General features: G+C 46.0%; 3 protein-coding genes across 8 annotated transcripts; 1 reads left to right on the top strand and 2 right to left on the bottom strand.

The window, feature by feature from the left end:
- Nucleotides 1-11667: 11667 nt before the first annotated feature.
- On the bottom strand, nt 11668-14970 carry LOC120838758 (phospholipase A and acyltransferase 3). The gene is made up of 2 exons (XM_040208814.2): nt 14218-14970; nt 11668-13773 (listed from the first exon to the last, which is right to left on the bottom strand). The coding sequence occupies exons 1-2, from the start codon at nt 14638-14640 to the stop codon at nt 13594-13596; spliced, it is 603 nt and encodes a 200-aa protein (XP_040064748.1). The 5' UTR covers nt 14641-14970; the 3' UTR covers nt 11668-13593.
- Nucleotides 14971-15435: 465 nt separating this feature from the next.
- LOC8037970 (serrate RNA effector molecule homolog) lies at nt 15436-60209 on the top strand. Of its 6 annotated transcripts, none has more exons than XM_042291882.1 (21): nt 15436-15576; nt 16748-16872; nt 17980-18114; nt 19380-19415; nt 21330-21512; nt 28917-29090; nt 31702-31871; nt 34731-34842; nt 35387-35447; nt 36106-36271; nt 37325-37528; nt 39611-39822; nt 44334-44474; nt 44983-45204; nt 46066-46248; nt 47437-47590; nt 50851-50959; nt 52305-52458; nt 55363-55587; nt 56469-56532; nt 59936-60209. In XM_042291882.1, the coding sequence occupies exons 2-21, from the start codon at nt 16751-16753 to the stop codon at nt 60085-60087; spliced, it is 2979 nt and encodes a 992-aa protein (XP_042147816.1). In that variant the 5' UTR covers nt 15436-15576; nt 16748-16750; the 3' UTR covers nt 60088-60209. The 6 variants fall into 6 exon arrangements, with proteins under 6 accessions (XP_042147816.1, XP_042147815.1, XP_042147819.1 ...); XM_042291881.1 differs by having other exon boundaries at nt 59933-60205; XM_042291885.1 differs by lacking the exon at nt 59936-60209 and adding an exon at nt 58629-58971 and having other exon boundaries at nt 15437-15576.
- A 157-nt stretch (nt 60210-60366) lies between these two features.
- Nucleotides 60367-91509, bottom strand: LOC8024740 (solute carrier family 12 member 8). Its single transcript, XM_040222179.3, has 14 exons — nt 91301-91509; nt 89174-89314; nt 76400-76591; nt 74451-74571; nt 70010-70123; nt 69302-69503; nt 68610-68697; nt 68288-68434; nt 67454-67741; nt 65505-65718; nt 63390-63472; nt 63184-63301; nt 62990-63047; nt 60367-61353 (listed from the first exon to the last, which is right to left on the bottom strand). Exons 1-14 carry the CDS (start codon nt 91472-91474, stop codon nt 61176-61178), a joined length of 2118 nt encoding a protein of 705 aa, XP_040078113.1. The 5' UTR covers nt 91475-91509; the 3' UTR covers nt 60367-61175.
- Between the last annotated feature and the right edge of the window lie 26232 nt (nt 91510-117741).

The following is a 117741-nucleotide window of genomic DNA, read 5'->3' on the forward strand; positions in this document are numbered from 1 at the left end:
GTTTACAATAGACCCTTTGTGTATGTCTGTCTGTGCGTGCATGTTGGAGGGAAAGAGATGAGGGAGGAGACGCACAGGAGTGAAACGGTAGCTGAAGAGGCTCGACTGATTGTCTGTGACGCAAAAGTTATGATGAGGTTGTTTCCACCAGGAAAGGTGAGGTTTTTAAAGAATATGACTTACGAAGTATGCGTTGCACACTCTATGCACGCGTATACAAGAGGGTGACGTGATGATATTCAATATTTCAAATTTGTAGAACATATATCTGTCGTGCCTAAAAGCTACAAGTTAGGAACATTGATGTCTACTGGCAGCAGGCTCTTTGCGTCTCTCCGTGAATCCGCGCGAGCTTCAGTGGCCGCCGTTTTCCCGCAAAAAATATATTTTTTTTTTTGACTAGACATTGTTGTTTTTGAAACTTCGGTGCCTAACCACGTTAGCGTGCTATCTTGGCGGAGCTTAGGTCTCCTCTGCAGGTTCGTATATACTCCATTTATGCGGCGTGAAAAACGCGGTTTCTTCGACAACGCCCTGCACTTCACCCCGCTTGACACTTCTCGTAAACACGATTCGACCCGGGCACAGGTTTACCGTGCTACAACTACGCCGAGACCAGAACGCCCCGTTCACGTCGACATCGACGGTATCGACTCCCAGTAGCCTTTTTGACACTTGCAAGACTATGCATTTCATTCTTCGGATGCATTGCAGTCGCCGCCATTTTGTCTGTCAATATAGACCTTTTTCAAACGTTCATCACCCCCATGGCATTGCTCTGAAGCGGATAGTTAATTTAGTGGCTCTATATTTAAACTACACAGTCCTATGCGGACGGGAGGAGCCTAAAGCGCTGAAAGCAGCCGTCACCGGGGTCTGATAGGCTCTTTCTGCCTCTCATGCTGGTCGCGTAGTGAAGTTGTCAAGGTTGCTCACTAAAAGTTTCCTCTATTTCCTGCACGCCGGCTGCCAGCGCACCGCGCCCGCCCCAGAACCGGCTGCAACCGGATCGAGCGCGTGCGGTAGTCGCGCGTCGACTGAAGAAAAAGTACGATGTTAGCGAGCGAGCCGTAAGCAGTTTACGGGCAGCAGCAGGAACAGCTCCGAGCAGTCGCTGCTCCAAGGCCGACAAATGTCGGCGTTGCTGAACTTTCCGGCGCGATTCTCTTCCTGTGTTTCTTTCTCGTTTTCTTTCTTTTTCTTTTTTTTTTTCTTACTTGACGACGATATCAGGCTTGACATTGACCTTGGCCGACGCTTGATTCCCCCCGCTTCCTCCTCTCCTTGTCGTTTGACGCCGACACCGAACCAAATATCAGCGAGAACCAGAGATATACGTACGACGCGGGAAAAGTAGCTCTACAACCTTCTAACGATGCGACGACGGCAGGAGTTTCAGATCAGGCTATAGATGGTCGTACTGACTAAGATTTGCAAAAAAAATAAAAAAGACTATTTCTTTGGCCAGCGCTCTTTTTCTTTTTTTTTTTTTTCTTTATGGTTAAAGGCGGTCGTTTAACTTAGAACCAACTTTGAAAGGCGGAATAGCAGAGAACTGCAGCAGCTGGCTATCGGTTATATACAGAGGGACACGCTCGAAACTTGTGATCTTGCATTGCCGGCGCCGGGCTGCGCAATCGAGCGGAGAAACTAAGGGAAAAGAAGAAAATCAAGAAACGAGAACAGAAAATTACGTTTTGTCTTGAGCTTTTCTTTTTTCTTTTATGACTTGACGCCTTTCGATTTGTTGATATAGCGCAGTATTACTTTGAGAAAGCAGAAGTGAACTTGAAAGGAAACCGGAAATCTCAAAATTAGAGCTCTTTTCTTTTTTTTTTTTATTTTTTCTATACCTGGAGTTTTTTTTTTTTTCTTTAATTTAGTGGCAACAGTTTTTGTTTGATGAAGCAGTCGATCTTGCTTATGGAAAGGGTTCAGTTTAATTTGTAAAGCGTGATGATGCAAAGTAGACAGCGCATCGAGTGAATATATATGCTAGCAGACGAGCACGCTTGGTATTGTTTCAGAGGAAAATGAGCAGACAGACCATAGCAAATCGCAGCGCAAAATAGTATAAAAATGCATCATGATCCCAGGCATGGGCGTACCAACCGGGGGGGCAAGGGGGGCACTTGCCCCCCCAGTTCTCAGAGTGGGGGGGGGCAAGGCATGCGTTTTGCCCCCCCCCCCCCCCCCCCCTGAAACGGCCGCCACTGGGCAGAGCAGACACAGGCCGGCGGCGCCCAAGGAATACCAAGGGCACTGCCCCCCGACCCGCGCGGGCATATTTTTAACGCGCAGGCGATACAAACCCTAGTAACGGTGCTCACGCACGCCGGATCGGCTGGTTTGTGGAGCCTTGCCCCACGAACAAGGCTACACGGTAAGCTAACGGAATCCATCCGCGAGACATGGGCCGGACGGGCCGTCCAGACCAGGACGTAGGCCCTTACACAAAATAAAGTTTTGCTTGCTTGCTTGGAGATAGGCGCTGCCGCCGTCAACATAGGCAGTGGATGCAATGCGAGTTTCCGAAGAGGTAGCGTAACTTAGTGGTGAGATGTCTGCCTCATACGTGTCAGACCCGGGTTCTATTTATGGTGTGGGCCGGCTTACTTTTTTTTTATTTTTTTTTCTCGAACATTTTGTTTTGTCGAGGCATTTGGCGATATTTACATTTCTTTTTTACCATTAACACTAAAATAACGAATGTTGTTGACGAAACATCGCTAAACTAAATCGTATCGACTCTATTTACGGAAGTGCATGGGGGGCAGCGGGGCTTGGGTTGCCGACCGGACGCCGCAAAGCGGCGTGTACGGGGGGTGGGGGGGCTAGGTGGGTTAATAGATTTGTAATTAGCAGCCGCACACCGTCACCGCGAAGCGGCGTGAACGCAGGCGCGGGGGTGGGTTAACGCGCTTCGAGTGATACACGAGCAGCCCATCCGGCGTGAGCGTCGTTGTTAGGGGTTCTATCGCCTGCACCGTAAAAGGAGCAGTGTGTGCACCTCCTGTAGTGGGCAAGAATTCCTACATTGGAGAGAAGCGGGGACAAGCCCTTTCTTCAAATGCGTCAAGTCTCCTTGAGCTTCGGAATACAAAGAAACGCCACTATTCGGAGCTAATCCCGCAGTTACTCGACCTCTCTTGCGTCGTGTCTGTTCGCTCCCCGCGCCTCGTAGCAGTGTTGTTGCAGTGGGGGGGGCTCGTTAAAATTTTGGGGTTTTTTGGACTATCTAAATCACTTTCTTCCTTCCCATCCCCCCCTTTTCTACTCCGCATGCTTCCCCCTCTGCAAATATCAGCTGACCTTCCGACATCTTTTCTGTGTTGATAGGCAAAACAACCACTAAAATTAGAAAGTAATTTGTAATTTGAGTGGAAGTCACTCGGAAAAGTAGTTAAAGTAAACTACGAATTACTAGAATATAAATGTAATGTAAATGTAAAAGACTGGGAATTACCCTTCCCACCTTTTGGTCAGATGGAAGGCACCTTTGAGATAAGGACTGAATAAAGATAAGTTTTAAATACTCACTCGAAATAACACTGGTGTTTCTTTTAAATTTTAGAGTTGATGTTATCGGTTCCAGCGGACGAAGTAAGTTTTAGTTTATCAATCAATGTTATAATACCGGCGGAGTTAACGTTAATAGGATGCATGCGCTCGTAAAGCTCTTCAGGGAGAGCGGGGACGGAGTCCAAGCACTCGTTAGTAAACACTGATAAAAAATATTCGTTAAACACAGAACTATCATGGTCGACGTTGCACATCCGACCATTCCTAACTCTCCCCATCTTCCTAAACCTCCGTGTGTGTCCGAACACCAGAAACCGGAATTTTAAAGGTTAAAAACGGCACGTTGCGAATATGGAACGCGCACTTTCATGCAAAGCTGACGTCAAGTGACTCAAATCGAAAAACATGCATATTTACAGTATTGTTATCTCTTCTGGTGAAGACTCAGCAACCGTTGCATCCGTTTTCGCGCACGAAACGGCGACTACCAGAGAAAGTAAGAACGCAGTGATTGCCTTTATTTTAACAATGTAAACACACTTGCAGGCGTGCGCTGATGAAGCCTCAAAATCAAAGCTCACGTTGTGTGATTCGTGACTGTGCCGGCTACTACCCAACCTCGTTGTCACGCCACTTTCTGGAAGCATACACCAAAATTACAAGTAAACACACAAAAGCGACATCGATACAATTATCTTCTAGAATTATACCTTATTTAGTCATAACTCTTTCAATAGGCACTACAAGTTGTATTTATTTTAAGAAGAAGAAGCAAAATTTTTTTTCGTGAGAAAAAACAAAATATCAATGTTAAGTCTGGGTAACGTTGTAATTTTGCCGAATCATTGCCAAATCTTTAGAAAAGTTGGACAAAAGTTGCGCCGAATTTTCGATTTGGGGGGGGGGGGGGGGAGAGGGTCTGGTTTGCCCCCCCACTCAAAAACAAGTTGGTACGCCACTGATCCCAGGTCAATACAAAGAGGCGAGCTTGGGAAATACAACAGTTGGTGTTACATAGATCGAGAATTGCGCAAATCTACGTCTATTGTCTAAATCTTTATCGATATGATTTCCACAGATATGGAGTGAACAACGGTGTCAGGGAGCCTATTCCATTCAGGCACTTGTAACTGAGTATCTGCAAAGTACGTTCTCCCCTGGAACTTCTGCTCATTTTTATTTTGTATTGCCCTAAACATTAGGGCTGGGCGTTGACTAAAAAAAAAAAAGTTAACCCGATTAATCGCTACCCTTTAATCGATTAATGAATCGATTAACCTTCCTCGTTCATTTCAGTGCATAATATTCTTAGAACGTCAAAATTATTATTATTATTATTATTTTTTTTTTCTTTTTTTTACCTTTGGTGAATACGTGATAAACGGGGCAAATATACTATTTCTATTATGAATCTACCTCGATGTGTAGTTGCAGACAGTTAAAAAACATTCACACTCACAGATTCTTACTTCAGCTGCATCAGGCTAAGGGGTTCATTGATATGTTCCGGCAAGAGTAACGTCCTTTGATTGCTCAAAATAATCTCTGCTGCGCTAAACGGACACTCGCATAGCATCGAAGTGGCCGGGACGCGTGTAACCTTTTGCCCCCTTGCCTGGAGTTACAAATCTCGCCCCTTCATACCGGTGTATGAAGTTCGCCCATTATACAGGTGTACCCGTTCGCGTCTGCGTGGTGAAAGCGTTCATTTTTACTTCCTTTCGGTCCGTCAAGATTGTACCGATTAGCCGGTTAATAAAGTTAATCCAGAATAAACCATTAATTGATTAATCGGTAGGGTAGTCGATAAATTGCCCAGTACTACGAAATACATTGCTGTAAGGGGTACTTTTTGATATTGGAATAGATAGATATCCCAATACCCCTACGGCTTACCTAAATGACTTTATATTATCACAGCTTGTTGCACAACTTATCTAATTTCTATAACCGAAGCCTTTTACACACACACACACACACACACACGCACACACACACACACACACACACACACACACACACACACACACACACACACACACACACACACACACACACACACACACACACACACACACACACATATATATAGACGCTTTGCAGCAGCTGTGCATGGACGCCGCCATAACTGACCTTCAGTTTTTGTTTCCTCTTATTCCGTTTATTTCACTTCATCATTACCATAGCAGGCCAGGTAATTGCCATATTAGATTCAACTGTGTCCTTTTCTAAGGCATCGGCCTTTGTAGAGTATCGTCAACTACCGTTTCAGTTGCTCGGCATCTCGGTAAGACAAGAGAAGGTCAGCAATGGCGGCTGTAATTTGGCGCGTGTGTAAAGCATCTATATATATATATATATATATATATATATATATATATATATATATATATATATATATATATATATATATCACCACTGAGCGCAGAAAGAAATTTATATATATATATATATTAATCAGCAAGAGACGCTTGGCAGCATTGTACGACAAGCAGCGAACGTCCTGGCTGGAGGGTAGGTCCGCCTCACCTCGACGCGAGGTTCGAGGTTCACGGGATCCCACTTCCAAAGGTGTATACTTAGTGCGTGTATCAGCGGGGCGCGTGTTAACCTCAGTGACAATCTGCGGCGGCCATAGAGTTATTATAAAGTACGCTCGAGGTTCCACTGGCGCTAGTGTCTATGCGACGTCTGAAAGGCAAATTGAAGCAGACGGCAACCAGTCTACTTTTGCGGTGCTCCTTTGCATTCCTGTGGGAAAACGCGCGTACATTCTGTCTTTTCGCCGGAAAATAATGTGGAAAACTTTTGTTCTTTGGGTCGTACCAAATAGTGCGTACCTTACTTAACACTGTAAAAGTGTAATTGCTTTAGTTAGAGCCTTTTTCTTTACCAGTGAACTATGTTAAACTTCGCTATATTTCTGACCCAAACCTCTGTTCCGCAGGAGGTATGTACGAGCGACGATTCTAAGCAAAATATCAATCGAAAGAGATGTAGAGTGTGTTCAAGGTTCGCCAGCATTCCGTTGGTGCTTATATATTGCTATTATGCCCGTCTTGTCACTATATGAAAAGGACCTGTTCGTGCATCTTTGCGAGCAGCTAAATATTATTCGAAACATGAAGAATGAAGCACTTGGGCTATGGAAGGTGTGTATTTTTATTATTTTCTATGTCGGGCAGTTTGCTTTTATCGGGCACCTGTTCTTTGGCTTCTCTCTATTTTCGAAGATTTCGAGCGTCTTCGCACATGTTCAGAGCAGAAACAATAAAGCAGTACTTATTTCTTGCAAATCGGACTATATTACGTGACCAACAAATTATTTTGATCGTCTACACGCACAGGAAGTTGCTGATTCAGTGTTTTTGCGTAGTTCTTGCCATCTGTCTTGGTTTTCCACATGTCCTTCCTTCGTTTAGCACGTATACATCCCCCGTGCTGGAAAGCGCCGACGCCGTGTCCGCGCTAACAGTGTCCGACAGTGTACATAAATACATGTACGAAGTCGTTTTAGCACCGTTTTTAGTGCCATGGATTTAAAAAAAAAACGCCGTAACTGTCCCATTGTTTCGTCTGCGTGACTGAGAAATGTTCCAATCTACCTAATACGTGCGAATTATTCGAGATATTTGCTCCTATAATCAAGCGCAGGGAGAAGATGCACTCGCCTTTCCCATAGAAATGCATTACCGGAAGTCACTTTCCGACTGGTTACCGTATGCTTGCATTTGCCACAGTCCACTATAGCAGGCACGTAGCCAGGATTTTGTTTCGGGGGGGGGGGGGGGGGGGGGGGGGCCGCCCATGACAAAATGCTGTATGAGGGGGAGGGGGAGAGGAGGCCCCAGCAAAATTGAAGATTTCGGGGGGGGAGGGGGGGGGGCGGGCCCCATGCCCCCCCCCCCCCCCCTGGCTACGAGCCTGCACTATAACAAGTTACAGGTCAAGAAGATAGCGACAAATGCCCGTCAAAGGGATTCATATATCCCTCCGCCACCTCCGCATCCAATAGCGTCCCATCGTTTCCGTGACGTCGCGGCCAACGCGGCCACTATAACAAGTTACAGGTCAAGAAGATAGCGGCAAATGCCCGTCAAAGGGATTCATATATCCCTCCGCCACCTCCGCATCCAATAGCGTCCCATCGTTTCCGTGACGTCTTGCCTTCCTGTAAATATTTGCCTCATCGTTCGACTTTTACTTAGCGTTGTCGAAGCCACGAGAGGGAAATTAGAGTTTTCCCCATCCGATGGAAACAAATACGACTTTCGGGGGTTAGGTTCCCTTTCCGATGGATACAAAGGCTATTTTCAGGAGCTCGGTTCCCTCTCCGATGAATACAAAGGTCGCTTTCTTAAAACGTGGGGGCCGGAGACAAGTTGGCATCACTCTCTAGCCAATATCTGTCCATTGAAGCGAGACAAGGGGCGTTTCCAGTGAACTATTCTTTCGACTGCGGAGGGATTTGAACCGGGCTCATCACGCTTGTGGGAGGAGCTACTCTTACCTTCTTGGCTTGTCACCGACTATAGCGCCAGTTGAACCTCTAGCGTACATTATATTATATAACTCTACGGCCGCGGCTCATTACAAGACTGTCAACCGCGGCGGAATTCGCTAAAAGGAGGCTTACCGCCATTTTATCTAAACTGATCTTTTGAGCTTCTCTATGAAGCGATTCGATCAACTTGGGTTAGTAAAACGGCGCTCGCTAAAACGAGATTCTCTGAACCGCATGCCTCTGAAAGAAGCCCCGATATTTTAAAGGCGCGATGCAGCTATTTTTGTACTTTGTTCAAATACCGTTTATGACAGATCTCTGACATTAATGACCTGTGAAACACCCGTTCGTTTTTCACCACACGAAATCGAAGTCGCAGAAAATATTAAAGAAAAACGAGCAGCGTTCAGCCCCTCAGCTCGTAGCCAGAGCAAGTGGCCACGTGATCTGAAGCCGATTAAATGCCGCCAATGTTGATCATAGCCACCCGCTGGGGTTGGCAAGGCACAGGACACGCGCTGAGTTCCAAACATTTTTATGGTTCGGCTATTGTCGTAACTGCAGCGATTGGACAGGGGCCACTGCCCGAATGCTTCTCGAGCTATCGATCATCGCGAGCCCAAATCGAGTGCCCATCCATTCCAATGCTCGGGTCCAATCTATGAGCCGCATTCAAATATTGTCACTGGGTGGTACTGTGACCGCCCAGCTGCGTCATCAAGTTTTGCGAAAGTGCGCAAGAAAGGAGTTTTTTGGCCAGTGGCGTTGCGTGCGAGTATCCTTGAGCCCCTCCAGTACCAATAAGCTGGTGTAAAGTCAAAAAAACATTCTAATTGAATATCATTGCACCGCCCCTTTAACGCTATCTTCTCCAGCAACTGTCTTTCGTTCCTTTGGAGCAGAGCGTTAATGCATAAATGTCAAGAAACAGAAAAAATACTTCAAATTTTCTTAACTTACCACTCCTCGACCTACACCGACCTTTCTCTCCACAGTTTGAGGTTGTTTGGAGAGAAGGGCAGGAAACTGCATCTCGTGATCTTATCAAGACCCCAACCGCTCTGACGTTTGACCTCATCATCCCCCATCGCCTTTCCAGAGTACTACGGTTGTTCAGGAATTATTTGCGGCAAAAAGAATACAACAAAATAGCAATACTGCTGGCGAATGACCAGCAACTATGTTTGCTCGACGGCAGTATATATGCGTATATTCCTCGTAATACCTACCCAATAATATTGGATTAACGGAACAGATGCTGCACACATGTATGTGCATGGTGTAAAAAAAGAAAAAGAAGAAAAAACAGCTTTTTAATTATAAAAGGACGAACACAGGACGAGACATTTTCATTTATTCTTGTAACATAACTATAGTTCGTCGACCTTTCCAAAACGGTGTTTCGCCACAGGTTAGAGTATATATACTCCGAAACGTAACGAGGATTCCTAACAAGCAGGGGCGTTGGAAGTGTCCGAGAGATTCGTGGGGGAATTTTCCTCCCTCTCGCCCGAACTGTCTTCTGGAAATGTCTGAAAGGTTTGGAAAGGGGGGAAAGGCGGGGGGGGGGGGGGGGGGGGGGATTATCGATCGCTCCCCCCTCAAGTTCTTTTGGAACACACCTCTCTAAATGGCAAACGAAAGGGTGCGGGGGAGGGAGGGGTCGCAGTGCTAACCAGGAATATTTGGCGTTTCTGCAAGCAGCGCGCTTTGTCTCCTCGAAAGCTCGCGTGGTCCACGCGCAAGCCGCTTTCAGGATCAGCGCGCGTTGCGCAATCTCCCTCCGGGACAAACGGTGCCTCCGCCTCGTCGGCTCGTCGTTCGTGGCGCGGTCTGTCTTCGTCTGTGATGTGCTGCGCGCGTATCGGAGCGAGGGCAAGCTCAGCGAGCGCCGCGATTTACCGCAAAGCTAAAACAAAACAAAGAAAAACAAGATGGCGGCAGAGGAGCAGCTGCGTTTGCAGCGGAGCGCGACAGGTGGTCCGCAAACAATACTGTGGAATGGCTGACTCGTTCGGCGGGAGAAGAGACCTCTTCAGGTGTCCTCCCACATAGCAACAAGAGCTACGGGGCGCAGAACCACGCCACTCTTCCGTGGCGCGATTCTGCACACCTCCTTGCTTTCCGCCGACATCTTTGTTTCCTTCCGAGGCGTCGTCGTTCTTTCAGTTTACGGAAAGCACCGCTTTAATACAAACACAATAAAAAAAAAAAAAAGGAAGTCACGTTGGCACATAGCGTATTAAGCGAAAAATATAGGTTTTCGTAACTCCAAATATTTATATTTCTAAAAAGAAGCACCCCCCCCCCCCCCCCCACACACACACACACAAAGCCCTTCTTTTTTCGTTTTTTTTTTTTCTCTATTTTTGGTTGGTAGGTTTTATGGCGCGTGGTTATGTTCGCCAAAGAGAAACACCCCGCGTTGCTGACTTTGAATACTCTTTAGAATTGCACACCTATACACGTGCAAAGCAAGAACGCAGAACAACTTCACCAAAATTAATTGGGGTTCTAGTTGGTTGAACATTCTAGAGTCTAGACGGTGGTTCAAAAAGCGCTCTGCCCTGTCCCCTCCTTCTCTTCTTAGTCCTTTGCGCTTTTTAAACCACCGTCAAGAACAACTTGCTGAAGTTAGCAGAATAACTGACCTGTAGCTTTTAAGTATACTTTCCCGCGCGTTCGCAATCGCGTACAGATAGGTGAATCTCCCATCAAGCACTTGTAAGAAGATAGCGCGGGACAACAGATGTTGGGACTGCCCTTCGAGAAGCTTTAATTTCAGCCCTGCAATATTCAGGGCGTGCTTTAGTTTTCGAACAGTCTAGCGCGGCGCAGAGCCAAATCACGCGTTGGTCCTTCTCGTTGTTCACGGTCGTGTACTATATGAAGAGGAGTTAAGTTTTCGTGAGATTCACAATGAGCAGAAATCAGCAAACCGGTTCCTCCGTGCACGTCGAAAATGGGATCGATCCCCAAGGAAACTCGAAAATGTATTACAGACGCACTTGCAGACCTGCCGCAGCTATGGTTTTATAAAATGATCCCGATGACCTAAGATGGGCGGCGTATATCGGTCAAGCAAAGATGGATATCTTGCAACTTTAGATGTCTGATTGAAATGCTGGCGGCGAAGGGATATCACATGCGGCATTTTATGTAAGCTATGAAATGACTCGCGGAGTATATTCTAATCATGCTCGACTATCGAGGAGTGCCACGTGAAGAGCTAAGTCACTATACCATCCATCCATAGGGAGCCGTGGGATGCGAGACCTATACTCCAAAGCGAGATGCGAGTAAAATTTACAACAAAGGCGACCACGTATGAACAGTGGCCAAAGAAGAAACAAGAGCGTCCCAATATCATATATTTCATCGTGGACTGAATTGCCCGGGGGCATGTGACCTTAAATTATATCAAAATCGAAGTGGCTAATGTATTCCCACTGGACCATAATCAGTTTATCGAAATTTGCTACAGGACTCCCCACCTTGTAACAATCCAGCCGCTAGGTTACAAAATGAAGGCTATAAATTGCTACAGGAAAACCGCGTCAAACCGGTCTTGTTGGGATTGTTCGCCGTGCCACAGGTTTGCGCTGCAGAGACGCCGGAGAGAGAAACATCAGGCATGATAATTCATTGGAAGTAACGTATCTTTTATTGTTTCTGAACCTCGAAACAACAACAACTCGAACGAGATCGCTAATAAGCTATGTACAAAAGAGGTAAATGACACGGTGACAATGGTGAACAGACGTTATGTACAGATGAAAATATATTATATAACATTCTCTCACTTCTCACTCACAAAAACGGCAGGAAAAAAAAACAAAAAAACTTCGCTTCTGCGTGGAAAAAAAAAAAGTTATGGCTAACAGCAACGACTTTCGTTCAACGTTGGAAGCAAGTTTCTCACTAAATGCGCAAGGCACATCGTATGTAAAGCTTCGCGATAACATTGCGGGTAACAAAAATAACACAAAAACAAGAATTTGGAAATGCCCCGCAATAACAGATGATTTAACGAGCGGAACAGGTGTTTGAAGGGGGAGCCATCTTCAAGAAACAAAACATGGAAACCACCGTTGGGCTCTCACAAACTGCGACATTTCAAACACAAAATGTACGAATTATCTGTGGAATTATTGGTCTATGCCTCGGTCAATTTAAGAGACCTGAAGCACGAATTGTCAAATCCTAACCGCAAATTTCGATTTTTTCCCCTTCTTTTCTGGACGTTGCTACAAGGATAGCTCAGATCCTTGCTCGGGTGATAATAATAAATAATAATAATAGTGGCAGTGATTCTTTATGGCGGTTATCTCAGAAGTCCTTGACGCGCGTGAGTGTTTTGATTTTTGTTCGATTACCGCGTGGAATTTCGCATGCAGGGAGTCGTTGAATGAAATACTGCGGCACCGGTCAAAAGAAACGGTAGAGCCGTCTATAAGCACTTGTAGAGTGTGGTACGGCGCGCGAAAGAGAAGGGCATCTCTCGGGATACAAAAAGAAAAATAATGAAAGAAAAGATTGGTCTCAAAACGATATTGCGCCCGGCAATATCAAGTTGCCTGTGTCCCAGTTTCAGCACGGGGTCGTTCTTGTGCAATCCACGCGCAACGCCTAGCGCTAGTCGCCGCTATGTACAACGCTCAGAAATTTACGAAACATGTACAATGCTAGGGCAAGAAGAAAGTTGACGATGACATGTGAAGGTTCAGGGAAGAGCATTTTGAATAAAGACGCTCGATCCTAACCACCCCATTTTCAATCTGTTGAGCAGCCGGGTAAAATTCGGGCTACGAAAACAACAAAAAAAGAAAAGGTATTTTGATTATTTTATGCATTTAGCGCTCTTTTGTATTGCTTGGTTTGTAAAAAAACTAGAAAAAATTGAAGGAACAAAATTTGCTAGGAAGCTAAACTCTTTGCAAAGTGAAAATGCACGAGATCCTGCCTTTAAATTAACATTCGCATACTGATGGATGACTAGGAAGACAGCAACTTGCTTTTTCGTCTGAAACCCTAAATCGCATGTCATCGTTAAAAAAAAAAAAAAAAAAAAAGATGTGATTTATACCATTTTTGTAACACGAGCTGCCGAAACTCAACTACTTAGGCACAGTGCCCCGACGAGATCCATATCATGGGGACATTGCTCCCTGTTGCGCGTTAGGATTTTTTTTTTTTTTTTTTTACGAAATGGGATGAGATGGCATTACCCATTCCACCTTCACAAGAGCCTAACAAAAAGAGTTAACCCGTCGCAACTGAAATTTTGTGCCGCATTTCAAATTGCGAAGACTCGAAATATGGGTTCAGATGCTGTCTCGTGTCAAAACCTTCAAAGATACCCTAAACAATCGCCCAAGACACGCTCTTCATTCCATTTTCTCTAACAAATCGGCAAAGAAGAAAAAAAAAAAAAAAAAAAAAAAAAGACATACGTGCCAAAAGGTTCGATGACCCGTTCCTCAAACATCCCACACACATACACACGCAGCGTTCAAGTGGAATCAGTCTCTTCGGGTGAGGCAGTCTGGCACAAGGTTCGTTCGTGCTCACGCAACGCTTGCGGGAGCTGCCGTCTTCTGCGGCGTCCTCGGCGACCGCGGTGCGATCCTGGTGATGGATCCCGACGTCGGCGTGCCGAAAACGGCTTGCAGGCTCGTCAGGAAGGTGGTGTGGCCCACTTGGAGGTTCTTGGCCAGAGGTTTCATGACACTCAACGTAACGTCGGCCTGCGGAAGAGAAAAAAACACAAGATGTCAGAAGGGTTCAGCGCCAAAGCATCAAAAAACGACACGAAGAAGGCTAGGTAACAGCCTCAGGCAAAAAGGTCACGAGGGCAGCTCTTGTAGAGAAACTGCGGAAAAATAAGTCGACACCAAGACTGTCGATGCTGCCTTCTGCTTTTTCCGCAGTTCCCTGGTGCCGCACCAATGTTTTATCAGACGCTAGAGACGGAAGCGGATATCTGAGCGAAGACTTAATTTAGGGATTTAGGAGAGCACGATCGAATTTGCCTGCACACAACCAATCGACAGAACTATGGAGCAGACGACGCCGCCGACCTGTCGTCTGCTCGATGCGTGACGCGCAAACCGCAGCACGGGAAGTGAGCGGACAGCAGGCAAGCTGGTCCGGCCGTAGGGAGTTTATAAAGTCGGTCACGGCGATCTCACCTGGTCGCTCCATCCGTGGCCGAACTTCCACAGCGTGACATAGTACTCTCCGTTGCGGGTGAGGAAGTTGAACTCGACTTCCCGGTCGAGCATGCTACACGCCCTCTCGAGGATCTCGGCGGGAGACGACGGCAGCAGTCCGCGTTCCTTGGCCCGCACCACCTTGTTGTTGACGCGCACGCCGCTGTAGCCAGCCACGTCGGTGAGCTTGCTCAGGTGCACATAGGCAAAGTCCGTCGGAATATCCTCCTCGTTGCGTCCCACCACGTGGATCACGTTGCCGTTGCCCACGCACAGGGCCCAGTGAGCGTACAAGGTCCGGTCGATCTCGATCAGATCGCCCGCCTTCGGGTGGAGATCGCAAGCGGGGACGAAGGAGCCTAGGCCGTACGACAACACGACATCGGGGCTTTGCTGCGGCATGACGTCTGGCGAATCCGTGGCGTTGCCTTTTAGACGAACGTGAGACGGGACGAAAAGTGCAGTTTGCAGAGGCCTCCTTTGTTTGCAAAACACAGCTGCTCCGAGGAGTTCGTCTTGAGAGTTCAAAACAGTGCGTGCCGAATTTCAAAACAACCTATCGCCTCCGTAGTTATCCGTGCACTGACTGCCGCTCGACAACAGCGGAACACTTTTATCGGAGGTGGAGAGAACGCAGAAGAGACAGATGGGAGGGAGGGCAGGATTAAAAAGAGATAAAATACAGTGCCGACCGTCGACGTCAGCTTCGCGGCTCCTTTTTGCGGCGGCTTTGCAGTCCAGCGCCGCCCCGCGACAGCAACCAAAACATTGGCGACCGTTAACGTTTTGAGCGTTTTCTCAGCAGGTGGCGAAGCAATCGGTGCGGCGTGTCACGTGACAAGGACGTTCTCTCAACAACCACGAGGTTCGCTAAAATCGCATTTATTTATATTTATATATTTATATTCAACACAACGGTGGTAAAACAAAAAAAAATAGGTATAAAAAACAACATTAATTTGTTTCAAAAGGTTTCAAAGAAAGCAAGTATCCAAGCGAGGTGGTTGGGGTTTTTTTACTCTGGAAAACTCTCGGTTACCCTAAGTGTGATTTTAGAGCATCTGTTGACGTCAGATACGCATTTTTGTTCGGCCAGAGCTTTAGCTGAAGAGCGAGTACAGTGAACAAGGGGAGTTAGGTAGGCTAAACGAACACAGCACAAAAAAATTTTGTATTTTTGCCCGTTCTCAGCCAATCAGAAGATACATTTGAGCGCCAGGAGCGCCATCAAGGCTGTTGTTCGTCCACGCGATCTTTGTAGTTGATAAAAAAAATTGGATTTACCGCTAAAAAGAGTAACGTTTTTTTACCTGGCCACATCTCATTCCCCCTCTCAAGGTATTTGCTTCGTATACCCATTATTTAATCGGCGAGCATACGCCCAGTGTTCCCCCGTGCTCGATTTACGACTGCAGTTTTGTCGTGCTAAGATGGCTCCATTGAAAATCCGCCGGTGCGTTTTAAAGTTCGAGCTGCTTTTTACGAGCCTCACCGGTCGCGTGAAATAGTTGCAAGCGCACGGCAAGAATGAAAAAGTTGTAGTTTTAGGACGGAGGAAATATTTAGGCGAGCACCTGCAGCACATATCGTACTCTAATATTTACACGTACAGCAGTGCCGCTCGCAGGGCCTTTCGAGGTTCGGTCGTGCCGTAGCGCTTTGCAGCGTTGGGGACGTGTGAAAACGAATGTTACAAAAGTTGTTATTGAGTCTGCCGCAATTTTCTTGACTTTCGAGAAGATTGCGCAATGATTTTACGCATCCGTTGTTATATATAAAAAAAAGAAAAGTGTAATCGTCCTGTTGCGTTTGGGGCAATGGTACTTGTCGTTTTGGGTATGATAACGACGTTTTAGCGAACATCACCATTTCAGCGAATCGACGTTTTAGCGAATAACTGAGGCGCGTGTAAAACCAGCCCTCCCCCGCGCTGCGTTCACGCCGCTTCGCGGCGCAGTCTGCGGTGGCTCATTAGAAAATTGCTAACCCACTTGGCCCACCCGTCAACGCCGCTTGGCGGCGGCCAACTATTCGCTAAAGTGTCTTCCGATGAAAATTCGGCGTTCCCTAAAACATCGTTCGACCAACGTAGTGCCACCCGACTTTTAAGTTCTTTAGGGAAGCATCTCTAGGTATCTAGAGAAACGTGAATTGCTGTTCTGAGGTTTTGGTTGGGGCATGATGGCCGTTTCAGCATAACCAGAAGTACCACCGTATCTCACTCTACAGAAAATTTGAGTGCAGGCCTGCGATACCATCGTGGGAAAGAAGGAAGTAATCGCACGAGCAAAGGCTAAGAGCGCGAACGAACTTACAAAAACTCCGAGACTGAGGCAAGAGAAGGACAGCACAAATTCAAATCCTCAGCGTCTTCGAGTCAGGGACTCTGTGTGCTTGAGCGGTGTCCACAGTGAACACCATGCCTTTTGTATGAAGTGTAAGCAATGTGGATTTAGTTATTGCAGGTTATTTGTTGCTTGTTTTCTCGAAAAAGTTTTCTGTTTCCTAGAGCATGGGTGACAGTGACGAAGAGTACGACCGGCGACGTGGAAGGGACAAGTTTCGACGGGAGCGGAGCGACTACCAGGAACGTCGTGACGACAGGAGTCGGGGCCGCGACGACTGGCCAGAGCGGTAAACTTGGGCCATTTGTAACCTGCACTTTATTATGCGTACCTTGCCGGTTGCGGTGTGCTGGGCGTTTGGGAGAAATGAGAATGGCGATGTTTATTGTTGCAGAAATAAACTATGGATTTCCGAACGCTCGGCCTCTTCCGAAACATAGCTCTAGTGGTTGGGGCCGGGTGGCAAAGTTTCGGAGCTTACCACTGTCTTCAAATTAAAAAAAAGATGTGAGCAATTTTTTTTTTTTTAATTTTTGAATGAGGAAATGGGGTTTGTCCCTTTTAGCAGACTCCGTTCGTCTCCATGTATTCACAGACATTGTATACCAATTTCCCTTTTAGAATTTTTTTGAATATTTTTTTCCAAAGAAAGCGATATTAACAAGTAGCTAACAGCAATAGCAAAAACTATCCATTGCTGGACTCTGAGCGATCAGCAATACATAGTTTATTTTTGTGGTAAGTTAAACACAGTTCTGTTTTCTCCATCCTTTGCAGTGTAGTGGAAAAAAAAAAAGACTTTTTTTTTTTCTTGTAAAATCTGGGGAGATGCTTCACCCCCAAAGGGTAACCCACCCCTATTTTTGACTTGATTTGCTATTTTCTTTTAAACATCAAAGGGTAGCCCACTCCTAGTAATCATGGTGTTCAAATCACCGATGACCTTGGCCGAATTGCGTCTAGTTAGCTGTGGCAGGATATAAGTGAACATTGCTGACTGGGAAGTACAGTCATCTTTACTTCATTACCCCTCGCCGCTGTAACGTGTGTGACAGAAAAACATTTTTTTTTCTTGATTGCTCGCCTAAAGTTAGCCCACTCCTTATTTTCACCCAATTTTTTCTCAACTTTAGGTGGGCTATCTCTTGGGATTTCACGGTAGTTATATTTTGTACCACAGTCTTTTTTTCTAAGAAGGGGTTCATGAAAATGGTATACTTTCAGCGTTTATGATTTGCCTGGAAAACCATAACTTGGAGCATTACTTCTGGCATGTTTGAGAGGAGGCACGTGTCGAGCATGATGTCGTCTCATTGTCTTGGACAATGCGAAGATCTTTGTTGTTGTTGAGGAGGAAAGAGCCCAGTTTATGTTGTTTTGCCATTTGTTATCACAGAGACTCGTGGAGCGCGCGAGATGCAAGGAGCCGCCGAGACTATAGGGATTATGACGTGAGGAGTCGGCGCGGGGAACGCTACAGCCCTCCACGGCACGACATGAGTCCACCCGTGAAGCGCATGCGGCGAGACTGGTAAGCAGCTTTGGTTTGCAACTGCTGTCGTAGAAACACATGCTTTTTCATGCGAAAACTACACTGTAGAAATTGCACAAAGAGAGGTAGAACTGTCTGTTAATTTTTTTAACTCTGGCCTTGTGTTTTTTTATGGTGTTCTTTTTGTTGGAATTACCCTGTTCCAACAGCTTTGGTCTCTTCACGACTTTCATCTTAGAAGGGATGCCGCCATCGTCTGTCGTAGCGAACTCTAGCAGGATGTTTCAGTCACGAAATATTATTCTTTTAAACTGTCCCATACAGTCGCATTGTCACCTGGATGCTGGGCGCCTAATGCCTCGTTCTTTGCCAGCATTAATAGGCGGAAGGGCAACACTTTAAAAATTATAAGCCTCTGCCTCCAAACATCCATACTGCAAATACGTCTGCAGATAATCTTGTTACAGTTTGCAAACATGCGAGATTGCACTTGCGAGGCAGGCAAATTGTTAAAGTGCTAGCACTAATCAGCGAACCATATGATTCTCCGCTACAAGTCGGCATCCAAAACTCTCTGCAGTTTTTTGTGCATGCTGTGAGGTGCGCAAGTGTGCTGCCTTTCATTATTCTGCTAGATTGCCCTGCATATCGAGAAATAAAGGCTGTTATTTGTGGGACATGGAGATGCGTTTAACAGTTTTGGAGAGGAGGCTGGGAAATGGCATGTACAAGGTAATCTTCAGAAAGTCGTGGGCCCCAGCACTCATTTAAGTCTGTTGTATTGGGCAGTTCAGAATGCGACATGTGCCTGCTGGGAGCTGCAGGTTTCTCCAACCAAGCTTGCACGGCTGAAGACATATGTGGTGCTATTGTGTTTTACAATCTGTCCGTCTATTGTTCCAGCATGTCAAAACTAACCCAAATGAATGCTGCGCGATGCATAACACTAGCAGCTTTCATCCCAAGTGTGTACCATCTGATTCAGTGTTAACTGGGGATTAGTTAAAAGTCTCGCTAGCCTACCATATGTGATGGCAAAACACGCAGCACCAGGCACTGTACATAGCGGAAAACAATTGCATGTGTCACAAACCACCTACAGTGTTAAGTTGCCACTGCACCATAGGATTCTGCAACTTTAGCTTCTGAATGTGCTTGCGAGCCACGTAAGATTTCTATATCTTTTTCATCCAGGTGTAAGAAACAGCAAGATCTTTACATATACTGTGTAAAATTCTTGACACCCGCTTTGTTCCCATTGTGCAAACATTTTCAAGAAAAATTCTTTGTCTACTTCTACCCAGCATGGATTCCGCAAGTCTTTTTCGTACGAGACCCAGGTATTGTGTTTTACACATAATATACATTAGTCTCAACCATGAGTTACAGGCAGACTAAGCTTGTCATTACCTCATCTTTCACACCATGAAAAGTACTTTGTCCATGCTTGCTGCATGAGACATATCACAAAAATGTATTTCTTATTTAAATTACTAAGAGATTCAATTACCAGGTGTGTATAAATCACCATCATAAAGTTAGCACTTTATTCTATAACAGAAAATGTTTATATGCTTCTTTTCTTCCCAGCACCTCGTAATTTAAGTCGGAATCACCTTCCTGCAGCCATAGCCAAACTCTGCTATTACACGAGTATTTAAATTGACTTTACTAATAATTGTTATAATGAGCCCTAACAATTTTGTTTTGTTTGATTGTCACTGTGTAACTTGTATTCCTAATATGAGGCCCATTGCCCTCTGAAATTCCCTAGGCCCTGAGGGTTGGCAAAAATTATTAATTCTAAGCAGCATGATTTTATTGGGAAACATTTTATTTAGCTCCTTTAGAGTATTGAAAATCGCAACATGTAAGCATTGTAATTTTTTATTTGGACTTTAGAACAGATATCTGATCCTCTTATCTGACTATCAAGTTATTCATTTTAGTAGAATAGAAACCTGCACTTAAATTACAGTCAAACTGGTACTTAAATATTGGAAGAATGCTGTCCAATGTCCTCTGTAGATTTTGCTATTCAGTCTTTAAGCGCTCCCTTTTCATTATTTTCTAATTCAGTTTGATAACAAGAACTTAGTTTCAACATTTCAATGCATGTCATTCAAACTGTCGATGCCCACGTAGCAAAATAAATTCTAGTTTCACCTCATTTCGGGAAAGATTTCTGCAGCTTGCCAAGTACTCTCATGCTTATGCCTCATCGAGGCACTCAAAGACATCCTTGGACGCATGCTCTGCGAGTTCTACAAATCGCCCTTACGTGTCCTAGGAACTTCGTCAGTGGTGGTGTACTGGTAGTACTTAATTCATGCCCAAAACTTGCACACACAAAGGAGCACAATGTTTGCTCGTTCATTGTTTTCTGGGACCAAATGTTACTGGCACCTTGCCCTCGACCGAAATGCTTCGGTAAGCCACGGTAACGCTTTGGTGCCTGGAACACGTCTCCGATTGGCAAGTTTACCGCATCCTCAAAAGTGGTCCCTCGATTTGCGCCCGATAACGTCATAAAACTGTCACGCTGTTGCCTGCGATCGTCCTGGCGGTGGCATGGCAATGGAGGTCGTCTTTTAATGCAGAATGCGTTATATGGCTGGCACCTAACCATATGTGGTTAGGTTCCAGCAACGAAAGTCGACAGGCCGGCTGAACGCCGACACAGCGCTCGTCTTCTTACCAATTGGACACCAGTGTCAGCCGAACCCCTTTCTCGAGCACCTCCGTGTCATTCCCGGCGGGGGTAAATTAAAACATTGCATCTTGAGAAGTGCAGCTGTTCTCTGCTCCGTGAAATGAGAATGCTTTGGGCTTCCCCGGAGAAAGAATGTAAAAGAGAGAGACGGAAAAGCGGAGAAAAAAACGAAGCAAACTCCTGTACCGCATCAGGTTAAGGTAGTTTCAAGGGTTTTTGTTTTCTTTCTCTGCGAGCTGGTGCCAGGGCATTCTCCGCCAGCATTTTTACGACCAGGGTCGCAACGTCAAACAGCACGACAACCCGGTTCCTGTGACGCGATCCGTTACCACTTCGGGATCACTTTCGACGCAGGCAGGGGCGAGATGGGGCGGTAAACACACCAGTCGAAGTCGTGTCTCAAACACAGTAAACACAAACCTTGGCAGGCGTTACGCCTGCCAAGGTTTGTGCGTCCACGGATGCCTCGGGGTGCGCTCTCGAGAAGTGACAACCGGCTGAGGGCCCTTGGGTTGGGGGTGGGTTCTGGGTCTGCATGCAGGGAGGACCGTGGTGTCTATGGTGGCTTTGAAGGTGGGGGCTTCCCTGTGGGGGGCCACCACCCGGGGGCAGGGGGTCCCTGGGGGGGTGGCCCCCCGCAGGACATGGGCGGCATGGTCCACATGGCAGCCGCCCAGCACGCCGGGGGTTACGCGCACAACATGGCCGCAGGAGGCCCCCAAAGGTGAGGCGGCCCACACTCCTGCTTAACGCATCCTAACACCGGTGCGCGGAGCTTTCCTCGCGACGCCTTAACATTTCTTCCTGACTCGCCGTAGCCATGGAGGTAGGAAGTTTCTGGAGGCAATGTGACGCTACCAGAGGTGAAGCCAGATGTGTGGGAGGGACACGCCCCCAGCGATGACCGCAACCAAAAGACGCCATTGGACGAAAAGGAGAGGGCCCTGAGGGTGGCCAAAACAGCTGTTGAGTCAGCTCTCCTCTTCGTCCAGCGGCGTCCCTTGGTTTCGGTCATTGTTAGGGGCATGTCCCTCCACATTTCTGGCTTCACCTCTGGTGGCATCATGTCACCTCCAGAAGTGTCCTACTTCTATGGACGTAGCTAATACGAGTCGAATAAGAACCAGCTTGCATGTTTGCTTTCGACTTCGATCGACTGCACCACGGCCGCTTGCGACGGCCTACGACGAAAGAACACCATAGTCGGCGAGAGTTTAAGAACCCGGTAGATGCTCTGCACGCACTCATTACCTTTCGCCGGTCTTTGGCTGCACGAGCAACAAAGTTTTATCAAAGGCAGGGGGCTCGCATTCAAGTTGGAGCATTTACAGGATTCTTAACCTGTTTCTGACTGTAGAGAACGCACCGGCACGCTGGCGTCATTCTTAGCCCCGAAACCCTTCTGGTCTGCACACGAGTAGACCGAAGGTTTTGCAACATCTGCGAGATCAAATTTACACGGTATCTGTGGGAAATGGTCTCTCGTAGCATTGTCAAAATTAAGTCGTGCCAACGGCGGAAAAAATAATGTGTAAAATATATGTGGAAGTATTCCAAAGTTACTTGATGCACCAGTGTGTTCGCTCGACGTAAACTGTTCCGAGTTGTCGTAAACAAAAATGTGTGAACCGACCTTCGTACGTGCCTTGAGATGCACTCATACTTTCGGGAACACGTCTCCGTTTTTGTTTCAACATCTCTCGCAACGTGATAGGCACCCAAATCTGGAATCTGATAAATAACGAGAGCAGCTCCTGCGTAAGCATTGCCACCTGGCTGGTTTTCAACTCTTCCCTCGTTTTTTCTGTGGCTTATACTCTAGCACCTTTGTGCCTAGGCTACTTTTGCTAACACCTGTTTCTCTTGCATGTCCTCTTGTACTGCGTACGTCATGTAAATAAGACGTGGGACACGCCACATCTCGACTAAGACGTGATGGTGTTCTCGGGCGACATCCTTAACCTTTCTACGGTTGTCTTTGTACGGCGGCAATAGCATGTTTTAGAGTTGGTGCCTAAGCGCCAAACCATGCGCACCGTGGGAGGTATTGCTATTTGCTACGTCTTTGGTAGCCTGTAAACATTATATTCGCATGGCGTTTCACTTTGCCGGGGCCATTTAGGGTTTTGAAATTAGACGCTCCGTGTATGCGAGACGCGTGAGATTGTCACATCGCATGTGGGCTGCTCTGGCGGTAGTGGCGATTGGAGCGCCGGCTCTTTTGATCCAGACTTTTAATGCTTCTCGGAATTAGATTCAGAGCACGAGAGCTTACCATCCGATGAAGAAGCTCTTTAATGTACTCCTGGTTCGGGATCCAAAATTGGTCGGAATGTCACGGAAGCCGACGCGCCAAGATAAAACCGAATGGAATAAAGGGGACAGCTTTTTACCTTCAATATTTCCATTTCATACTTCTAAACCTGAACAGCTTGCAAGCATTGTACATGCACCCTCCAGATAATTAAGGAAAAAAATAATGTGCATTGATCCTTTCTTACTATTCCTTTGAAAACGAAAGCTGACAACTAATAAACATTTTTTGGGGAAAAATATTGACTGTCAAAGGGTTAAGGGTGACACTACCCAGAAAAAACAAATTTCTGCAAAAAAAGTTGATTAAAAAAATGCCATACTACTTATATCCATCAACATCCAGAAAGTATTCACAGAAAGTATAATTTGTTTACACAGCATAGTTATTTTTTTATAAGTTCTTTTCAGTCCACCGATGCTACAAAAGAGGTAGAGGTTTGAGCACCTTTAACACGTTTTCCGTTGTTCCGCTTTTTGGCATAAATTTCACTTTAGGAAAACTATTGTTTCAGTGTGAAACTATAGAGACTTTTATATTTGCAGCTTATATGCCGAAATATTATGGATCTGGTTCCTGTGAACTTATGTTTTGCATTTTCATGCCCCTTTATTATGAAAAATAGTAAGTTGCAAAACTTGGTAAAAGTAGGGGTTTTTTTTTTTATAATTTTTTTTATTTGGGAATTGCACATTTTTGAAAATTTCTTTTTATAGCAACCGGCAACAGGTATTCCAGTATGCATTCCACCAGAGAAATATGTGGTTATCAACACTTTCTCAATGATAGATTCATTGACCAGATTCCATGCAAAGACATGATTAAAATACCGCGAACTTGACAAGGAAAACGAAATGGCGCACATACGACAGGACTCTTAAAGGGATGCTGAACCGAAATTTTGATTCCACAAAACATGTAGTACAAGCGTGCAACAGGGTGCTACAAACACCAAAACATCACTTATACAGCGATATCTCGAACGGATGACCATATTTTTCAAGAAAAGGAGGCACATTTGACAGATGTTCACGTCATGCTCCTCCGAGAAGGAGAGGGAATAGCCTCGCGTTTTCTCTGCTCCGCCGCCTTGAGGGAGCGAAGTGAAGAGAGGAGGAAACAAGATATGTTGACGCGCCTTGTCGGCCTCGTTCAATCTCGACCTCTTTTTCCAAAAATATGGCCGTCCATTCGAGATATCGCCTTACGAGTGTGTTGTAGGGATTGTAGCGTCCCGCCTGCATCTCCTGCATTGTTTTTCCCTAAAGCCTAATTTCGGTTCACCATCCCTTTAAAGGGTCACTAAAGTGGATTTTGAGATCCTCTTTTTATGGTGCAAACTCAATCTATCTGCCCTAAGTATCGCAGAAAACCAGGGCTAAAGAATTGATTGATTAATATTCCAATTATTCAATTAATGCTTTAATCGTGATCAAAGATTTTAACCGGTTAATCGCTCAAATTCTGAAAAAACAAAAAAACACGTTTTTTTATTAAAAAATTTGTAATTGAAAAAAAAATTGACCACAGATTTTGTTTAAGTTTGTTAGTAGTCGAGTAATTTTGGTCATGAATTTTATGTATCCAAAGTTTGTTACCGGTGACGTTCTTGTTCCTCCCAAAGGTGATGGGAGAGGCACGCGTTGCATAGTTAAATGGCGGATGTTTGACAGAAAATTCTGGGCAGCTTTGCTGGACAAGAGACTGGAGATTCACGGGGCCAATTTTGGACATTCCTCTGACTGAAGTTTCTGTAAAAATAGCGACAACACACAGGAGGAAGGCCCTGTGATAGCCGCAAGGCCCGGTGTGAGCTCTTCCTTGTCCCATGCGTGACACCGTCCCTGCCCTAGAAGCAAATCATTGGGAACCCTTCAATAACTGCGGAGTCCAGAATAGTCAAAGCTATGCGCAGCGAAGGCGACAGATTAGTCAGAAATAGTCAAAAGCACAACATAAGTTTTTCTTTAAATTTTACTTGGAAATTTCGGGAAAAATAGTTGTTCACACTTTGTACCTTCCTTTAACGAGTTTCCTCATCTACAGTTGGTTTTCTCGAGGACACATGAGCAACTCTATATATAAGCTGATAACTCTCTTCAGAGGAAGGAAGACGGGGGAGGGGGGCATATCCTGCACCACATTTACTTGCTTCAGTATTAGGCACTGCATGGTGTTGGACGAGTATACCAGCATGAAGGCAAACTTCAGGTGAAATTTGAATTTAATGTGAGCTGCAGGGGAGATGTTTTCAACCTGAAGCAAGGGCAGAATATTATATCTGAACCGACTGCTTCAACACCAAGCGAGTGTCTGTTTAGCGCAGCAGCGACTATTGCGAACAAGCATAGGAGCTTGTTCCTGCTGGAGGATATTGACAAACTTCCTTGCTTCCACAGCTGGAGAAGTAAGCTCTAAGGCTCTTTGCAGTTTTTCAAAGACACATCAAAGTTGATCCCTAATTGAAAATATACGCATGGTGCCATCTATCGCACAGTAAAAGAAAAAAGCAAAGGCAAAGAGCATAATTTTGCCTTAATTAAAATATTATGCCTGGAATTTAGTGCAATTGATTACCGTAATATTCCGAGAGATAGGCCACCTAAAATCGAAAGCAAATCGGTCGGAAATAGGGAGGGAGCTAACTTTTGATGTGCAATAAAAAAAAGCTTGAGCAAATGATAGGTTTAGATTTTGTGACCTACAGAAGTTGTAGGGAAGGGAGATGAACCAAAGACGATTGTCCTTGCCAGTCAGTAATGTTCACTTCTCTCCTGATGTGGCTGAATACCACCTTTTCTACTGAGGTCATCACTGGCCAGGGCCCTACAATTATTATAAGTGGGCTATCTTTTGGTGTTTCAAATAACAGCGTAACAAATCGTGCCCAAAATATGAGTGGGTTACCTTTGGGGTTGGGGCATCTCTAATATTATTACGGTTATCAATTAATTAATCAAATAAACAGTGGCAATTAATCAGGTTAAAATTTTTAATCTACGCCCAGCACCAAACACCGCAACACTCCTTTTTCGTAAGACGTCTGAGAAAGGGGGCTTGTCATGGGTGTTTGGTCGTGTTTTCAAGAAAGAAAAAATCACATGTGATTGTAATTTTCACTTTTACAGGATGCTTAGGGTGCCTAGAGATTGTATTCACACCATAAAAAGATGATCTCAAAATCCACTTTAGTGCCCCTTTAAAAAGCAGTACTCTTTGCAATACTTTCATGTCCTAAACGAGCCAGTTTAATGTGATTTGCTCTTGCAAAGCAACACAAAGATAGGAGCCATGTAGTAGCTTCATGGCTTAACAATCATATGGCATTCTCACAAAAACCTTTCCCAGAACCAGCATTTTTTTAATTTTTTTGTCAGAAAAATTAAGTTTGATAAAGTTTTATGGAGGTTTAGACAGCAGGTAGTTAGGCCTTAAAATGGCATCTGATGTCTGCTGTAGATCAACATTTTAGCCAGTACAGTATGACTGGCAAACTGGAGACTTTAAAGTGCATCCCGCGGTATAGGCTGGGTAACCACATGCCGGTAAGATGCCCATCCACATAGGAACGGGCGGGAGCTGGGGCCCAGCGTAGAAATGACCCTCGGGTAATCCGGGCATAATGCAAGAGGTGTACAAGGTCCTCGAATCTATTCACTTTCTTGCTCAAAGATTTTGAAGCATTCGAGGAATACAAGCTTGTGAGTAGAGAAAGGGTCCTTGGAAGTGGGGTAGCTATGTGCGAAGAAGACTCCCGTGTAGCAGAACTTCTCGCATCATCTTAAGGCTGGTTCACACATTTGGGTCTGACTGTGCTCGAGTGCGTTGCGTTTTCTCATAAGTTCTTTCAACGAGAAGACGTACTGGCATGCCAGCATCGTCCCCCAGGTGGCCCTAGAACTTCATATTGTGACGAATGACAGTTAATGAGGCAACGAAAACTGAAGCAAACTAAACGTTTAATGGGCGAACTTGTGCCCAAAACAAAATAGAAAAGGGCTAGCGTCGATGGTGGCGAAACAGCAGGATCAAACGCTGGGGCGAGACTGACTGCGGTTCGCCACGTGGACACATTGGCTTGGGGAACAATCGGTGTAGAAGGTTCGGTGTGAAGAAAACATTCGGACCTCGAACAAGCAACAGCGTTCTCGAATTTACCAGAACATTAAACTGAAAGAATAAATAAAAGACTCTTAACTCCCAGGAGTCGAACCCTGGGCCTCCGCACGAAAGTCAAGCGCGGTAACCACTCGGCCACGCACGCGCTCGCTCGCCGACGTGCGTGGTAATATGACGGGTGGTTTTGCCGTATTTGCGAGATCAAATCTACGCACGACCTATGAAAAATGGTCGCTCACTACGTTGTCCAAATTATTTCGAGTTGACGGATAAAGAATGACGGCGTAAAGGATCATGAATAAATAAATAAATAAAAATATACATGACGCTCATATGGATTCCAGGGCTACCTAATAATTGGATCCAGTCTGCCAGTATCTTAAAGGGGCGGTGCAATGATTTTAACACTGAATGAATGCGCAGCTTGTATTTTTTATATTGTTTACTTCGGCATAAGTAAGAGAAAAAGTGCCACCATACCCCACAATACCTCTATTTCGCTGCGTAATCGCAAAATAAAAAACACTATTTTTCCCAACCTGCGGCCACATGGTGGCCGCAAATGGAACCTGTGGTGAGACGTCATTCGGAGTGGTTTTTGTAAGTGATAGTGTTAGGCGATTGTAAGCTTGATTTAAGATTAAGTTTAAAAAATCTTGTTGTTTAGGCATGCAGAGACGCTTCAAAAGCCTAATATTGCCGCTAAAAGGGTATGAATTATTTGTGGCGCCATCTACCGCAAGTCAACAAAACCTGCCGTCGCCGTCATCCGGTCATCCGTCGACGCCCGAGGTGCCCGAGGGGCCTACGGCGGCTACACGAGCAACCCGGACGTTTCGTCTTTCCCTCGCTCGACGGAGTGCGTTGGTCGTGGTCCGTAGTATCGTGGTATCGTTATTGTTCCTGGTGTCTCGACCTCGACTTCGACTTCGACTGCCCGCCGCGTCGCAAGCATCTTGCGCTCGTCGTCGCTCAGGCTGTCCGTCCATGCTGCCATGTTGGTCGGGAATCGGCGGGAGAGCGGCGAGCCTGGCGAGCCGGCGAGCGCTGGGGAAACGGAAGCCAGAAGAACCCAACCGGAAACCAACGCCACTCCGAATGACGTCAGAGGCGAAGCTGGTGCCGCTTCAATGTTGAGTTGAGGGGTGCCAGAGATACCAATTTCTTTTATTTTTTTTAATGAAAACTGGGGCAAGCAGGAAAGAATAGTTTTCGGTCCTTCGTTTTATATGTGGCCGGGATCAACACCCGCAATTAATTAGCCAAAGTCCGCAAATTGTTGCACCGCCCCTTTAAGTGGAGAGCCTAGATTTAAGAGGGAGTGACTCAAACCATGGAGGGCTTTTGCAATTTAATGGTGGACGCCTCCTTCACTTATCAGTTGCATGTGCACAGGCACTGTGTTGTCAAGAGGTGAGGAAGAAGACGGACAGAGAGGTGGAGATGCTTGCGGACGATTGACGCTTTTGACTTGGCCCCGCTCCGGTCCCCGCAGCTCATATTGCAAGCGTGGCCCATAAACTATATAACCCCTATCGGGCAGTTAGAAATACCCTGTAATCTAGCACATTAAAGTTGAGAAGTTACAAGGAGACTCAACACACTTCAGTATGGTCCAACACAAAGGTGTAAACCGACCTTCGGATGCAGCTTGGGAACCAATTCTCTACACGCTTGTTGCTCGTTCCCTCTCAGGGAACCTGAAGGGGGCATGACCCAGCCTCCCATGATGACCTTCAAGCAGTTCCTGGGCTCTCAAGACGACGGCATTGACGATCAGGAGGCCGTGCGGAAGTACAACGAGTACAAGATGGACTTCCGGAGGCAGCAACTCAACGAGTTCTTCGTTAACCACAAGGAGGAGGAGTGGTGAGTGCGCCTTCCCTCCACGGCACTGAGGCCGTCTGCTTTTGGCGGGGTCGAGGCTCTTGAAGTGTGTCAGTATACGCAGGAACCTTGGGGGAGCCTAAGATATTAGAATGACGAAGCAGTTCAGTTCTAGAGGTTAATCACTGTGATATGTTTGGTTTATGCTTCATGCTCAACTTGCAAAAGGTGTGAATGTAACCTGCTGGTGTAAAAAGGAACTTTCTGCAAGGTCATGTCCACAGCTTTTGTTTCGGTTGGGGTAAAGTGGGCAGGCTTTTGAACTGAATTGAGCGGGTTAGATTAGGATTATGTGTGTAGATTTTTTTATGGAAACATTGAATGCAATGGCATGCTAGGTTTGTTTTGGGAGCAGCTAGGAATACTCCGTTTCACCTTACGATGGACTGCATCGAACGCTACAAGCCATCCCAGCCAATCCAGCTTCAAGAATGTAACACGTAACGAGGCGCCTTGCACATCACTGCGTCTCTCACGATGGTCATGCGACACTCGGCAGGCATTGGATGCCTTGTAGCTTCCTCTGCGGTTCATCATAAGGTGAAACGAAGTAGGTATGTATAGAAATATTAGCTTCAATATCTCATCATACCGAGTGCACACGGTGTCGGGGAAAGGCACGAGCTTAGCTGTGGGAAGTGTTCAGTGTTCTACATCGCTTCACTTGACTAAAGTATGCTTCGTTAATTTTTATTCCAAGGCCTTTTTTTTTTTACATTTTTATTACAAGGCCTTATACATAAGCCGCGCAAGGTGTTGTGCCGGACTGTTAACTTCAAATTTGAGAGTCGTGATTGGAGCACTTTTTGGCTTTGAAGTCTCGAGGAATGAAAACCAGTTTGTTGTAATGAACTGAGAGTGTTAGCATTAATGAAACGGGTCTTTCATTTTATTAGTATACATTGTTAGTCAGACTCATTTTTGTAATCCCGTTTCAACAGAGGTGCAACATTGAAGGGCAGGGTTTTCAAGACTGCATGTGTTCTTTTATCATATTGAATTTGATTACACTGCACCCAATTTAGTGTGGTCTTCCATACAGTTGCTGTTGTTGGGATAAGTTCAAGAAGTGAGGCAAGGTAAAAAAAATATTTTGGAGCATACCAGAGTAGATGAAACAAAAGTTCTTTTTCTGTTTTTTCTTTGGCAGTTCAAACATTTTTATGTCCTTCCTGGTAATTCATTCGTACACAATGTTTCACGTTGTAGTCTGTTTGAACTTCTCTCTGGCCGAAGCGGAAGGTATGGATCTGCTTGAATTCTGTGCCCCCAGTGACGGAATGTGCCCACGCAGTTCCTAGCTCCCGCGTCTGCCGGGGAGATGCAAGAGCAGCCGGCAGTCGTGTCCCTCTGTTTCCTTGTTGTTGCTGTAACTGGTGTGCCTCTCCCTGACAGCCTGATGGTCACGTGTGACGCTCTTCCTTTCAGCCGACGCCTGGAAGAGCTCTGTCCTTCCTTGCGTTTCTTTGCGCCGGTAGCGGCTAGCTGGGCAGGGTGCGCTGCGCACAACGCAGCGCTTTTAGGCGAAACCAGTGTTGGCAGGCTAGCTTGGTCAGGCGGGCGTCGCGCTTCTTTCGTTTCGGCACGCGTTATGTGGCCACAAAATCAGAAAATTTACTTTCTGTGTGTGCCCGAAGAGAAAAAAGCCCACTCTGCAGAAGGTGAGGATTCAAAATTTTTGTGTTGGTGTGTGTTGCCAAAACGCAGACAAAGTGCCTCCTTGACGCGGGGATGGTGAGGGGATGTTCCAAATGGTTCACCTTTTTTGGTTAGGGTTGAGTCGTTTCCTGACTTCGTCACTTCCTTACCGTTAATCTCTGGTTGTTCTTTAGGTAGTATTCACAAGCTGTTAAAACTGCCTATTGGTGCTGAGATTGTGCTGACGGTCCTACCGCTATCTGTGCTTTACACCATCAACTTGCCATTCTTGGCAGATAATTATTAAACCAAAACTTCCATCGAGTCTGCTCTGAGCAGCAACTGACTCGGCTGCAGTGGCCAGTGAATACCACCTATTGGAGTGTCTGGTAGTCAGTTAAGGCAAATGTTGTATGCTACATCTTTCAGTTTGCTTGGGGCTGGCCTGATATGCTAGCAAACTTAGTGCAGTTTCAGTGGTGAAAAGCATTTTTTGGATGGGCATTTGAGCACAGCCCATATGCTTCTTGAGTCACCTTCTATACTCAATTTGAGGAAGATTTAGGGCACCGGGTCTGCTCTGAAATGCCTCGCCACATGTTTTTGTCAAATTTCGGGGGAACATCGCAGAAGGCAGTGTAACTCAGCTTGGTCTCTTTACACACGGAAAATAGAAAATTTGCATAAGTTAAGGGCCTTCAAATGGTTATGGCAATTATCGGCTCAAGCCATTATCTCTACAAATTGATGAAACAAGCATGGGATATCTAATAAAACTTAGCAGGTATTCTGCCTCTTATCAATTTCGGCCAGATAAAAGTAATGCTGGAAGCAGATCCTTCGTAGGGAGAAAGGGAGGCCATTTGCGGCCAGCAGTGCCCTACGAAGTCTGTATTAGCTGTTGGTCCATGCTTTGCCCTGGTCTCCTCTCCCTGCCCGTGCTGCCTGGAACCAGGTTCAAGTCCAAGTACCACCCAGAAGAGTTTGGCAAGCGCAAGACGGAGCAGATGAACGCTCTTCAACGCCGGCTTGGCGTCTTCCTCAAGCTGCACGAGACCGGCTGGATCGATGCCGTCAGCATCGACGTCGAGAAATCGGATCGCATCGTCAGGCTGCTTGACGCAGGTGAGGCACGATTCGATTCGTGCTCCTATGATTTGCAAGACATGAAAAGAAACAGGTTTAAGGGAGAAAGCTTCGGGGAAAAATAGCTGCAGTCTCTGTTCAGATAAGATCATGCATGCAAGTCCCGACATACTTTTTGTTTTTGTTGATTTTTTAGAGCGCAGCTCTTAGGGGCCCGTTTCCAGCCTGAGCAGCGTCGGCGTCGCCGTCGGCGTCGGCGTAACCGCGCCCCTCCCTCTCCTCCTCCTCCCCCTCCTCCTCCCCTCCTCCTCCTCTTCCTCCCCCTCCTTCTCCTCCCCTCATTGTGTAGTATGGTCCGGGCGGGTCACGTGACCTCGGGGGGGAGGGGGTCACATGACCCGTTTCCAGCCTGTGCGGCGTCGGCGTCGGCGTCGCCCCTCCCCCTCCTCCTCCCTCTCCGCTCCTCCTCCTCCCCCCTCCTCCCCCGCCAAGGTCACGTGACCCCGGGGGGTGACTCCCCTCCCCCCGCCGAAGTCACGTGACGGCCCGCCCAAGGTCATGTGATCCCGTCCCCTCGAGGTCACGTGACCCCCCCGGACCTCTGCCCTCCTCCTCCTCCCCCTCCTCCTCCTCCCCTCATTGTCTAGTATGGTTCGGGGGGGGGGAAAGGGTCGCGTAAGACCCTTTCCGGCTTGAGCGGCAAGGAGGAAAGCACTACGAAGGTGGAGGAGGGGGGGAGGAGAGACGAGGAGGCGGAGGCGAGGGGAGGGGAGGAGCTTGAAGGACGAGGAGGTGGTAAAGGAGAGGGAGGGGGAGCAGGAGGGGAGGAGGACTAGCAGGCATGATCACGAGGGAGGTGGAGGAATATACCCTCCACTCCTCCTCCTCAAGAGCTGCGCTCCAATTCGGCGTTACAGGAAGTTGTAAACGGCTTTCACTTTTTGTATGCTACTCCTCAGCATGTGTAGGAAACAATAAAAAAATATTTTGCAAGAAACATATTTGAAGAGAAAAAAAAGTTGTTAAGCGTGCCAGAACGGCATATTTGATTTTGAAGTTGTGGGAGAAGCGCTAAGTAGATTCACTCACCCTCAAACTCACACTCACACTCACACCAGAAAAACGGTCATTCACGTCGCGCTGACTTTCAACTCAAATTGTATTTTCGTCTTCTTTCGTTTTTCTTTTACCCGTCTTAAAATTGTCATCTCACTTCATTCTCTTCTGTACAAAACAATTAGCAATGTCTATCGCACATTACTTTCGAGAATCGAGAAAAAACAATTCTTTTTCTGTTAGCGTTATGGATGGACTGCTAACACAGGTGTCACTTCTTTTTATGATGTGCGCTGCCTCTATTATCTTACGTGTTAACTGAACATGGTTCTTTGCGATTATGGTGCTATTTTCGAAGTCCCCGGCGCACCCACAGTCACGGGAGTGAATGCCCAAAAGTCCTGAGTTAGCTAATCGGGTGTTGTTGTTGTGTTCCCTTAATCTGTCGTTAATACATCTTCCAGTTTGTCCTATGTATTGTTTGCCGCATGATAGGGGAAAGGAATAAATCACTCCTTCTGAGCAAGGTATGTATGGGGTTTTATGCTTTTTAGTGCAGACGGTATTAGTTTTTGGTATGGCGTTAACTTTTTTACAAAGGCCTGATAAAACCCCATACATACCTTGCTCAGAAGGAGTGATTTATTCCTTTCCCCTATCATGCGGCAAACAATACATAGGACAAACTGGAAGATGTATTAACGACAGATTAAGGGAACACAACAACAACACCCGATTAGCTAACTCAGGACTTTTGGGCATTCACTGCCGTGACTGTGGGTGCGCCGCGGACTTCGAAAATAGCACCATAATCGCAAAGAACCATCATCAGTTAACACGTGAGATAATAGAGGCAGCGCACATCATAAAAAGAAGTGACACCTGTGTTAGCAGTCCATCCATAACGCTAACGGAAAAAGAATTGTTTTTTCTCGATTCTCGAAGGTAATGTGCGATAGACATTGCTAATTGTTTTGTACAGAAGAGAATGAAGTGAGATGACAATTTTAAGACGGGTAAAAGAAAAACGAAAGAAGACGAAAATACAATTTGAGTTGAAAGTCAGCGCGACGTGAATGACCGTTTTTCTGGTGTGAGTGTGAGTTTGAGGGTGAGTGAATCTACTTAGCGCTTCTCCCACAACATGAATACCCAACTCGCCCGAGCATCCATTCTAAGTTGATTTTGAAGTTTTTGTTTATGTCATGTTTGGTGGCACCTACTAAAACTACAAATATAAAAAATCCCAAATATTTTGCACTTAAAATAGATTGTGGGAACTATTAATTTACACATGTACAGCATTTTGAAGGTTATACATTTTGTGTCAGAAATGAGCAAACATGGCTTCTTTGATGTTTTGTCACAAGATTTCTGAGCCGTAGATGAGAAATTTAGCTAGTGCACTATGACTGCTGGCCTGGTGTCTTTAATGTGCATCACGCAGTAGTGATACACAGTGTCACGCCGGTACAATGCCCTTGCTCATCCAAATCGAAACGGGCAGGGTTAGGAACTGAATCCAGGATGTCTGGATTCTGCTACATGGGATTTCGCTCCAACGGGCTCCGAGCAGCCTTGTGTTAACACGCGCTCGGCCACCGATGCCTCTCCTTGGTGCTAAGAAGTTTTCAGAATGATCAGTCTTTGGGAATGCTATCATATGACAACATAAAAGCCAAAAGGAATTAAAAAAAAACAAAAAAACTAAGGTAATTAGTTAATGTGTGCTGCATTTATTTTCAAGAATTTGCGCTCTTTTTGCTCGGTGTCCTGACAATCTAGCTTCTGGTTTAGTTGTAATGTATAAGCACCATGCATGTTTGCTTCTGTCAAATGCAGTGGTGATTCTTCTGGAAGGAGGGACAGAGTACGACCTGCAGGCCCTTGACGAGCCGTACCAAGAGGAAAAGCCGGTCGAGACGCAGCAGTTCCCGGCCGTGAGCGGCCCAAAGTGAGTGCCGCGTATGCTTCGCTTTACCGCTTATGTACAGTGCTCGAAACAAGGGAATTGTAGGCATATTGTTTCATCCAGCACTTCACAAGTTCAGAGTGTTGATCGCGTGCAACATCGACTCTGAAAATGTTGCACAAGACCTGCTGAGCAGAGCGTATGCCTCATCTGGATGCGCAGTCTGGCACTGTCATAACCACATTTCCAAAATTGCTTGCTCGTCCTAACAAACTAACCGTTGCTGTCTGGGGAGCATTGGAGATCAAGAAAGTGGCAGAGATGGCATTAGCCCCCAAACAGACACAAAGAAGCATAGGGCATATGTTGCAAAAGGTTTGAAGCTTTGAAGCCATATTTTTGGTTGATTGGGCTTTGAAACCCGAGAAAGACAAGAAATGCTCAAATGTTGCAGACAGTATGCAGTGCTCTGGAAAATATCTCAGCTCTAGCATATGCCTATTGTTTGCTCTGGAATAGCCTAAATACAAATTTACACCTGAGTTCTTTTGTGTGTGTGTACTAACTGCTGCAATTATATTTCCAGGGAGGAGAAGGGAACTACAGAGAATGCCGAGGTCAAGGAGGAGCCCACACAGCCCAGTGAGGTATTCTTCCACCTATTTATCTTGCGAACCGCTAGTGATCTTTTGTTTCTTTCTAAAGCGAACCATGACAAGTGCCGCAAACATAGCAACGTGAGGACCATGAGGTCGTAGGATGTGCGCCACACATTGCATTAGGTCGGATGTCTCTTGGTGTTCCTCTTAAGGTGAAGCAGCGTATGGTACAGTTTTGTTTTTCAGCCACATTTCTTTTATGGTGGCTCTTGTGAGTCTCAGACGAGGGAGAACCAGAAGGGTTAATCTGTGCTGCTGTTCCTCATTAACTACTTTGTGTGATGGAAAAGGAAGGAGCAACAGGTTTTTGTGTCACAGGAAAAGTTCATCAAGAAGCAATTGTAAAATATAAAGAAATAATGACACTTAAAAAAAAAGTATGGGCATCTGTTGTTGGCGACAGCCTTCCTGAAACCTTTCTCATCGGAGTCCATTTTAGGAAACGGTGATCCTAGAAAATGCTGGGCTGTTTGTTTGTGATCGCCTCTGTGGCATTGGGGCTCCGTGTCGGCCTCCAGAGTGCAAATTGTGGGGTTTGAACCCTGGGTGGTTCCTTCCCCAAAAGGTCTTTGGAGCACCCACCGCCTGGTGCCTCGGTTGCTTTGTGGTGCTATACGTTGCCCGACTGTTTGTGCGCTCTGTCCAGGCAAGCGATACGCTGCCCTCACCCGACCACTCGGAAGGAACCCGGGAAGATGAGAGTCAGGCGAAGAAGGAGGACGAAGACTCCAAGTCTGGACGAAAATCCCGCTCCCGTTCCTACAGTTCCAGCGACCAGAGCAGCTCCGACTCAGACTCGGACGACAGCCGCAGTGAGTGCTTTTTCCCCGAGCACGTGCCAAGGTGCTCAAGTTTGTCTCGGCTGTACATCGGCGTGGCTACGGTCACTCGATTCTAAGGAAGCAGCAACATTGCCTTCCCTGCTGTGCCCCAGTGCCACGTGTGGTGGCATTGTAAAGCTGCACACTTTTGTCTAACAGGAGAAGGCTTATCTCCAAACTCGTGTCGTAGATCTATTAAAGGGGCGGTGCAACGATTTTCGGACTTCGGTCAAAGATTTCTGGAAGTTGCCCCCTGACACTTCTGAAGTAGAGAACAGAAAACCGATTTCGCCTGCGCGTCCTAGTTTTTGCGTAAAAAAAAGATAAAGATTGGTATTTCGGGCACCCCTCAACTCACTCCCAGTCTTCAGGGTCACACCTGGTCGCACTCCCAGTGACGTCATTCGGAGTGCCGTGTAGCTTCCCGTGTGCTATCTCGGAGGACGCTTCCCCTCCCTCTCTCTGCGTACATTAGCGGGCGCTATGCTGCAGCTTAGAGCCGAGCGAGGTCACGTAATCTTTCCGCGGTAGTTCCTTCGGCTGCCACTTGGGGCTGCAGGTGGGGGAAAAAGCTCGACTTCTGTTTTGCGATTACGCAGCGGAATCGCGACATTTTTAATGAAGGAAGTGTTTTATCTATCCTCTGGGACACGATAAACAACGTAAAAATGACGAGATGCAAATTCTTTTAATCATAAAATCGTTGCACCGCCCCTTTAAGAATTGCCGATGTTCTGACATTGTGATGGAATTTAGACCTAACAGAATAGTAGTGTGTGAGAATTTTTCGATTTTTTTAATGACAATTTGTTAGCATAGTTTTGGACCGGCTCACGCGGACCGTAAGGGAGGAGAGTCTATTGATCCCTTGGGCCAAAATGACGGCAGTGTCGTTACTTTTTTGGGATCTCTTGACTTTGTGTGTGGTCAGGGATTCCTCAAAATGAGGTGTGATAGATAGTAACGGTGATTCTGCATGATAAAAACTCTTTCCACGACACCTAAAGGTCTGTCATCCCACCTGTCTTGTCATCGCACGCACAGGTGAGGACGACCAGGACTCTGGGGTTCCCGGGGAGGAGAGTGGAGGGGAGACAAAGAAGCGCACCAAGAAGATGAAGAAGACCAAGACAAAGGTGCGGCCAGCATCGCCCGAGAGGAAGGAGGGCAAGGAGGAGAAAGCCAAAAAGGAGGAGGACAGGTCCGAGGACGGGGAAGGGAGTTCCAAAGCGGAGGACGAGGAAGAAGGTGGGCCTTCCTCTTGAGCTGCCGAGGCCTTGTCCTCGTCGTCGTTTCGCTTATCCGTCGGCTCAGTTACGTTAGTTGAATTAGCTATGTTGAAATAGAAAGACAATGTGTTGTATCTATGTTTTAAAGGGGCACTGACACATCAAAATCATATTTTTTTTTATTATCCGAAACGATTGAAAACGATGCCGGGACATTACCCTCAAAATTTGAAATTTGGGAATTCAGTATTTGTGAAGTAAAAAAACAATTTCCAAATGCCGAATTCGAAGTTCCCGCGCGATCGGCGCCGGTGCCTTGACGTCAAAAATTGCGGAGACCTGAGAGTCGACTTTCTTTCACCACTCCCTGCTGTTGCCATGGCGACCCAAAGCGAGGAGGAAAGGAGCGAGCGGCGGCGTTGCGGCGGACCGGTTTTGAGCGGTGTCGCCTGTTTTCCATTGGAGGATACAAATCCAGGAGACGGCACCACAACGAACTCTCGATTTTTGGTATTTCAAAAAGAAGGGCCGTAGTGCGTTCGCAATTGCGTTAAAAAACATGTTTTAGGATTGCCGTAATTAAATGTTATAGAGATGTCGCCTACAAAGCTTCTAAATTTCATGATTCTTGACGTCACCGATCAAAAGAAGCGAGGAGGCGAGAGGCGGGAAAATCAAACGCCAAAAATAAAAAGGCGCGCGCGCGCAAGAAAATTTTTTTTCGCGATGCGGTTTTTTTGCGTGTCTATCACTGTTGCAGTCATAGACACGTTGCATCGTTGCATCGTTTTAGACAATAAAAATAAATACGACCTTTGGGGTGTCAGTGCCCCTTTAAGATATACTAACATACTGTCTACAGTGTTACTATGGTTTGAACTGGGCCGGTCTTTGAATGGCCCTGCAATAGTCTCCCAAAGTATTTTCTTTTTCACAGAAAGCGCTTGGATGCCATGTTAAGATGCCACTCGTTTATTAAGGAGTTTTAGAACGGCACACCCGATTTCGACGTCCATTACGGATGATGCTTGTGGCGGACATTAGCAAATATGTGCGAGTTTGAGAACAGCGCTTCCCTGTTGCAACCCAAAATGCAATCTCTTCGCACTTGCAGCGCCATCAAGATATAGTCAAAACCTATTGTGCATGCGAAATGCTGTAAGTAAAAAGAAGGGGTTTTGCAACATCGTTCTGTGACGTCCAAGCTGGTCTAATCTGTATTAGCCCATGACCAACCGAGCCAAGGCAATCCAATATGTCCCGCGACGAGTCCGAGCTCCCGCGCTGCTTTTAAGAAATATTGTGGACACCCAAAACCCAAAATGCTGTTTGAGTTCAGCACAGGTGCAGTAGTAGCCCTTGGGTGTGCAGAGTGCTTGGGTACGTGAAAACTTTATAATAATACTTTACTATGATAGGGTTGCATTTTTTCTTAAAAAAACAAAAAAACAAGGTAAAACCAAAACTAGTGAATCATATGAAGGGACATGACGTGATGAAGTTCAGCCATAATATAGGATATTTCATGCCTCGTGATTACATGCAAACAGTTTTCTTAATTGAGTTCGATTTGTGTTTTGGTGCTCATAAAATTTTTTTTTATACTTGCACTTTTAGTGGAGATGATATGCTTCATACTGCTCAGAACTTCGAAAATATAGCCGAGTTCTATGTTGGTTGTCATTGCATGGGGCCAAGGAAAAATGAAGAGAGCCAGCCCCAGTCTGTGGTTTTCTAACGAAAAAGAAAAGAAACAAACTTGAAGCACCAAAAATAAATTTTTCTTACCATATTTTGTAAAACGAATTATATAAACCTGCATAAATTTTGTCGGAGTGTTTGAAGGCTCTCTTCCCTTCCTTCACTATCCATCCCCACAGTTGGCCAACATGCAAACTCTATCTTCTGCCCTGCACAAGGTTGAATTTGTATGCTGGCATTTTGAGTGATGACTGTTGTGTCCGACCTGCAATTTCGCCCTCTTTTCGACGTTCACATCGAGTCTGCATTTTTCTTATTCGTCGTTTCACGACTGCCACGGGCAGTGGACCATCTCTGTCGTTCTTGTTTCTCCTAACCGACCGGGCCCACGTGTTCGCAGCCCGTCCGGATTCGACGGAGGCGAAGGAGAAGGTGGAAGGGGAGGAGGAGGAGGACAAGGAGGCCAAGGCGGACAAGAAGGAGGGCAAGGGAGAGGAAGGGGAGGAGAAGAAAGGGGAGGACAGCAAGGGACGCCCCAGGCCCCTGCACAGGACCTGCTCCATCTTCCTGCGCAACTTGGCACCCACCATCACCAAACTGGAGGTGGAGGCGGTGAGTGGCCGCCACCTGTCCTCCATCGGGTTTGCCCACTTTCGTTGGGGGGAGGAATTGGAGCAAGGCGGGGGAAAGTGGTGAAAGAGGGCGTAGAGTTGGGTTGGTTGATATCACAGCGTGTCCCCCATAAAGATTTTGGAGTTTTTTTTTTCATTGCTGATCGCTCATTCCCCACCCAAATGTAGCGCTAGCGGTCCGAAACCAGATGTCGAAGATTCAGTACTAACTGTTATCTTATTCAAAAGTTAGAAGTGATTTGCTGAAAGATGCAATAGGAAAATGGGACCCATTTTCACCCTGTTTTGGCAACTGGTGCCATAGAGCTCTATGTATTTGAGACCTTCGTCGGCTACCATTTTCCCATTGAAACTTTCAGAAAATCACTTATAACTAGGGTTCTGTGTTTTCGGTATATTCCGGTAAACCCCAATACTAATAGACCCCCGAAACGGTTTTCGAGGAATTGGGGAAAACTGAATAATTACCAAATTGAAGCTGCCCTTAAATAAAAAAAAATCCTTGGGCTTAATAAAAAAAAAAATTATCTGTAGCATTTTTTTTTTTTTTTGTGAACATGAACACAGTTTGTATTAGCTGTCCTTGAAGGTGCTTCTTTCTCGGGGTACAATGCCCCTTGCCCCGTCTCCTCTTCTCGGTATCAAGATGTTGTTCAATGAACACAGATTTTTTTCGTGGCACTGAAAATAAACACCGCAAAACACCGATTTCAGAAAAAAATAATAGGTCTTGAAAAAGCATTTACAAATTTGAAGAAAAACACTGTATATTTTCACGAATACAACAGAACCACGAATATAATGCAAAAGCAAGTTTGATGCCTTCAAAAAAAAGTATTACTATTATAACGTAAGCCGAGGCTGCATAAATTTACCGCACCTGGGAGCATGGCAGAAGTGAAAAGGCAATGGAAATTTAAGAAATAGTATCAGTTTTTGACTGCACTCATCCTCAGTGCTCAGGTCCTTCCATTTGCGATCCACTTGGCAACTTCACAGGTATGCATCAGCACGGCGCTGCTTGCCTGGTAGTTCCTTTTTCGTAGGTGCCTGGGCAGCCCACAATCCAAGCAAGGCACCAAGCAGAAGCACCAACACACAAACACCAACACACAAACACCAGACCCATCTGGAGCAGAAACTAAAATATGCTCAGGCAGAGAAAAGACTAAAAAGTCAAATTTGGGGGTTTTATGTGCCAAACCAAAGATGACCATCTGGCACGCCTCAGCGGAGGACTGGGGATTAATTTCGACCACCTGGGTATCTTTTGTTGTGCAACCGAAAGCCCCAGAGCAAGGAGCTCGCGCTTATAGCCTTTCCTGCGGTACAACATAAGGTGAAACAGAGTATAGTGCCCGCATTCCCGTATGGCGCTGCAGCATTTCTGGGGCGTGCTTTTGGGTGCTTTTTACAAACACAAAAGCGATAATAATGCTTTTTATGTTTTCTATTTCTTCTTTCACGTGCTTTTGAATAAAATACTGCTTAGTGCTGAAACTTTGCCGTCTGTTTCGAACCGCTAGTGCTACATTTGGGCGGAGAATGAGCGTTTGGTGACACATAGTCTATTTTTGCAGTGAAAAAAGCCCTCTAAACGTTTTTGGGGGACACCATATACATAGAAATAAAACCACACGAAAGACGAGGACTACATGAGATTTCTTTTAAAAGGGTACTTGAAACAATGGAAGCCGCATTTAAGGCGTTGATTACTTGAACAAACTCGTGCCGTGAAGGACAAAGCACCAACACCCGTATTCACCAGGCGCGAGTAGCACCTGTTTAACGACTGACTAGTGACGTCATCGACTAAAATGATCACGTGGCGAGCGATGGTCGTTGCTAAGTGAGCGCTTGGTATTCACCGGTTGTGTTTAGGGCCTAGTCGCCCCGCGCGACTAAGAAGTCGACTAACAAATCTTAGTCATGTGGTAGGGCCAGTTTAGCGGGTTACCAGCGGCTCAGCGCCATGGCCGACTCGTATCACCGCGGACCGCCAGTGCTAACGAAGCACTTACTGTCTCGGAACGCTGGAAGACACATCTAGAAAGAATTGGAGGAGCAAAAACTGTGTAAATAGCCGTGTTCAGCGGTCAGAGATACCGCTAAAGAGATGTTAGCAGGGCGCTGGACGACGAGAAAAAACACATTTACGGGCGCTTCCATATTTGTTTATGTCGCTGGCAATGTGGCTTCCGGGTTTCTCCCTGGCGTTGTTTTTACATTTTAATTTGTAAAACTCTGTCTCGGACAATATGTCTCTCATTGTAACTTTCTTTTCCTGATAAACATTTAAAGTTTAGTTTTTATACAATAAAATAGCCATTTACGCAGTGGCGTTTAAGTATGCATATGCGTGACCTATCTTTTTATGTCACTTCTGCTTGTTAGTTGTGACTAGATAGTCACCCGCCCGCTTAGCGCTCGTGGATACAACAGAACTAGTCGATACTTAGTCGCCGATTTTTCTCTCTTAGTTTGCGACTACTTAGATGCGATACTAACTTTAAAACAGTGCTAGTTAGTCACGACTGGTGAATACAGCTGCAAGTGTCATTGCTTAAATTGCATAATTGGAGAGCCTTAGCTGAACTTTGAACTGCAGAATGCAAGAACTGGAAAGCATTAGTTACGATGCTGAAGTCAGTGTGGGAACACTGCTTCAGAAGAATACCATATTTACTCGCATAATTAATGCACCCCCCACAACGGGTACCAATATTTGGACTTTTTTTTTTCCCTCGCGTAATAAAAGCACCTCCAATTTTCGAAAAAATAGTCAGAGTGCAGGCGAGCTGGTGTAAGTTGAACATGATCCCAGTTCCGGCTGGTAGCAGTGTATAGTATTGTTTCTTTGGACTGAGTGATTTGTTAGAGGGAACGCACCTTTGAAGGTCAAACCCTTTCTTTGTGTTCAGTAGTGTTTTCACCTACGTTCGCCGGGTAGCGGTGGTTAGGCTAGAATGTGTCCCTTTGTGTGAGTGTCCCACAGCCAAGGTCAAGGGAGATAAGAGAAGGTTTACCGAAGTGTCATTGTCCTCTTGTCATGTTTTTTTTTTTTGTTTTTTTTATAGAGTATATAAAGCGTGTTTGAAATAAACTTTGCAGCTGAGTTTGAGACGTTGCCTCCTCTTTTACTACCTTCTGTTGTGTTCTCTTCCTGCCGCAGTCTCAGGTTTACAATCATGTCCAATTTTCGGTTCCGCAAGTCTCGAATTGCATCCAACTTAGCTAGCCACCAAGCTCACCAGCCAATTTTCTTTTGCCGCCAAGTCAAGCCAAGCCAAGCCACTCTCGTAAAGGCTGCAAGTGCCTAGTTGCAGAAGTGATCAACCGTGAAACCGAGCGACGCGCAGATTTGATGAAGCTTGGGTCGAGGAATTGTTCAGCCCTGGACACTCTTCGCCTATTTGCACGAAGTGTTTGGATGCAAAAATTTTACCCTGCGTAACCAAGGTGTCTAGCGACCAGGAAAACCGGAAATTGTTAGGGGAATTTTAATTGCCGGGAAAAATCAGAAAATTGTGAGGGGTATTGTCAAAAAGTGAGCCCAGTGAGAAAAAATGAGCTGGAAATGCCATCGAGTGCCCTGAGCAAAGGCTTGAAGACTTGAGGGCAGAAAAATAGGCAATAAATTCTGCTTAGAGCGGAGTGCGAGCTCTGCTCACCCAATGTAGAGTGTGCTACCTGATGCAAAAGGAACAGCCGACAAATCCAGTCCAAGCCTTGGATTGGATTGGATTAGACTGAGGGCACGACACTGAGCTACCTACTAAATTTAGTGACCAATGGGAAAGCTGCAGACCCCAATCCAATCCAAGCCGTAAGCCGAAAGTATCCAAAAGTGTGCATCTCACGGCCATGCTCTCATTCGGTTATTGACGTGTGGTTGAGCGTCGTGTTTTCATCATATTTCCGGGAGTGGCCTCTTCACGGACCATGTCGGCGGCAAGAAAGTGTTTGTTTAATCCGGACTGGATGAACCTGAATAGTATTTTGGAATGTGCTAGTTGGATTAAGCCTGTGCAAAATGATCCTGACAGTGCCCAATGCTCAATGCCTTGTGTTGTAATTATCTTGTATATTTAACCGCCTCTACAGTGGTCAAAGAATTTTGCCTGAAATTCTCAGGGAAAACCTGGAAAAGTCAGGGAATTCCAAAATATTAATTTGCTAGATACCCTGGTAATGAACGCACCCCCCAAATATGTGCCAATTTTTCGGGAAAAAAAGTGTGTTCGTTATGCGAGTAAATACGGTAGTCATTGTCGTGAAATAAATTGTCCACCAAGTTCTTTTGCTTTTAAAATTCAAAGCTTTTGGAGTTTTTAAAAAGTACTATTTGAATATCTGTAAAAAGCTCAAACTTTTCTCTTGAAAAAGTTCAGGACGTGGTTTTAGGAAGCAACGTTGGGCGTTTTACTAACATCTTGACAGAAAGAAGCATGGGTGGTGGTGGAGCTTATTGCACCGTGCTCTCGGTTGCAGATGTGCAAGCGGTACCCCGGTTTCCTGCGTGTGGCCATCGCAGACCCCCAGGCAGAGCGGCGCTTCTTTAGGCGGGGGTGGGTCACCTTTGAGCGCACGGTCAACATCAAGGAGATCTGCTGGAACCTCAACAACATACGGGTGAGGGTCTCGCATTCGTAATAGTACACGTGCGCATAATAATCACGTAGACATGCACATGCTGGTAATTCCAAAACAAGTTTACTCTTTATTTCTTCTATTAGAACTGATGGAGGTTAACTTGCGGGAAAAGCAGCAAGTTTTGAGGTTAACTTGCGGGAAAAGCTGCAAGTTTTGTATTGATATATTGCTCGCTCGTCTAATTCCAAAACATACAGTCTAAGGGGACCTACAGATCAACCAGTTTTGAGATTTTTGGTATGTTCTGCTTGACCTACTGCTTCACGTTTGAAATTAAGTTTCTTCTGCTTAGCCATTTTGACTGATAGTTGTAGGTGAAGGCCCCTATTTCGGCTGGCTTAAGATTTTGGCACGATTGTGCGGGTATATTTATGACTGTGCTAGCATGACAGGTTTCCCTGTTAGGATGAGTTGCACTTGCACAAATGTAGGCAGTTTGTGGTCACAGGTCACGCAATGTTTTTCCGTTTTTCTCTCCCGGCTGCAGCTCCGTGACTGTGAGCTGGGGGCCATTGTGAACCGTGACTTGAGCCGACGGATCCGGTCGGTGAACGGGATAGCGTCGCATAAGCAGGTGGTGCGGTCGGACATCAAGCTGGCGGCCCGCATCGTGCACAACCTGGACGAGCAGCGGGGACTCTGGTCACCCGGTGATGCGGAGGCCGGCCAGGGCAAGGGCGCCGGAAAGGAGCAGCAGCCTACTGCCGACGTGAGTGGCTCCTTTGCGGGCTTGTGGGATTCATTGCGGCTCTGACTATGCTGGACAATGCTTCGCGAATATCTGGAGACTGTCGTAGCGAAATTGGGGAATGCAAATGCAAGCTGAGACCCTCAAGTCACGATTAATGAAGGTTCGTTGCTTTCAGGTTTGGTTACCCGGCCATGGGTTGATTCTTGGCAGAGTCAAACAAATTGATTGACCGTAAAATTCCGAGAAAATGCTTGCCCCCGAGAGATCGCCTATCCCGTTTTTTTGGGCTGAATATTCATAATGTAAAGCTTGTGAAACACTGCTCCCCCCCTTCCCAGCAGATATCGATAACGCTATGTCCGACGGGAATCACATCAACTACACGATCTGCGGAATCGGTACATGTGACGAGTGTGTTTGCCGTGGGCTCCCTCGTGTTTATCGCACCATGCCAGTTCGTAGTGAGTCCCCGCGCTTTTGTCCGCAATCTGTATGGGCGATATTGGTTCACTTCACCACTTGAGTTTGTAGCAGGGCTTCGCATGGTTTATCGCACTGCGAAGCGTGAATGTGCTTCGTCCACATTCTGTGGTATCCGTTCCCGTGACAAGGAAGTTCATAGCGAATTCCTGCCTACTTATTGCATTGTGGAATGTGAATTTGCAGTGTCTGCAGAGTTCGTAATAATGCCTCCTCCCTCCTCCGTGCTTATCTTCATTTTTTGATAAAATTTTGCTTTTGCATTCCCAAACATTGCTTACACCATATTTTTCACCATTTATCTCTTCATTTTGGATGGGCCTTCTTTTGGGACTTTACGGTAGTCTATAACCTTGCAGTTATGTTTTTTGACATTTTTGGTCTTGCATCTCCTTACAGAGCTTTGGCGTGTCCTCAAAAAACCCACTGTTGAAGAACATCACGGACTATCTGATTGAAGAGGCATCTGCAGAGGAGGAAGAACTGCTGGGTGGCCCCGCAGACAGAGAGGAAGGCGCCGAGGCAGAAGACTCCACGGCCACCGGTGGTACCAATCTCGAAAAGGATGATGCACTCATCAAGGTTAGGGCCCCCCTCTCAATTCTTGGCTTGCATTCTACCGTAAAATACCACAGAAGCGCCCACTTTGTTCTAGCACCCATTATTAACATTTCCCAAACTTGGAAATTCTGCATCTTGTACATTAAAGGGATGCTGAACCGAAATTTGGATTTCACAAAATAAGGCCGCAGAAGCGTTGAAAGGGACGCTACAAACTTTAAAACATCACTCATAAATTGATATCTCAAACGGATGTCCGCATTTCTGGAAAAGAAGGGCGCAATCAAGTGGGGAATGTGACGTCACGATTCCCCTGGAGCAGTTAAGAATCGGGGGAAGCAGCCTCACTTCTCTCCTCCTCACTTTGGTTCATCTGCTAGAGGGGAAGAGGTGAAGGGGAGAGGGAGTGAAAATTGGTGATGCGAGATGTCTCATCAGCGTTGTTCAATCGTGCGCTTCTTTTCCAAAAATACGCCATCCGTTAGAGATATCGCTGTATCAGTGATGTTTTGGGGTTTTGCAGCGTCCCGCCAATTAATTGCTCCAGCCTTGTTTTGTGAGCTCCAAATTTTGGTTCAGCATTTCTTGAAGCGCCCGATTTGACCGGACAAGCACCCGTGTCTAGATTAACCGTTTTCAGTAAAAGTCATTATGGAGGTTCTTGTAAAACAAGCCGAGATTTATTTCTTGAGCTACTAGCGGCTTGTGGTGCAGCGGAAATCACAGGTTATTCTAGCCAACTGTGAGGTTGTCTATGTCCTAAAAAGCCGTCTCGCTTTACATCACGTGTCTGCATGCACAGGGGTTGGATGCTAGATCTGTATTCAACTGCATTCTTCTCTCGTATTAACACTGCATAGTTTTAAGCTCCCCCCCCCCCCCCCCCATTATTTTATGGGACTTGCGAGAGAAGGAATACTACACATCGTTTGTACAATAGGCTCATTTGATGTACCTAAAGGTGGCGTGCACTAGCTGCGCTCAGTGCATGTCACCTTCTTCGATTTAGAAGCGCACCCTATCCTAAAATAGTACCGGACGTACACTGCCCTGTGCTCTTCTGCACTGGCGTAGATGGTTGAGATAAATCGAATGGGCCCAGTGTCTACAAAGAGTGTTAATGTTGCTGGTGGCTCCTGTTGGGCAGTCATGACGTTGGACCGAAACCTCTTGGGAGACACGTCGTCCGTTGTTTGTGTCCCTGCCCAGGTGCTTGACCGGCTGCTGCTTTACCTGCGGGTGGTGCACTCTGTGGACTACTACAACCAGAGCGAGTATGCCAGCGAGGACGAGATGCCCAACCGGTGCGGCATCATGCACGCCCGGGGATCCCCGCCCTCTAGCAAGGTTACCCCGCAGGAAGGTAAGGGCGTCGCCTTCCTTGCTCTAAATGCTATCTCAGTGAGTTAGCAGCTTACAGTCGCCATTATCGTTCCTAATATGAGTTTCGTGAAAGAGGTTGTCCACGGTCGAACATTTGCATACACTTCTCTACGCTTGGATGCCAAAGTCCTTCCACACTCCTTCAAGGCATTTACTGTCCTGTCAGAACTAAGGAATTTACATATTTGTTGATTTTAATATCTTCAAAAAGGTATTGTGTCCAATGGCTCTGGCCAATCAAAGTTTTCTTTAGAAATTTTGCATCTCAAGTTTTGTATTTTAGTTCATTATTGAAAAGCTTCAATCTCTGTTGTAATCAAAACACCTTTACAACGAACATCTTTTTTACGAACATGCATGTTTAATGAAGTAAACTGAAGTTCCATTCCATTTCGCATAGCCTCAGTGTGTTGGCATACAAGGTGTCTTTTTTAAGCTTAAGAGAAAGTCGTGAAAGCTACACTTATGCGCTTTGTGCAGGTGAGTTACACGGCCAGCAGTGGTGTAGCCAGGAATTTTTTTTTGGTGATACCTTTGGCGCACTACTACGTTTCCTACGTGCTCGAGGTATTTATAAATATTATTGATTTAGTGGTTTTGGATGATGCTCAGCAAGTTTCTAATTGTAGCCATATGTCTATTTTCACTAACTAAAAGGTTAATTTAGTAATTTTAGTAAATTAGTTCACTGATTGTTACGATTTGACCCCTATACTATATCCCTTTGGCCATATAACTCACCTGCACAAACCGCATGTGCTTAGCTTTCACGGCTTATTGAAACAAATCCGTTAACCTTACAAAAAAAAAAAAAAAAACAGTATAAGCTTCACTACATCCAGCATTCATGCTTGAGAAACAGAAATAACTATGAAGCTAAATGATATTAAAGTCGACCTGCAATGCAACCACAGCTGATCCAAGTTACTAAGGATTTCACAGCAGTAGGGATCTTCTAAGGCAATAGTACCGCATTCTCTCCATGTTTTCCAAATGTTCCATATCTCTGATATCTTATATTTAGCTCTTGCGCATCCTTAGTGGCCAGCTTTCGTTTAAACTCGCAGGCAGTTTCGGGGCGTTCAAGCATCACACTGAACATCATTCGAGATAAGCAATAAACAGATATGTGGCACCTACTTTGATATTACCTAACCAATCTCGTTTAAAAGAAGCCAGCAACCTTTATCTTTGGAGTCGTATAATGCATAGAATGCAGCGTTGAAGGAGCAGTCCTGTAAATTAGCTTTGAAGACATTGAATGGTTGTTTCAGGAAGTGCAGAACATTGTTTATTCATTTCCTGCTGGGAAATTGACGTCACAGTTTCAAGTCTCGGCATCACTCAATAGTCTGACGTCTCGTTACGTCAATTTCCTTTCTAAATTTAGTGGGGAAACGTACGGACAAACGTCAAACCTTTAGTTAATAAGGGATGACTGAACTGTATTTGGCACCATTCTTTCATAACCCCTTAACTGTTTTTAGTCTTTTTTTTTTTTTTTTTACAGCAGAGCTGTTAAAAACTAGGTTCCCCACAGTCGTGTCTGGTACCAAAGAAATGTGGACACAAACCTCTGAACAGCCACTGCCATCTATAAGCGACGGCGGCAACCAGTTTCGTTGCTGCTGTCGCTCATAGATGGCGGTAACCTTTCCAGCTATCATAGAAGTTGGGGGAGTTGGTGGGAATTCATTGTAGGAAACAGCGCAAAAAATAGACAAGGTCGAAGAAGAAACGCATGCTACGAGCGCAGCGCATGAGACATGTGTTTCTTCTTTGTCCTCGTCTGTTGTGTGCGCTGTTTCCTACGCTTTTATCAGTTTCGGTTTGGACTCGCGATGGGTCGGGCGTATACCTGTTCTTCGGAGAAAGAAGACCGGGTGTGCAAGGAGCGGCGACGTATGCAGCAGCGCAAATGGGTCCGCAACCGCCACGTGCATCGAGCGCTTCAGATTTTTTTGCAAAAAAAAAGCACAACGCTCGCCTGGAAAGCCACTGCAGAGAACAGAAGCTACAGCTCCGCTGCTCTTATTATTCCACCAGAGTGGAAGGGCCGAAAGTTTCTTTTATTTCTAACTTTCGTCCGTTTAATTGTGGTCTTAAAAATAAAATTTGCTGCTTTTAAAATTAAGTTTCTACCCACAAACGGAATGGCAGAAAAATTTTAAAAAGGTTGGTGCCGCCATCTGTTGGAAGAGCCACAAACAAGCCTGGGTCATCCAAAAAAGGGTTGAGCGCGTGAACCGAGCAAAGCAGACGAGCGACACTCGTCTTGAATTGTTTGGGGATGGCTCCACATCGAAGAGCTAGGCTCCTCCGAAACAGTTAAGGGGTGAAAACAAAGCATACATAGTGCAGATGTGCCACTACATGGCGGTCCCACTTCGGTTTTGCACGCCGTTACTGGTTCGTACAGCTAAGTTGCGCGAGTCTCGTGGAGTTTGCTATGGACATTTGAGTACACTACACTATCCGATTACGACGGTTGATTTCGCATCTTTTATGGGTATAATGGTGGTTCATTAACAATTTGTTCACAGTTTTAGTCGGCAGTGTTTCTACCGGTGTGGGAACTTTAGTGCGAGACTCGATAATTCAGACCGACTGTCGTGTTTGACGTTCATTTACTGCGCATGCAGACTCGAGGCTCGGGAAATACCGAAGCATCGTCGAGGGTAGGAAGCTAATGCTGGAGGTGGGACTACTGAAACCCCTTCTAGCCATTTTCATCCTGTCGACGGCAGTAGGGGATCTGTTGTATGTGGTATGCTTTGAAATACGTGCCCAAGCAATGGCGGATAGGCAAGGGTTCGCACTTTTCAAAAGTGTCTATTCACTCTTTCTCGCGAGAGTTGAAACGTGGTGGCACCAGTGTGCAAAAAGCCCCCAACTACTTCCGGTTCTGAACTAGACGGTGGGTTTTGCAGTATTTGCCAAATCAAATATGCACGCTATATTCTGGAAATGGCCACTTGTAGCAGTATCAGACTTTTTTCACTCTTATGATGAAAGGATGATCGGTAAAAAAATGGGAAATATGCGTCAACCAGATATGTGCCGAGGCTACCCAATAGATGGCGCCATTGAGTTTGTTGCCAAACAAAAAAAGGCGAATTGTGTGTGCAACGTCCTGCTCTGAAGGGGCGCTTTCCCCTTAGCACATATCACGCGCTCGTCACCTTTTGCCATTTACCGATGCTCTCCCTTGACTAATTCTTCATTTTTGGGTCGTTGCAGTGTCGGACTACATCAACCATTTCGAGACCAAAATCAGCTCGTTCCTGCAGCCGACGACCAAGCTTACGGACGACGAGGCCGGCCGGCTGGGGAGAAAGGACCCCGAGGCGTATCCTTGCATCGCTTTATATCTGGGCCGCTGCCGTCGCATAGTCTGATTTCGGCAAAGTTTGTCGTGGTTACGATGTAGGGCTACTGAATGAGCTACACTTCCGAGCAATGACACTTTAGCCGTCTCGGTACTTAAAATCATTGTGTTCGTATCGAGCGTGTTGGTAAAGTGTACGAAATAACAGAAAGAATAAAGCCTAGGGAGGACGAAACACAGACGAGTATGTTCTTTCAACTCGCAACAAAGTTTATTTGCGGTCACCCGTTCCCTTGCGCATTCTTAGAGAAAAGGAGAAGAGGCCTGAGGGAGCACTTCTGAGAGGTCGCCGATCCCAGTGTGGATTTGGGGCACCCGATCGCAGCACATCGTTGCACATCCTGAGGATGTGCGCCTAGCTTCATGAAATGCGCATTCTCGGGCGCCATCCTGAGAGATTCGGAAGGGAAGTAATCTAATCATTTTCAATGAAAAACTCCGGCGTCAATGTCTCTCTTCCCTCGCTAGCCCTCTCAGATAGAGAGATGAATTTTTTGTGCCTGAGCTTTCCGGGGTGACTAGACGACCTTGCTGAGTGGCCCATCCCCAGCGGGTCGACGCACCCCTCCCCCCTTCCTTCTGACTTCCCCTCTCTGCCTCTGCCTTTTCCCCCTTTCCCTAAGAGTGCGTGGGGGAACGGGCGATCACACTCCATGGAATAAACTTTGTTGTGAGTTGAAAGAATGTATTCGTCTGGGGGTGTGTCGTCCTCTCTACATTTTGTTTTATCCAGTATTACTATCATTGTTGTCGATTATCCAAAGCCTTATCTGAAATCCCTGGAAAGGCCTTTCCGTCTTCCGGAAATGTCAAAACAATCTGCGAAAGAGCAAAACGATATGACCTGAGCCTCTTGGCATCGTATTTAAAGCTCCGAAAGTTTAATTTTCGAGTCGTAAATCCCGAACAACTGCACACGAAGTCCTTTACTGCCCGCGAAGTTCGTTCTTGCTCCCACAGCATCTACCATGTGTCGTTGAACGGAGCGAGAGAGAAAGAGGGCGGCGCAGTTGCTCGTGTGCCCTTGCCCACTGTTTTTTCGTCATCTGCTACAACCGACTCCGTACCGGACGGCACGACACATTTTGCAGGGGGTCTATTGCACCCGCTCTGCACCAAGCACCAAAATGGTGACACCCGCAGGATAATCTGGGAATGAAGTGCCGACACTCTAAGCATACCTTGTTTAGTAGAGGCTCTAGTGTGAACCTCTTGCAGTACTTGACTCTTTCCTTCCCTGTGTAATGGGTTTGGAACCCTTGTGTGCGGAGCGTGCGGTGTCGTCCTTGACTCAGACGTCCTCCAGCGAGGTGGAGAAGTTTGTGGCTGCAAACACCCAGGAGCTGGCGAAGGACAAGTGGCTCTGTCCCCTCTCGGGCAAGAAGTTCAAGGGCCCTGAGTTTGTGCGCAAGCACATCTTTAACAAGCATGCCGAGAAAGTGGATGAAGTGCGCAAGGAGGTCAGTGGTATTTCGCAGCATCCGGGGTGGTGGGGAACTCGACGTGGGCAGACACGTTCACCTGTCAAGGTTTGTTACAGTTTCACTGGAGGATAGAATTTAAGTTTGTGTTCTAAATGTTGGAGGCAAGTGTTTCTAGCACCCTAATATGCTAACGTTTGGAATCGATCTGCCCTAAAAGTTCCTGTATAGGCTCCCTACGGGAGCCAGAGTTGCGCGTTCATCCTTGTAGCGCCGTCTTTCCTGCATGGCATGTTGATCCCGCTCCTCACATGACTGAATTCGGCGAATAGTGGCGCTGCACGTTCGAGGCGTGCGGAGCGCTCGAAAGCAGGGGAACGCATGTCTTCTGGGCTATGGCTCAGATGTGGACTTCATTTTTGTGTTTTTTGGTTTTGTGCAGTGAGAACTCTATTGTGAGTTTCTGAAAGAAATATTTACCAGATAACCTTCTGACTAGGAGTCTTTAACCTTTTAAAGGGCTAGTGCAATAATTTTAATGTTGAAAGAATGGGCAGTTTGCATTTTTTATATTGTTTATCCAAGCCTAAGTGACCAAAAACATGGCAACTTTCTTTGAGAAACTGCTCTTCCGCTGTGTGATCGCGAAGCAAGAAATGAATTCTTTGCCGATCTACAGCCACGTGTGGCGGTTATGGGAGCTACAGTGACAGCGTCTCTGGGGGATACGCAGAAGTCAACAAAACCTGTCCCCCTCGGCTGCTACACTCGCCGTCAGCCCCGTGGCGAACCGTCTTTTGTGTCGATCGCTCGCCTCGACCTTCAGCGATGCTAACCCTTTAAAAGTCTACAATTGTGGAGGAAGCGGCTGGGGTCTCTAAAGAGAGAACTCAAGGGGAAACCACGTGATCCCCCAGAGTATGTCACTTGAAAGGCGACATGGAGAGTTGAGAGGCACTTTGACCTTTGATTTGTTTCATTTTTAAAAAAATAAAATCTAGTGCTTAGAAGAAAATACGGTTTTCTCTTCTTCATTCTATAGGTGACGCAGATTAATTTCCGCAGTTGATCGATCAAAGTCGGAAAATAATTGCACCGCCCCTATAACCTTCACTTATAAGTTCACAAACCTTCGTAGCATTTACTACACATTTCCGAGGGCACTTATTAAGGACATAAAGATTTGTACGAACAAGTCATTATTTATCTCTAGAGGTCAGCTCTTTCTCCTGATTGTGAAGTGATGGGTACTACTAGGACAAGTGTTTTTCTGTTTTCTTTCATTTTTTTTTAATACCAACAAACATTTAAGGTTGGGCAATTCCGCTCATTTCTGAAGATATTAGGATAATGAGTGATTTTGTATTAAAAAGCCCTACTAAAAGACACCACGTTATTTGCTTCTCGAAAAATGGGATATATATTTTTAAATATAATTTTAAACACAAGCGTAAATCAAAACCGAAACTTCGGCTCCGTCCGGCAACATTGACCTCGGGCCGCCAAGAACATGGCCATCACGTGGTACGAGATGTCACGTGATTCTCTACGTAACGACGGGCGGGATTGGGGCGGGCGTGCGCCAGGCGCAAGTGTCATCTGCACCCTTCGCCACGTTTTGGTGTCTACGACATTCGACAACGTCTGCGCACATAGTGTCCGTAGTGTGGATGAAACTGTGAGATGACAATAATCACAAACGGCGAGACGACGACGGTGGTTGTGACGACCCACGCGGGAGACGGCGGTAACAGCGGAACCACGGAGGGTTGGCCGTACGGCTCCCAAAAGGCGCACTGCACAGGCACGTTACGCCAATCACGTGGACATTGCTGAGCTCAGAGAGGAAACGTTGCTGACATCATCCTCTACGCTCGCACAGAGAAGTAAAAACAAGCAAAAGGGGGCAATGGTGATGACGTTTAGCTCATTGTTGGCTTCGCCCACACCATAGTTTTGACTGCACTTTTGGTTGCGCCTGAATTCGCCCACTAGAGTCAGCCGATTTCGGCAACTTGGCGAGTTGCAAACTCTGCCGGACCGTTTAATAAACATTTAGACAGAACTGTGTCGTAATATTTGATGTGTGGTTTTCCTAGGCGATACTGAAGAGTACTGCATTGTTTTTTCAAAACCAAAAACGAAGCAGTTAGTCATTTTGTGATTTGAAGGGACCCTGACAGTGTATTTATATATTCAATTTATATTTATTATTCAATATTTATTTATTTATTCAATTTACCAGCAGAGAAAATAAGAACTAAATTAGCTAGTTCGGCTGGATCTTTTTTTTTTATTAAAGAAGCATATTTATCGTCCATATACTATTGTTTGTTATCGTGAAGTTCTACATATGAAATGTCATTGATGGTCATAATCAAATAAAAAACACATTTTTTTTATCTGAATTGAGAGTGGCAATTTTATTACAGCCTTTTGAAACTTGAATGAAACATCAATTTGGATGTTCAGAAATATTTTATTCCAACAATATTTCAGTGGGATCTACCAGTTGATTTACCTTTGTTCCTGTACCTAAAATAACCAATCGCAGCAGTTCATCCTGTTCTTCCTTCATAAGCATATTTTTGCTGTGTCTGGTGTTTCTATTCAAAACAAAACAGCCAGTTCCGTGTTTGGGCGAGTCAAGCCTGCAGTGCAATTGATGCACACAAGTGGGTAGTGAAAGAGACATTGCCTCGTAATCGGGCAGGCCAAAACGTGAATCTTAACGTAATATTCACGGTGGTGTGAATGAAAATAATGTGTGCTTATGCCCCAAAAATTCATTTTGCTGCTCCAAAATTGACTTTTGGCTGCTTCATAGGGTGCTCCAAAATGACTCGGACCAATCACGTCACTGTTACTGTATCGGTTCACATTGCCTTTGAGGGCACCATTGCTGATCCTTCCAATCAATCCCTGTGTTTGTACGCAATGCAGGTTGAGTACTTCAACAACTACCTTGTGGACCCCAAGCGTCCTACCTTGTGGACCCCAAGCGTCCCCAGCTGCCTGAGCACCCGGCCAATCGGGGTGGTCCCCCAGGAGGGGGAAGGGGGGGACCAGACGGCCACGTCATGGGGGGAGGGGCCCCCTTCCACGGTGGAGGGTTCCACCCGCCACCCCCCTTCGGCTTTGGCAGGGGCCACGGCCCCGGATTCCCAGGTGGGCACCCTCAATGCCGATTGTCCCGCTTCCTCCCTCGCTGGACCTTGTCCTGGCCACCGCCCCAGGGGCATGCAGAACTGTCTTGAAGTCTGGAGACCTCCAAATAATCTTTATGAAGTGTTTTTCTCAATATGTGGGAGAAACTGATTGTGGCTCTTGGTTTTTGTGGATAACCTGATGACCCTTTTTTTATTTTTTTAAATTAGTAGTTTTTAACGAGGAGATAAGGAGTTAAATGCTTTCTGAGACTGCACAAAACATACCGAAATAAATGCCTTTCGTACTACAGGCCTATCCACATTTCCAAGGCAGAAAATTCTGGCAACAGCAAACATAAAAAATACAAAAACATCAATGCACATTGTTGTATTCTTTTTTTTTTTTGCTGTTGCCAGAATTTTCTTTTCTGGCAATGGGGATTGGCCTGTAGTATGAAAGGCATCTATTTGGGTATGTGTTTGTGCCGTGCCGGAGATTATTTAACTCCTTGTCTTTGCGAGTATGGGACCCACTGGGATAAGTAGGTGAATTGGCCGAGGCATGGGACCTTGCGTGGGGCACATTCAAAGGAATGGCTGTCGTTGAAATTAGCACCGCAGTTGAAGTGCAGGCTGTCGAGCAGCAAGACAAAGACGAAAAGAACAAAAGTTGTCCGGTGTCTGAAACGTGTCAGCACCAAAATTGCAACATACAACAAAGACCTGTCACAAATGCTGTCTGCAATTTACGCTTGACGTCATACGAGTGCCACTTTCAGGCTGTCACATTTGACAAATGGAATTTCGTTGCTAGCTGCTGGTCCTTTTTCTTCCTTCATATTATTTTTTACTTTTAGTTTGTTTCCTTCATTTACATGACATGCTTTTGACTTGCGACAGGTTTTGGTGGACGGAACTTTCCCGACGTCTACCGCTCTGGCTTCAAGCGGAACAACTATGGACGGTCAGTGCTATTAGCCTTTCTAGCTCTGCCAAGTTTAAACGATTCTTTCGCTAAGGCGCTGAGACAACATACTTTCTTGCGGTATAGCTAAAAGGTCTTATACTTTTTACATTGTTGAAGGGACCATTGAAGTGATTCAGGCTGGGGTTTGGTCATTGACTCTCGATCAGTGTTGCTAGGAATTTTGGCCATTCGCTAAGTTCTAGGCTTGTTAGCTCTCTCGACATGCCCTACTCTAAAAGCTAACCAGCAGTTGGAAACACCCTGAGTAAGCTAAGTGCAAGGGTGACGCTTGTATGTCCATTGTGAATTATCTTGTTTCTGAAAGTTTGTGTACAAAAAGGCTATTTCCCTCTGCTACAGCAGGAGTAAAAAGAAAAGACGAGTCCTTTTTGACCTTGCTGGAGGGTTTGGAGGTTTATCTTTCAGTTCAGTGTTTCCTCAGGCTAGGTACAACTTCAGCTTAGCTGAACGATGAACTGATATAGTAGCATAAGCCAAACAATTGCCCCTTTCTCCATGGTTCGTGTAATCAGATTTAGGGAAGTTTCCGAGCTTGCAAGCTGTTTGGGTTTAAAACAATGAAAGACGTTTACAATTCCCTGTAATGCCGAATTAGAGCGCAGTTCTTGAGGAGGAGGAGGAGGGGAAGGTACGGAGAGGGAGGCTATGCCCGTCCTCCTTCCTCCCATTTAAGGGAAATTTTTTCCACTTAGTTTGGCGGGGAAATTTTCCCGCTAAATTTAGCAGGGAATTTTTTCCGCTAAATTTAGCATGGAATTTAGCAAAAAAAAATTTTCTCGCTAAATTAAGGGGGAATTTTTTCCGCTAAATATAGAGGGGAAATTTTTTCCGCTAAACTTAGGGGGGAATTTTTTCGCTAAATTTAGGGGGAAATTTTCCCGCTAAATATAACGGGGAATTTTTCCCGCTAAATTTAGCGAGGAAATTTTCCCACTAAATTTAACGGGGAACTTTTTTTGCTTGCGGGGAAAATTTTTCGCTAAATTCAGCGGGGAATTTTTTTCGCTAAATTTAGCGGGGAAATGCACCGCGCAATTGCACCAACGCCGCTCAAGCCGGAAACGGGCAGCAGCTGCGCTCTAAAAAGTGTGCTGAATAATCCGGGTCATCACTTCTGTCTCCCGAAGCGAATGGATGACCACCTCCGTCTGGTGCAGTATGTCATATTCTGAGGGATGTCTTGTATGGGATATTGAAACAAACAAAAGGAGAATTACATCTTTATGAGAGAAATTGTTTTTGTTTTTTTTTTTTTCGTTTTTTTTTCTTGGCATTTTTTGTTACATTTATCTAGGGGAGGTCCTCTTGTTCTCCTTTCTAACTACAAGTCTTCCTTTAGCACTTTGGTTAAAGTATGGTATCTAGTGTTACAGACATGCTGCCTAAACTTGTTTCAAGGTCCACTTTATGAAGTACTGAGTATGACACTATTAGCACAAGCATGTGATTACCAGCTCTTCCAGTTTTTATTTTGTAGCTGAATAGCTAGTGTCGAAACTACCAATACTCATGTAGTGCAGTTCACTTAATTTGCGTTTGTCTCGACAAGGGTAGTAAAATATGGTATTTGACACTAATCGTAGGCATAAAGTCTGAAACAGCAGCAGTGTCATGCTCGAGCTAATCGCATTGTTCAGCATACATCTCGATGTAGCTAAAGTTTGCCTAACCCTTGAAAAAGTTGAAGGTGGCAATTACTTTACAATAACATTTTTAGAAATGGTGATCTTAACCAGCTTTATTCTCACTTGGTCCTTTGGTTGATGCAGGTGCAACAAAGAATATTTTTAGTTCTTTGCACATTTTGGATTTGAATAACCTATCATGTCGTTTTTTCTTGGCATATTCTAGGGGATTGTTTTCTTTATTTGACAGGGACTGGAAAGTTTTTTTAGTCTAAAGTTTAAAAGGTTGATTTAGGTTTGAAAAACATCCTGTGATTGCACATTTGTAGTTTGAAGCAGCTGCTCTTCTGAGCAGAGTTGATGCTAGCTAACATCGCCCAGAAAGTAAGTGACAATAGAAAGAAGGAAGAGGAAGAAAAAAAAATCTCTTCGGTCTTTTTCTTTCAGCTTCCGCTCAGACCCCCGGGAAGTGATCGGATATCACGATCTTGATGAACCGCAGGACTTGGAACTTTTTTAGAGGAAAGAAAGACAAACGAGGGACAATAGGGAATTCTCATGCAAATTTTTACTTACCATGTCTGCCGGTTCATCGGTAAATACAGCACCTCGGGAGGCGGCTCTGTCTTTTTAAATGCTTTGTGATTTGCTTTTACGGTTGCTCTGTATGTGTGCGTGTGTATGGGCCGCCTCCCACCGCTTGCAACGGCCAATCGTGCTCGGCCGTCCATCGTCGTAACCACCTTGTGTCAATAAAAAGAAAGGAGCATGTTCCTTCCCCTCGATTCCACACACACGCTGCTCTGTCCTTCCGTCGGCAGTACCACGCTTCTCTTCTCTCTCAACTCCTTTGACGTGCGTGGTCGGCACTGTGTCGCAAGACACGATTCTGGTTCACCTTCCCCTTCTTTTGCTTCTTCGAAGAGAACTGGCAGCAGCTGTCCATACCTTCCGTCACCCCTGTCACACAGGCAGCCCTTGTGAAGTAAATGTGAGGGTTTTGGTGTCACTGATATGGCCACTAAAGTGATGCTTTTAAATAAACTTTGTTTTTGTTTGATTTTAACGGAAAAGAAACCGGGATGATATGGCCACTCTTGCAGATGATACCACCGCCACTGTGTCATACACGAGTGAAATAAGTGGGGTTGGGCTTGGTGTTTAGGTACAAATTGGATAGGTGCACCAACCAAACGCATGACCTTTCATTGCCGTTACCTTGAGTGAAACATTTGTCTAGAGAAAAGAAAGTATAGTTCGTTCTCGCGGTACTGGCCTTCAGAGTACCTACCACGAAGTAGTTGTGACCATGCTTCAGTTAACGTCTTTGAAAATTAAGTCAGCGTTTTATTGTATGTATTTCACAACACAGTTTAGTGTCTTCAAATGTAATTCCCCATAACCTTTTTTTTTTCAATTATTATTATTAGCTAGAAACATTTCTTGCGTCTGGAGATTGCTGTTTTAACTTTTCAGGTTTTGGGGCTTAGAATACGTGCTTAGAGGGTCTGGGAAACAAGCAGGCTCAGCTTAGAACATTTTGATTTTAGTGCCTGAATCTCAATTGCCATTTCATTTTGTGACTTGTGGGCTAAGGTACCTCTGAGCTGCCTATGTGACAGGGTCAGAACTCCGCCCTAAACTCCCCCCCACCCCCCCCCCCCCCGAACCCTTCTTGGCTCGTCATTGACAGACATCGTGGCAGTGGGGGAGGATGCCCAAGCAATGCTCTTTCCATGTTTCCCTTTCAGCAGAAGTCCACGTGGGGAGCCCAGAAAACTCATCACCTACAGAGACCTTGATGCTCCCAATGACATGGACTTCCCTTAGATTTCAGTATGCTTGCTTGTTTCCACTGTTTATCTCTCAAGGAAGAGAAAAAGAAAAAGAAGATTTATGTTCCTAGCAGTTCCAGTGATGAGATGCTAAAAAGAACAACTTTTTTTGTAAGTCTGTGCCAAAAGTTGGCCTGTGGCTACCTCCCCCACTAATAGCACCCTCTTTACAAGGAATGAAGTTGTTCGTTTCTTGCATTTTCTTTGGGCGTTGTTTTTCGTCACCTCCATCAGTTACCTGGAGAATGACTGCTCCAAAGGACAGCAAAGCTGCTGTTGCACAGTTTTAATGCAATGCCCTCTTGCAACTTGCCATGAACAGTGCTGAGATGGCCATAAAGAACAGCTGCTGTCAACACAAACAATTTTATTACACTGAAACAATCTGTCCTCCAGTAGAGAGCCAGGCTCGCACAAAGCAAAGACTGGAACAAGTTTGTGTGTCTGGACAGGTTTACGACGACGCAAATTAAGTCAAGCTTCGTCCACAGACACTTTGACACCTGGCAAGCTTGTGGGCTTTTTGTACAGGAAAAGCAATAACAATGTTCAGTTTTGTTTGAGATCATACTTCGACACGACCTTCGATTGGCACAGGCCTGAACACAGCGCTTGATCGTGGTGCTCGTTGTTGGGGGGGCTGTTCCTCGAGTACCTCGCGCTTGCACTGCGACGATTACAATATTGGGAGCATTACTTTTGATGGCACACACGCTTCGGAGTGGGTATGGATCTTCGATTGTCCCGTGGAATGGCGAAACAGCAGCGGCACGCCGACAGGGTGCTACCACTTTACAAACAGCGTTACTATACTCCTGAAAAACGCCACGGGTGGTGCCACATAATGTTTTTTACAGGTACAGACGTAAAAATGCTGGTCTCTGAACGTTTGAAACATTTAAGAAAATATGGGACGTCTTGAGGCAGAGGGGGGTCAAAAATGGCATTTGAGGCATGGGCTGATTTCAAAGGGGAGCGTTCGTATACCCGGCAGGAGACGGCCCGAAAGCTGACGTCCTCCTCTGTCAGATCCCGTCTTGGTCCTTTGCAAACCTTGAGTTGTCTGGATTTCGAGCAGTGCTTAAGTAGCAGTGCTGGCATCTTCTGGTCTAGCTTTCTGCCAGCCTTTGCAGAGGCTAGACTAGAGACTAGGGCTTCTTCATTCACTGTCATCCAGGTACTGCTGGAAGTGGGAGGATGCACCCAACGTGGTGGACTGGTGGTAGCGCTGCCTGGACGCATAGTCGAGGTTTTCTTCATTGAGCTGAGCCGCCTGCGTCTCGACGCCGGGGTGCATGGGTGCCACCACCATTTGTTCATAGTCTGCCGGCTTCTTGCTGCATAGAGTAAGGAAAACAGTGAATTTAGGTAACGTTTTCAAGTAGCGTACTGAAACAAACTGAGATACAAGGCTAAAGAGCGGGTGCTCTTGTTTCTATTGCCTAGTTTGTTTATTTGCGTGTATGTATTATCTCACGCATGTGTTTTGGTTGGGTTAGAAGCATTTCTCTTTCGATCCTCTGGAGATTTGTAGACTGTAAAACTTGGAAAGTTTAATTTGGTGAAATGCATTACACAGATATCTATCGAACAATTATAAAATGACCATGCAGTCAGACTGAAGTACTCTGCTTTCTGATGTTTTGGCTCATAAATTTGCCCATGAACAGCCCATAAGTAGGGTTCCGCGTTTTCGGTTTCTATTTTTTCAAAATTCGGCATACTTTTTTCGGTGTTTATTTTAAAAATGAATTTTCGACTTTTTTCGGCGTATATTTATGCCTACAAAAGTTTATCGGCTTTTTTCGGTGAATATAAACACCAACCGACACTGGATCAGATGATCCTTCTAGCTCTGATGTTTGTGATCACTCAAAGAATAACGGCACCGATACACTGAAAAATAAATGGACACTTTATTTGGCAAATGTGTGCAACGGTAAAAAAAACGAGAAAAAAAACAAAAAAAAACTTAAAAGTACAAACAAGTCAGATACAAAGCCTATGCCAAAAAAACATGGAACTTCACCTTCTGTGCATCAGGATTATGTGATCTTATTATAGTGCACAGACGTGTACTTTAGCTTTTCCAGGTTCTCCTCGTTTATCTGGACTCTTGTTTTCTGTTAATATGACCCTGATCTTCGAGAATGCCCACTCAACGCTAACGCTGGACTCTGGCAGGCTGAGGAAATGAAGCACTGCCTGAGCCAAAATCGGCCAATCAACCAATTGTGACCGCCAAAAGAGACACGCTGCGACGTTTTGAAGCGCAACACAATATGCAGAGCTTCCACGAAGTCAGTCTTCCTTACGAGTTCGAAAACACGCTCGTATATGGCGAAGTTATTACGCATTTCGGACTTCACGTTCCGATCGATGATGCGCACATTAAACCAAAACGCCGTGATGGCATCCGTGTATCCCAAACATTCGGACATGTTTCGAGAGACACTGTCGTTCCACTTTTTTTGCCACGGCTCTGCGGTACGACTGGAAGGTCAAAGTGACCTTTTCCGGTTAAAACTGAATTTTAGAAAATGAATTTGACATACTTTTATCCGTTTTTATTGGTTTAAATCAAAAATGCTGAACCTAAAAACTGACTTTTCTCGGTTAAAACCGAATTTCCGAAAATGGATTCGGCGTACTTTTAGCAGTTTTTATCGGTTTAAACCGAAAACTCCGAACCCTACCCGTAAGTCTAGTCTCTTGGTAAGGCCTTTGCATTCATACTGAAGCTTCCCTTTAGAATTTCTTCCAGTCCGTGCTGCTCTTGTCTTTGGACTGCCTTGTTACAAGCTAACAAACAATAGAATTGGCTAGAACAAGTAATCTGTCGGTAGTGCTCACACTCTGAGTGTATTGAGTGTAGGCTCTGGGACAAGCGGAGACATAATGACAGCAGAAATTCTGAGAGGAGAACCGGCCACGGTTATTGTACTCATTTGATATGACATAAGAATGGGTTACCCTATGCATCGGAGCAGTAAGCTTCGTAGCCAGGGTAGGAGCTTGAATTCGGTCACACCTGTGTAGAGAGTCCATATATTGTTTGTTACAGGGATGGCAGTAGACATGAGCACTTGAAAGCATAATGGTTAAGCCATATTACTGCCATCAATGAGCACTCTCACTGTCAATGCACCAAGTCAGAGAGGACTGACCTGGGAATGAACCTGGCTTGGTTCGTCCAATGCAGAACCACAGGAAGGCCAGCATGAAAATGGCAGCCAGTGCATAGCCCCATTGCACAAGGAACATGATGGTTAGCTTTGCAAAGATCTGAAAAGAATCCAACCTAACTTTTTAGGCTTCTGTTTTAGCATAGCAAGTGTTTCTTGCCATGATGGAAAGTGGCCATAAAACATACCCCTAATAGTGCAATCCAACGGTTGCACAACTTGGAGTACCAGGCGTCGGACTTTTTTGAGATCTCTGGCCAGGGACCACGGCCTGCGGTCAGTTCCACACACAGTTTTAAATGTTAGATTTACAAGGTGAGGTTTGAAACAAGATTGTGGGCTGGGTTCTTAGTTTTGTGTCCCTCGTTTAAAAGCTGAACCTCAACCAGCCTTTACAGCGATAGCTGTTATTAAGGGCCTATCCCACCACTGGAAATAACACCCGTTGTCGTTGTTGATGATTTTGTAGTTGGCGTAATAAAACATACAGCGTCTGTCGCTTGAAAAAAAAAAATTGTGAGCCTTTCCCCTTTGTGAAAGGGGATGACAAGCGAAGTTGTTTAGCACACGACACAGACCCACCCCGAGGGGCCGGAGGAAACTAGACGCGTGACGGGACCGCCACCCGGCGGAAAGTAGACGCGCGACGGGACCGCCACCCCGGGAGAGTGGAAGGAAAGGAAACTAGGCACGCAAGCGCTTGGAACGACGACAGAGGGCGGTGCGTGTGTAGACGTGGCCGACGCGGGTCGAGCAGCGGAAAACCTTTGAGAAACCTTTGTTATCTACCCGAGAGCCTACTGATCTTGGAAATGGTACCTATTCATAACTAATCTGCTGAAAATGCATATCCAAGTGATGAGACTTATAAGCTTTTGCATAGAATGAAGCGATTTTACATCAAATTTGGGATTTTAGTTTTTGCTGACGCACATGAAAAATCCACGAATCCCTAGCCGTAAACAGCTTCGCTGTTAAAAGGTTGCCTGCCGCTCTCTGAAATTGAACTTGGGTCCTTTGCATGTAAGACAGGTGCGTTATCACAGGGCTATGCCACAGCACTGTCAATCCGCATCATTATACGGTTTTTGTGGGACAAACATGAGATACGGTTTTTGTGGGACAAACATGAGTATGAGTCGGGTAGTGCCTGCTAGGTGGCCACAGTTGCTGCGACGTCGCAATAGAAAATTCTTCGTCATTCTTCTAAATTTCGTTGGTGTTAATTGTTGAAATTAAAAGCTTCGGCTATGTGGCGTGAGCTGCCGCCCAATTAAAAGGGTTCAGTCATATTCCTCCATCCGATACCAGCTGGAAAATGGGCCTGTGCATTACGTCATTGTGGCTGGATCTCTGAGCAGCCCCATGCAAACGGCAAATGCGCTGAAACTCAACGAGACTATGGCTCAAAACTGCAAATGCGGGTGTCTTGGTGTTGTTGCGTGCTAGTGTTGTGTTAGTAGCAAGACACCGAAAGACGCGCTGGACGCGACGCTGACATGTCTCGCCATTCGTTGCAGAGAGAACTGCGAGGTGCGCGCTTATAAAGACGAAGCCAACTGTGCCAATGACTTCGCCATGGCTGTGCTGTAGATTATTTGACGATTAGTCCACATTGCCAACACCAGAGGCTTCTGTTGAAGTGATGCGTTCTCAACTGCAGAATTTCACACATCGTAATTCAACTGCAACGTGGCGGGTCCTGCTCGAAATGCCGCAGTGCCTTCTAGCAAGCAGATGTTACCACGCCGCATGTTGACTGAAGTCTCCTTGGAAATTCTAACTGGCCAGACCAGCAGAGAGATGGCTGGGATCTATCGCCAAACTCGACTGCGTCTTTCGTCGCTTGAAAGAACGGGGTACTTAGAGTGCCTGATGCTCGAGGTATGAAACCAACAGTGACAGCATTGGTGGCATTCAGTTCATCAAACTATGTCTCGTCGACGTATTGTTTCGTCGACCTGCGACATTTTGTCAACAGTTTGTTACGTCAAAAGGCTCCGCGTTTGTTTCATCGACACACCTTGTGACGTTTCGTCGAACACAACTCTCCTCTCTTTGCAACAAACGTTTTGCGTCTCGCCTGGTTTAGAAAGGGTGAGAGAGGAGGGGGAGGCTGGAGGCTTTGGTAAACGCACCTCAGTGATTCATGCCTTTGACTGCTTCCAAATTTGACTAAAAAAGAAAAAGACGACCAAACGTTGCAGAAGCATCCCTAAAACAACTGTCGACGAAATGTGTGTTCATGAAAAGTTGTCCACGAAACATGTTTGAAACGAAGCAGACCCTGACGGCATTCCTACCTTTTCCGAGGAGGTAGCTTCGGTCGGTGGCACCCGAGTCTGTGCCCTTGGAAGGGTTTGATTCCCTGCTCTCGGCACTTCGAATCGAGCTGTGCTCGTCCGGAGAGGTGACGGGCGACTCCGTGCTGCTCACGGTGCTGTGGTCCCGGGCAGACACCCCAGTCTGGTCGTGCACGCGCTCTGGAAACAACTGGTCCAGGTCACCCGCCGGTCCCTTGGGAAGCAGAAGCAAATGTGTACAGTTACTGTCAGGCTCGTCATGTGGACAGCTAAACGATCGTAAAGGAGCCTAAAATGTTTCAGTGTATATGTGCCGTGTTTTCGGCTAGAAAATAAACCATGCTCTTTTTTCTTTTTTTCACGACCGATATAGTTTGTGCATTGCTGGGCACCTGGTTTCCACCCAATGTAACGCTAAAGATTAAGACCAGATCCAAGTTTCAGAACTTGCCTCAGAAGATTTAAACAAATTCAAATATTCGCGAGCTTCGTTGGCCGTCATTTTCTCATTGAAAATTTTCGAAAATCGCTTGTAACCCTTGAATCAGTTAACGATAAGTTTCTAAACTTTGGCGTTTGACCCCGACAACGAGCGCCATTTTGGACAGAAACGGCGATTGGCGATTGTGGCTTATTTTATTTGGTTACAAAAGCCCTGTTGTCTTCCAAGCACCTCACGCTTCTTTCATTTTAAATGAGTAAGCATTTAGTGCTTTGGTGCATGCAGCCGTCTTTAGTTTGGAGGCGTGGTTTTGACTGGTCTGCATTGATTTGGACGACTGGACAGCACGGCACGGTTCCCGCCGTGTTCTCGCTCCGTTCATTCGCTCGTTACGGCCATTTTCCCTCTTATGTAGGAGGCAAAGAGTCTCCTTTCACGCTTCCAAAGACCAAGGATGTGCCGCGGGAGAGGAAGGGATCGAGCGGCCGTGGCATAACGTACGCGACAGCGTAAAACCGAGGCAAAGCGACGACGCCGTTTGCGTGAAACTGCCGACTCCCGGGAAGAAATATTGGCTCTTCAAAAGCACCAGTATGCGGATCGTGGGCGGCGATCGAGGGAAGCTCTGGTGACTGCATCCAGTGATTCCACTCCTGCGTTATCCTGATAAAGATCCGCCATATTGCACCGAATCGCGTGACTGGCTGGATTGGGCGGCGACTTGCGCCACTTATTTTAGTCAGGTGCATCCTAAGCCACGGCAAAGTGAAGGTCAGCGGCTGTGCTTTTCACCGAGGCAAACACAAGCCTTTCTGTATGTGACTAAACTGGCGGGCCTAAACAAAAAATTGCGTAAGCTTTAAGGGTTGGCCTTTGGTGGGTTTTTGTGTTCAAAATAAACAATGGACAGGAAATTGTATCAACAGATGTCAATTTTTTTATAACAAATAACTTTAGTAATCCCTCACATTGGATGGCTATGAAAGAACAAAGTAACTTATACTGTCTACAGAGAAAAAAAAGAAAAAAACTTTGGTGAGAGATTTGAAGACTTTAAAATTATCTTACCATTTAGGTGATCATAAGATGTCATAACTGGATACTCAAAAGTAGCTTTGAAAGTGATAATTAGGTGCTCGAAAGGGCTCCAAATTTCACGTTTATGTGCTCCAAAGTGCTATTCTTAGGTGTATCAAAGTGCTCCAAAGCTGATTTTCAAATGCTTCAAAAATTGCTCCAAGTCACATTTCTGCAGTTGCATCACTGTGCATCCGAAACCGCCGACGCCCTGGAGAGCGTACGGGCTCTCCGAAGACAAACATTATGTGGACAGTTGCGTGGTTGGGATTCCCATCCTTCGCCGAGTCGGAACCCCTACGCTAAGTGCTAACGCACTTCGTTGAGAAGCAGCGTGGCGACAACAACAAATTCGGCATCTCTTTTTTTTTTTTTTTCCTTTTTCCTTTTTTAATTTGGGCTGTTAATTTGTTTTTACAGGCAGCCTAACCTTTGCGTCTGCGAGGGCGCCGTAGCTTGACGCCGTCGGAGATTTGTGCGTGTCGGCCGCTTGTGCCCGGATGAGGCAGGCCTGCTGCCTGAAGCGCTCGTTCCGCCTCCGCTGCATGTCGTACGTCATGGCCATAGAGAAGTAGGCGTACTCTACGCACGCGTATGTCAGCAGGAACGGGATGGTCACGATGGGCGCCAGCGTGTTCACCTGACCCACCAGGATGAACAGGAAGGTGACCAGGGCGAACAGCACCAGGGCGACCACCGGCACGCGGTTGGGGCCTTTCTGTCGGGAGGAAGGAGCACCCGGTCAAGTTGCAGATGACATACTGAAAACATGTTGAAGCAAAGCAAAAGTTAAATTGATTGTTGTTGTCATGACCGACATATATTTCACTGATACGACGCGTAAACTGTGATGCCGTTCTACGTCCAAAATGGTCGTTCACTCCGATGGCTGAAGCCTCCAGCGCGAGGTTCCTTTCTTCGGCAACGCTTTAGGCGTCTTGTGAGCCCCGAGCGTACACGCGCAGCCGATGTATGACGGAAGGCAACGGGCGCATGCTGGAGGCATCAGAAAGAGATGGCCTATCGTGTTCATCCTGTCGGTGACTAGACTGAACACCCGAGTGAATGACACAGGAACGAAGAAAGGTCAGAAGTGCGGTCTTCTCGAAGCTAAAGCCCGTAAGACTCCCACTTTGGCAACTAAAGACGAGAAGATATGTTTGCTATGTTTTCTCGTATCCTTGTCTGCTCTTGTTCCAAGGAACAACAAAATGTTTATGCTTTCTCTGGAGTCTGTGTGTATGGTAGACTGGGTTCTACGCACTCCGAGGCTCAGCTGCCTGCTGAAAGGCAGAATGCCGTCGTTGGCCATGCTCTGCACGATACGAGGCGTCAGGTACAGCGCCCCCAAGCAGGCCGACATGGAGGAGATGTACAGCCCCGACAGCACCATCACTCCGATGGCGGAAGCCTGCGCGAAAAAAGGAACAGTGGTCACCGATTCCCTTGCTCAAGCCGTGTGGATGGATGTTATTGTATAATTCCCTCATGTGTGCCCGGACCACGACTTATAATAGAGGTCGTGGCCCGGACATCGGTTTTCGACGGTCTACCTTTCAATGTTTATTGAAAGGAAAGTCGCCCACCTTCTCAGCGATGAGGTAGTCGGTGGTGAGCGCCCAGCGTTGGCAGGTGCTGGCCAGACCAAGTACGAAGACGAGGTACAGGAACAGACTGCGAGAAAATGGTGGAAGTGAACCATCTGCGTGTGCCGCTTGCTTGATTTGTTTTTGAGAGGTAATGGCTCGACAAGATTAGTGCCAGCTGATCTTGTCGAGTTCAAATCAACGTCAAAGCTCACTCCGAAGTACCAATGAGGACGTCGAGCTCGTACAGGAAGTTCCACAACGGAATTATATCCTTGGCGTTTTGAGGATGCTTGCGATCATCGCTGGTATGGATCAATACACCGATCTCACTAGCTAGTTTCGATACGTCGACGCTGCCGTGATGCATGCAGGTAGTCTCTGCACGTGCGACAACTTCAGGGCTGTTCTGCGCGTGCAGAGCGCGAGGCGGCACAAGTCGTCTGGTGAACTGGCGACCAACGTTGCTGCCGACTGCCTCCTGTGTACTAAAGTTGCGACGGCGTCACGCATGCGCCGAACGCTTGGCGAGACCGGTCTATTAGAGATGCAAGCGAACCCGTGGTTATTGATTCTATAGACCAACACGCTGCTCACAAACAGCTCAGTGTTGGCCCAAACCAGGTGTGGCCACTGCGCGCGGCAGCACCATCACCGCGGCAGCGTGACGTCAAAGGCGTGCATACTCGTACCAAGTGCCGACGGCAGCCATGGTGCCCACGGGCACGTCCTGGACGGGGTTCCTCAGGTCGTCGCTCATGTTGATGCCCGCGAACACGCCCGTCATGGCCGGAAAGAAGACGCCGAAAACGGTGAACCAGTTCTGGTGGTCTTCGTAGCGCGGAGCGCTGTTGTTCCGAAACGTGGACGCGGAGTAGCCGGTCACCCCGTGCTCTGCGTGGCGGGAGGTCTTTTTGTGATGTTGGCGCGGCATGAGCTTTCGCTCCACGTGCTCCGAGCCATCGGTGGCTCGGAGCACCGATGGCTCGGAGCACGTGGCATTCATACCGAGCCATCGGTGGCCGTGTGCGCTAGCCCACTCGGCCACCGATCCCCCCCCCCCCCCCCCCCCCCCCCCCCCCCCCAATGATTTGAGAATGCGCCCTGTAAAGCGTGCTTTGCCTGCTTAACAGCGAAGTACAGTGGAATAAGCGCTCTTCCAGGGGTTCAAAGCGACGAATCGATCGCATGAAACATTAGCTTTTGGAAAAGACTAGCTTTGGAAAGATTAGCGTTTGGAAAAAGCTAATCTTTCATTTTTAACAACATGCATGTAGGGGAAAGTGTGATAATGCCGACATAGTAAGCTTGAATCTCGGTTGATGTTAACTTCGTTAACTCGCGTAAATTGGGTCGAGCACGGCAAACCTTCATATAGGGGCTGCCACATCGTCTCTCACCTGCATCGTAGCGGATGAAGGTTCCTACGGCGAAGTCTAGCGCTGCCATGAGCAAGATGATCAGCAGCGCGAACTGCAGCCGAACCACCCACTTGACTCCGGCCACGTTGATGCCTGCGCAGGCGTACCGGTAATTTCGTGAGGATGTCTCTGGTGACCCGCAATTCTCTCGTTTAGAGCTGACTTTTACCACAATTCTCTCGTTCAGTGCTGCGCGGGTTCATAACGTCTGAGCTCCACATGTTTTGTCGCCTGCGACCCTAAAATAACGCGAGAAACATTAATGTTTGTCCCGCTACAGATAAAAAAAAAAGAAAAGTAAAAAAAGAAAGGTAAGCTTTCTTAAAATTTGAGCAGCCTTCCGTTCTACCGCACGTACACCAACTTTTTTTTTCTTTTTCCGTTCATGAGTTTTAGGCAAATAGAAGTTTACAAACAAAGTCGTCTTCCAGCAGTGTTTGTCGTTTTTGTGAGACCATGCGAACAGGTGTGAGTGTTAGTAAACGAAACTCACCCGTAGTGCCCATTTTCCACTGGTGTGGTTCCTGCGGAAGGCGTTGATTTCAAAGTGTTCACTTGGTTGATGAGTGTAAATTCGCCAAATACCAGTAGAAAAAAAAATATTCTTGTGTGAGTGCCCGTGCAAAAATACGGTGGTCGTAATATACACTATTGCGCTTGCGCCTTCATTAGCACCGCACTGAACCTTCGGATGTGCTCTTCTACTCAAACTTGACTTCAACTTGAGTTACCAACACGTTTCACAAATGCTCCCCACCCTTGGTAGGCATCCTAGTAGGCATCCTTGCTTTACTTCTTAATCTGGAGAATCTCTCCACCAGAAACATAATTCAATTAAGCCCTGTTTTCTTTTTTTTTTTTTTTTTTGCATGGGCTTTTTGCAAGCCTAAGCAAAAAAAAACAAAAAAAAAAGTTCCCTTAAAGAAAAAACAAACAAACAAAAAACGTATATCTTTTGGTTTTTGCTTGTAATAGAGCAGCGGAGACGTATTGTCTTAACCCCCTGGCTCAACACATTCTGATATGTTTTCGACCGCCAAAAACTGAATCTGCTTTTTCCCGACTTAAACGATCTTCCTCCACGGGTGGAACCAGCTGAACAATGAAGGAAGGAGAAACAGAAAATACAACCAATCGCTGGGCTACCAACTATTTTAATAAATCGTCCTCCTCTTCTACTAGATCTTATGCGTATATTTTTTTTTAAACCGTGTTTTTTTGTTTTTTTTTTGTTTGTTTCTATTTATACTGAGCACGAAGGGCGCCCTTCAGAAAGAGTTTTTCTTGAGGTTGCAGGGTTATTGAGGCGGAGCTCACACTGTTTTCTCCTTCGTTGCCAAGGCCTCCAACATCTCCCTTGCAAGCTGGTTTTTATGGTGCCCTATGATGCTAACAGGCTCAAGCTTTGGTTTGCATTTGCAAGTTCGACAATGGGCAGCGAGGTGTCGTGGTCCCGCGAAATTTTTATCGTTGGCCACATGTTCACGTGCACGGTCGTTTATGCATCTCCCGGTCTGTCCAATATAGCATCGTCCACACGTTAACGGTATGCTCAGAGCCGTGTATTGAGAGAGTTTGGTCAATGGGAGGTGCGGGCAGAGTCAGGGCGTGCGGCAGAGTCGGAAAGAGGGCTTGGCATGCGCTCTTGACCAACCAGAAGCCGAAAAGAATCCCCTAGCGGTGGTAGCGGCAAACAGTTCTGATCAAAAGTCTATGTTCGTATATGGTTTTAATAAACGCGTAAGAGTGAAGTGTAGTAACTCTTCGGGGTTGAAAATAGGGTGCACGTGTTGTTTTGATCATGATCATGCAGAAAGATGTAAGAAACGAATGCACCGCGCAACTCTGTTTTGCACGGACGTTCGGACGGCAGATTCCCGGCCCTGGGCGCTTGGCGTACGGATCATGTCGATCGTTCCGCTAGTCGCACTCTTCCACCATCATTTTGGATTAACGTGATTGAAACATCACGTGTACCATATTTTCAGCCATTGAGAGTTACTCCAATGCAGTTATCAGGTTTGTTTCTCGCGACCACCGCCAGGGTATTATTTTCGGCTTCTGGTTGGTCACATTCGAATTTCCGAAGACGCCCTGGAACACGCCCAGCCCGCTTTCGGCCAATGGCGCCTCCTCATTTGTCTCCTATACTTCCCAACGAATGGCCAAACTCTCTACATTTACGGCTCTGGGTATGCTGTAAACGACTCCTTTTTGGCACGGAACATATTTTGTTCTGTGCCGGATGTCACACATATCTTGTCCGCTTGTGTCTGACTGATCCTGCGGCATAAGGAATAAGCCTTATTGGGTGCCGAGCACAAAATCTAAACGTTTTGCCGGTTTGCTTTTTTTTTTTTTTTCAATTTGTGGGAGATTTTATGAAGCCTGGGGACTATGATAGGGAACGAGTCCCACGCGAACGCTGACGCGGTACTCGCATCCAATCAGCGCCCGTGCAGGCCTCCGGGACGTGACGTCATGTCACGTGACGCGCAGGCTTTGAAAGCTGTCTAGGAGGCGTTAGGAGGTGTTGGCTGTGTGCGCCACTGCTGAGTGCGTGCTGACGGCAAGCTTCCACAGTTCTTTTGAAATGTATATTCCGCACCATCAAGAAGGTCGGTCTTAGCAGCCTGTTAATTTGAGCTCGTTCTGAGCATGCGCTCTAAACACGGCCCTCAAATATTGCGCCCCGGCGCAGAGTCGCAGACACAGATTGAACTCGAGCACTCTCGGCGTTCGGCGGGGCCTCGTGTCCAATGAAGGCGCCGAAGGACGCTCGCCATCAGGCTCGGGTCTAATGGACCTTTCTTGGAAGTAGCGCGCGCCCTCAAACGGCGCACGTGAGGCATTATGGAAACAGTGAGGGTCGCTGCTCCGTCGTCTGCTGCTACCGCCGCACTGCCTGCGAGGACCACGTTGCCGACGTTAGCGTTGGGTCCCTGTGTACGGCAAATGGCAATATTTGCAGCGCCATGGGCTGCGGTGCGTTGCTCACATGAGGTGAGAACCCCTCTATCACATTTCAATTGAATTATAGCCTCCTCTATACTGACAAAGCGTGGCAGATCGCCACGAGACGTGGCCGCCGGAAGTGAAAAGGTAGAGCGGCAGACAAGAGGCATGTAACGGGCGCCCCGCTGCGGCGAGACGCCGAAACACACTTGTCCCGAGCGATGGAATGTCCGCTCGTTCTTCTTGCGTTCCTCGGGCTACTGCTTCTTTTCTCGTACGCTTTGAAAACCATGTTTTGGGTCCTCGCCGCTGCAAAAGCTGTGCGCTGACTACAGGCTCCCCGAGAAATGGTCTGTGCTACCAGATCTTCTTGCTCTAAATCTGCGACCCGGCACTCTATGGCTCCGGCATCGAACTGCCAGGCTTTATAAGTATACAGGAGGCTATGATTAAACGTATTCTCGTAAATGCGTCTGTTTTTTTTTTTCTGTTTTTTTGACGCATTGTCTGTTCCCTGTTTTTTGATGAGCCATCCTTTTGGATAGTGTCACTAAACAAGCTACGCTTCAGAGTAACGGCACTTGCCCATATTGTGGTTTAAAATTCTGGTTGCCAGTTATCTGAAGCTTTATCCGAAATCGCAGTGAACGCTTTTCCGTCCTCCACAAATGTTTAAACAGTTTGCGACAGAGCAAGTAATATTACATGAGCTTCCTAGCACCGAACTTAATGCTGAGGAAGTCGCACTTTTGAATCACGACGACCGGCAGTTGCGTGTGCTCTGCAAGCACCAAAATAACGGCGCCCACAACGCCTTTGGCGAACAGAGTGCCGATACTCTTAGCGCAGCTGATTTAGTGGCTCCAGTTCTGGATGGGTCACCGTTCTTTTTTGAATGGGCAATTAAAAGTGGGTCACTCGCCTAAAGGCGAGATATCACTCACGTATCGAACATGTTTTTTTTTTTTAATTACTAATTTTCTAAGGGAGTCAGCTGGAGCTAGTTGGTCCATTTTGTTTTCCTTCGTCCCCCCCCCCCCCCCCCAAAAAAAAAAAAAAAAAAAAAAAAAAAAAGCTTGTTTTAACAACGTTTAAAGACCGTTAGCTCGCATGTAAATGAATGGATTAAGAATGGTGCTGCAGTTCGGGCGGTAGCGTGGGCCACCAAGTAGCAAGCAAAGGCTCGACTAGGCTAGACTTGGCTTGGCTAAAAGGTGCGACACTCTCACATTTCCCATAATGCCCCTTAGCGCTGACGTTTCCAGAAAGGTCCATCGCGAAGTTGACGCCATCCGACTGCGATGACGTTCCATGGGGGAAGAGGTGGTTGTTTGCCGGTCTTGGTTGTTTTAGCTAGTGTTGGGTGTGCTCGGGTTTGTGTTTAGGCGGAAACTTTGAATTGTGTAATCTTCGCCGTACATGTACGGCGACGACCGTCAAAGGGCAAGACAACAACGTCCCTCACCGAGCAGAAGGACGACCAGTGCCGTGGCGATGCCCCTCTGCATCCAGGGGTCTTCGTGGAACTTGAGCAGCTGCCCCATGGACTCGGCAAAGCCCATCACGTGAAGAGCGCTGCTGACCGCCTGCAAGCCCCAGACAGCACTGTCTGCTGGTCGTCTGCGCTTCGCCGTAACGACGACGAACGAGTGAATGGGCTCCTATACGCAGTCTTGCGGCCCTAGTTGAAAGCCGTTTTTACCCCTTTTTAGCCTAGCACGTTTTCTTTCGGTTCATTTCACGTGTATATACCTGCGCCGCGTCTTTTGAATTCTAGGTGAAGTCACCCGAACCACGACTCAAATTTACCTATAATCGAAAAACAACTCGAAAACATTTTATTCTGATCACTTAAAATAATAATAAAAAAAAAAAAGCTTAGGAAAACTGTAACGATTTATTTTGTGTTATTTGCGCTATACCGAAGATCCGAACACACCCCAATTACGCAAAAAAACAGACGGACGACTACAAAATTGTAGTTGACATTTTCTTGTTAACGAGTACACGGTATTCCTAAAGATGATTTGTACTTTTTTTTTTCTTTTTTAAGATCACGTATATTGTTTTTGATATATATATATATATATATATATATATATATATATATATAGCGGTATTTTGTTTCGCTGTAGGTAAACATGCACCCGAGCTCTAATGTCTATAGTATTGGTATGTTGTTACCAGGCACGTTATGTTGATTTTTGTCAGGACACCCTATTGCCAACTCGTGAAACATGGGCCTTAGCAATTTAACGTTTCAACGATGTGCATGCATACGCGAATGCACATCCAGCTGCTTCCATGTATGCTCTTGCGAGCAAGTGTGTGTAAAGTCGAGCCTAGCAAAGTAACTTGACACGCAACCTGCACGTGCTTGTATGTGTGCAGCACCAGCCGAGGCATTATGAATACTCATACCAGCGCCTGAATGTAACTTCTTCCTTGACCTTCCTTTAATCAGCTTCGCCAGTGGGGAGGGTTTTATGGTATTACGCTCAAAATTGTCACGCAGCTCCATTGGTAGAGCGGGCGGGCGGCCTTTTGATGCTGGAACTGCATGATAAATTTGAGGCTCATATATTTTTCCTTCTCACCGATTAACTAAAAACAATTGACGGGTCTTTCTACAGCATCAAGAAGTAGTGGACGCATACAGAGAGGAACACAACTAGCAAAAACAAAATTTTCGGTTTCTCCATTTTCCTCTCGGACCTTTCATCAAAACTGCTGTGCTAAGGAAAAGAAAAAGTAATTATGTGGGTACTACAAGTCCAAACTGTACACGTAAAAATACGAAAGAACTGCTCTGACTTTACCCAACAAGATTAACAATTTAATCAAACGTTTCGTCTCCCATGCGGGAAACATCGTCAGTGAAACCTTCAAGCAGGGATGCTTGAAGGTTTCACTGACGATGTTTCGCGCATGGGAGACGAAACGTTTGATTAAATTGTTAATCTTGTTGGGTAAAGTCGGAGCAGTTTTTTGGATCATTATGATTCCCGGCTTTTGGAATATTTTTGCAAATACGAAAGCGTCCGTGCGCCTTCGTCGTGTCACGGCCACTCGTGGTCGTGTTCATGCTAATTATTCAAACCATAAATGTCGTCTAAAGCGGCAGAAAGAGCTTGAATAGGACTCTTCCCGGAAGCAAGTCGCAGCCGATTTTTCGCCAGTCTTTTACAGAAACGTCGGCCGCTACACTTCAGTTTCCCAGAAGACCGCTTTTTGAATTCACGTTAAATAGGGCCACGCAGTGTACACGTGCAGGCATTTCTGCGGGTGCCCAGTGGCATTTAGCGCTTCCAGGAGCGTGCTGTGCTCCTTTGGCCTGTAGCTTTTACTCGAGTGCAGTCAGTCGGCTCGGCCGTATATTATGCGCGAAGAAGCCAGACGAGTCAGCTTGGTCACCTGTCCGAAGCAGTAGATGAGCGAGGCGGCCCCGCCCACGCGCGCCCCGAGGATGTGGGAGAGGAGCACGTGGATGCCGCCGCTGTCCAGGTGGCAGCGTTCGCAGACGCCGATGCCCGCCAGCACGGCCAGGCTGCAAACGGACACCGTGACCAGCACCATGAGCACCGCCTGCTCCACGCCGGCGTTGCCCTGCGCCACAACACGCGACTGCCGATCACTCGGTGCCTTGAACGTCCGGCGAATGTACGGAGAGAAACTGAAGGAGAGGGGGAGGTGCGAGAGCGTGCGGTGGCACCAGAGCGTCAAGCTGAAAGGATAGTGGGAAGACGCGAAAGCTGAGGTCATTAGAGAGTTTTAGTAGATCGTTCCGATACCTCCGATAGTCCCGATAACGATACTATGCATGCGCAAGGGAGGCGGTGGCGAAGTATCTGGATATCGTTATCGGAGTCATGGGAACGATCTACTAAAACTCTCTACTGACACTTTAAGGAACGCACGGCGTGGCGTGTCCTTCTGAACCTTTTATTTGTGATTTAAGAACATCATTTCTGATACCTCCGATATTTCCGAAAACGATGCGATGCCAGAGTATCGGGCATCTTTATCGGAGTCATCGGAACAATCTACTAAAACTCTCTAACGTCGCTCCGCAGCAAACGAGACTGCGAGAGCAGCCGATAAGATCGCCGAAGAACCAATCACGAAGCAAGAAGCGTAGTTATGAAAGCTGTCAGTGGCTATTAGCGGCGAGATATTTTGTTAGCGCCCTTCTTTGGTTTCTTCTCGTGACGTCATTACCTTGCGAACAAGTTTGACGGTGTTTGTATTTGTAATTAGCATGGTGGTAGCCTGAAATCATTGCGCTTTGAAACCAACAATACCAACGCCGCCAAAATCGAAGTTCTTTCATTACTGTTATTTCCGTCGATGAGAAATCCTTTGCTGACGTCATAGTCGGCATTCGGCCAATCGTGGAAGGCCGACCACAGCGACGCTTTCGATCGTACACGTCACCAATGCGGAGCGCAGTTCGTCTCCTTGTTGCGCGGGGGGTTGCGGTGACGCCGGAACAACGCCGAGCTCCGATTGACTTCATTGGAAGAACAGTGGGTAGACCTCGGGGCAGGCAGGGATCCAAGGGGGGGGGGGGGGGGGGGCGACGGGGGCGGCTGCCCCCCCCCCCCCCCCAAACGATGTCGACCCCCCCCCCCTCCCCCTTTCTCGTAGGGCAATTTGACATGGGTGGACCACCCAGTGAGCACGAAAGAATGGGAGAATATCATCTTTACAAATTTTCCGCTCCCCCCCCCCCCAAAAAAAAAGAAAGAAGAAGAATGGAGTTCTGGATTTGCCCCTGCCTCGGTGCAGCTGGCAACGAGGTCTGTCCACTCTCCTTCCAATCAGAGCCATTTAGAACTCGGCATTCTGACGTCACCGGAACCCCTGCGCAAGAAGCAGACGAACTTGCGGTCCGCATAGCTCGCGCAGAGTCTGGCGGTGTTCGAACGCCAGTCCCAGCACGAGGAGTAGACGATGCTTTTTGTGGAGTCCTCGGTGGACCTAAAGCCCCTTTATCCTGGCAAAAGTGGCGCCATTCATTGTTGTGGAAATGTCGAGACACGTGCCCCGAGCCACTCTTGGGAAGAACGTGGCGTCTGAAATCTATCTCAGTGCTGCGCTGTGCCGCCATGATCTTCCCAAGGGCTGCTCGTTGCACGTGCCTCGTGCATCGACGAACATTGCGCTACTTTTAAAACATGAAGGGGCTTTAGGTGGACCCGGTCGGTTGGGAAGGAACGTCCGGTCACCTGCGCTGCTCTCACGAGACTCATTATTCAAAATGATGATGACGATGAAATGGTAGTAAATGAATGGACACACAGCATAGAAGAAGACGAAGTTTCAACGTTAGCAGGGTTTGTTGTTTGAGATGCCCGTTATCATGGATTTGAAAGGAGGTCGTCTGGGTCAGTTTTTGGTTGGTATGAAAGGAAGGGAGGTACATGTGTCATTGGTTCAGTTTGAGATGTCGTTGATGGAGTGGAGAGGAGGTGTTTCGACATTGGAGAGGAGGGTTGTGGTGTATATATAAGAGCGGAGGTGTTCAAATAAACTAGAAGCTGTGTTTGAGACTTGTTGTTTTGTCCGTTCTTTTTTTTTAAATTTTTTTGTGTCTCCGGTTTACGATGGAAGTTCTTCACCAGCTTGCCTGTGCTTTCACCCTTTCTTCGAAGACGAAGTTATCCGGTTATATGAAAATATAACAAAGAAGACACAACACTCTTGTTCGCTCTGAGTGGAGGTAAACAATGTGTAGACACAAAGGCAGCCACCGCACTATTTCATCTCCTCCTCCCCTTCAGCTTTTCCCCGTGTTATACACCGTTTCAGCTTAGGACGGGCCGCAGTGGACGCTACGAGACAGGCGCACAAATCCAGCGCCGTGAACGTGCCACGTGATATACACGCGCACTGCGCGTTGCGGCGCCCCTCCCTAAGGTCACGTGACACTTAAACGGCACTGGATTGGCTTCGATACCTCCTAGCCGTCGCGGTCCATCATAAGTTGAACTTGAGTGGACTACCGAATTAAATAAACCTTTCGCTAAAGTCCCCAAGCATCAAAGAGAATGTTGGGAACGTAGGTAAACGCACTACACGTGCTCTCCTTCCTTATACAAAAAACTCGAAGTAAATAAACAAAATAAAGCGACCGTAAAACGCGCGTGCAAAGTGCCTTTTTTTTTTTCGATCAGTTTTTGCAGAAGACGCTTTCCTTGCATTATTTTTGGTTCTTGGGTAATTCGGCAAAAAATCTATTTGGGGTGTTAAGTTATCAAGGGGGATAATGTGCATCACGTTTTGTGACTCGGCTCTTTTTTTAACGAGGAGCGCGGGCTAGCCTCGCGTTTGCCGCCTCCGCTGCCCTCTTGGCTTCAAAGGGAACGGAGTGAAGGCACTTTTTAAAGAAGTTCCACTGAGCGCTTGGAAAGCACACTCTAAAGCCACGCGGCCGCGATCGTGCCTACCCAAGACGCAGCTCAAGACTTCTGAGAATAAGTTTAAAGTATTAAAGACTCATGTGGAACGCTGTGTGAGGCACAACCGCGGGGTTTTAGAGGCTGCTTTCATTGAGCGAGGTTTCGTGGAAACAAAGCACTTAGCGAAGCTAAGTTCTCGCGACTGCGCTTTTAAAACAAAATGTTTTTTTTTTTTTTTTGTGTATTGGAGTTTGGGAAGCAGCTTAACCGAGCTCCAGTTATCGTTTTGTGTGTTCCCTGTTGTTGCAGGCGGTCGACATCGAACTTGCGTCACCCTATCTTGAACTGTATACGTGTGTTTGTTTTTCTTCTTTCTTTGTCGTTTGCTCCTTTCTTCTATAGTATCGCCACAGAAATGACATGGAGAGACTCGTTGCAGATGGAAAACACAAACCGCAGTCAACGCTGATATCGCTGCCAGCGAGGCGACCCATTTACCGAGATTTCTCAACAACGAATGGCTGAAATTCAATCCCAAAAGTACAAAAGAAAAGTTGTGTCCTTGAGTCGTTTGCTTACGAGAACACTTGCTCGAAAAATCAGAAGGACGTTATGAAACGGTCAGTGCAAGATCGGTTTCGAGACCGAAGACAGCGGAATAGCCCTGGTTCCCAACCGCGTATTACGAAGAGCGAGAAAAGGGCGATGGGAGATGTTGCCTCAGCAAACGTGATTCCTCCGTTCCGCACTGCACGGCATCGTTCTTCGAAATGTACGCCTTTACGCGTCCGACGCGCGTACACGCTTTCGGCGACTTAAAGGACTGTTTCTAATCCGATTGCTTGGCTCAGCTCGGACTCTGCGGACCTCCAATGGGCCGTGGCGGAGCAAGCGCTCTTTTTCACGAAGCCGTAGTTTTTGGCTTTTAATAAGGTTTTTTTCCTCCTCCTCTGCTCCAACTAAAGGTATGATGCTCATGACACGCTGGGCTAGAAGGTCGTGCGGGCGAGAGCAGTTCCGCGATCCAAGTCTAGAGAGCACAACATAATCTGTGAGCTGGAAGCAGCGCGAGCTAGGACTAGAAAAAGAGAAAATGAAAAAAAAGGGCGCATTCTGCATTTTATTACAATCTCTTTAGGTACTGTTCAGCCGTAAACGAAAACACAACCCTATATATATATATATATATATATATATTTTTTTTTTTTTAATATCTCTTGCTTTCTCCGTGTTATTTCGAACCCAATGACCGAAGAATTAACTTGTCTTTGCCGTTGTGGCGCCGCTGTCAGCTTTCAGATGGTATCAATCGTACCACGGGATAGTGACACGCATGAGATACGAAATGTGAGACTGCTTTCGGCAGCTGGAAGAAGCGAGCGATCGCGTCGCTGTGGTCGGCCTTCCAGCATTGCGCAAGCGCTCACTATGATGTCTCGAGTATGATCCATTCTACGTTTATTACTGGAATGTTTGAATGCTTCTTGGAGGAATGGCAGGCTGTCAGATTCGGCGGTGTTGGTTTAACGAGGCGAGGACTGCGAGCTTCCACCGCACTTTTTACACGCAAAATCGAATTGTCGCTGGCTATTAACCGCCGAATTCAGAGACCTCACTCAAACTACACTCAAACTTAAGGGCCCCTCCACTTCCTCGAGGAAGGCGCGAGGGCCGGCGCTGGCCAATCGCGAGGACGGATCCACCGTCGCGATTGGCCAGCGCCGGCCCTCGTGCCTTCCTCGAGGAAGTGGAGGGGCCCTTAAGTTTGAGTGTAGTTTGAGTGAGGTTTCTGAATTCGGCGGTAATAATCCTGGTCGCTACGTCACAGATGGGAATTACAAAGAGGAAGCCACCGAAACATCTCGTCGCCAGCAGCCCTGTGAGAAACAAGTTTGACATTTAGGGCTTTTTTCTTTATTATCTCACTCTTCTTCATTATCTTCAGGCACAACGCTAGCGTTGCTCAGCCTTGATCGCGGAGATCCTGTTCGCTTCAGCGTTTTAGCCACGTAGGTCTTGGTCTATACCGATTTCTGACCGACGCCCAGGGATGCAGAGAGACGCCGAGCGAACGTCAGCCTCATTTTCCGCGCGAATAGCGAGGCAGCGAAGTATTAGAAGAGACCGCGGACCGGAATATAAACGGCACTTTACTTTCCCAATCCGTGCTCTCAACAAAGAATAAATGTCCGGCTTTTTCTCTTTCTTTTTTTCTTTTTTACCGTATTACGGCGGGGTCTTTATTGGCCCTTTGCAGAACGCGGTATTGAATCTGCTTCGGCAGCCTTATGTTTTCACCGACGGGAGTTGTGAATATTTGATGCGCTCTCGTATAGGTAGAGGGCAAACCTGCCTCAACGGCTTTCTCCCTCTAACCAGAAGACGCCATCAATTTTGCAAAATAAGTCGCGACGGTAGTCGATCTTAGGAGGTTTTTGCGACGTCTTGGGAGTTGTGTGCTAGACAGCGTGGTTAGAAAAGCACTTTCCTTAAACCAGTACTCTCGCAGATCACCCTAAAGAGGCCCGCCGTTCTCGTTCTTGTGTATTTGATAGCACTTTACGCTATTATTGAGATCAACTAGGGTGTTCAACTAAATTACTGTATGCACCGCGGAAAGAAGCGTATAAATTTGCATTGGCTTGGTTTCTTTTTTTTTTTTTCATTTTAAACGTTCGCAGGTTACGTACGTTCTTTCTCTGTGGTATACTATGAATAACGTATAATACATAGTTGGTATACAAACGTCGTTTCGATACTTTTTCTTTAAGCGCACTGAAACGAAGTAGGTTTGTCCCAAAATAAACACGTAAACACAAGCCATTTCTGCGCCGTAACCTCAAAAAATTACAAAAAAAATAAAAGAAACAAAAAACGCGGAAAAACATTTTTTGTTTTGTTTTGGAACAGTGTCGCCACCGTGCGGCCGAAATTGGAAACAGGCGAAAGCGGGGATACCGCCTTGCATTGTCTGCTACGGGCGCAAGTTCAGAAGCATGAATCTGGGCGACACAAGCCCGTCTACGGCTGAACTGAGCCCGCCTCATTAAACGCTTGTTGTTTTTGTTGTCTTTTCTTCCTACTAAATGTTGTGTTGTATTATTTCACACGCGTGGAAATTCAGCAATGCGATTTAATTAAGTCGAATGCTTCCATAATCTTAGTGTTGTGGTTTGTAGAACCTTTGGTCCGACATACTTTATGTAGGATCAAAAGTCCAACATAAAATATGTAGGAACTTTGTTTTGGACATTAGGCTGGGGGTTTATTAATAAATTAACCCGACTGATCGCCACCTTTTGATTGACTAATCAATCGATAAATACGTTAATTGATTATTCTCCAGTCCTATTACATAAAAGACGTTTAAACTACACTTTTTTACTATTTTTACTGTCATAACGGGCATATTGCATTCCAATTTTAAACTTCATGTTGTGACTCCTACACGATTATGAACACGGGAAGCCTTTTAAAGTGAAGTAATTTTTAAGTTAATATTTAAGCAGTGTAATCACCCTCGATGACAATCGCAAGCATGCTGAAGTGGTTTACCGTGCCCCCCCCCCCCCCCTTCCCCCCCAAACCTGTTTCCTAAAAGAAATAGACTCGCCAGAAAAATTATAGCAGGCATTTGTTTTTTTTACTTTTTCCTTACTTTCTCCGGCATAAGATTCCGATTAAATGAAAAACAAATATATATATATATATATATATATATATATATATATATATATATATATATACAGGGTGTTTTTTTTATTCTTACACATTTGTTTAAAAAAAACGTGAAAGCTACACAAATGCGGTTTGTGCAGGTTGGTTATACTTTCCAGGCGGGCAGTATGTGGGTGGCTAATCTTTGCGATAAGTCTGCTAATTAATTCAAATTCGTTAATTAACTTTTTAATTACTGAAAATAAACCTATGGTTTCAATTAGAAACTTGCTGAGCACCATCGAAAACCCCTAAATCAACTATTTTTAGCAGGATATAATGTCGGCGCAGCGTTTTACGGCGTTCTGTAAAAACGCTCGATTTGGACCCGTTTCTAGATTTCGGTTTCTTATCGGAGCGCATCTACGCGCCCGCGATCCTGCTCCCCGGTGGTCGCGGCGCGAAGCCACCTCCTCGCCTCCCTCGTAGAATGGAGGGAAGTACGGCGCACGTGTGTTGCGCGTCTCAGCCACTGGGGAGCAGGACCGCGGGCGCGGTGATGCGCTCCGATAAGAAACCGAAATCAAGAAACGCGTTCAAATGGAGCGTTTTTACAGAACGCTATAAAATGCTGCCCCGGCGTGATATCTTTTCAAAAATAGTTGATTTAGTGGTTTTCGATGATGCTCTACAAGTTTCTAATTGGAACCATATATCTATTTCCACTAATTAGAAAGTTAATTAACGAATTTTAATTAATTAGCCAACTTATCGCAAAGATTAGACACTCACAGAATCCCCGCCTGGCCGTCTAACCCACCTGCACAAACCGCATTAGTGTAGCTTTCACGTTTTTTTTTTTTTAACAAGTGTGTAAGAATAAAAAAAAACACCCTGTATATATATATATATCGCAATGAAAGCATCACTCCAATATTCTGAAGATTAATCGATTAACTGCCCAGTCCCGGTATGCGTTAGGTGAGGGTGGAGGGTGATCTGAAAGTCTCGCGAGAGTCGCTAGCCCACATCAGTAAAATCGTGTCGCTGCGGCCGATGCTGTCTGTGTCGTGATGCGGGTCGTTTGTCGGAGTTGCGGAGTCTCCTATGTTTAAATAGAAGATTATTTAGCCAGAAATTTATTATATTAGTCTCGTGACGTCAGCGTCCCTCACCGAGATAATTGAAGCGGGTGAACCCGCACTGCCGAGAAAAGCATCTAATAACACGCACGCTACTGCGTTGCTCGGTTACACTCGTTTGTTCCACTCGCGGCAGATATATTAGAATAGTTTGTTTCAGTTGTCCTGCCAACGAACAATTTCCGGGTCGTAACTAGAGAAGGCATTCTTTCTTCATCGCAACGTATTAGAATTGTTCCGACAACGAAAAACTTACCCACACCATGGCACAGAAGAGAAACATTTGCTGTAGCGGAACTCAATAGAACGATAATTTTCAATACAGCACTAGTTGTCTTCGTGCGAAATATTTATATTACTGCAAAAGCTAAAAGTTACAGAAAAAGTGCATAGAACCTGGGATTTCACAGCCCACAGTACCTGCATTATGCTATCCGGGTTGGAATTCATTGTTTTGTTGAATTCCCGCGTGGGTGAACTTATACATCTATTTTAAAAGAAACAGATATTTCCCATGAAGAGTGCAGTCTCCTGGAGACAGGCATCCGTCGTGGTGATCCATGCCTCCCAACCAGGCTTGGAAGTAATCCGTTACTTTCTAAAGTATGTTTGTAATTGCCACGTAACTTTTTTTCGGAAGTAATTAGTAATGTAATTTCGTTACAAAATATTGGCAACGGATTAGTTTAATTACTCGTTACTGTTTTAAAAAAAGAGCATTGATACAGTAACTGGACCAACACGAGTAGAACATTCAGCAGCATAAACAGAGCAACTTCCACAAAATAGAAAACATCAGGAAGGGGAGAATAGCCGAAAAGAAAGCACGATTTTTTGTATGATCGATCACTAGAAAAACGGGGGCAAGGCATGTACAAACATACGAAAGACAAAGATCAAGTAAGGCAACGCCGAGTATGCTCTCCGTCGCCTTCCATCATATTTTTCTTATCTCCCGGACAGGAGAAAGCTCTTCGTGTTTATTTGTTTTTATCTTTTACACCGTCTCACCCTTTTCAACTTCTTCGACGTCTTCCGCCTCCTGCACAAACATCAAATGCGGGTCCATACCCCCTCGATTCCTAGGTTCACAACTCGCGTAACAGATGATGTAGCCTCGCGCGAGGGGGTTCAATTCTCTTTATCTTTGATGTGCGCTGCTGTACTCTCGCACGTTCTTGAGGCACGGAGGGAGGCCCGGTGCGAGGCTAAGGGCATCGTCTTCGAGGGCACGGGTGATACTTTTTTTGTTTGTTTACTTGTCTGGGCATGGTGGTCGAGTCCACTCCTCCCTTTACAGTCAACTGTCAACAGAAAGGTGTGTGTGTGTGTGGGGGGGGGGGGGGGGGTTTAGACCATTTAGGCAGTGGCGTCACTAGGGTCAGCGGCACCCGGAACGGTGGCCCGTAATGACACCCCTCCCCCCCCCCCCCCCCCGTGGCCTCTCGCGACACCCACCGGAGCGCTGCACCCGGAGCGGTCCGCCTCCCCCCCCCCCCCCCCCTTCCGCACCCCCCTTGTGACGCCACTGCATCTAGGAGTACTGACAGAGAGAAAGAGATAACGCGTAAATGTGGTGTGATCCTCCATTGTTTTGTGAGACCGATGGCCACCGCTTTTCTCTCTCTCTATTCCTTCGCCTCTCCTGGCCTCCACGAATATTGGTATGAAAGTGAGAAATGGATGAATGATCGATAACCCGTATTTACCACTTTTTCACTGACTGGTCGAGTTTTCGGTCATGGAGTGCCCGTCGTCTCCATGGCCATCTCTCAATGAGATGTTCAAAAATCAGGGCATTAAAAAGGACGGAAACCTAGATTCAGTGCATACTTTGCTTGCAAAACACACACACACACACACACGCAAACGCGTTGTCTTTAACAAGAACATCAATCTATGAAACACATCAAGGTAAGCTGCGACACCTGCATCCTGCAACGTTAGAACCAAGTTTTCTTTTCTTGTGAATCACAGGCGAAACACACGAGTCAAAAGGGAGCTTTCGTAGATCGTTTTTTTAGCTCCAAATGTCGTAGTGGAGGTAGACGCTGCTACTGATCATGCGCACCGCTAGCTTTGTCTGCTCAATTTTAGGGATCATTTCCGGAGGCCGTAAGCTAGCGGGATAGCGGGAGTGGTTGCAGCTTTCGGCGCCTTGTCAGCTTACAGGTGAACGAAGTGCACCGACACTTTCTCTTAAATGCAATATTAAATCTTTTACGAGGACTATTCTAATACGGGCGCATGTGAAGTGAAATCTAGTGTTGTAGAACATTCTTTAAAAAATATCAAAATTGTTCCTATTCTTTTCTAGATTAGTGCACGGAAAAAGTAACGTGATAGTAATTTGTAACGTAACGAGTCAAGTAATCCGTTACTTTTCAGCGAAAGTAATTTGTAGCGGTAATGCATTACATTTGATGCTCTGTAATTTTTAATTGTAGTCCATTACATTTTTCAAGTAACGAGCTCAAGTCTGTTTGTTCCCAACCTCTGCCTGGAGCAGACGACGCATCCACACGAGCGATTATTTAAATTTAGGCCGTAAGCTGGTAACACGGTTCGATCTTCACTGAAGCACCCAACGGTACCGCACCATTTTCCCATAAAATTGTTTTCCCACCGATACCTTGCGACGAAATAAACGCAAGAATCTAGGCCGTCTCGCGCGCGAACGTGGAAAGCCTACGGCCATGCTTCTATCCCCCCTTTGATGATGATGATAGCGCGACAGTAGCGCGATCTCTAGGTCGATCTCGAGGCCAATAGGTGCGGTTAGGGCACTCGTCTTTGTAAAAAACTGTTTTCATTATTATCCGATAGCTGGCGTTCTCCGCCATTATCCGGAACCGTTTTTAAGGCTGCCGGGCTCTCCACAACCTTTATTTATTTTCTCTCTCTCTCTTTCCCCACTAATCAAAACCGCAAGTGCGTGATTTCTTTTAAGCGCTCGCACGTGACGTCACCGGACCACGCTGGTGATCATTCGTACTTGCCCTTCCCAAGAAAAACAAGAAAATATTGATGCAAAATGTACGCTGCAGAAGGTATTCGCTCAGCTGAAAGGCCACACTATACGTCGAGCAAGTGTCCCAAAATGCGCCTTTGGCGCTTCAGAGTGCAAGAAGGGACAGGCCAATCAAAGAGCAACAGAAAAAAAAAAGTGAAAGCCGTTTACAAATCCCTGTAACGCCGAATTGGAGCGCAGCTCTTGAGGAGGAGGAGTGAAGGGTACTGAGGGGAGGGTAGACCCCTCCTCCTCCCCTCATTCTTTAATATGCTCCGGGGGGGGGCGGTCACGTGACCTCGGGGGGGGGGGGGGGGGTGTCACGTGACTTCGGGGAGGGGGGTCACGTGACCTCGGGGGGTCACGTGACCTCAGAGGGGTCACGTGGGGGGTCACCTTGGGGTCACGTGACCTTGAGATGACCTTGGGAGGGGTCACGTGACCTTGGGGGTCACGTGACCTTGGGGAGGAGACCACGTGACCTCGGGGGTCACGTGACCTCAGAGGGGTCACGTGACTTGGGGGTCACGTGACCTTCAAAGGGTCACGTGGGGTCTTGGGGTCACGTGACCTTGAGATGACCTTGGGAGGGGTCACGTGACCTCGAGGGGTCACGTGACCTTGGGAGTCACGTGACCTTGAGATGACCTTGGGAGGGGTCACGTGACCTGGAGGGGTCACGTGACCTTGGGATGACCTTGGTTACGCCGACGGCGACGCCGACGGCGACGGCGACGGCGACGGCGACGCCGCTCAAGCCGGGAACGGGCCCCTAAGAGCTGCGCTCTAAAACGGGCATCCAAGCGCGCGCCCCCATTGGTTGAGATTGGGGGGGAAACAAAAGCACATATGGGCGCGTTTAGCGGGTAGACAAACGCACGAGGTGCGCAAGGAGCAGGCCAAGTTGAGCGCCGAATAATAGTTTATGTGACGTCGGTGCAAGCCATGGGTGACTCGTCGCCGTCAGCCATGCACTGCACACAAGCCGAGAGCAAGTCGTCTGCTTCTTACGCAGGAGTTGCGGTGACGTCAGAAAGACGCCGCGCTCTGATTGGCTCTGATTGAAAGATGGCGGGTAGACCTCAAACCGACAAGCCGCTGTAACCTCAAACCGCTGTAAAACCGATAAGTGTGTCGGTTTTACAGCGAAGCTGTTTACGGCTAAGGTTCCGTGGATTTTTCATGTGCGTCAATAAAAACTTTACGCTCGCACCGCCACATGCGCCGCGCGCGCACGCCTTCCCCGTATAAAAGATTCGAAGTAAATAACTAAACTAAAACGTTGACGAACGCGCGTGCAAGATGATATTTGTTTTAGGCCTTTTTTTTTTGTTTTTAGAACAGTTACTGCTGCAGACGCCGGCACGTGCGGCGCGTGAAACATTATTGCCTATTCTCCTTGATGCTTGGGTAATTTAAGAATAGGTCTATTCAGTAGATTAGTCATCAATAGGCACCATTTTCAAGATAAGTAGATTCTCGGGTAGATAATAAAGGTTTCTCAAAGATTCGCCACTGGACGACCCGCGTCGAACATGTCCACGCTCACACCGCCCTCTCTTTGTCGTCGTTCCAAGCACTTGCGTGTCTAATTTCCTTTCCTTCCGCTCTTCCGGGGTGGCGGTCCCGTCGCGCGTGTCTAGTTTCCTCCGGCTTCTCGGTGTGGCGATAGTCGTCCACGCGAAATAATGACCACCGATCAAGAAACAATAAATATGTGCGCGTACATTTCGTCATGATGAGTACCGATCAAGACAATAAATGTGTACGTACCTTTGTTCAAAATTTTGTGTCACGTCTGTGTTATGTGCTAAACAGCTTCGCTGGTCCTTCACAGAGTAGAATACCTCATAATTTTTGTTTTGTATCTTTTTTTTAGTTAACAAATCATTTTGCAGAGCTGCATGGGCTCTTGCACCTGTCTTTGGGCATGCAAGTTGTCTGAAACTTGAGACATCGAGTAGGGCCATCCACTCACCACAATCCATCCGGACCTGAGGAAGACGATGACACCAAACAGGTGGATCATGCAGGTGGTGAACACGCCGTCCCAGGTGCCGAACAGCACTGGTTCGGACACGAAGAAGTTGGTCGACCACCAGGGCTTGCTCTTGGCGCTCTGGGATGAGCCGTGCGAAAGAAAACGCGCCACGACGGTCATCGCTGGCTCAAAGCTAACGCTTTCCGATTGCCCGAATGAACGCAACCGCACGCCTGCGAAAGAGGGGAACAAGCGCCATGGCCCCCTGAGCTCTGCGTCGAGAGTTCTCGCTTCACGTGCACCGAGCTGACGTGCGTGAATACACTCGACCACTGATCTCTTCTGTCTATGGACGCAAAAATAATGACGTTTAGGAATAGCGTACCGCATTTTCTTTTCAATGGAGAGTTTTAGGGAACCGTTTACGCTACCGCAGAAGGTCGCACATGCGCAGTTCGTACCGGAGGGCACATTGTACCGTATCGGATGCGCACAAACGGTTCCCTAAAACTCTCTAATGTGACTACACCGTTGCCTCGAGCGCCTACAAAGGTGCTTCATCCACGGTACATCGGTGTTTTGCAGGCAAAGCACGCTTTACAGGGCGCGTTTTCAGATTGAGTGTTTGATGTTTTTGAAGGGACTTCATTTCATGCCCGTTTCGCCCTAGTCATCGTGAATATGCATATCTTCTACATTCTTCGTTTGAATCAAAGGGCATTCAGCTTTTTTTATTTTTTTAAAAATGCTGTTTACTACTTTTTATTGCATTCTCCCCTCTCCACATTCCCCCCCCCCCCTCCACCTTCCTTTCCCTTCCCCGGGGTCTTTGAACCTCTTATTAATATAATACGTGCATAAAGACCGTTGTTATCTCAGTGAAGATCATTCAACACACAAATTTGCAGCTTCTTTCTGCGCTTAATGAGCGAAAAATGGCTTTGCTCATCATTTTTGTTTTTGGGTAAATACCGACAACGATTCCATTTGTCCAATCAAACGAATCTCCAGTATAACGAATGCGTTCAACGAATCATTCCTTCCTCATGCCATCGTTGAATGTAACCAGCTGCAATCCTCCATAGTTAGCGTCACTGATGCAGCGGAGTTTAATAATCTTCAAGCCCATTTACGTTGATTACATGTATAACTTCTGCTGCGTTTATTTTTGTATATTTTGTTATTGTTTCTGTCTTACTATTGTAGTATTCGATACCATTGCTTCCCCTCCCATTTTTATGTAATGCTGTCACCGGGCCTTTAAATATGAATGTACATGAAATGAAATAAATAAAATAGGGAGACATACTATCCGCGAACAAGAGATGGGTGAACATCCCGCCATGCTTATTTGGCTATCCTGCCAGTTTTTGAAGACGCCGGGATTTAAACTAGGGCAAGAAGTCAGAGTTTCGATTTCAATCTTTAAAGTATTTTAGATATCTAAAGAAGACGGAAATTTTTGGAAGCACAGACGTAGCGATATTGTTTGTGGGTGTACGTCACGGCTAGAGCGGAAACAGTAATAATACAAGTGAGCTCGTTTAAAGCTGATATACTACGACCGGATACCGAGTACAAAAAAAAAAAGCACATTTTTATTTTGCAGCTGGAAGGCTGCGATCAAAACAATTTGCGCCGATAGAATCTACGTATACAAGAACCAGCAAGCTAAGGGTTCAAAGTGGGAACGCGGTACTATACTTTGTATAAGTAAGTACAAAATAAAGAAGAAAAAAAAAACGCCTTGTTCACGCAGCGCAGTCAGATATCTGGGCCGGTTTGCTGAGCAATGCGGGTATCTCTTCCAAGCGGTTAACTCACCTCTGCAAGGGTGATTTTTACTTCACGTGACCGACTACTTGGGGACAAGAGACTAAGTGTACCTAGCGTTGCAGACAAATGGCTGCCGTAATTCTATCCTCGCTTCAATTATTAAAGTCCCATTCCGCACGCAGAAAAGAAAAAAAAAAGAACGAAGAGACTCGAAATGAAAGTGAAATGAACCGCATTCGTGTACTTTAAACCGCCGGAACGGATACCCCCATTGATCGACGAATCGGCCCTGAAGACAGTCGTCAAAAACTGTGGTTTGCATCGCGAAGAACCACTAGGGACACTTACGAGGTCCTCGTGGAAGAGCTCGGCTCCGTCGGGACCGGCGGCTGTGGCCGAGACCGCCAGCCCCGGGACGTCCGGGTGGGAGCCCGAGTCGGGGCCTCCCGCGGTTCCCTCAGAGCCGTCATGAAGACCGAACCGCGCCCAGTCGATGTCCCGAACCCCGCGGGTCACCGTCATGGCTGGTGGTGAGGGGCAGCGTCTACCAGGAACGCCTGCGAGAACGTCGAGTTTGCTCGTTGTACTGAGCACAACGTGTCTCTAGAATCGAATGTCGCTACAAAGAACAATACACAATAGCAAGAGTGTCTCTTTTTTTACGCTCCTCAAGATGTTTTTTTTTTTTTTTTCAACAAACTGATGAACAAAGCGAACTTTAATCGGAAAAGAAAAAGGCTTCGCATGAAACATGTGCCTCTTTCCACACGTAACTATAGTAAAAGATGAAACTTTGTTATAGTCACAGACAGGACCAGAACGGCTAGTAGGGGGTCTCTTTTGAATAGCCGGCCCCCAGCACGGACTCTTTGCCTTCAGTCGTGCTTGGGCTGGGCGTGCACGCTCGATGCTCGCGAGACGCCCAAGCGCTTTCCAAGCTATAGGAAGCTCGCGCTGGAGGCGGGAAAACTGGAAGCTCACCCAGCCATTCTGATTTTGTCACATGCAAAGGACAACAAACAATAACACACGCAACCTTCTTTTTTACTCTCAATTTTTTTTTTGAGTTTTCGAGGTATTGATTAGCTAATTGAATTTTAACAATGAAGGCAAAATGCTTAGGTCTAGGTCAAACAAGTGCGTCTTCTATGCACCAAAAATATGAAAGGAGTAAAATCTGAAACGTTGTTAGTATCGTGATTGACGTCCTTTTTTTTTTTTTTCGTGTCAGCAATTATAGTTTTTTGTGAAAGTCAGGGTGTTATGAAAGAAAGTACTGTATAGCCCGTTGTGTGCTGCGAGAGCTCCGTAGCGCGTTGTCTGCTGCAAGAGGTATAGTTGACATATACTTCTTCTACACCTTATTATAAGTGATATGTCGCTACTCAAAGCAATTCCTAGAAAATGGAAAGCAAAGTTTGTGGAGGAACAGAAGTCGTTCGTAACTATTCGCGCCAAATTTTTTTCCCTGTACAATATGTGATTCGTACCTGAGGCATCTTTCAGAAATAATTTAGAAATCAGCACTGAAGTGCTGTTTAGGCTTACAAACTCCTTTGCAGGTGTGACGTAAAATTTGAAGTTGTATATTGATCTATCGACCAAATCGTCGAATGCAGCATTTCATTTCATGAGAAACATAACCGACGCTCAACTTTAATATCCGTCTTCGTGGCCGTCGCGTCCTTTCGAAATGTCGCCTCGTCGTTATTTCCATTTTCTTTTTTTCGACAAAACCAAAGTTGCACAGATCAAATGACTCTAAATAAGGGGACTTGCGAGTTATAAGGTGTCGACACGCGAGTCGTGCGAATACGCGCGGTTGGTTCGCACCCCTGGAGTTTGGCAGCTGACCTTCGCCACGGCGCGCAACGGACGCTCCTGCAAAGTCTGAGTTAACATCGATAAATAGGAAATTCAGCAATAATACAAGAAAGACCATGTTTAGGGGAGTTAACCTTGACTTCACCCTTGAACTAAAGCTCGCGCCACTAACCCCCAGAACCATCATCGTCATCTGGAACTAAGTCTGTCCTGCTCTTTAATTATGTATTTAAAGGTTTTTTTGACCCGTTTTTGATACGAACCAACCAAAACAAAACGTATACAGTGTTTGTTTTGGTGTACACAAGCAAAGAAGTATGAAAAGGACTGAAAAGAGGCTTAAAGGTAAATACGTTTTGATCTTTTCTTTCTGTGGAGCGAGTCTGATTAAAATTTCGAAACGAAAATTGAAATGATTTCAATCGCGACTTATATCCCGATTTAAGCCATTGTTTTTTTTTCTCTCCAATGTGGTTTCAATCCGAGAGTTTGTTGGCTCGGAGGTCATGAAACGGCGGTGTATTTCTGGTTTCACCAGATGCATTACGAGGTCGCAACCCGCAACGATGACGTTGAGATGACGTCAATCTGTCGCGTCGCCGTTGTGTTTTTGTGCCGCATGGAGGCTTTGCTACACCAAAACACTACCTCCGACAGCTAGACCCCGTTGGAACGACTCGTGGACATACCGCATTTGGAAGGGGCGTGCGTGTTTGAGAGGAAGCGACAAAACAAATGGCGACGTATGACAACTTTCCCAAACTTTTTTGTGTACCTCGTCTTGAGAGCAGACAAGCCAACCTAGCGGGCAATGCAAGCTTGCCTCTGCTCGCACGGTAAACTTAGGACCGGCTGACCTGCTATCATTTTAGTGAAAATAAATAAAAATGAATAAAGTGTTACGTTTGTTGTACATTGTCTCTAGGAAAGTGCCGCCATTACGGAAAAAAAGTCGATGTTGTACCCTCCTCTTCCTGTTTCAACGCCAGTGCGTAAGACCCTGTTTGTTTGTCTGGCGGTTTAGAAGAGTTTGTACTCTGGATTAGGTTGTCGTGGCTAAGTCTCTATGGTTTTATTATCATTTGTTTGTTAGGTCAGAATTTGTTTGGTGAGCCAGGTCAGACTGCATGTGTGTCGGCGTTAGTTCAATTTAGGCCAGATCAAGTAATGCTGTGTTTGGCTGGTCTATTGGTTACGTTAGAAGAAGAAAAAGAAATAAGGAGAAAAGATTTCGTTTTATACCGTACATTAAATACGCGAAAAGGGGAAGTGAATTAATTTTTGCAATGCTGCAACTTGACGGTTTCCAGTCAGCGTCAGCGACAACATGCACGAAGTATGTCATATATAAAATACAACTAAAAAAAGAAAAAGAGAAAAAGGTCTGGTTAGGTCAAGCCGGATTAGCGCATGTCATTCTATCTTATCATACATAGCGTTGCCCACTCACTTCAATAGCTCAACTTAAATTACTCTAGGTAATCCTAACCTACGTTAACACGACTGATTGTCAATAACCTAGAACGCAAAACAAGCATATGCGCTCGAGTGCCTGCCCATATCGTATCGGTACTGTTAAAAGTTAAAGCACTAGCTAGGTGGCGCGAGCTCCCGCCCAATTCGAAGAATTCAGCCACACTCCTCTATTTATTTATCTATCAATCCATCTATCGGCATCTAAAGTTCTGCAAATTGGCTCTTTTCGCGGCACCGTCGCAAAGTCCCCAGAGAAGCCGATCCAGATACAGGAAACCGACCAAGGACGCGCGGTCCGTTTCCTGACTCAGCCTCCGGTCACGCCCTCCGATCGGGAGCAGTTTGTGGGCGCGTGACGCGCACTCGTGTGGGATTGCTCTGGGCCCGAGTGTTTACGTCTGGCGCCGTGTCCTTCGACCAAAGCAAGGGCTCCTAGCTTCTAATTAGGCTTTCTCTTGCGAGAACGCGAGCTCGTTAGCAGTGTTCCGAAGTAGTACGAGCACTCGGAAATCGGTAAGCTCGGTGAGTGACAACTTTAGAATTGCAGTGATGTTCTTTAGTTCTCCTACTACCTTCAGCGCCAGCCTCCGTCCCTACTTTAGTGAGAGCTTCGGGTGTGCACAGGAAGTCAGACTACAGAGGTCAGGGCACTGTAAGAGACAGCCGGATCGTGTAGGAGACAGAGCAACTGAAAGCGCGTCCTTGATGTTTTTCGTTGTTTACAAGCAATGACGGGGACGAGTGTGAGTACTCAACACGCGCAATAATCAGTTTTTTTTCTTCTCACAGCAATGGTATTCTGCGTGCGCTTTCTAACTTTGCCTTTAGTAAAAAGTTCTAAAATAACTTCATCGAGTTACTTTTTTTTTAGCACTTGGCAGGTTTTCGCATTAAAATAAACGATATTTAAATGCCCCGGAGGCTGCATAATTTTAAACGGGTATAGTGGCCACTTTGATGTATTGTGTCTCTACAGGAAGTGTAATACCCTATTCACACGACCAGCATAAAGGTACCTTTAACATAGGTCCCTTTCCAATCGGGGAATCAACCCGCGCTGATGGATCGCGAGCACATGCCACGCGCGGATGATCACGAACGGATTCGCCGCTGGCCATAAAGGTCCCTTAGCTAAAGGTACCTTTATGATCGTGTGAATGGGGTATTAATTGGTGGCCATAGCCGTGGGCGCGACTGCGGAGCACGTGCTGAGGGCGAGCTTCTTTATCCGTGGTTCTCTATGAGGCAAGTGGTGATGCCCTCTGTCTACAATGCAGGTTACACTGCCGGCTCAAAGGATGTGCAAAGGTACAAGCGCGAGCTCTTAGCAGGTGATTCCAGCGCGCGACCACTGCACTCACGCCTTCCGTGGTTTCGGCCTCGCGTTCGTAGGATTCGTTTTGATGCAAGTAATACCCGTGCCACACGGGCAACTCGAATGCCATTTACAACGAATGACATTTGAGCGGACGGCCGATCAGCGCGCGACACTCCGGGCGTAGCGCGTTCCACGCGCAACAGATTGCGAGCTGATTTGCCGATCACACAAATGTCATTCGTTGTAAATGGCATTCGAGTTGTGTGTCTGGCACGGGCATAAGTGTAAATCAAAGCTTAGTTCTCCTTTTCACCACATGAACCGTGCCGATCGAATCTCGCGGGGAATAGAGTGGAGCCTGAGCCGCACTGCATGACATAGGCAAGACTGATGAGGGGCTTCTACTTGATCAGCAAGCAACCTCTACGATAGCTTTTAGCTGAAGCTACGTATAAGGAGTATTCACTGGGCGCCATACTTGTGGGTGATGTCTAGAACGCATGCTCTGAACGAAGCCACATTAATAGGCTGCTAAGACTGGCAATCTTGAGGGTAATGCACTTTACAAAAGAACTGTGGAAGCTCGCCATCAGCACGCCCTCAGCAGTCGTGCACACAGCTATGGCCACCAGGGAATACTTCCTATACTACGGGTTGTAGGGCCCAAAGACCTTTTGCTAAATTACGCAAACACCAAGAAGCATGCTTCGAGTTACACGCGCTGCACGTGCTAGCGTCTGCAGTACTAACGGTTCTAAAGCAAACGCATACAACAAATTTTATCTCGCACGCGCGATCGTCAAAACTTTATTTTTGTTATTTGGGAAGGCGAGCGCGTGCGGCGCGTAGACTTAAATTCTTAGCATTCTGCTCAGTGATTGGGCAATTTTGTAATAAGTCTATAATAAGCCAGCTAAAAAAAAAAAAAAAGCGGTGTATTGTTTTGACTTGCGTATCGGTGCCCTCTAGTTGCATAAATAAGGTACGTGTATTAAATACACCATCTTCCCGAGGGGAACCATGGGGTGATGCGGAGCATCTTTCCATCACACTTCATCGGAAGAACGAAGTGAAGTGGAGTCAACAGCGGTGAACTGAACGCGCGCAGAAATTGGTTTGCTCTTTATGTTTAGACAGCCTTGATGGAGATGCGCCTCAACGGGTAATCGGTCTCTTAGCTGTAGATGAGAAATTTAGCCAGTGCAGTACAACCGCTAACTTGGGATTCTTAACGTGCATCACGCAGTAGTCATCACACGAACACGTGCCGGTACGAAACTCATCCAGATCGAAACGGGCGGGGGTGGCGGGGACTCGAACCCAAGAGGTTCCCAGCGCAAGCTTTCGCTCCACGCTCCGAGCTGAGACACGTTAGCCCACTCGGCCACTTCCTCCCCTTGAACGCGCGCAGCGCGCTACCGCTGCTTATATTCAAACTTGATGGAGAAGAAACTAGAGGAGGAGAGTTGCGCCTGCGCGCGCGGTGTGAGTAGAAGCGAACGCACGCGAAGTGCACGCAGCTGGTAGCTGCGTGCACTTCGCGCAGCTGTTGAAGAGAGAGAGAACGCACGCGCAGCAGCTGGTAGCTGCGTGCACATCGCGCAGCTGTTGGAGAGAGAGAGAACGCACGCGCAGCAAGGAGAGTTGCGCATGCGTAGTGTGAGTGCGGACTACGACGCCGCGGGACATAGCCCGAGCAAGAGATGCTCCGCATCTAAAAAAAGATTACCACGAAAGATACTTTTTTTTTAGCCATATTTACGCCGTCAGACGCAATTTAGGTGCAGAAAGTGAAGGTCGCGACCCGCTAAGCCCCGCCCCGTGCTTACAGGGCGCTTACATCTCCCATTGGCTGGATATATGATTGACGTGTGAAAGGTTGGCTGCAAATTTGTACCTCCGTGCCGTAATAGTATGTTAATCGACTATTCTTTATGTTTAAAAAGCAAATAACCAAGATAGAGTCATTAAATGTTTAAACGTCTGCGGAGAGCTGAACGAGCGAAGCTCGTTGAGCTTGTCACTTTTTATGAGTGCGAGCGGTTTTGAGTTCACAGAGGTGTTTATAGGGTCCTCAATCGACGTAGTTTGCAACAAACAACTGCCGCAAGTACGCACCTTCGGAAGTAGTGTGCAGATGCTTGTTCTCGTAGTGGGACTGGCCTAAAGGCCCGTTCACACGATGCAGTTTTCTCGCGCATCTAGTGTCGCGAAACCTAGTTTCGCGACACTAGATGCGCGAGAAAAATGCATCGTGTGAACGGGCCTTAAGCCTAGGCGGAGCGCAAGTTCGTCTGCTTCTTTTGTAGGGGCATGCTTGCTCTGAGGTCTACCCCACTACCTCTTAAACTTTTCATTCCTACTAATAGCCTAATGCCCGTTTCGATCTGGATGAGCATCGTATACCGGCGTGTGCTCGCGTATCACTATTGCGTGGTGCAGGTTTAAGACCCCAACCTGGCAGAGTTACTGCACCGGCTAAATGTCTCGCCTGCGGCGGAGACACCAGACGCTGACTAAGGCTGACTACCTCTCCGCTGTTTAAACAGGCGCACAACACGATGAGTCGAACGCAACACGTCATTCGTGACCCCTTCTCGTTCGTTCAGCAGACGACGATGACGATGGTGGTACGTCGAGTGGGCCCTAGCTCGAAGCCGAGCGTCTGCTGACTCGGTGATTGGAGCCCTGGCCTAGTCTAACACTAACTGCGTTCGATTTACCTACACCTCCTGCACCGGTGCAGAAAAGTGTAGGACAATGTACTTCCGGTATGTGTCTTGAGATATGACCGGAAGTACACCGCCTTACACTTTTCTGCACCGGTGCAGGTAAATCGAACGCAGCTACTGACACAACACTCGTGTTCAATCTGTGCAGTGCATACCCGCACGCTGTCGTAGCTCGCGCTCACGCTGCTAACACACCATACAAAAGATACGGTGTTAGCTGCGGACATGATGACGGAACCATCTGCACACAGGCATCATAGAAGCACGGTTGCTTCGTACATATATATCAGGGGTGGCCAAGCTGCGGCTCGCGAGCCGCATGCGGCTCTTCGCGTGTTAAAGTGCGGCTCGCGGCTCCCTCCTCCCCCCCCCCCCCTCCCCCCCTCCCGGTCACAAAGCACTTACTTCCCCAAAAAGACAAAAAGGAACGCTTTTTTAATCGAAAGAGAGGTAGCGGTTTGGCAGTCTTGTGCTACTGCTACCTTCCGTTCAGTTGGACTGCTTTTGACTCGTGTTGTTTCGTATATTGCTTTGTACTAAAGTTTGACCCATCTTCTTCCTTCCCGCGGGTCTTGGAAGTGTCGAGGTTTTGTTTGCGGCTTTTAGGCAGCGTCAGCCTGGCCACCCCTGATATATATGCTTAGAACCTGTCTGGAGATGTTTTTTTTGTATGACCGATGTAAACAGGACCGACCGGGGATTCATGGAGTCCAAATGAAAGTGCGCCGTGCTGCGATTATAGGGCCGGAGTTCCCCCGCATGGAACCGGGTTGACTACAAAACGACTGATGAAAAAAATTCACCAATAAAAAAGTCGAATAAAAAATAAAATAAAAAACAGCGTCTGCGGTTCTATTTTTCTCATTCAGCATGCGGAGGTCCGACCACATGAATCTACAGAGCCAACGCCTCCTGGATACTTCTATGTCTCTATGTATACTCGGGAGGCTAACGCCGGGGCGCGCCACGCGTCGTCTATTCGTGCACCAGAGAGCCTGTATTACAGGGTTTTCAACTGCTGGATCGGAGTCACGTGGTTTATGAGTAGGGTTCCGTGTTTTCGGTATTCATTTTTCTTCAAATTCGGTGGTTATTTATTTGTGTTTATTTCTTTCCCATTGAATCGGTGCTTTTCTGCGTCTAATGTTAATGCCGGAGAGAAATCGGTGTTTATTGGGTTTGTGTTGTAAAGTGACTGTATACTTAATGAAGAAAATAGTATAAGTTATAAATTATAATATATTTCTCCAGTAATCCTGGTACAGATAAGGAAAGGAAACGGGGCAAGGAATGTGGTCTTGATAGAAAGGAACAATCCCAAGGAGAGTTCAGTGCGGCTGTTCTCAGAGTCCACGAACAGCAAAAAAACCATGGTAGCAATATTTTTTGCCCGTAAAGCTGGCGTTTTCTTTTTTATTTTTTTGGGCGAAGCTCCTTAGGGTCTAGACTTGTCCGTCCGTCCGTCCGCCCAGCGTCCGTGCTCACATAAAAAGAAAAAAATGTTTCCGCAGTCGACAGGATTCGAACCTGTGCGGGGAGACCCCAATGGATTTCTAGTCCATCGCCTTAAAGGACCCATGAAACGAATTTTGGGCTGGAGTAAATCAATTTATATTGGGATTTTACTAATAGCACATCGTTCAGTGGGCCAAAAGAACAAAGGTAGAAAGTCAGAAGCCTGACTTTCGCTACAAAAATTTGCAAAACATAGCGGACTATTTCGTACCTCCTTCCCTTCGTAAACTCTGCCTTTTCACTGTGATACATCCGCGGACCCCGCAGCGCGTCACCGGGCTACTAGCCACCATAACCGGGCCCCCGCAGCGCGTCACCAGGGCCCAAGCGCACGTCACACGACACCGGACCTCACTTAATCCCTTTACCCCTAAGCTGACATTGCGGTGGAAGCTACGCGCTTGCCGGACCAATCAGCCGCCTCCCTTTCATCACCTGATCTCATTCTCTGCGGGTCGGCATGCGCGAGAGGGCGTGATCACGTGGAAAATGTGTGGCTGGCCCAACGAGCACGTAGCTTCCACAGCACTGTCAGCTTCGGGGTGAACGGGGTGGGGAAAGCAACTAGTCGGAATTTTCAGCGACGGGCTAATCTTCTAGGGGGACAATGGCTGTGTCCGGGCTACACAAGCAAGATTCCGAGCAAGAGGGGACTCCCTTCTTTCCGACTTCTTGAACTGTTTGGTACAATGCGCGATTTATGAGTTGAGGAGGAAAGCTAAACAGAAAAAAGTTGAAAAAGCGTTTCATGACTCCTTTAACCACTCGGCCACGACTGCGGGACGAAAAGGGCTCTGAGATGTGGTAGTAACTCAAGAGCTGGGGATGTCATGGATGAAACGTTGCATGTAGCCGCTCAACGTCTATACAGGAGAGGGCGCTGCGGTCAAATGCGTATGTAATCATGTTACCGCCGGCCGCGAGGCCGCTATCGCCTAAAGTTCCACTCTGTCGAGCGCTTCGATTCTCTTGCGGAAGAAGGGCAGATCGCTCGCCTGGAAAGCCACCGCCGAGAACAGAAGCTACAGCTCCGCTGCTCTTTCTTCTTCACCAAAACGGAAAAGCTGAATTTTTTATTTATTATTTTTTTTTTGCGCGCTCTGCGGGAAACTATGGGACGAGAAACGGAGGGAGAGAAGGAGACGAAAGCCCGCAGGGACGTCAGAACTCAGAGCTCTGACTGGAACAGGAGCGGATTCATTGGTTAGGCTTGGCCGGGGGGGGGGGGGGGGGGGGGGGAGTTCTGCTGAGATATGACGTTACGGCCGAAACGTTGCCCGAATCTATTTTGTTGACCCAATATTTGCATGTCATCATAATCTGAACTTTTGGCTGGTGTCCCCGCCCCTTTCCACCCTAAATCCGCCCCTGGATTGGAAGGATTAGTGGTGGGTAGACCTAACGCTAGTTGCCTTTGTCTCCACTGCACTTGTACAACGCGTTCGAATGCGGGAGCCGAACGCCTAACGCTGGCTCTCTGCGTTCTAGCTTTATGACTACCCACTAATCTTTCCAGCCAGAGCTTGGCGTTCTAATGAAACCCGAGCGCTCTCCATCTCTTCCTCTGTCCCGGTTTCATGGCGCATAGGCTTGCGGGCATTTTAGAGCGCAGCTCTTATTGCCCGTTTCTGGCTTGAGCGGCGTCGCCGCCGCCGTCACCGTCGGCATCGGCGTAACCGCGTGGTGCATTATGGGTAAATTTCTCCGCTAAATTTAGCAGAAAAATTTCTCCGCTAAACTTAGCGGAAAAATTTCCCCGGTAAATTCAGCGGAAAAGTTTCCCCTCTATGGTTAGAAAAAAAAAAAAAATCCCCGCTAAATTTGGCGGAAAACTTTCTCCGCCAAGTGAAGCAGAAAAATTTCCCCGACAAATTTAGCGGAAAAAAATTTCCCCGCTAAATTTAACGGAAAAATTTCCATCTAAATTTAGCGGAAAAATTTCCCCGCTAAATTTAGCGAGAAATTTTGCCCTAATTGGAGGCGAGCAGGAGAAGAAGAGGGGTACAGCCTCCAATCCGTACCTCCTCTCCTCCTCCTCAAGAGCTGCGCTCTAATTCGGCGCTATAAAGGATTGTAAACGTCTTCATTTAATTTCCTAACATCTAAAAAACCCGATTTTGTAACAGCACCCAGTCGAAATGTTGACCTTCATATATGGAACCGAATAACCTAATTATACAGGCTCTATACCAAGAGTGAACTGAACTTATCCCCAAAATACCTCAAAAGGGGGAGGGGAGGAAGGAGGAGGAGGAGGGAAAGATGGCAGATCATTATAAGTACTAAGCGACACGCAATCCAGGCCTTCGCCATGGAGTGATCGGACGCAAACGGAACGCAAAAAGAAGAGCCACTTAATAAAAGCTAATTAAGGAATAAACGACGACGCAGTTCCTAATTACCCCTGTCACGAGACCGGCTTTAATCCCCGAAGGCTCGGCTAATACCACCTAGAAAACAAGGCCTGCACCTTGCACCCACCAACGTCATCACTGGATGAACGGGTGGATGGATGGATGGATGGGGTTGAACTCTTTGAATCGGGCGGCAGCTTCCGCCATGTAGCCAATTTCTTTTTTTTTTCGTTTCTTTTTTTGTATCATTTGTTCAACATACAGTTTAGTATTTGGAGATTTGTTGAAGTGGATCCATCAGTGTGTCTTGTATAGCGTCTCAGAACGAGCGCTACGCTAGGTACGTGGCGACGCCTTGCGGCGTACTGTCGTCGAGCTTCGCATGTTTGCTGCTTGGGGCGAGTCGCGGATCCACTAACGATGACGTCATGGGCAGGCCTTGTTTTCTAGGGGATATTAGCCTGCAGCCCACGAGTAATACGCGTCCAAAGTTCTTGAGCTGATGGCTCGGCGAGGATCATGGCACGTGTAATACGTAAACTCGGATTATATTTATTCTTGAGGCGTAGGAAATTCTGTTTCTTGTTATAGTAAGTTTTGTTTGGACAGTGTGCCCTAACTGTGAGCCGATGTTCTCATCACGCCACCCAATTTCGCGACTTCATCCATGTTTTCGGGAAGACGTTGCAAATTGGATAACCGCGCGGTATAAAGGACGGCCAGCAAAAAAGAAGAAAAAAAAAAGTTGCAGAAAAGTGTTTCTTTTTTTTTGTGTATGTGGAATAAGGAAATTTAATGTCGAAACTGCTAAAGCGATATGATATATAGTATATATATCTATAAAAAAAAAAAACGGGCAAGGAAAAATAAATTGAGGCGAACAAGGCGGGTTTTAGCGGAGATGAATAAGTTGGACGAAGGCACGAAATGGATCGCTCCAAGATCCCGCTTCCGTGCTTACGAAAATAACAAGATTAGAATATCCGACTTTCGCGTGAACACGTACGCAATATAAAGTCACGGATTGGTAAGAAGGCGAAAGATAATAGGAATTGAAGGTTGCTCTTGTAGACGGAAAGCGACATGCAGATAAGGACCTTTTTGAAGGATAAAGTAGTTTCTGGCTCTCTTCCGTAACAAAAGAGCAGGAAAAACGATGCGCGCGATACGTCGTTCACTTCGTGCATTTAGCCGTGGATGCATCGTACAAATAGCCACAATATCTGCCGAGATCAGTCTCACCAAACATAAAGGACGCGTTAACTCTTGCAAGATCAAAATGTCTCTGAATGCTCCTTTTCATTTTGTTTGCTACAACAAACCCTTCTCTCATTTTTTCTCATAAAGTTACAATTTTATTTGTGGCAGTCATAAGGGAAATTACTAAATTATTATGCACTGCCAGGGAACCCTGCAATTCGTGGCTCAGTTGATTTCGAATGAGAAGAAGAAACGCCGCTTCTATTTCTTCTCCACCACATCTTCACACCGCTTCTACACTTGACGCGCGCTAATCTTTTTCCCTTTTATTGTCATAATTTTAGGGCACTGATTATTTTACGCGTAAAATGGTTATATATATATTTTTTTGTCTATTCGACTACGGTCGTAAAGTGTCCAAGGTAATCCTTCATTTATCGAAGGACCACCTTCAATTGCTGAAGGATCCTGTTCCAGCCACTGGTGGAACAGGATCAACCAACTACCGATGAATTGGAATGGGGAAACAATGGTATTTTCCTCTACCGGCACTGACAAGTAGAAAACGGCAGGGCGTATCTTTAGAGCGTCCGGCCTTCCGCACGCGCTCCTTGACCTCCTTCGTGCTTTGACTGCGCGTGCTCGCTCGAGGGTCAGCAGACGCCCGAGTGTTATTGAGAGGGTAGAATGTTTTCTCTAGAGGCGGGATATTTGAGGCTTCTCTCTGCCGTTCTCATTCTGTCAGCGACTACGCGTAATAATGCCGCGTGCATGACCGAGAAAGAACGCAGCACTTCTAAAGGTTCCTGTTCACTCTTTCCGCCAAGTGTAAAATATAAGAATGCCAGAATGACCTCGCTTAGTCAGTCTCGCCCTAGCTCACCTTAAACTTTCTCGGTCGAATGTTCGAGAGATCGAGTTTAGTATAGATAAGGACCCGACTGCGGTATTGCCGATTCATTCACTCTCGCGCTAGCCAGCTGTAACGGCGACGCACCGTCGCCCGCTGCTGCCACCGTCGACGATCCCTGCTGCTTTCTTGACGCTCGTTCTTTCTTTTGTTTGTGGCACAAGTTCGCCGATTAAACCTTTATTTTCAGTTCATCATTCATCATCTTGTCGCCTTCATCCTCGGGCAATAGCATCGCCACTAATTAAGACGATGCACCATGGTCAAAGCCACGCAACTTATCCGAGGTCATAGACAGTTTGTACCCGTGTGGATTTTGTTGTTCTCTTTGCACTCTAAAAAAAGCCTGTGCGTCTACTTTCCTGCACAACTCTCGGAGAGCCAATCATTGCAACTTGTGGAAGCAGCACAGTGAATGACAATGCAGAAACATATGTTTAGACAAAAAAAACAACAACAAAAAAACGCTGTCTCAGTTGTGACGATAAGCAATGCAAACGTGATTTCTTTATTGCTTAATGTCACAACTCGGAGCGCATTTTTTTGGTCTAAACATATGTTTCGGCGTCGTCATTCGATGAGCTGCCTCTGCAAGTTGCGATGATTGGCTCTCCGAGACTTGTGCGGAAAAGTAGACGCATGTTTTTTTTTTTTTTTTTTTTTTTTTTTTTAGAGTGTGTTGGCGTGCATCCACGTAATAATTACATACGTTGCAACAAAAGAAGGGAGGGGGGAAATACACTGAAAATACGAGCAACCCGCTAAAGATTTTATGTGGAAGAGATCAGGCTCGAAGCAGAAGATTAACGTCAAGAATTGATGGGCATTGGAATCTCCGGGATTGCGGCTGCGCTGCACCGGCTGAATTGCTTCTCTATAGAGGAGGGAAAAGTCGCCTCACGTCAATTCGTTTAAGTATTTAGAAGACAAGTTTCACAGAAGATGAACAAGGCGATCGTTTGTTGCATTTAGGCTTTGGCAGATAATTAAGTTGGTGACCTCCGGGAATGCGGAAATAGCTGATAACGCGTGGATGCAACCTAGATGATCGGAATTGCCGCAGATCGTTACTCGGTCCGCAGTGTGGAGTTAAGGATGTCCAGTAGATTAATAGCACTGTTTTACGGGCGCTTAAAATGCCTTCAATAAACTTCTTCAAAGAATCGGCGAACCTGATGCCCGTGCTCTGCAGCCTGGGCTGGATCGCCGACTCCTTAAAGGACTTCGCTCTCAAGGCCTAAAAGCCCGTAAACTTACTCAAACAGACTACGGCAAGAAGACTGTCTCCCGAAACTCAGAGACCAAGCACTTATCATTTATGTCCAGAATATTTACTTATCGCGAGCAGTTTCCCATTACATTTATTGACATTCATTAGTATTTTCTGAGTAAGCTTCCCGTTCTCCTGAGCACGCCGAAGTGGAAACGACCTTTTAAACATTCAAATTCCGACGGTCCTTTTTTTTGTTAATTAATATTGCACGCCCGCTTTACGATCACTCTTCGTGTAAACGTAAATCATTTCCCTAACGGTAATTTAAAGGGATTTTGATGGGAGCTGATTTTCCTTAAAATTGATTCAACACATTAATAGACACATCTGAAGTAGAAACCAAAATTACAAGTCACAATACTTTTTTTTCTCGCGGAGTTTGAAAGGTTTTACCGGCAATGGGGCTGACAACGTGACGTCAAATGTTGTAATCAGGGGCAGTGCAATTTTTTTACTGACGGGTTACAAAAGTTGGATAGTATGAAATGAATGCTAATAAAAGCGCACCACAGCAAAAAAAAAAAAAAAAAAGTGCGAAATATTGTGTTTTTGGACTGTCCTGTCGACTAACGAAATGTACAATCTGTGGCGTGACGTCACAGGTTGTACATTTTGTATAACTATAGAGTGCGGAAAACGTTGAATGTTGGTGTTGGCATAACCTTCACTTGACCTTTTTTTTTTTCAGTAGCTAATTTGTAATTTAGAAATAATAAATAGCGTGCCGGAAAAAGTCTAACTGGGGTATTCCGAAAATGTGTTTAGTTTGTGCAGCTCGAAAACCGCCGGAGCTCATCTTTAAAAAAAAGGTACGTTGCTCTAATTAATTTGGAAACACCTCAACTATTTTGCGACGTCTTTAAAAAAAAGTGCATGAACGAGTTTGTTGTTTTACCGGCGTGCTTGAAGTTTTACCGGCGTGCGGTCGTGTATCACATCTGCGTGAGCACGTTAAAGACCCCAGCTTAGCAGTCGTACTGCACTGGCGAAATTGCTCATCTACAGTGTAAACCAGTGTCGCCCCATCCTGGCACACCGACCTTAGGCTTTATAAATCATTAAAACGTCCACTTTGACTTTTTTGACTTTTGTTCAAGTTTTCTTTCACACTCAAATATTGATGGAAGCCCAGTTGAAGTGAAAGGAAGAACAGTTATTTGCTGAACATGGTTTCCGAGACAGGCGTTCTTGGGTCTGCGACGAATACGACGGTCGAGCTTCGAGAGCCGTCCCCTCTGTCGAACAATTCTGCCGAAGGCCGATTGTGTATTCTAAGAATCACACCTCCTGCTCTGCTTTTGTTGAAGCGTTGTATTTTTATTTATCTTTTTGTCTAGACCCGTAGAAGAGAGAACGAGAAAAGTATGTTTGCTTTTTTTCGCCTCGTTATTTATTGTTGCTGCCGCGTACGACGGTCGATGAATGCCGTTCGGTGTTCGTAGAACCGGTATCCCCGCCAGAACGCCGCAATGTCACCTTGGATTATCTCGACCGTTTTTCTTTCTTTGTTTGGCTGCGAATTAGTCACCGCTTTCTCCACTGTAGTTTCCCGGGAGCCAACATTGTTTTTTTTTATAAAGGGATCATAAAATAATTTTCGGACTTTTCCTAAATGCTGTTTAGAACGAATATTCGTTCTTCACGGTATAATGCCGCGGTCCTTAGAGAATCTACTTCCTGGTTTAAAAACTTCGGCGGCTTCCACCCTAGTATATTTTGTCATCTCAAACGGCAGTACTTCGTGTAGGATTAAAAAAATATACAAAAAAAAAAGTTAAGAGTTCTAACTTTTGTTTTGCTTTTATATTTTTAAGCAGGTATAGCCCCCTTCATGTAGCGTTTCAATCATTCTGGAAATCCCTAGGTCTTGTATAGATGGCGTTTCCGATCGTCTATCTTTTCGACAAGTTCGTGTGGGGTTTTGTGAAATAGTATAACGTATTCAGTGACTTTCTCCACAGAGCATTTCTCGTGTTACTGGATGTCAGCGCACAGCTTTTGCAGTGGCAAGGACCCGAAACAGGGTTTTCAAACCCTCCAAGAAAAGAAGCGATAGCGCGAGGAACGCAAGGAGCACGAGCGGACATTCCATCGCTCGGGAGAAGTGTGTTTTGGCGTCTCGCCGCGGCGGGGCGCACGTCACTTGGCTCTCATCTCATTCATTGTCTGCCAGTCTACCTTTTCACCAAATACTTTACCGAGGGGGAATACATTCCACTCCTCTCAAATACAATAGCCTCGGCGCGGACAGGTTTTCTGGGCTTGGCGAGAGCCATCTATCGTCGGGAGGTCTCGGCTATCGGGCTGTAAATGATGATGATGATGATTATGTTCGTTCTACATACCAAATTTATTGTTGTGGAAAAGCTCGAGACACGTGCCGCGCGCTACTTCAAGCAAGAACATGGCGTCTAAAATCTAGCTTACGTTGCGCCAAATACTTTGCTGCGCTGTGCCGCCATGATCTTCCCAAGGGTTGCACGTTGCACGTGCCTCGTGCATCGACGCACCTTGCGCTACTTTTGAAACATGAAAGGGCTTTAGGTGGAATCGGAGACGACACCGCTGCAGCCGCCGTGAACATCCACGTGCACATGCGCGTGGACTGATGCGGACCTCCACTCCGTCAGGGCTGAATTCGGCGCTGTAGGCGTTCTGTCTAATGCAAATGAGTGGAGTGGAATGTATTCCCCCTAGTAAAGTATTTGTTTTCACTTTCGGCGGCCGCTTCTCGGGGCGATCTGCCAGGCTTTGTCAGTAAAGAGCATTGCGCTTCTCGCCGGCCGACTTTGAAGCGAGGGGCAGAGAGCTCGCGCTCACGTCATTTCGTTTCCGTACCCCTTTTAAGCTGAGACTGCAGCCAATGCCGCAAGCACGAGAGCTCGAGGTCACTGCTTTGAAGTGTTCTTCCGCCGAACGAGAGCTCGCATTTGAAGTGCATGTCTCAAAGCCAAGAGCGCGGACTAGCTCCCGTTTTCAGCTTTTGCTAGAAACTGCGTACAGACGTGGCGCCTGGATGGCGCGAAGCGGCCCTGTGTCGCGCAAGATAAGTGCGTGAGCGCTCAGAGGATGTCTTGTGGGTGTCATCTTCTACGGTTGCAGTGCAAATACGACTTTCTCAGAGCCTGTAGTGTGAGATGTAGTAGACGGAACGCGCGGAAAATAGCGCCGAGCAAAGCGCTAAGACCGGCTCACGGCAAAAAAAACAAAAAAAAAAAAAAAAAAACATTCGGGAGTACCTTAACCCGTTGCGGTAAAGAAAACTGTTGTTCTGTCGTTTTTTTGTTTTTTTTTTCTTTTTGCGTTTTTTGTTTGGGGAAGACCGAAACGCGCTCGTTTCAGGGAACAGAGCGCCGCTGTATGTCTGAACACGTGATGTTTTTTACCCACGCCGAGGGTCGCGGAGACACCCGTGAAAGAGGTTCGGCTAGTGTTCAATCAGTGAGGAGACGAGCGGTGCCTCGACGCCCGGTTGACAGTCGGCCTGTCTACTTATGTTGCGGGCACCTTCTGCGTTAAAAAAAAAAATAATTTTAGACTGGGTAATAGACCTATAGGAAGTATTCACTGGACGCCATATTTGTGGGTGCTGCTTAGAGCGCATGCTCAGAACGAGCTCACATCAATAGGCTGCTAAGACCGGCACTCTTGATGGTGCGGAATGCATGTTGCAAAAGAACTGTGGAAGCTCGCCATCAGCACGCGCTCAGCATTCGCGCACACAGCTATGGCCGCCAATGAATGCTCCCTATTGCTACAGTACTATTGCTAATTTACACAAGCAACAAGGCGAATGCAGTGATTGTTGTTCCGCGCGGCGCACGTGCTGGCCTCAGCAGTAGTAACCTTCCTAAAGCAAAAGCCTAAAACAAATGGCACCTTGCACGCGCGTTCGTCAGCGCTTTATTTAGGTTATTTACTTCGAATCTTTTATACGGGGAAGGCATGCGCCTGTGGAACCCCAATCCCTCCATTCTCCTCGATGCTTGGGTAATTTAATAATAGGTCTATTAGCGACGCTGCGCAGTAACGGCCCCTCAGCTATCTGGGTGCTTTAAATGATTGCTGCCAGTTAAATGAAGCGTTATCTGAAATTGGAGCAAACGCTTTTTTCGTGCCCCGGAAACGTTAAAAGAGTCCGAGAAAAAGCGAAATCACATCTCCATGAGTACGTGATCGAGCAATGGCGAACTCGGATGGTTGGTGCAGCAGCGCGGAAATCGGGGAGTGGCGATTCCGACACTCTGAGCGTAACTTATTAAAAAAAGGAGATGCAACAATCTTGTAAGTTTAGTAAAGACAGCCTAGAATTATTTCTTGGCATTCATGACCTATACCACAGTGGTTTTTTTTTTTTTCTTTACGCGATGGCAGTTACAGAAAAAAATTGAGATATACGAACAGCTTTTACCCCTCAACTCGCAGTCAGCACAAGCGCCGCCACGTGATCTGGAGCCGATTAAATGCCTCCAATGTTTAACAAGGTCGTGGTTTAACATACAGCCACGCGCTGGGGTTGGCAAAGCACAGGGATGGGGCTGGGTTCCACGCATTCTTAAGGTTCGGCTATATTCCCGTCGTCGCAGCCACAACCCGAATGCTTGTCGAGACATTGATTGCCACGAACCCAAACCGAATGCCCGCGCAGTGCTCGTGTCTAGTGTATGCGCCGGATTTACATGTCGTCCGACCGGGGATCTAACAGCTTGATGTCGAAATCCTGGGGATCGCATTGTTGGCGTTGTCCCCGCTACTTTGTCATGAAGTTTTGAGAAGGAGAGACTGAAAGGCAAGGTTCGTTTTTATCCTTCGAATTCTACCGCGACGAAGACGCTTCTTGGTCAGTGCCGTTGCGTTCGACTATAGTGCCAGTAAGCTTGTGTAAAGTGAGTTGCAGTAAAACCCAATATCCTTGCACGGTCCTTGTAATGGCTATAACCAGGATATTGGTAAAGCTCGACAAGTCCTGTCTCCGCAGGGATTAATTCCAAACCCAAACGCCGGTATCTCCCGAAGCATCAATCGTGTACCCCAAAGTAATGCGAGAGATGGCGGAAGGTGATCGAATATGGTCACGAGTTGAATTCGCCTGCAGTGTTCGACGTAATGGTTAAACAGACAAGCTTGGGCGGATTTGATGTAGTTGTAAATGTACTTTTTTATTTCAGACAAAGAAAAAAAATTCTCAGGGGCTAGAGCAAAAGAAGACAATAATGTTTTCTACGGGCCCTACCAGTTGTAACTCCATGAAATTTTTCACACGTCGTGATCAAATCAGCTGCAGCATTCTGGTGAAAAAAACAAAACAAAAAACAAACAAAGACATAGTCCGGTTTGTGTTCTTATCTTGCTCAACGGAAATATATTGCTTCTAAGTTGTTACCCTACTGGGCTAGAGTGATTTGTCACTCTAAACAATTAACAGGTTGCAGTGTATGAGCCTTAAAGGGACCATGAAATTATTTTTCAAGTTCTTCCTCCTTAGCTTTTTGTTGCTAAGAAACTACGCATTTTACTTTTTGTTTTTAATTCTTTGTGGCGATATTGAATTGAATCCTCATCCTCGGGTACAGCTAAAGGAACTAATGGATGGACGACAGGGTCTAATGGCCAAATTAAACCGAATCGAAGCAAATCAGGCATCGGCTGATTCCCGATTGAATGAATTGTGCAACCGAATAGAATCAGTGGAATTGAAAATTGATAAACTTGACAATATTCAAACTGTTCTCTAAGAGTGTAAACAAAAATGTGACGCACAACTTACGCAGATACAAGCTTTATCATTCCGGGTAGAAATTATTAAAAACCGTAACCGACGCAATAATCTGATTTATGAAAGGAACTGTCACTGCTTGTGAAGAACTTGTTACGAATCTGTGCCACACTCGCTTAGGAGTATATAATATTTTTATCGAAAAGGCACACCGGCTAGGCAAGCAGTCTTCTGGTCGTAACCGACCACTCTATGTACGTTTTTGTTCTTTGAAAGATCAGGAAAGAATATTGTTTAATGCTTGCCAATTAAAAGGTACAAATCTCAGCATCTCGGAAGACCTCTCGGAATCTATTCGTGCTGTAAGAAAGCAACTGTGGGAATATGCGAAGGATCCCCGACGTCCGGATAGCAAGGTTGTACTGCAATATAACCTTTTACTTTTAGACGGGGGTCAAATTCACATAGAACGATGATGCAAAGCTGTGACTCAGCATTGACCGCCTAATAATTACGCAAATAATGTCCAATAAGCTTGCCGACTGTAGAAGCATAAAAAAAAATTAAGTTCATAAGCTACGGCTGCTTGTAATCATGACTCAGTCACAGGTTTTGATCGGGACGAGTCATGGCTGGACGACAATGTTCTCGATCGAGATGTCTTTCCTGATAATAACTCGTGCTGCAGAGAAGGTAGAAATTCCCGCGGAGGAGGTGTATTTATTCTTATTCATGAAACTATTGTTTCTAAAAAAATGGAGATTCAAACTGAAAACGTTTAAAACGTTTGGTGTGAACTTTTATTGGGAAATAGTGAACGGCTGACCGTCGGTGCTTTTTATAGACCACCAGGTACACAGCCGAACGTCCTAAGATCATTATATGAAATTGTTTCTATTATTGGATGCGCTAAAATTAGAATTGGAGGTGACTTCAATTTGCCTGCAATTATTTGAAAGGCGAATAATCACAGGATTGGCGTAGGAGGAGAACAATAGACCGAATCGTTCGGTCTTTTGAACCTATGTTCACTTCAACAGCACGTTCTTGAACCAACGCAAAACGATGAAACAGGTCACATTTTAAATTTACTTTTATCCAATACGCCAGACGTTATCTCAAATACGCACGTCAGTGCTGGTATCAGCGATTGTAAAGTAGTGGCAGATGTTAATCTAGCAAATACCAATGTTGGTCCGCCACAATCACGGAGAGTGCTTTTATATAACAAAGCAGACTATAATGGTATGTCAAGTGCACTCTAGTATTTTCCAACCTTCAAAACGTTGGCTGAGAAAATTAATATCGAGGATTGGTGGCGTGTTTTCACTAATGAAATAGCCGCATGAACTACTAGCTTTGTTCCTTCTTCTAAACTTACTCTCAGGCGTGCACGTGACAAACCTTGGGTATCTCACCAGCTCCGTAGCCTTATTAAAAAGAAGCAAAGGGTGTTCCTAAAGTACCGTAGCACTCAAATTGCAGACAATCTTGCCAAGCTGCGCGAACTAACTGTATACGTGAAAACTTGTATCAAAAAGTCATGCAACTATATTTTGAAACATTTGAAGAGAGGGTGAAGAGTAACCCAAAAAATTCTGGAGATATGTGCCGAACACTGGCAAAAGTGATATCTTCGTTCCATCGCTTAAACAGGATGACAGCGTTGTGGAAAGTGATACTGAGAAGGCCCAACTTTTGAATTCATTTTTTTCTTCCGTGTTTAGCCCGTCTGCACAGCGGGATATTTCTTTCGATACGCCCTTTGAGACTAATGAAATGCCATCGATTACGCTCGAAGTGGAACGAATAACGAAGCATTCAAATGAAGTAAATGTAAGCAAAAGCAAGGCAACAGGCCCCGATAGCATCCTTCCTTGTATTTTGAAGTCATACTCTAATATAATATGTATATATTTTTATATTATTTTTGAGACATCTTTAAGTACCGCATCATTATCGCTAGGTTGGAAGCTTGATCGGGTGGTTCCGATACACAATTAAGGCCCAATAAATGTAGTCAAAACTTAGTGTCCGATTTCATTAACTAATATCGCGTGCAAGGTAATTGAGCTCATTTTATACGCAGGCATAATCTATCACGTAAATTCTTTGAGAATACTGCATCAATCCCAACATGACTTTCGCCAAGGTTACTCGTGTGTGACACAGTTAGCATAGTTTGTACATGAACTGGCTGAGGCTCTTGATGGCCGTGATAGTGTTGACTGCATTTTTCTCGATTTCAGCAAGGCCTTTGATGTTGTCCCCCACGATTTTTTAAAAGCAAAACTTCACGGTTACGAAATCGGTAAAAATGTGGTGTATTAGATACTTAAATATTTTCTTCTCCGTAAACAATACGTTGTGCTATACGGTTGCCAGTCCAAATGCGCTGACATGACATCAGGAGTTCCGCAAGGATATGTTACTGGGCCGCTGTTATTCATGTTGCATTTGAACGATATCGTCAATGTTCTTTCATCTCCAATGCGCCGCCTTGCGGACGAATGTGTTGTTTATCGAAAAATACGAGAGAGTGATGACATCGACATTCTGCAGGCACACACACACATATATATATATATATATATATATATATATATATATATATATATATATATATATATATATATATATATATATATATATATATATATATATATATATAATATATATATGCCATTACTGATTTGTACAAACTGTGGGAAATGAATATTAATCTTCAAAAAACGGTTCATATTTCTTTTACTAGACGTCTTGTTCCATCCCTCGGTGCTTATACAATTATGACGAGCCCGTCATTGTCGCCTACGAATGCAAATATCTTGGGGTATGCTTAACCTCGACCTTATAAGTTGGAATAAGCACGTTGATTATACTGTTTCTAAAGCTTCAAGAATGATTGGTTTTAAGTCTGTGCCACCTTCCCTGAAGAAAAAAACTTTCTTTTCCTCATGTTCGCTCAATTTTAGAATATGCCTGCACCATATGGGGACCCTTACACGGCTATTCAAATAACTAAGCTAGAAAAAGTAGAAAAACCGGGCTGCCCGTTTTGTGTTAAACAATTATGACAGGCAACTTAGTATGTCACGTGCGAAAGAGAGACTGGGACGGAGGGAGTTAAGCTCAAGGAGGAAGAGCCCTCGACTCAAATTGTTTAATAACACATTCATTGTAGCACTGGGATGGGCAGCGAAAACATACCTTCACCCGCCACATTACACATTGCAACGAAAGGATCCCATGTATAAGGTTAAGGAATTCCGCCGTAAAACTGATGTTTTTTTATAAACTAAGCTTTTCCTAAAACAGTACGTGATTGGAATGCCAGATTCGGTGGTTAACATTGATCCCTAACGATATGTTTTATTCAGCACTAACCTTGTAGTGTTTCGTGAACCGTATTATTAAGGACCCTGAACTTTGTTGTGATACTGAGATATTTATGAGATGCTATTATTGTTTTCTTAGCATTTGTATAACTTCTGATATTTTTCGTTCTCAACTGCTCCCTCCCCCCCCCCCCCCCCTTTTTTTCTTTTTCTGCTGCAATGCCTCATGGCGCTGTAGGTACCTGAATAAAAAAAAAAAAAAATCGCAACTCAAAAGTTGAATGCGAAATCATGTGGTCGTGACGTGCTTTGGCACCGGAGGGGATGACTCCAAGCTTCCACCATGCTTTTTAAGCACACGATGAAACTTGTCATCCTCGAGTGATGTAAGTGCCGTCAGGGCACTCACTGGCCACGAACGTGAATTCAGATATTTGTCGACGGATCGATTGTTTACGAGCGCATACGTCCGAGCGAAGCAGTGCTCGTGTCCCATACGTGAGCTGGAACCGGCTGACGTGTTTGTGCATCGCGGATGCATCACAATGGAAAGGTGGAGAGCTTTCCAAGGAAATGAAATACGAAGTAGTCCGCTATGTGTTCAATTTTTCGTATCGAAAAGCAAGCTTAAGGGTTTCTACGTTCGTGTACTACTTTTATTTTGGTGCACTAAACGATATGAGATTACTCAAATCCCAATTTATCTCAGCCGAGTATTCATTTCATTGTCTCTTTAATTATGCCATTTTATAATTCCTTAACTGACAGCTCAGGGTAGTGCTGATGGCTTATAATATTGTGTTTTAGTCCGCCTTCAAATGTTGCGTGAAATTATCTTTTAAATTTGGTTTGCTCGCTCTCGTTTTGTGAATTTGCATCTCATTATATATATATATATATATATATATATATATATATATATATATATATATATATATATATATATATATATATATATATATATATATATATATATATATATGTATATATATATATATATATATATAAACATATTTTCAAAAATATCGAAGTTTCTGCAATAAAACTTTGATTGGATCTAGTTGGTTTATATCATTTAAAAGCTCCTGCCCTTGTCGCACGTGTCTTTTGTTTCGTCGATGTTTCAGTCCGCGTTTTTAACCTTTTAAATACTTTTTCTGAAGCGCACGATAGCTATAGCCTGTAGTTTTACTTTGCGCGCAATAATTAGTACACACCAAATAAAAAGAAACAAACGGCGTCAGATGCCCGCGATTATAATTAAATAGAAGCTAGCCAATGATAAACATTCGTGCGTGTAAAATGTCTTCATTATAACCAAAAAAAAAAGTGGGATGCAAGGTCTATATTTAGTTACACACTGAGGTCACCAATATTCGGCATCCTGCGGAGTTGAGCACGCAAAAATTACTCAAATATGGAAAGTAGGTGATAAAGAAAAAGAAAATAATTATAAACAAAATGCCCCCCCCCCCCCCAGAAAAAAAAGAACAGAAAGTACCTTTTTTTTTTTATTGCAAAAATAAACACGCATCGCCGAACACCCATTCTTCACCCAAATGTATACGCCTAGCGATTTGAAGCAGATGCCAAAGTTGCACAACTAACCGTTATTTTATTCAAAAGTTTTAAGTGATTTTTTGAAATTTTCACCGAGGAAATGGCGGCTGACAGAGCTTTCGTACACGTAAAGTTGAATGGTGCCATTTACCGGAAACGGGCAGAAACGGGCCCATTTTGATTAAAAGTTTTTGAGAAACTTGTTTATAACTTCTGCATGAGATAACAAATAGTTTCGAAACTTTGGCATCTGACTCGAACGACTACATTTGGGCAGAAAATGAGCGTCCGGGCGATGCAAAATTTATTATTGCGGCGAAAAGGAAAAAAAGAAAAAAAGACGCTGCAAATGGGATTTTTTTTTTTTTTTTTGCCCAAGGAGAAAAGGGGGGGATACACGATGTATATGCGGGCATGAAACGCTTACATATATTTCCATATTGAAACAGCCATCTTCATTACCTCTTTTTTTGTTTTTCTTCTTTCAGCATTCTCGTTTCATCGGGTTGGGCATGTGAAGATGATATTACAAGTTGAAGACCTCTTTTTCCCACTCCTCCATCTCTGTCCTGTTTCTCTGTTTCTTTCTTTTTCGAAGAATGCTTCTGGTACAATCGATGCTAATATCTGCAAGATTTGGTTTCGACATGACACTCAAAGAAAATTCGTCTCGCAATCCTCATGACGCAACACGAAAAAAAAAAAAATCGAGCTCACAGCGGGAAAATTTGGGGTTAACTTGAAATTTGTTTAGTGATTTGCACAGAAAAATACAGGATGCTTAATTTTAATTCGAACAGATTTTTATTTTAATGGGATGTGTGTTAGGCGTGTGCCGTCTTCACTATGCATTTATCACGCTTGACGGACATTCGATGAGGGAATAATTGTTATGGTAAGCTGACTAAATTAACAATTTTTTTTAATTGACTCTCTAATTATTGTATTTAGGGGTCATGTTGCAATTGCAGAATTCACGGCAGTTGCTGTTAGAGACCAGCCCAATTAAAAACATTTGCAAAATTTTGATGGCGTTTGAGATACGGTTTGAAGTTTTTTTTAGTTTGATTTAAAAATGTCACGCAAAAAGTGTTCCGCCCACAATGACGCTTGGAATATTGACGTACTCGTTTCAATCGTGTCATCAAAATCTCGGCAGCGTGTGTTTGGGGGGCGCACCAACGACACAAGCGACGACATGACTGATACGACTTCGCCACTCTTCTAGTTGCCATCGTGGGTAGGGCTCCTAATCTCTAAAAATATCTAAAAAATATATTACAATTTCGCAAACTCTTTCAATTGGTCCGACATCTCATAGTAACTGCCGTAAATTCTGCAATTGCAATATAACCACTAAAACCAATAAGTAAAAAGTTAATGAACATATTTCAGTTAATTAGTCAACTTACCATGACGATATTTTCCGCATCTAATGTCCGCTGAGCCTAATAAACACATGGTGAAGACGGCACTAACTCTAACCCCTCCCCCCTCCTTTTTTTATATTCGTTTGAATTAAAAGAAAACACCCTGTGTATTAGTGTATAGCATTGACTCTAAGCAATCCGCG

The sequence above is a fragment of the Ixodes scapularis genome, unplaced genomic scaffold (assembly GCF_016920785.2).
Source record: "Ixodes scapularis isolate PalLabHiFi unplaced genomic scaffold, ASM1692078v2 PGA_scaffold2__306_contigs__length_199485367, whole genome shotgun sequence".
In the NCBI taxonomy this organism is placed as follows: domain Eukaryota; kingdom Metazoa; phylum Arthropoda; class Arachnida; order Ixodida; family Ixodidae; genus Ixodes; species Ixodes scapularis.

What these genes read in the sequence shown, in the direction of transcription:
- LOC8024740 (XM_040222179.3), bottom strand. Translation starts at nt 91,474, where the DNA reads ATGACGGTGACCCGCGGGGTTCGGGACATCGACTGGGCGCGGTTCGGT. An exon ending in AAGCTACCTCCTCGGAAAAG is followed by an intron (nt 63,473 to 65,504) that starts GTAGGAATGCCG and finishes AACTGACCGCAG; the next exon opens with GCCGTGGTCCCTGGCCAGAG. An exon ending in CAAGCCAGGTTCATTCCCAG is followed by an intron (nt 63,048 to 63,183) that starts GTCAGTCCTCTC and finishes CTCTCTACACAG; the next exon opens with GTGTGACCGAATTCAAGCTC.
- LOC8037970 (XM_042291881.1), top strand. Translation starts at nt 16,751, where the DNA reads ATGGGTGACAGTGACGAAGAGTACGACCGGCGACGTGGAAGGGACAAG. An exon ending in CTTTTTCGTACGAGACCCAG is followed by an intron (nt 19,416 to 21,329) that starts GTATTGTGTTTT and finishes GTCTGCATGCAG; the next exon opens with GGAGGACCGTGGTGTCTATG. An exon ending in TGGATGAAGTGCGCAAGGAG is followed by an intron (nt 52,459 to 55,362) that starts GTCAGTGGTATT and finishes TACGCAATGCAG; the next exon opens with GTTGAGTACTTCAACAACTA.
- LOC120838758 (XM_040208814.2), bottom strand. Translation starts at nt 14,640, where the DNA reads ATGCCGCAGCAAAGCCCCGATGTCGTGTTGTCGTACGGCCTAGGCTCC. An exon ending in GCCACGGATGGAGCGACCAG is followed by an intron (nt 13,774 to 14,217) that starts GTGAGATCGCCG and finishes TCTCTTCCGCAG; the next exon opens with GCCGACGTTACGTTGAGTGT.